Source organism: Seriola aureovittata, chromosome 4, assembly GCF_021018895.1.
Source record: "Seriola aureovittata isolate HTS-2021-v1 ecotype China chromosome 4, ASM2101889v1, whole genome shotgun sequence".
NCBI classification, from domain to species: Eukaryota; Metazoa; Chordata; class Actinopteri; order Carangiformes; family Carangidae; genus Seriola; species Seriola aureovittata.
Window position 1 is genome coordinate 2,077,292 of NC_079367.1, and position 143,503 is coordinate 2,220,794.

The window sequence follows — 143,503 nt, forward strand, 5'->3', positions numbered from 1 at the left end:
ATCAGATGGGTGAGAGCAGTGAAGGAAAGCAGTGAATCGGTAACAGTGATGAATGACCATATGCACTAAGAGAAATATAATCAGGATACATGTGACTCGAGTCCCACACAGTGATCCTTGTCTCTTTGATTTTCATTTAGCAGTGGATGATTTTACACATCCACGGTTTTGGTCTAAGTGATCAAAGTGCTTGTCAGTAACCTTGTACAAGCAATGCTGCATGTCTCATTAATGTGTAGTGAAGGTGTATTGTAGGCCCGCACACTGTGGTGTGTGATGCATGGAGCACAGCTCTGTGTTTGGTTGGGAGCTTTGTGTGGGAATGCCACGAACCCCACCAGTCTTAAGGTACTGTAAACACCCCTCAGCTGCATGGGCAAGTTTTTAATGTGTTCATTTCATTGTAAAATACCTTTCAACACCAACACCTGCAACACAAACATTCAAGTGTACGGTGGCCCTGAGAGCTCAATGCACTGAAACTCAAGAAAGCACTTGTAAATAGCCAAAACAAAAGCACATGAGGAAATGATCATCAGTTTGGTCACATGTGCAGCATCTAGAAAAAATGCTGCAATGTGAGGAAATACAGTCGGATAGAGAAAACACAACCAATCACACACAATGCAACAAAATACAGACACACTGCAAGTCACACAACAGACATTAGTTAAAACAAAACAACCAAAACTAAAACTCATTGACTAATGGAAATGAATTAGTTAGTTTTAGTATTCTGATTGCATGATTCAGATATTATTTGCCATTATTTGGATTCATTAATGTAGTTAGCACTAGCTAACATTAAATGTCTGCAATAACATCTGAACCATGCAATCAGAAACTTACAGAATAAAATAGTATTGTATGAAAATCACCAATGATTATTTAAAAGTCTGTGAACATTCAAGTGTCGCTAAATTTCCCTTTTGAGTATGAAACACCTGATTGCTTGCTGTAAGAGGAGGCTTATAACAACCTCCTGTTAACGCAAGCTGAGCTACAGTGTTTAATACTCAAAACATATATTTTATGTGGAATATCACTTTAAAATTGTAAGTTCAATTAAAGTGCATACATACACACACACACACACACACACACACTCAGGATAAATCCTGTAATTGCAATTCAATGCCAAATAACTGCAATATATCGTAAATGTAATGAATGTATCAACAACAATGGATCAGCATGATTGTAAAGTCTGTGTCTTTAAATACAGCATGTGTACAGTAATGCAAACAGTCGATGTTTAAAGTAATAATTACTAAATAATTATTTCATTTTGTAAGATGTAAATTATTGTTCATAAAAAAGTATTAATCAGAGATGTGTGTGACCTGCTGATTTTATTATTTGAATGTATGGAATTTACAAATTCATATGCACAGCTGTTCTTTTCACACTGGTTTCAGTCTAGTGTCAGCTGGTTCAGTCTAGTGTCAGCTGGTTCAGTCTAGTGTCAGCTGGTTACATCTAGTGTCAGCTGGTTACATCTAGTGTCAGCTGGTTCAGTATAGTATCAGCTGGTTACATCTAGTGTTAGCTGGTTCAGACTAGTATCAGCGGGTTCAGTCTAGTATCAGCTGGTTTCAGTCTAGTGTCAGCTGGTTCAGTCTAGTATCAGCTGGTTCAGTCTAGTATCAGCTGGTTACATCTAGTGTCAGCTGGTTACATCTAGTGTCAGCTGGTTCAGTATAGTATCAGCTGGTTACATCTAGTGTTAGCTGGTTCAGACTAGTATCAGCGGGTTCAGTCTAGTATCAGCTGGTTTCAGTCTAGTGTCAGCTGGTTTCAGTCTAGTGTCAGCTGGTTTCAGTGTGATGGAGCTGGTTTCAGTCTAGTATCAGCTGGTTTCAGTCTAGTGTCAGCTGGTTTCAGTGTGATGGAGCTGGTTTCAGTCTAGTATCAGCTGGTTTCAGTCTAGTGTCAGCTGGTTTCAGTGTGATGGAGCTGGTTTCAGTCTAGTATCAGCTGGTTTCAGTCTAGTATCAGCTGGTTTCAGTCTAGTATCAGCTGGTTTCAGTGTGAGGCAGCTGGTTTCAGTGTAGAGTCAGAGATTACCAGAGATTTATGGTGCGTTCCTATTTGGCAGTAGGAATTTCCAAGATCTCAGTTGGAAATTTAAACTGGGCCGCTCACTGAAATCAGATTTCTGACTCAGAAAGTCGGAAGAATCTCACCAACCCTGACCTCAAAATCCAAGATGGCTGCTCTGAGCATCCAGAGAAGTGAAATCTGTAATAATATACCTTTTATTAGCACATCCGTCTTATTTGTTTTTCATTAATCAGTCATACAAACAGAGCTGTCCAACTTCTATCTGTGGACATGTTGCTACCGTGATTGTTCACATAATGGGTTGTTATCGACAGGTATTGCTGGTAATAACAGCAACAAGCTTTCGACTTGTCCTGGAACACGGATGTGACATCATCCTCAGGTCAGACGTCCAACTTCCGATGTAAATGGAATACAGCATTAGCAGCCAATAGTGGGTTTGGTACATTATTTTTATTGCCTGAAAATCGAACTTCTGTTTTTTATGAGAGAATTTATGTTCTGTACATTTACAGGTGTCAAAGTCTCAATTTGACTAATGATGAAAACTATCCGATAAAACAAAAAACACGCTCATAAATATAAAACTGAAGATACCTTTGTTTGTCAATAATATTTTCTGCTGTCCTAGCATTTATGCGTCTTTATTTAGTGACAGGTCACTAATTTGTTTGTCATATGAGTATGAAATTAAAGCCACTCTCCACAACCTCAGAAAATAATGAGCTCCCTGGTTGAGGAGGCAGACAGTGGTAATGAATTCCCAGATCTTGGAGGTGTGAGAAGTTGAGACAGGAGGCCGGCCTCTGGCTGCATCCCCGCCAGACCATCATTCACACCTCTAATTGGTGTTTATGTTGTGTTAATTATTGTACCTGACAAAAACAAAAACTTTACTTTTTGTTGTAAGATGTTATTTCCAATAAAGAACACACAATGTCAGTTTGCAAAACACTGGAAGTGCAATAAAGTCTCAATATGTAGGAACTGCCCTTTTCTTTGGCATGTTGCGCTCTTCATACGAAGGCCTTGCTATTGTAAAATGACCATTTCCAACTCATGGCCCACTTGAAAATCTCAATAACATTGGCAGCCCACATCTGGGGGGGGGGGTCACTTGTAGATTCACCATCTGTCATCATCGGCCCACAGGTTGGGAACCACTGGGCTACAGTTTGCCTGGAGCCCCAGAGTCCAGGATCGCCACTGGTTAGAGGGTTTACTATAGATGAACCAGTGTCTGCAGGACTAAAGTGGATTCCTTCAACAGACGGGTCCAGTATCCTACACAGAGACTGTCTCCAGGACACATGATAATCAGCTAAGACCAAGACTAGGAAGGTCATGTCACCACATGACTCTTCAGGACTAACCACTAAGGTGACTGATGAGGAACAGATAGCTAAGAGAAGGGACACTGACAGTTCCAGTGGGTCCACATTAGGTCAGGACATCAGTCACACAGGACCATTAGACCACAGACCACCATCAACACAGTGTCAGGACCCATGTTGTTTGACTATGTGTTGTACAACACAGATGGTATTTTTATGCCTTTATTTGACACGGAAAGCGGGGAGAGACTGGAAATACAGGAAAGAGAGTCGGGGGAAGAGACCTGCAGTGAAGGGGTCCGACTTGTTGGAAGTCGAACCGGGGACCTGGTCCTCAGGACTCACTATGCCCATACGGTATGCGCTCTAACGACTCGACCATCGGGACGCCCTGAAACGCTGATGATTTCTTAAAAAATTTCTATTGTTAAGGAATATTTTGTCTGTTGTCAGATAAATAAAATAAATACCACTTGTTAACCTGGACGCATTTCCATGCTGCTGCCATGTGGTGATGAAACCCTTATTTTATGACATTTAAAATTAATGATAATGATTATAACTCTGAGATGTCAACAATTTTAATCATTTGCTTTATATTTTCAGATCCTGTCATTTTAAAAATCTTAGGCTAAACTTTAAAAACTCACTTTTAATCTTTTAACTCTTATAATTGTATGTGATGAATTGTGAAGGGATCATCTCCTCCTACTGGACACTGTCCACCGGGACAGACCTTCCAACCCTACTCCCCCCCGAGGGTCTAGTATTTAACCTCTGACTTGGACAGACGCAGCTCACTGCCCCGACATGAAGAGACTTTTGTGTCCCGCTGCCTGAAGGTGAGTGTGAGAGCACAGCTGTGTTTGAATATGCTTTGAGGAGCTTCCTAATAAATCATTTCGATTGAAGGATTTATTGCTAGTGTTAATCATCACTGGCATAAATACCAAAGAAGCTTGTGCTGATTTACCTCCAACAGAAGTTTCTATCTCAGCCTTAACATTTTTGCGGTGATGTTTACAGTAAGATTTGCAGAACTGTTGAGAGAGTGTATGACGATTTCAGCGTGAATTGAAACCGTGGAAACCAGCTGCAAAGAACATTGCAGCGAATGCAGAGGTGTATGTAACGTCCCTTTACGGGAGTCAGTCGAAACAAAGGAGGAGGGACACGACAGCTTAACGTATCACAGCAGTATCACAGCACTGGACCTCGTCAGTTCTTTACTTTTACATTCCAGGTCCTCGTCAGTGAAGAAGCCGATCACAGTCGGATGGTGAAAGTGTTCTGTGGTTAGGAATTAGCTTTTTGAAACTGCAATTAAATTCTGTTTTACTCAAGCCTCGACTACGGTTTTAAGTTGTCCTCACCCTTCTCCATGCTACCCTTATAACAATTTATTAATTGGGCAAATTATTAAAAATTTACATTTTGCCAAATTAGCAAAGAAATCTTGGGGTAATTCCCATCTTAGCGCACATTTTATTTTAAATGAAGAAATACTGACCTAAACTATGTTTCAGTCTCTCTCAGGACAGATGGAGCCAGCGCTCTGCTACGAGTCCAGAAACATCTCATGTCAGAGGACCATCTACCCCTTGCCCATACGCATCACCCTCTACATGATTCTGGGCATCACAGTCATCCTGACAGTGTGTGGAAACCTTTTGGTCACTGTCTCAATCGCCTATTTCAAGCAACTCCACACTCCAACGAACTACCTGATTGCCTCTCTGGCTGTGTCTGACCTCCTTCTAGGAGTGTTGGTCATGTTTCCCGGTATGATTCAGTGTGTTGAGACTTGCTGGTATTTCGGTGACGTCTTCTGTAACGTCTACATGAGCTCTGATGTCATGTTGTGTACAGCATCAATTCTGAATCTGTCTTTTATATCACTTGACCGACACTACGCCGTTTGTCAGCCTCTGCTATACAGAAGAAAAATAACTGTGAACGTTGTGTTGATCATGATTCTGCTCAGCTGGAGTGTTTCAGCTATCATAGGCTTTGGGATGATTTTTCTGAAGCTAAATATTTGGGGGGTGGAGGAGTTCTATTACAACCATGTCGCTTGTGAGGGAGGGTGTGTCTTGTTTCAGAGTGGACTGTCGAGTACAGTCTCATCAGTTCTTTCCTTTTACATTCCAGGAATAATAATGCTTGGCGTTTACCTGAAGATCTTCCTGGTGGCGCAGAGACAGCTGCGCAGCATACAGAACGCAGGAACATTGACCACGAGTCAGACTAAAGCCACTAAAACACTCGCTATCATAATGGGGGCGTTTCTTTCCTTCTGGACTCCTTTTTTTGTCTGTAACATCATTGATCCTTTCATCAGTTACTCAACACCACCAGCGGTGTTTGAAACACTTGTGTGGGTGGGCTACTTGAATTCCACTGTGAACCCTTTGATATACGCCTTCTTCTATAGCTGGTTCAGGAAGGCGTTGCGTTTATTCACCTCAGGTACAGTCTTTAAATCCGACATTTCAGAGACGACGCTTTTCACATAAACTGATGCAGAACAGAAGTCTCAGAGGCGGATTTTAATTCACAGACATAGTTTTTGAAAAATGTGCCATTTCCCATCACTTGATGTGTTAAGGGGTCAGTGGTAAAGAGCAACGTTCAGGGGGTCCAGGAGTATCAGTACTTTTGGTCAGCTTTTGGGGTTGATCTGAGGGAGGACAGCCTGCCCCACCTTTTATTTGCCCTGAAATGCAGTGAAAGGAGCTAAGCTATGCTGTCAATTGTAAAACCTTGCCTTGTTGCAGGTTTAAAGTTCTGTAAGAACATAAAGACATTTTTTATAGTGAGCACAAAAACAACAAAACCACCGGGCAACAGTACAACTCCCCCTGACTAAAGTACTCTGATGATATATGCTGAATTATACCGGTAAATAAGGTATGGCATACAAAAATGAATAATTAACTCACTTGCCAATATTACCTCTGATAACTTCACCGTGTGGTAAAAGTCCACCCATACGCAAATTGTCATGGTTTGCCATGGCAGACACCTTTTGTTAGTTTGTTTGGACTTTTGTCACCTCCTGTTTTATTTTGTAATTGGTTTCCTCGTGTGTCTCAATGTTTTTACTTCCTGTCTTGGTCCTGTTTCTGTGTGGTGATTGTCTGCCCCGCCCTAATGTGTTTCACCTGTGTTCAATCACCCTTGCCTCCCTTGTCTATATAGTCTTTGTGCTCCCCTTTGTCTGTGTTGGTTTGTCTGTTCATCTCTGGATTGTCCTTGATCTGTTCATCTATGGTTTTCCTGCCAGCTGTTTGAGTCTGGTTTGTCTTCAGTCTGTTCATGTTCTTGTCTCCTGTTGTCATCCCCTGTGGTTCCTTGTGTTTTGGCCTTTTGTTTAAGTTCTTGTGTTTCCCTGTGCTTCACCTGTGTTTACCCGTGCTTCACCAGTGTTGTAAGCTCTTTAAGTTAATAAACCTTTTTGCACCCCATCCCCCTGTGTTGGCTGCATTTTGGGTCCAGCCTTACCCACATAGTGACAGATCGTGACACAAATTGGATATATTGACATACACTGAATTTCAATATATGAAATATATTTGCATATAAAGCAAATATTAGGTATAAAAACTAGAAATTGGAAAGACTTCATATATTGACATATATGTCTAGCACATACAAATATGTATGTTTATGTATGTATGTGTATATTGTAGACACATGTTAAATGTATATCCATCCCAAAGCCTGTCAGTATATGTTGATATTATAAACAGTGGGGTCCAAAAGTCTGAGACAATTTTCCAGAATGTGAAGTGCAACAAAATTTAAATTAATAAGAAAATAATAATACAAATATATAATATAGAATTTTTATATTTAAATTGTTTTAATAAACTTGCAAAAAAAAAAAATTAACATAAATGATCTTGCACTTATATAGCACTTTCGTAGTCTTACTGACCAATCAAAGCGCTTTACAATACTTGCCAAAAGCCAAAATTCACAAATCACACGCTGATGGAACAGCCATCAAGGGCAATACAGGGTTCAGTATCTTGCCAAAGGATACAACACTATGCGGCCTGGAGGAGCTGAGGATCGAACCACCGACCTTCTAATTAGTGGATGACTTGCTCTACCTCCTGAGCCACAGCCGCCTCATATAATGATGCCTGAATGTTATATGATGCTACATGTTATAACATATAAAAACTCATAGATATTTCACTATATTTACAATGAGTATTTCATATATATTATAAACTTATATCTTCATATATTCAGGAGATGTGCTAAAAATATATCCCCATCATCATTCTTGATATAGGGATATTACATTTCTGTGTGGGCACTTACACAAAGTTGTCAGTTTTTCAAATGACACAGCTTGTTCGTCAGTTCAGCTGATTGTATCATCTGCTATGATGATTTTCTGCTGAAAAACAACTGCATAAAACGATCTATCTAGTTAGCGAACTTATCTTTTTATTTGTTTTTCTGTTGAATCGTATTTAAAGTTAAAGGAAGTCCACTGAAAAGACAAAAGACAGATTTGTGGTTTCCAAAGTCAATGACTAATGTGTTAAATAATCGTGATTATGATTTTTATATATCATCTACTCCTGGCACCTTGACTTCCTCAGCGACCTCTGACAAGGATATGGGAAAGTCTTTCCCCAAGTCTTAACACTCTGCCCCCTCCTTGGAGGACACGTTGGTTGGAAATATTCCAGTCCAAGTTAGCAGTTCTCCCCTGCTGGGGAGCGTGGGCTTCACCCTGCTTCATCTTCCTGAGATGCTGAATGGTTTGCCAGAACTTCCTTGAGGTCAACCAAAAGTCCTTATCCATGGCCTCCCCAAACTCGTTCCAAACACAGATTTTAGCATTCAGGACCACCGTAGCCACGGTGACTTTGGCCTGCTGGTCCCTGTCTGATGCTTCAGGAGACACCTGAGCCAGGCCTTCTACAGCTTGACAGTTTCCACAATGGAAGCTTTGAACATGGCCCATTCAGAACAGGGTATTTGTTATGGCTAATCCATAGCACAGAAGTCCAACAACAAAGCACCACTCGAGTTTAGATCAGACAGACTGTTCCTCGCAATTACCCCCCCTCAAGGTTTCTCCATCATTGCCTACATCAGGATTGAATTCCCCCAAAAGAACTTTAGAGTCCCCAGGTGGTGCCTCTTGCAGAAGCACAGAGACTCCAAGAAGGTCAAATACTCTGAACTGATAACAGTCAAAGCCTTACCCATAGCAACTTCAAGCCGCATTGAGGCAACCCTCTTGTTCTCTGGGGAAAACCCCAACAGGGTGGTGCTCAGCCAGTATCCTCACACCTGCCCTGTGCCTCTAACCATGGGCAACTCCGAAAGAGGAGTCCAGCCCCTTTTCAGAAGTTTGGTTTCAGAGCCAGTGCTCCCGCAACTCCATCCCTGCAGGTGGTGGGCCCACAAAGAGGTGGTCCCATGTAATTTCAGCAGGCTGTGCCCAATCGGGCCCCTTGGCCCTGGCTTCCCTTATCAGGGTGATGTGATGCAGTTTAGTTTCAAAGATGGCTGATCATCAGTTTCGCTGCTACCTACGGCATTGTGAGATAACATACCTGTGATTGGCAGAAAGTGAGAGGGACAGGCTGTAGTAATTCCTGCTAGTTTGAGGAGTGGTAACTAGTCTACAGCGGGAGTTGGTGAAGTCAATTGGTAGCGTTGAGATTACACTGTAAAACCAGTTTTTTGTTTTTTTTTTGTTGGCTGTGGTCCACAGTGTTCAGTCAACGAACGAAGAGCTGGTGAAACAGGCTAACAACCCACAGGTTCATTACTGAGGGAAGATACTATATGTTATTGTTATCACCATAGTTTTCACCCTCCACCTTTCAAAAATGTAATGCAGAAACATTTACTCAGAGTACAGTTTAACTGCTTGAAGTTAGTTTTAGTTTTACTTCTACTTGAGTAACAATTTTCCAGAACTCCTTCCACCCCTGGTGGTGCAACACATGAATCACTCTCATTCATTAATTTCATTTTTTTGTATTTAATTTACTATTACTGTAGTAAAACCACATTACGGTTGTCTATGACTTCACCAGAGAAAAAACTTCCCCCTCAAAGTTTGAAGTAGTTCTGATTGGATGGCAGAGTGAGGTATATTTGTAGGTGGTGCCTCTGCTGCGTCTTTTCTTACAAGACTGAGATCACCAGTGTGTGTCTCGCCCTCAGCACATACCTCTGCTGCAGTTGTGGTATCTATCTCTCTCTGCTGTGGTTTTGTCATCTGTCTTTGGGTTTATGATGAGTGACCTGTCTCAGGACCAGTACTGTTTTCCAGGCTCTAATGCCTCATGTGTTATGGCTCAGTTCAGCGTGGGGACCAGGATTAGCCTCTATTTGTTGTTTGCTTCAGGCATACTGGTCACCATTTTAGGAAACGGTGTTGTCATTGTGTCAATAGGTCATTTTAAGCAGCTGCAGAATCCCACCAATGTGCTTGTTTTATCTCTTGCTCTTGCCGACCTTCTTGTGGGAGTTATTGTGATGCCCTTCAGCGCCATTCGGACCGTTCATGGCTGCTGGTTCTACGGTGATGACTTCTGTCAGTTGCATTCTAGTTTTGACATGTTTCTTACCACTGTATCTATCTTCCACCTGGTCTGCATTGCTGTAGACAGACAACAAGCAATATGCAATCCTTTGCATTATTCCAGGAAAATCACAATGTCAGTGGCCTGTATTATGGTATATGTGAGCTGGGCACTGGCTGCTCTCTTTTCCTATGGACTACTTTACTCGAAGGCCAACGTAGCAGGATTAGAGGAGTATATGGTGTCAATAAACTGCTTTGGTAGTTGTTACCTTCTCTTTAACCCCCTTTGGGGAATCCTGGACAGTATTATTGTCTTCTTCTTCCCCTGTACTGTAATGATTTGTCTTTACACTAAAATATTTATTGTGGCCAAAGAGCATGTAAGAAAGATCGGAGATATGAGCCACTGTTCCAGTGACAGAGGAAAAGGTGGGTTGGTTAAACAGTCTGAGCACAAAGCTGCGAAGACTCTGGCTATTGTGCTCGGTGCATTCATCTTATGTTGGATGCCCTTTTTTATTAACTCTATAATAGATGCCTACACTGGCTTCATCACACCTGCTGCCGTCTTTGAGGCATTTGTTTGGTTGGGTTACTTCAATTCAACCTTGAACCCAGTTATTTATGCCTTTTTTTATCCTTGGTTTAAGAAATGTTTTTATCTCATTGTCAGTCTGAAAATATTTGACCCCCATTCTTCAACTGTAAAGGTGAATATACGGACACATTGATGACACTACTGTCTCTATATTTGCATTATGAGCAGGTTTAAATGCATCTGTCACAGTTTTGAGGATGAGTTTCCCCTTAATATCTTTTTTTTTTTTTACTGCCACTGATCTCTGTAGCATTAGCACAAATGCTACATGTTCATTATTATTATCTTTATTTAGCTTTTGGTGATGTTGAATAGCTACACGATCAAAGATGAAATGTTTTAATGTTCTTAAGCATTTTATTTGATTTTATATTAAATTTAATGTTATTACAGTATAATAATTACATGATAGATTTCATTGTTTTTATGACATCATATATATTTACTAGTTGAGTTACTATTAACAGCTGCTTTCAATTGTTATAATTTGCTGCAGTTGAACCTTCAGTAAAATAATCTGATAAAACAATGATATCAAATCATCCTACACTCAGTCAGTCTAATACAACAGTCCTGCAACAAACCCTCCTCCATGAAGGTTTAATGTTCACTTTGTGTTGAATCTGTTTCATGATTATTGTGGAGGCTGCAGTTTGTGTTGCTGCTGAAGTGTTTAGTTATTTTGTCCTCCCTGTTTATATCAATGACAGTAGGTTAATAACAGAAACTCTTCTCTGTAGAATGTGAAACGGTTCAACTCTAAAACAGTGTCAATAGAAACTGAACATTAGATCCTTCATGAAGGAGGATTTACTGCAGCACTGTGGAGTCAGACTGTTGAGTTTCAGCTTGGTGTTCCTAATAAACTGAGTGTATGGTGTGCACACGATTTGCACAGTTAATTAATGAATTACTTGAAATTGAATTAAAAAGGTAGAAGAATGACAGAAAGAAATGTTGGTATCTGCTGACACCAACCTGATACCGTCTGTTTCCCTCTGTTCAACATCTCAGCTGTTAATAAAACATTTGTCTGGATGCTCTTTGCTTAAACCAGCTCTAAAAATATCATGCTCAAACTGTGAAACGAAGATTGTACTTCCCTAAAGGCAGAAATAACTGACCCACAACACGACTCATTCATGCAAGAATGCTGCTTCTTTCTGTTTAAACTGGAGAATTTACAATAACAGAGGAATTTTGATTCCAGTGTAAAAACTGTAAGTCAACACTCAGTGAGGCCTGAACCTCAGTGACTAACATAACTATCACTGAACCTAATAATGAAATGAACAGTGGACCACAGAACAGGAGACATGGCATCTTGAGGCTCTCACAGCTGAGACTCTTGGTTATTACACCTGATGTGAAGTCAACGGCCCTGAAACTAATATCTACGCTCTAAAGGTTCTTCTCACATGTGACCTCTGGGGTTGAACTTTATATAAAACACAGGAATAAAACTAAACATCAGAATGAATATTATTCCAGTATGAAAACATAACTGCAGTGTAAACTAAAATGTTGGACTTCAAACTTCATTGAGTCACTGAGGATTAAAACACATGACCTCAAAACCTTTGACAAGTCTTCCAGCAGCTGGAGAGACTGGGACAGAAACAAGAACCACTTCTTCTCTTGGAGAATTTCAGTCTTTCCTCTGGACATTGGCTTTCAAAGTTAAATCTCTGTCTCGGGATTGAACCAACAACCTCCAAACTTGTAGAGAGTCATCGACCACCTGGAGCCTCTTGGACAAAGACACTGTAAACCTCATTTCTTACAACTTTTCAGTCTTTCCTCTGGACATAAACCTTCATCACTGAGAGCCTCAGGACCATTTCACTGACTGTCTTTGTCTTTTCTCAGACCTTTAAAACAAACTGTGAAAACATTTTAGTTTGAACTGAATCAGCTCAGTCGTCCTCAGATTCAGAGAGACACTGATACTCACACTGATGCTTTTATTGTGAAAAGACAACAAAATCAAAGTCTTACAAAAGTAAAAATCAACAACAGTTTTATCCTGTGATAATCTTAGTTTCCATCTTTAAAGAAAGAGGAAGAAGTTTACAAGAATCATTTACAAGAGTTTAAAAATAAAGTGATTTAATTCATGAATCTGAAAAGGTGAGTGAGTGAAAGAGACAGACGTGTAGAGACTGAACTATCTGTTCAACACTGAGTTTCTCTGACAGGAGGAAACTCTCTCTGCTTCACTCAACACAGAGACACTGAGGAACCAGACCAGAACCTAAACCCAGGATACAGAGGTTCAGTGAAGGTGGTGTTGAAGGTGTAGAGGTGGATCAGTTGGTTAGAGGAGACTCTGTAGAAGGACAGAGAGCCAGCAGGACAGTCCACATACACTGCTACTCTGTTAGAGGAGGAGGAGGAGGAGGAGGAGGAGGAGGAGGAGGAGGAGGAGATAGATGTCACTCTGTCATTGTGACAGACAGAGTAACCACCATCAGAGCAGATCAGACTCCAGGACTGATTGTTCCTTCCAAACCAACAGTCTCTACTGTTTCCTTTCCTTCTGATTCCTCTGTAACTCACTGATATTTCAACCCCTCCTCTCCACTCGACCTCCCAGTAACAGCGACCAGTCAGACCAGTTGAACACAGCAGCTGAGGCCACGGGTCAAATCTGCCTGGATGATCAGGATATGACTGATCCTCCTCCACACGTGTCACCTTCCTGTTGTTGTCAGACAGTTTGATCCTTCTGTTCACTGTGTTTGTGTCGATTGTGAGTTCACAGGAATCTGATGGAGAGAACAAGACACAGCTGCAGTTATTGATCATGTGATCAGTTATTGACAGTTTGATGAAGACTTCTGACATCAGTGATGTGACAGTTTGAAGATGGTTGAATGTGCTGCTTTGTTTTCAACAATCACATTAAAAACACACTTACACTTCCTCAGACCTGGTCTCAACCATCGGACTCCACCAGGCTCCGCCCTGAAAGGAGGAGGGGGGTCAGACCAGCACGTTCTCTGTCAGCATGCACACATGGACATTACATGGCTCATACACAGACTGTTTGATTACTGTGTTCAGATGGAGGCTTGTATGTATGGATGTACATTGACCACAGAGGAAAAGGAGCTGGAGTCTTTATCTTGTAATGATCCAGAGCAGGAGGAGACATGGAGAAAATATTTCATCATGTGTTTTCTCCATTTGATATCAGTTCTGCTGTGAGACACACACTTTCAGTCTCTGACTCTCAAGCTGCACAAACAAATGTCACAGCAAATAAGATGAAGACACAAAGTGGAGCTAACCAGCCAAGATATCCCACAATGCACCAACAAAGGCAGAGAAGAAGAAGACTGCAGCTGTGAACAATTCATGATTGAAATGTTTCATGAGGAAGGAAACACACTCAACACATTAGTGAGAGCTCAGTGAAACACAGTGAGTTTTGGTGAGAAACACTGAGTGTGAACACAACTTGTGTTTGTTACAAGAAAACTCCACAGGACGCTTTAAGAATGAGGCTGTGCACAAGTTTTAACAGGTGGCACAGCAGCAGTGACTGGATGAAGGATTTCTAATAGAAATGATGTCATCACAGTGACAGGATGGATCAGGATCTCATGATAAATGACATTCTGTACTTTTCTACTCTTCAGACAGATCAGCTGTGACACAGATTCACTGTTGATCAGTCGAATCATGTGGAATAAAGCAGCCGTCCTCAGGATGAGTCCTGAGCTCCATCAAACCTGTCGGGACATTTTTATTTGACTTCAAGTCAAAGTCCAGAGGAAGCCAGAGAAACTGTAGAGCAGAGAGAAAGAGGCTCAGCTCAACATACATGGACTCAGAGAGGAAGTCTAGTGAAGCTACAGCTGCTGTATAGTTTTCATTAAGGAGCCACTTTGTGGACTTTTTCTCTCTTCATACTACGTCACCGACACTTTTCCCTTTGCTCCTGTCATCATTACTACGACCACTAGATGTCGCCTAGCAACAAACCTAACTATGATGTCATAATAAGCTGCTGCACAGACGACCTGTGGGCTGGTTTGTTACAGGAGGACAGTCTACAGGTGTCTGTGTAGTTATGACATCTGTATGTCACAGTTAAGATTTACTGTCTCCTAAATACAACAACAGATCTCATAATGACAAGATCAAGATCAGGAGAGATTGAGGTGATTATTGATCATCAGTATTTTAGAAGACAGAGACATGATGGTGCGACCTGATTTATTTCTTTTATTTCCTCCTTGGTTGGAGACACTGGGACATTAATGTCTCTGAGCCGTGTAGATGGTTTTATTATTGTTGGTGAGTTGTTATTAGTGTGTCAACACTGAACAGGTCTCTACAGTCTTACCACCCTAGCGCTGTGGTTTGGTGCAGTCTTGTGTTGTTGCTCTCTCTCCTGCTCAGGTGTTGCCTCTCCTCCTGTGGAGCAGCTTCGGTTCATGCAGCTGCTTCCACTCACCAATTAGTGGGAGGTATCAGAGTGGACAGAGGAAGCCCAGTCAGTGGCAGTGGGCCAGTGTTTGGCAGCGTGAGAACTGTGCTGTGTTACTCCTTGCTGTGTGAAGGAGGGTGCTACGTCATCTAACTGACCCTGCACTTCTTGTTCTCTGAACTTAGTTTAGAGATCTACGTGTTATGTTGTGGAAACCTGGTTGTTTAGTTCATTAGAAACTAAAAAAACAACTTTAATTACTTTTTGTATTTTAGTTTGTTAAACAAAAGTCCTTGTTTTTTTTACACAATTTTCTGGCTCTTGTTTCTTTTTTACTCCCAGGAAACATTTTATTTCATTTTATTCTTCATTGAGGAACATAAGAAAATAAAAAGTCTCTGTAATTGTTCTGGTGAAGTGACTTAAATGTTTCACCTCTTCCTCCTCTATCAGACAGCGTCTGTCCTTACCTGAGAGTCTCCAGTGCACAGTGTGGACTCTCCAGTCCAGCAGACAAAACCTTCACACCTGAGTCCCGCAGGTTGTTCTTACTCAGGTCCAGGTGTCTCAGACTAGAGGACTGGGAGCTGAGGACTGAGGCCAGAGCTTCACAGCTTCTCTTTGAGAGGTTACAGCCACTCAGACTGAAGAGGAATTTAAGGAAAAAACACTAAAATATTCAATATTTAAAGTAAATAACAGGTAAGAGTTATGAATACAAAACAGCTAAACACTAACCTGAGAGTTTCCAGTGCACAGTGTGGACTCTTCAGTCCACCAGACAGCTTCTTGAACCCTGAATCCTGCAGGTTGTTGTTACTCAGGTCCAGGTGTCTCAGACTAGAGGACTGGCAGCTGAGGACTGAGGCCAGAGCTTCACAGCTTCTCTCTGAGAGGTTACAGCCACTCAGACTGAAGAGATGATCATGAGGAATTAAAGAAGAAAGGAATTTATTTTTAAATATATATATTTTTATATAAATGATGAATAATTCAACTCTCTCTACACTTACACAGCTTTGTTAGAGGCTTTGACCACTGGCAGCAGCTTCAGAAGAGCCTCCTCTGAAGCAGAGTATTTCTTCAGGTCAAACACGTCCAGATCTTCTTCTGAGGACAGTAAGATGAAGACCAGAGCTGACCATTGAGCAGGAGACAGTTTATCTGTGGAGAGACGTCCTGATCTCAGGGACTGTTGGATCTGCTCCACTAGAGAACGATCATTCAGTTCATTCAGACAGTGGAACAGGTTGATGCTTTTCTCTGCAGAGGGAGTCTCTTCAATCTTCTTCTTGATGTACTGGACTGTTTCCTGATTGGTCTGTGAGTCACTTCCTGTCTGTGACATCAGACCTCGTAGGAGAGTCTGATTGGTCTGCAGTGAAAGACCCAGGAGGAAGCGGAGGAACAAGTCCAGGTGTCCATTTGGACTCTGTAAGGCCTCGTCCACAGCTCTCTGGTAGAGCAGTGAATAGTTTCTAAACAGTTTAGACCACCAGGAGGTTTGTTCTTCTGACATCAGATTGAGTCCAGACTTGATGAAGGTCAGATGGACATGAAGAGCAGCCAGAAACTCCTGAACACTCAGATGGACGAAGCAGAACACCTTGTCCTGGTACAGGCCTCTCTCCTCTTTAAAGATCTGTGTGAACACTCCTGAGTACACTGAGGCTGCTCTGATATCGATGCCACACTCTGTCAGGTCTGATTCATAGAAGATCAGGTTTCCTTTCTGCAGCTGCTCAAAAGCCAGTTTTCCCAGAGACTCAATCATCTTCCTGGTCTCTGGACTCCAGTGTGGATCTGTCTCAGATCGTCCATCATACTTGACGTTCTTCAGTTTGGACTGAACCACCAGGAAGTGGATGTACATCTGAGTCAGGGTCTTGGGCAACTCTCCTCCCTCTCTGGTTTCCAACACCTCCTCCAGAACTGTAGCAGTGATCCAGCAGAAGACTGGGATGTGGCACATGATGTTGAGGCTTCGTGATGTCTTGATGTGGGAGATGATCCTGCTGGCCTGCTCCTCATCTCTGAACCTCTTCCTGAAGTACTCCTCCTTCTGTGGGTCAGTGAACCCTCTGACCTCTGTCACCATGTCAACACACTGAGGAGGGATCTGATTGGCTGCTGCAGGTCGTGTGGTTATCCAGAGGCGAGCAGAGGGAAGCAGTTTCCCCCTGATGAGGTTTGTCAGCAGCACGTCCACTGAGGTGGACTCTGTAACATCAGTCAGGATCTCAGTGTTGTGGAAGTCCAGAGGAAGTCTACACTCATCCAGACCGTCAAAGATGAACACGACCTGGAACTGATCAAACCTGCAGATTCCTGCTTCTTTGGTTTCAGTAAAGAAGTGATGAACAAGTTCCACCAAGCTGAACTTTCTCTCTTTCAGCACATTCAGCTCTCTGAAGGTGAATGGAAATGTGAACTGTATGTCCTGGTTGTCTTTGTCTTCAGCCCAGTCCAGAGTGAACTTCTGTGTTAAGACTGTTTTCCCAATGCCAGCCACTCCCTTTGTCATCACTCTTCTGATTGGTCCGTCTCTTCCAGGTGAGGCTTTAAAGATGTCTTCTTGTCTGATGGTTGTTTCTGGTCTGTCTGGTTTCCTGGATGCTGTTTCAATCTGTCTGACCTCATGTTGATCATTGACCTCTCCAGTCCCTCCCTCTGTGATGTAGAGCTCTGTGTAGATCTGCTTCAGAAGGGTTGGGTTTCCTGCTTTAGCGATCCCCTCAAACACACACTGGAACTTCTTCTTCAGGTTAGATTTGAGTTCACGTCGACAAACTGCAGCAACTTGTCCTGAATAAACATAAAAGAAGTTAGATTCATATAGAAAATACAACATTTAATTCCCCTAAAGAAAACATGTATGAACATGTTTCCCTCCATGTGTTGATGTCAGTAAATGTCTCATTTCTCCATCATGTTGAATCTTTAGAGAAATCCTCTTACTGCTCTGCAGACAGTCAGCCAGCTCCTCCTGCTTCATTCTCCTCAGGAAGTTCACTGTGATCTTCACAAACGCCTCTCTGCTCCTCCTCTGCTCTTCATCCTCACTGTCCAACACCTCCTCATCCTCCCTCTGACTCCCTGAGCATTCTGGGTAATCTGGACTCAGAAGCTTGTGAATCTTCTTCAGCTCGTTCTTGACAAAAGTGACCATGTTCTCCTCCAGCAGCTGGAACAGAAAACTATATGAATGACAGCATCAAACATCAGATCCATGTTGGACAGACTGACAGTCCACTGGTCTGAAAGTGCAGCATGGAGATTATTGTGAACACAACAGATGGAACAGTAGTTGTTGTACATGTACAGACCATAAATATGGAGTCCAGCTGTGTTTGATGCTGCTGGGCAGACTGAGCACTGGGAACCTCTGAGCTCTCCTGGTCCACTCTGTGGAGGAATCATGAAGAATGAGCTCACATTATGTCTGTCCACACAGAGACAGACACAAGCTGAAGGTCCATGAAGTCATGTGTGGATGTGACAGCCAATCAGACGACTCCCTGTAGCGGTAAAGGTTTACTAGTCCTGCTGATCCCACTGAGAATCAACAGCTCAGTCTGCAGCAGCTTGTAGCTTTCAGCTCAGTGTTTGGCTTCAGTCAGTTTGGTTTAGTCCCAACAGCTCTCACCAACCCTCCATATAGCTCCCCCTCCCTCACTGAACACTGCTGACATGCCCTGAAGCAAGGCAGTGATTGGTCAGCTGAGTGCAGGTGAGGAAGTGGGCGGGGTTTGAACTTCTCTCTTCACACAAACTGTTTCTGTCACTTTTCATGTGAACAACTGAGGTCAACTCTATGAATGTCTTCCAGGAGAGACTGTGTGAACATGGAGAAGTTATCTCCATGTTTAAACCACATCACGTCTCCCCCCTCTCTATGACGGACAGAGTTTTACCTCCACCTTCCAGTGAGGACGTTCACAACAGACAGAAACTCTTTGATTTCAGACGAGGTCGAACAACACGTCGTACAAACTAGTTCTTTTCTAGAATAACCTGAGTCTTACTGTCAGTTACTTACATCTGATCAGCTGATGGACGTCGTCCTTTAAAGTGAATGAGTTTGCCCTTCGACCGGTCGCTCTTTAAAGACAGACAGCTGGGTTCAGGAGAGTCTGGTCTCTGCTGCTGGATCCTGAAACAGAAACAGAACTGATCAATGTGCATGTTGGATAAAAACTGATAGAAAATATGTTCAATCTTTTAATAAACACAACAACTAACTTCACAAGTCTAATATCCTTCCCTGACATCACCTGTCATCCTATTAGCTACAACCAGGAAGTTATATCACCCCACCACTCTGGTCAGCAAAGCCCTTTCCCTCCAAGAACCACTGTGAGTTTAACAATTAACTTTCAAACATGATGTTATTTTACTTTAACATTATAGCAGATACTTGGTTCACATTTTATCATTGTATGGCTTATGAATGTTTATTTCTGTTACCCTGCAATAGATTCCTTTGATTAATATCCTGAAGGTGAAGGAAGTACTGAGACAGATGATGCATAAATGAAGTAAGTTAAAGTAATGTCAGCTTGACTTTTATTTTTGTCATGTCTGACATTTAATCTGAAATGTAATTGTACTTTTTTTGTCTTAATGTATTTTGATATCTTCATGTTTAGAGAAATCATCCATCCATCAATTCACCCATCTACCCATCTTCCTAAGCATCTTCAAGTGTAACAAACAACATTGTTGGAATGGCTTCTGGATCCTGTTTTTAAATTTACTCTCCACATCAGGGCCCTTATTCACAAAGCATTTAAAGGTTAAAAGTAGCTCCTAACTTGCCGATTTAAAAGAGACTCCTGTAAATAATGGGCGTGTACAGTATAACTTTAAGACTCCTAATTTTTTTTACTAAGAGTAATTCACCAAGCTACTTAGTGCTAAAAGTAGGATCCAAGTCTGGCAGAAGTTGGAAGTAGTGGAGAGCACATACAAGTCACTCAGACCAAATCTCAAAGAATCGTTAAAGGGCTGCTGTTTTGGAAACCTCAAACGATGCTGAATTATTTAAAAGATGCAATAACATCTCCAACCAACTGAAACAACACATTTAGTGCGGAAATTGAGTGTTTGGCAATGCTGCTACTTGGCAACACAGAAAATGCAACTTTATAATGTTGACAAGTTGGAGATCTCTGTAACTGATCTATTCACCAATCAATAAATGTCTCTGTAGATCCCACATCATAGGGCAATTATTACAATTTCCTTTAGATGTTCAACAACTACAGAGAAATAAAGCAGTGTCATCATCGGTCTACCTGGTGTGATCGGAGCCAGAGATGGAACGCATGGAAAAATGATTTCACCATCAGGAGAAGAGGAGGTATTTGTAAACAGGAAAAAAAGAATCGCACCATCAACACACAGGTTGTATTCGATGCTGCCTGTACAGACATTGTTATACAGTGTCCAGGATCAACACGATTCATGGAGTTTTAACTTTTACTTAGTAAAAGTTGGTCTCAGCAGCTTTGTGAATATGACTTAGGAGAAAACCTTTAGTTAGAAACTTTTAGTGTGACTTAGGAGAACTCTCAGTAATGAGATAAAATGCTTTGTGAATATGGGCCCAGATATTCAGTGAGCCAACACCTCCACTTTCATTGTTTCTTCACCCACCTCTCTCAGTGATTTGTCAGCTGTGTGCAGGTGATAAAGTAGGTGGAGTTTTAACTTCTCTCACCTCCTTCTCATTCTTCACACAAACTATTTCTGTCACTTTTCATGTGAACAACTGAGGTCAACTCTATGAATGTCTTCCAGGAGAGACTGTGTGAACATGGAGAAGTTATCTCCATGTTTAAACCACATCACGTCTCCCCCCTCTCTATGACGGACAGAGTTTTACCTCCACCTTCCAGTGAGGACGTTCACAACAGACAGAAACTCTTTGATTTCAGACGAGGTCGAACAACACGTCGTACAAACTAGTTCTTTTCTAGAATAACCTGAGTCTTACTGTCAGTTACTTACATCTGATCAGCTGATGGACGTCGTCCTTTAAAGTCAATGAAAAAGTCCTTTGACCGGTCGCTCTTTAAAGACAGACAGCTGGGTTCAGGAGAGTCTGGTCTCTGCTGCTGGATCCTGAAACACAAACAGAACTGATGAATGTGCATGTTGGATAAAAACTTGTGATGCTGTTTTCTGCTTCAACACAACACACAGAGCTTTGAGTGTGAATAATGATGGAGCAGTGATCTGAGTCATGGACAGTTAGAGATCCTCATCTCACCTCTGAGCTCTGGTCTTTCTCTCATGTTCCCCACACAGAGTGGTTTTAGAGGGAGGGGCTCCCTCCTCTCTGTCCTCACACTGATCCATGCTGCTGAGTTCACATCCACATCAGCTCACACACACTTTCTACCTTCATCTGCAGAGGAAACACACATCATTCATCTGCACATCAACTGAAATGTACATCATTCCTCCTGTAAAAATATCAGCTGCTCCTCCACTGACTGGCTCTTCTTCTCTGTTTCATATCAGTGTCAGTTGAATGCAGTCAGACAGCAGCGTGAGGAAGAGGAAGCTGCCATCAGCTGCTGTACTTCTACTATCAGTCCACTAGATGGCGTCATGCAGCTGCAGTGAAGTGAAGAGCAGTCCAGCAAACACACCATCATGGACGACTATTTCCATCCACTGACACACAGAAGGACTGAGATCCACTGAGTTTATCTGACACAGTCTCTGTGTCACAGCGTCCCTGTAGAAAATGACTTAATGAAACAAGCTACAGCTGATTATTTCACACACAGCAACTGGGACTGAATTTATTTCACCTCACAGCTCCAATATCACAACATTCACTCATTTCACTGACACTGACAATTAAATCATATAAAAAGACTCTAGAGCTGCGACTGACACTTATTTTCTCCATCAATCGATTCTTCATTTGGTCGATAAAATGTCAGAAAATAGAGACAAATGATCCATTAAAGTTTCTCACAGTCTGAGGTGACGTCTTCAAATGTCTTGTTTTGTCAGAGCAACAATCAAAGACCCAAAAATATTCACTTTATAATCAAAGGAAACAGAGAAAAGAAGGAAATCTTCATTTGTTTGAGGCTGAAAACAGAAAATTTCTTGACTTTTCTGCATAAAAATGTTGGTTGAACAAATGTTGCAGCTGTAAAAGATCCTTAATAACAATATTCATAATTTTTATATTATATTTAATAATTAATAATGTTGAGTGTTTATGGGTGTGTAAAGTCCTAATAACTGTCTACAGAGTTTCCTGTGAAGGACTCTAATTACAGACATGAATTATCAGGGAAACAGAGACAGTGTCCAGCTGCTCCTCTTCTAATTCCTTCATTCAAATGAATCTCTGAGCTGATGGAACCTACAGAGTCACAGGACAAACATGCTGTGGTTTCATCTGTAATCATGTGTTTGATGTGCTGATCATGTGTTTTTCATCTACAACCTGCAGCTGGAAAGTCACCAGCAGCTACACCTGTCAGGTACATGAGCTTCTACCGCGAAGATCAACACAACATGGCGGACACGTTTAATGTCGGTGCAGACTTTACAGTTACAGCTCTGACTCAGTTACAGTAACATTATAATAACACCACAACAACACCACGATGAGCTGCAGGTTAGATAACTCAGGTAACGACAGGTGTTAACGAGTAAAACATTAAAAACTGCTCACATTACCTTCAGAGAGAAAATAATCTGCGTCACAACGTTGGTTTAAAGTCAAACTAAACTTGGTTTGGGAGAGTAAAGTTGTAAAATGTGGTGGGTTCACACCCTGTTCACTCCTGTACTTTGATCTTTCCACTTGTTATTGGATCACCTGAGACAGATGTTATTACCGTGTCTGAACGGGGAAAACTATAGTTTGAATGTTTCTCCAGAACCGCTCGTCAGCACTTCCATGGGTTGAGCGGTTGTTCAAAACAAAAGAATCAAAACAGACAGACATTCTTCCATTCATTAGTAAGGTTATGGGTACAAGACCAAGTTTTCAAATTATCGAAAAAATGAAACAATATTTGTTTATTACACATGAAAATTAGACAGGGATTCTTACACTTACACTTAATTAATTAGTCATCATGTAAGCAGCATATTAATCATCACGCTGTAATTAGTATTGGAGACACTGAGGTCTTGGTCTTTGGGGATTTGAGTAACTGGGAGGAGTTTACAGTGAAAAAAATTATGGATGTTTTGTCGGTATATTTTATTTTTAGACAATATATTTAAATTGAACTTGTTAACATGACCTAAGAAATATTTGATTCAGTATTTCTCCACCAGAGTTTTCTTTCTGTTAGTGTACCTTCAGAGGACAAAATAATCTGCGTCACAACTTTGGTTTAAAGTGCAAATAAGCTTCAACCAGGAAACGGGGGGCGGGAGGAAAGAGTCAGATACAGATCAGAAACTTAATGATAGAAAAATTACTGTGAACTTTGACCTTTGACCAAAATCTAATCAGTTCATCCATTCCATCATTCCAAATAAATGTTTGTGCCAAATTTGAAAAGCTAAAATTCCTCCAGGTGTCAGAGATAGCATGTTCACGAGAATGGGACGGATGGACTATCTTAAAACATAAAGCCTCCTGCCCTGGCTGTCGACGGCACCGCAGCAGGAGAAGCTCAGTTGTGGGTGCAGATCTTGCGGACACTGAATGGCGGTGGTTATATGTTGTCAAGATATTGTCATGGAAACAAAACCCTTGCGCAGAGGTTTACTGACAAAGCGCTGGGATGAGGCGCTCCTCAGCCGCTGCCAGAAAATAGCTCTATGGACACGAGCCCTTATTCCACCACTTCTACCACAAATATTCACACAACATGGCGGACACGTTTAATATCGGTCCAGACTTTAGTTACAGCTCCGACTCAGTAACAGTAATATTATAATAACACAACAACAACACGACGATCAGTTGAAGTTTAGATAACTCAGGTAATGACAGGTGTTAACGAGTAAAACATTAAAAACTGCTCACATTACCTTCAGAGGAGAAAATAATCTGCGTCACAACGTTGGTTCAAAGTCAAACTAAACTTCAACCAGGAAACTTGGCTTGGGAGAGTAAAGTTGTAAAATGTGGTGGGTTCACACCCTGTTCACTCCTGTACTTTGATCTTTCCACTTGTTATTGGATCACCTGAGACAGATGTTTGACCGTGTCTGGGGAAAACTACTGTTTTAAGGTTTCTCAAGAACCGCTCGTCAGCACTTCCATGGGTTGAGTGGTTGATGAAATGCTTTCATGTTGCTTTATGTTGTTTACGCCAAATTCTGACCCAACCATACGAATGTAGCAGCAGAAATCGAGACTCATCAGACCAGGCAACGTTTTTCTTCAATTTTGTTGAGCCAGTACGAATTGTCAGTTTCCTGTTGTTAGCTGACAGAAGTGGCACCCGGTGTGGTCTTCTGCTGTTGTAGCCCATCTGATTCAAGGTTTGACGTGTTGTACAATCTGACCATTCTCCTCTGACCTCTGGCATCAACAAGGCATTTTCGCCCAGAAAACTACGGCTCACTGGACATTTTCTCTTTTTCGGACCATTCTCTGTAAACCCTAGAGATGGTTGTGCGTGAAAATCCCATTAGATCAGCAGTTTCTGAAATACTCAGACCAGCCCGTCTGGCACCAACAACCATGCCACTTAAATCACCTCTCTTTGCTATTGTGATGCTCAGTTTGAACTTCAGCAGATCGTTTTGACCATGTCTACATGCCTTAATGCCTAAACGCATTGAGTTGCTGCCATGTGATTGGCTTATTAGATATTTGCGTTAATGAGCAGTTGAAGAGGTGTATCTAATAAAGTGGCCGGTGAGTGCATATCCCCCACAAGTTGAGAAATACTGTACTTATCTTTACTACTTAAAGGCCCAACACTTAAATTTGCTTCTTCATTCCACCACTTGTGGAATGTAAAAAAAATGACATAAGTATAAATAAATAGATACATGCTGAAATAAATAATTAAATACACAAATAACATTTTGGTAATAAAAATATTATTTGTGTATTTTTGCATTTAGTTATTTATACATTTCAAGATTTATTAATGTATTTATTTATACATTTCTACATGTATTTATTTTCATTTATTTATTTGCTCATTTATTTATTCATGTTTTCATTCATGTATGTATTTATTTATTTCTCTGTCCGTATGTTAATTAGGTAGGCGGTCCTTCCTCATGTCATATTTTTCTCATGGCACTTTTTGTTAGTTTTGTTTTGGACTTTTCGCACTTCCTGTTTTATTTTGTAATTTGGTTCCTTGTGTGTCTCAGTGTTTTTGCTTCTTGTCGTGGTCTTGTTTCTGTGTAGTGATTGTCTGCCCCGCCCTGATGTGTTTCACCTGTGTGCAATCACCTTGCCTCCTGTGTCTATATAGTCTTTGTGCTCCCCTTTGTCTGTGTTGGTTCGTCAGTTTTGTTCGGGGTTTGTTCATGTTCACGTTTTCTAAATAAACCTGTCTGAACCGTTCTCCCAAGAGTTGGCTGCATTTGGGTCCTACTTACCACACACCCTGGTTCGATTGGATGGATCTGCTACTACTTCCTTCACCGATACAGGGGAGCTTTTCCTTTCCAGGAGTCTATTCCAGAAAGCTGATTTAATGAAAACTGTGTTTCTGAACCCTGAGATCAGGGCAACTTTGGGTTTTCAGTTTCCAAAACTCGGATCACTTTCACTGAGTCAGTTACCATGTTTGATCTGTTTCATTTATATCTATAAACTTCTGTCTGATCTGTTTCATTTATATCTATAAACTTCTGTCTGATCTATTTCATCTATATCTATAAACTTCTGTCTGATCTGTTTCATTTATATCTATAAACTTCTGTCTGATCTATTTCATCTATATCTATAAACTTCTGTCTGATCTATTTCATTTACATCTTTATCTTCTAAAACTATTTGACTCTTTCACTGCTGCTGCTTTTTTAACTTTTAGAAATAAACGTGCTTTAACGTCACATACTCATCTTCTGGCACATGGATACGGTCTTATAATACATCCGTGTTCTGTTTTTTATATTCCTCATGCACGCGGTTAACTCATCAACTCAGTTCAGGGTTACAGTCAGAGTGTGTTAAACGTGCTTTCTGGAGTAGACCCCAAATCACGTTGACTTTTTTATGTTTATTTTTCCCTCAGATAAATCGGTAACCACTTCCCGTAAGTTTTTATTTTGTTCGTCCCTTTGTAATTTTATTTTGAAGGGCTTCCGGTAGATGTGTCGTATATTCATTTCGGCGATTTTACTTTCGCGGGCTACAAACAAAAGGACAGTGATCAGATTTTACCCTGCAGTAAAGACCTTCATTATTTCATAATTAAGCGCCTAGCTGCGGCGGGAACAAGGTATTGTGTCATTTGATTTGTTTTATTTGAAGTAATTTGAGATTTGATCGATTTAATGGCAGGAAAGTTGTAATTTACTGACGTGTTAACAGTAATGCTAATATTCACTTGCTAGCTTAAGTTATGTATTGACACTATGGACCAGACGTCCCTGTTTCTGGGGACAGTCCCCGTGTTTAACTGTGGATTAAAAACAGACTGTAGAGACCGGAAGCTGGTAGAACAGACAGGCAGACGTCTCCAACCAGGAGTTAAATATGACCGGAGCGAGTTATTCAGACCATCGGGGGGAAAGTGAGGAATATCCGCTGTTACTGTGGCTTATTTATTTGTGCTGCAGCTCTCACACTGGGGTTTGCTTCAGTAAAAGCTTCTCCCTCATTGATCCTGACGACCTGTTGCCTCCATGACAGGTGATGATGGAGGGTCATCACGACGCGCCTGCTGCTGCCACTGATACATCACATGCTGTCCACGTGGATTCATCAAGCAGCACAGACTCGATGCAAAGGTCCAGTTCAGTCAGATTCACTGACATTGATGCAGAACTGTGAGTATTGCTTTATTAATATACAGTCTATGGTGCTAACAACAAGGTGAGCAACAGATGATGAGTTTCTTGGACTGAAACAAAATATAATAAATAAATGAACTCTTTAAAATGAAGGACTTATTGTGGTATTTACATTAACAGTTACTTGATTGTGCACATTAAAGCATCTGCGCTGGTTATTTTGTACTGATGTGCTGATGTGCTACGTTCATGCTGTTCATGGCAAAGGTTGATCATATCTGCTAAAGAGATTTCTTATAACCAAATAATTTAATAAGAAAGTAGTTGATGAGGTCAGAGTCAGATTGTGAGAGAGATTTTGAGGAGCAGATGGTTTACAGCATGAAATTCAAGATTGGCGGAGTGATCTCCACACAGCAGTAGATACAACTGAGAGACTGCACCAGGAGGAAACCATTGAAGTGAAACAACCAAGTCTGACTGATCTCCAAGGTAAATTTCAGATGATGCCCTCAAAGGTGAAGAGAAGAAGAAAAAACCTACGAGCAATGGAAGCTCCACATACACAAAGCAAGAGCTCACCTGAAGACATAAATGCCACAGAGTCAGATCTGGCCTCTCATCAAAGAACTTCAGAAAGGTAAGGAAGAAATAATGAACATGTGAAATTCCAAACCTCGTCTCACCTTCCACTGACATGAGAAGACGAGTCGACACGTGTGAATCAGTGACCACAGAAATCATCAGCGTTGCCTCCAGCAGAGCGATAGACTATGAAGGTGAGTTTATGAGAGACAGTGAAGGCACCACCTTCATAAACTGCTCCACCATGACTATGCAAAGTCCGTCTATGGATCTGCTGCCTCCCTGATCAGTTACAGCGAGTCCTTCATGTCTTTCTTCCTCCTGGAAGACGTTTCGCCTCTTGTCCAAGCGGCTTCATCAGTTCTTATGTATTGGTCTCTCTAGACCGCACTAGTCTTCCACAGACAAATACAAGTCCAGTTGCCTTCGATTTAATCTGAGAAAGAGATAATGTGTAAGTTGCACTTGCTCTGCCTCCATAGGGGGCAGAGCAAGTTCAGTCGTTCAGTCTGGTGTAGTCGATGCAGGGGCGTAGAGTCTTGTCTTTCTTCTCTACAAAGAAAAATCCAGCTTCTACTGGAGAGGATGAGGGTCGAATGAGACCCCCCGCCACCGCGTCATTTATATATTTCTCCATAGCCTCCCTTTCCGGCTTAGAGAGATTATACAAGCGCTTGGTTGGGAGGGGGGCCCCGGGAGCAAGTCAATGGCGCAGTCATAGGGTCTATGTGGGGGAAGAGAACTAGCGGAGGATTTACTGAAAAACTCCTTCAGATCGTGATAAACAGAGGGAACGTTTTTCAAGTCAATTACCTCTGGTGGCGGCAAAGGTGGAGGGTCTCACTGGTACCGCCAAGTGCAGGCAAGGAGCGTGACAATCCCGGCTCCAGCTGCGGATGGTGGCGGTTGACCAGTCGATGTGTGGGTTGTGTCTTTTTAGCCATGGAATTCCCAGGATGACTGTGGTGAGAGGTGAGGTTATTGCATACAGTTCCAGGTACTCATGATGGTTGCTGGACAACACTAATTTTACCGGTTCCGTTCTGCGTCCGACTATCTCCAATAGTCTTCCATCGACGGCGTGGATCTCCTTAGGGGCGGTCAACTTGTTCAGGGGGATCCCGTGTTTCTGAGCAAAGTTAACGTCAATAAAATTGTCATCAGCTCCCGAGTCCACCAGGACCTGGACTGGGAGTGTGTGCTCGGAACCGTGTTTCATACCTGGGACTTGTATCCTAGAGGCGGAGGATGAGGAGATTCGGCTCACCGGGGCCCCCCTGCCCACTGGTGAGCCTGGTCTTTTGGCAGCTCCGGACAGCAGTTGAGGAAGTGACCCTCCTTGCCACAGTACAGGCACCGTCTCTCTCGCATGCGCCTCTGCCGTTCAGCTGGAGTCAAGCGGGTGCGGCCCAGATGCATCGGTTCCTCCGCTGGGGCCTGTCGAGTCTGAGGGTTGGGAACAGGGCCGGAAGAAGAGGCTGCGGAGTCCGGGGGCTGGAACTGGGAACTGGCGGGGACCCGTCTCCTCCTCGGTTCAGACCTCTCTCTTATTCTCTCTCTAATCCTGTTATCTAGCCTGATGGCGAGCTCTATCAGTTGGTTTAGGGAGTTGCTATCCTCTCGGACCGCTAGTCCCCCCACCCACTCTCGACTGCTAAAATACGAAACTTAATGGCGTACTGTGAAACTGAAAGGCTGTCCTGTCTGAGGTCTAGGAGTTGATTAACTGCCTGTCGGCCCCTAACAGGGTGATCAAAAACCCGCCTCATCTCTTCTGTGAACAACTGATAATTAGTGGTTATGTCTGACTGTTGACTAGAGACGGCTAGAGACCAGGCGGCTGCCTGTCCCATGAGGAGGCTCATAACAAAGGCTACCTTAGCCTGGTATGTGGCATAGGTGCTAGGCTGTTGACTAAAAACCAAAGTACACTGGTGGAGAAATTGAGCACATGTACCTAAATCACTTGAGTACCTAGCGGGTATAGGAATATATGGCTCTCTGAAATGTTGAGACGGGCTGGGGAGCTGGTCGGCGGCCTGGTGTGGAGTAGGAGAGCTGGAGGAGGGAACCAGATGGTCTTTAATGGACTCCAGTTGTCCATTTAGCTGGGCCACGCTGGATGTCAGCCGCTGTAGATGCTCCGTAACTTGGAGCAGGGAGGACTCATGCTGATTAACCATAGCCACTTGGCTGCTGATTGCTCGGTTCAGACACTCCGACTCTGCTGGGTCCATTGTGGCCGGAATATTCTGTCACGGTACGAGCAAGGAGAGGCCAGGACCCAAATGCAGAATACAAAGAACAGTTCTTTATTCACCAAAGTAACAACGAAAAATCACCTTTGAACAGGAATAAAGTATCAAAATAGAAAAACAACAGAAAATCACCGTAACGGGAAAAAACACTAACAGGAAAAGACAACTTAAGGTGTTCAGGAGCAAGCTCAAACTGGTAAGTGAAAGTGCAAAGAACTTGCAGAGAACCTCCGAGCACTCAGTCTGTGCAGAGGGAAAGAGAGGGAGCAAACACTGCACAAGAGTCAGACCATAACATGAGTGAAAGAGACAGACATGTAGAGACTGAACTATCTGTTCAACAGTGAGTTTCTCTGACAGGAGGAGACTCTCTCTGCTTCACTCAACACAGAGACACTGAGGAACCAGACCAGAACCTAAACCCAGGATACAGAGGTTCAGTGAAGGTGGTGTTGAAGGTGTGGAGGTGGATCAGTTTGTTAGAGGAGACTCTGTAGAAGGACAGAGAGCCAGCAGGACAGTCCACATACACTGCTACTCTGTTAGAGGAGGAGGAGGAGGAGGAAGAGGAGGAGGAGGAGGAGGAGGAGGAGATAGATGTTCTTTTGTCATTGTGACAGACAGAGTAACCACCATCAGAGCAGATCAGACTCCAGGACTGATCGTTCAATCCAAACCAACAGTCATCACTGTTTCCTTTCCTTTTGATTCCTCTGTAACTCACTGATATATTAACCCCTCCTCTCCACTCGACCTCCCAGTAACAGCGACCAGTCAGACCAGTTGAACACAGCAGCTGAGGCCAGTGGTCAAATCTGTCTGGATGATCAGGATATGACTGATCCTCCTCCACACGTGTCACCTCCCTGTTGTTGTCAGACAGTTTGATCCTTCTGTTCACTGTGTTTGTGTCGATTGTGAGTTCACAGGAATCTGATGGAGAGAACAAGACACAGCTGCAGTTATTGATCATCTGATCAGTTATTGACAGTTTGATGAAGACTCCTGACATCAGTGATGTGACAGTATGAAGATGGTTGAATGTGCTGCTTTGTTTTCATCAATCACATTAAAAACACACTTACACTTCCTCAGACCTGGTCTCAACCATCGGACTCCACCAGGCTCCACCCTGAAAGGAGGAGGGGGGTCAGACCAGCACGTTCTCTGTCAGCATGCACACATGGACATTACATGGCTCATACACAGACTGTCTGATTACTGTGTTCAGATGGAGGCTTGTATGTATGGATGTACGTTGACCACAGAGGAAAAGGAGCTGGAGTCTTTATCTTGTAATGATCCAGAGCAGGAGGAGACATGGAGAAAATATTTCAACATGTGTTTTCTCCATTTGATATCAGTTCTGCTGTGAGACACACACTTTCAGTCTCACAAACAAATGTCACAGCAAATAAGATGAAGACACAAAGTGGAGCTAACCAGCCAAGATATCCCACAATGCACCAACAAAGGCAGAAAAGAAGAAGACTGCAGCTGTGAACAACTCATGATTGAAATGTTTCATGAGGAAGGAAACACACTCAACACATTAGTGAGAGCTCAGTGAAACACACAGTGAGTTTTGGTGAGAAACACTGAGTGTGAACACAACTTGTGTTTGTTACAAGAAAACTCCACAGGACGCTTTAAGAATGAGGCTGTGCACAAGTTTTAACAGGCGGCACAGCAGCAGTGACTGGATGAAGGATTTCTAATAGAAATGATGTCATCACAGTGACAGGATGGATCAGGATCTCATGATAAATGACATTCTGTACTTTTCTACTCTTCAGACAGATCAGCTGTGACACAGATTCACTGTTGATCAGTCAAATCATGTGGAATAAAGCAGCCGTCCTCAGGATGAGTCCTGAGCTCCATCAAACCTGTCGGGACATTTTTATTTGACTTCAAGTCAAAGTCCAGAGGAAGCCAGAGAAACTGTAGAGCAGAGAGAAAGAGGCTCAGCTCAACATACATGGACTCAGAGAGGAAGTCTAGTGAAGCTACAGCTGCTGTATAGTTTTCATTAAGGAGCCACTTTGTGGCTTCATCTGATCTGGTGTCAGATTTGTTTCAGTCTAAAAACAGATGTTTCATGATACAAAAGTTCAGTCAAAAACACTGATTAAACCTGAACAACCATCAACCCTCTGACACAATTCATAGAGGTGTCTCCTGAAATAGAATATAATAGAAACAACATGGGAATCGAACACACGGCTCTCCTGTGTCACATTCATCCATCCACCACCTCCTCCTGACGTGGACTTTGTCTCTCTTCATACTACGTCACCGACACTTTTCCCTTTGCTCCTGTCATCATTACTACGACCACTAGATGTCGCCTAGCAACAAACCTAACTATGATGTCATAATAAGCTGCTGCACAGACGACCTGTGGGCTGGTTTGTTACAGGAGGACAGTCTACAGGTCTCTGTGTAGTTATGACATCTGTATGTCACAGTTAAGATATATGTCTCCTAAATACAACAACAGATCTCATAATGATGGTGCGACCTGATTTATTTCTTTTATTTCCTCCTTGGTTGGAGAAACTGGGACATTAATGTCTCTGAGCTGTGTAGATGGTTTTGTTATTGTTGGTGAGTTGTTATTAGTGCGTCAACACTGAACAGGTCTCTACAGTCTTACCACCCTAGCGCTGTGGTTTGGTGTTGTCTTGTGTTGATGCTCTCTCTCCTGCTCAGGTGTTGCCTCTCCTCCTGTGGAGCAGCTTAGGTTCATGCAGCTGCTCCCACTTACCAATTAGTGTTTCACCAAATTAAACGTTTTATTTTATTACTTTCTCCTCATTGAGGAACAAAAAAAATAGAAAAGTCTCTAGGATTGTTCTGATGGAGAGACTTGAAGTCAGAGCACATCTCTAGAGATCTGTCATTAGCTGTGACAGAAAATGTTTCACCTCTTCCTCCTCTATCAGACAGTGTCTGTCCTTACCTGAGAGTCTCCAGTGTACAGTGTGGACTCTCCAGTCCAGCAGACAACAGCTTCAATCCTGAATCCTGCAGGTTGTTGTTACTCAGGTCCAGGTGTCTCAGACTAGAGGACTGGCAGCTGAGGACTGAGGACAGAGCTTCACAGCTTCTCTCTGAGAGGTTACAGCCACTCAGACTGAAGAGATGATCATGAGGAATTAAAGAAGAAATGAAGTTATTTTCTCTCCTGTTGAAAAGACAGAACTGTCTTTATATAAATGATGAATAAATCAACTTTCTCTATACTTACAGAGCTTTGTTGGAGGCTTTGACCACTGGCAGCAGCTTCAGAAGAGCCTCCTCTGAAGCAGAGTATTTCTTCAGGTCAAACACATCCAGATCTTCTTCTGAGGACAGTAAGATGAAGACCAGAGCTGACCATTGAGCAGGAGACAGTTTATCTGTGGAGAGACGTCCTGATCTCAGGGACTGTTGGATCTGCTTCACTAGAGAACGATCATTCAGTTCATTCAGACAGTGGAACAGGTTGATGCTTTTCTCTGCAGAGGGAGTCTCTTCAATCTTCTTCTTGATGTACTGGACTGTTTCCTGATTGGTCTTTGAGCCACTTCCTGTCTTTGACATCAGGCCTTCTAGGAGAGTCTGATTGGTCTGCAGTGAAAGACCCAGGAGGAAGCGGAGGTACAAGTCCAGGTGTCCATTTGGACTCTGTAAGGCCTCGTCCACAGCTCTCTGGTAGAAAAGTGTTGATTGTTCCTCTGATATCTGATTGAGTCCAGACTTGATGAAGGTCAGATGGACATGAAGAGCAGCCAGAAACTCCTGAACACTCAGATGGACGAAGCAGAACACCTTGTCCTGGTACAGGCCTCTCTCCTCTTTAAAGATCTGTGTGAACACTCCTGAGTACACTGAGGCTGCTCTGATATCGATGCCACACTCTGTCAGGTCTGATTCATAGAAGATCAGGTTTCCTTTCTGCAGCTGCTCAAAAGCCAGTTTTCCCAGAGACTTAATCATCTTCCTGCTTTCTGGAGTCCAGTGTGGATCTGTCTCAGATCCTCCATCATACTTGACCTTCTTCACTTTGGACTGAACCACCAGGAAGTGGATGTACATCTCAGTCAGGGTCTTGGGCAGCTCTCCTCTCCTTCTGGTTTTCAACACCTCCTCCAGAACTGTAGCAGTGATCCAGCAGAAGACTGGGATGTGGCACATGATGTGGAGGCTTTGTGATGTCTTGATGTGGGAGATGATGCTGCTGGCCTGCTCCTCCTCTCTGAACCTCTTCCTGAAGTACTCCTCCTTCTGTGGGTCAGTGAACCCTCTGACCTCTGTCACCATGTCAACACACTGAGGAGGGATCTGATTGGCTGCTGCAGGTCGTGTGGTTATCCAGAGGCGAGCAGAGGGAAGCAGTTTCCCCCTGATGAGGTTTGTCAGCAGCACGTCCACTGAGGTGGACTCTGTAACATCAGTCAGGATCTCAGTGTTGTGGAAGTCCAGAGGAAGTCTACACTCGTCCAGACCGTCAAAGATGAACACGACCTGGAACTGATCAAACCTGCAGATTCCTTCTTCTTTGGTTTCAGTGAAGAAGTGATGAACAAGTTCCACCAAGCTGAACTTTCTCTCTTTCAGCATATTCAGCTCTCTGAAGGTGAATGGAAATGTGAACTGTATGTCCTGGTTGTCTTTGTCTTCAGCCCAGTCCAGAGTGAACTTCTGTGTTAAGACTGTTTTCCCAATGCCAGCCACTCCCCTTGTCATCACTGTTCTGATTGGTCTGTCTCTTCCAGGTGAAGCTTTAAAGATGTCTTCTTGTCTGATGGTTGTTTCTGGTCTGTCTGGTTTCCTGGATGCTGTTTCAATCTGTCTGACCTCATGTTGATCATTGACCTCTCCAGTCCCTCCCTCTGTGATGTAGAGCTCTGTGTAGATCTGCTTCAGAAGGGTTGGGTTTCCTGCTTTAGCGATCCCCTCAAACACACACTGGAACTTCTTCTTCAGGTTAGATTTGAGTTTATGTCGACAAACTGCAGCAACTTGTCCTGAATAAACATAAAAGAAGTTAGATTCATATAGAAAATACAATATTTGATTCCCCTAAAGAATGACTCTATGACCATATTTCCCTCCATGTGTTGATGTTAGTAAATGTCTCATTTCTCCATCATGTTGAATCTTTAGAGAAATTCTCTTACTGCTCTGCAGACAGTCAGCCAGCTCCTCCTGCTTCATTCTCCTCAGGAAGTTCACTGTGATCTTCACAAATGCCTCTCTGCTCCTCCTCTGCTTTTCATCCTCACCGTCCAACACCTCCTCATCCTCCCTCTGACTCCCTGAGCATTCTGGGTAATCTGGATTTAGAAGCTTCTGCATCCTCTTCAGCTCGCTCTTCACAAAAGTGACCATGTTCTCCTCCAGCAGCTGGAACAGAAAACTATATGAATGACAGCATCAAACATCAGATCCATGTTGGACAGACTGATAATCCACTGGTCTGAAAAGTGCAGCATGGAGATTATTGTGAACACAACAGATGGAACAGTAGTTGTACATGTACAGACCATAAATATGGAGTCCAGCTGTGTTTGATGCTGCTGGGCAGACTGACCACTGGGAACCTCTGAGCTCTCCTGGTCCACTCTGTGGAGGAATCATGAAGAATGAGCTCACATTATGTCTGTCCACACAGAGACAGACACAAGCTAAAGGTCCATGAAGTCATGTTTGGATGTGACAGCCAATCAGACGACTCCCTGTAGCGGTAAAGGTTTACTAGTCCTGCTGATCCCACTGAGAATCAACAGCTCAGTCTGCAGCTGCTTGTAGCTTTCAGCTCAGTGTTTGGCTTCAGTCAGTTTGGTTTAGTCCCAACAGCTCTCACCAACCCTCCATATAGCTCTCCCTCCCTCACTGAACACTGCTGACGTGCCCTGAAGCAAGGCAGTGATTGGTCAGCTGTGTGCAGGTGAGGAAGTGGGCGGGGTTTGAACTTCTCTCTTCACACAAACTGTTTCTGTCACTTTTCATGTGAACAACTGAGGTCAACTCTATGAATGTCTTCCAGGAGAGACTGTGTGAACATGGAGAAGTTATCTCCATGTTTAAACCACATCACGTCTCCCCCCTCTCTATGACGGACAGAGTTTTAGCTCCACCTTCCTGTGAGGACGTTCACAACAGACAGAAACTCTTTGATTTCAGACGTAGTCCAACAACAGGTCGTACAAACTAGTTCTTTTCTAGAATAACCTGAGTCTTACTGTCAGTTACAGCTTACATCTGATCAGCTGATGGACGTCGTCCTTTAAAGTCAATGAACCAGTCTATAGACCGGTCGCTCTTTAAAGACAGACAGCTGGGTTCAGGAGAGTCTGGTCTCTGCTGCTGGATCCTGAAACAGAAACAGAACTGATCAATGTGCATGTTGGATAAAAACTGATGGAAAATATGTTCAATCTTTAAATAATCAACAACTGACTTTTAATGTGAAATGTCTTTCTGACAGTGAAATTTCTGACCTTCCACCAACAGATTTTCTGAAATCAAAAGGTTGATCCATGGACCGGTCGCTCTTCATGGACACACAGCTGGATCCAGGTCCAGGTCCAGGTCCAGGTCCAGCAGAGTCTGGCTTGTGCTTCTTCTTTCTGCTTCAACACACAGAGCTTTGAGTGTGAATAATGATGGAGCAGTGATCTGAGTCATGGACAGTTAGAGATCCTCATCTCACCTCTGAGCTCTGGTCTTTCTCTCATGTTCCCCACACAGAGTGGTTTTAGAGGGAGGGGCTCCCTCCTCTCTGTCCTCACACTGATCCATGCTGCTGAGTTCACATCCACATCAGCTCACACACACTTTCTACCTTCATCTGCAGAGGAAACACACATCATTCATCTGCACATCAACTGAAATGTACATCATTCCTCCTGTAGAAATATCAGCTGCTCCTCCACTGACTGGCTCTTCTTCTCTGTTTCATATCAGTGTCAGTTGAATGCAGTCAGACAGCAGCGTGAGGAAGAGGAAGCTGCCATCAGCTGCTGTACTTCTACTATCAGTCCACTAGATGGCGTCATGAAGCTGCAGTGAAGTGAAGAGCAGTCCAGCAAACACACCATCATGGACGACTATTTCCATCCACTGACACACAGAAGGACTGAGATCCACTGAGTTTATCTGACACAGTCTCTGTGTCACAGCGTCCCTGTAGAAAATGACTTAATGAAACAAGCTACAGCTAATTATTTCACACACAGCAACTGGGACTGAATTTATTTCACCTCACAGCTCCAATATCACAACATTCACTCATTTCACTGACACTGACAATTAAATCATATAAAAAGACTACAGTTACAGCTCTGACTCAGTTTCAGTATCATAATAATAACACAACAACAACACCACGATCAGTTGAAGGTTAGATAACTCAGGTAACGACAGGTGTTAACGAGTAAAACATTAAAAACTGCTCACATTACCTTCAGAGAGAAAATAATCTGCGTCACAACGTTGGTTCAAAGTCAAACTAAACTTCAACCAGGAAACTTGGTTCGGGAGAGTAAAGTTGTAAAATGTGGTGGGTTCACTCCCTGTTCACTCCTGTACTTTGATCTTTCCACTTGTTATTGGATCACCTGAGACAGATGTTATGACCGTGTCTGAACGGGGAAAACTAGTGTTTGAAGGTTTCTCAAGAACCGTTCGTCAGCACTTCCATGGGTTGAGCAGTTGTCCAAAACGAAAGAAAGTCAAAACAGACAGACATTCTTCCATTCATTAGTAAGGTTACGGGTATAAAAACCAAGTTTTCAAACTATTAAAAAAAACTGAACAGTATTTTATCATTACACATAGAAATTAGACAGGGATTCCTCCACTTACACCCATTAATCAGTTATCACATAAGCAGCATTTTAATCATCAAGCTGTAAATAGCATTGAAGAGAATGAGGTCATGGAGTATAGTGAAAGAAACTATTCAATATTTTGTTGGAATATTCTACTATTTTTAGACATTATATATAAACTGAACTTTTGAACATGAATCAACAAATATTTGATTCAGTATTTCTCCACTAGAATTTTATTCCTGGTCGTGTGGAGAATACTTTGACACAGTATCTAGACCTTCATAGTGGAAAATATAATTTATAAAAAATATAACTGAACAGCTAACTTTATTAATAAAAGCAGTAAAATCTAACATTATAATAGTTCCTGGTTGTGGGTTGAGATGGAGGGTTAGTTAGGGGACTGATTATCTTGGTTCTGGCCTTGATTTTAATGTTGTAGCTGCTTGAGCGACTGTATGTAACCACACTGTGTGTAAACTATTAACCTGCAAAGTAAGTAGTAACTACAGATGTCAAATAAATGCAGTTGAGTAATACATACAATATATATATATGTATTCCTTGATATGTGGTGTAGTACAAGTTAAAAAATACTGTACTTATGTTTACTATTTAAAGGTCTAATATTTGTGAAATGTGCTTCTCCATTCCACCACTTGTTAAATAAAGGATGAAAAAATATGACATATAAATAAATATATAAATAAATGCTGAATTAGATAATTAAATATATAAATAAATGCTTAACATTTTCTGTATTTTTACATGTATTTATTTATTCATGCATTTCATGATTTATTTATGTATGCATTTACTTATTTCCTCATTTATTTGTTCATTTATTTATGTATTCATTTATTTATTGCTACATTTATTTATTTATTTCTCAGTCCTTATTTTAATTAGGTAGGCGGTCCTTCCTCAATCTAAAGCCGGACTGGTTCGATTGGATGGATCTGCTACTACTGTCTTCACTGGTACAAGGAAGCTTTGCCTTTCCAGTGTCTCCATCTTAGCGACTTTGACACTGTTGCTTCATGAAAAGAACATCACTAAAAAGTCTGAAAAATCGCTCAATCTAGTGTCAAAGTCACTAAGATGGCGACACTGGAAAGGCAAAGCTTCTGTGTACTAGTGAAGGCAGTAGTAGCAGATCCATTGATCACACTACTTTAACCGAACCGGCTTTAAAATGAGGAAGGACCTTAATTAACTTACAGACTTAGAAATAAATAAATGTAGAAATACAGAAATAAATAAATCTTGAAATGCATGAATAAATGTAGAAATATGGTAACAAATAAATGTAGAAATGCATAAATAAATGAATGAAAAACTACAGAAATTGTATTTGTTATTACCAATGCTTTGCTTTTATTTTTGAATGTATTTATTTATACTTTTATCATTTTTTGTCCTTCATAGAGGTTAACTGTCTATGAATTAAACCATAGACTTTATATAAAAGGATTAAACGAATATATTTTAAAACAATCTTTGCAAAACAAATCTGGGAATGATTGTTTTTTAAACACATCTTCACTTAACTACGACTCTGGACTGAAAACAATAATATACAGACTCTATAAAGCAACACTAGGTGGCGATAATGATCCTTCTGGTTGCAAGTCGCCATTAAAACGAAGAAGAAGAAGAAGGAAAGGGGAGAAGAAGAAGACGACGCTGACGAAGAGAACACATCCGTTTACAGTGGAGATACATAATGTGACTCCAAGGAGGTTATAAGGATGTTTGAGACCCGCTGACGGACCTCACTGCTGCTCACAGCTACAGTAAGAGAAACTTACTGTTCGTTTGTAGTAATTTAACTACTGCGATGTAGAAGCTACAACTGTTAGCTACTAGCTTCATTTAATAACGCAGGACTTACCTCCAGGTCAGCTATTGAAAACAGGTAGCTACTGAGTTAGCTAATGGAAGCTAGAGGCTAATGATAGCACAGGTAGCTAATGGAAGCTAGAGGCTAATGATAGCACATGTAGCTAATTAAAGCCTAAGTATCTAATGAAAGCATATATTGCTAATGAAGACTAGCATAAGTCACCGGATAAAGTAAGTTGGATAAAGTAAGGAAACGCAGCAGCATGTGAAACAGTTTTAGAAAACGTAATTTGGTGGTTTGGTGACTAATGGAAACTCGAGAGTTACAAACTGCATGTTTGCTGTAGGTTCACTGGAACATCTGTATATGATCAGCTCAGCCCTGACGTGTTATCACTGTTAAAGCCATTGTGTTATTAATGTGGTGACTAAAAGTTGAATGTTAATGTTTGTCTGAATTGACTTGGACTTGCGTCTGTTACACCCATAAAAGGATCTCTTCACTTGCTTTGTATGTAAATGTAAATACAAAGCTATTGCATCTTACTGAATTCATATTTTTAGGGTTATTATTTACACTAACTTGAGTATTTTCACTCACAGTAGTTGTCAGTTGAAGCCAAAGGAGGAGGGGATGCCACCTTTAGCTGGAGCCGAGTTGATCCAGACACCAGTGCAGCTCTATCGACATCTCCTCAGATGCTGCAGGCAGTTACCATCCACAGCGATGCAGCAACACTATCGACACGCCATACGACAGGTGAGATCTTCATATGCAGTCATTTACTAATAAGCCAAATGTTTCTCAACTGATCTTGGACATTATATTATGTAAAAATTTTGCATTAAAAGAAGGTTTCTGAAATGAAAACCAGAGACATTTCTAGTTCAGCGGTCAATAAATCATTAAAATATCCAGTGTTTTTATCTAAAATAGAAAGAGGGACAGTCCTGATTTCATGTATTTTGACCACAGTAACTGTTGTACTGTAATAAACTATGGTTGGAGACGGGGGTTAATTTGAGATTTCTGAGGAGGGGGAGCCTTTGTCTTTGTGAAGGGCCCCATCCCACTTGGACAGAAGTTTGGTCATAAGTTTAAGTGTTTTACATCATCATAGATGTTATTTGGTACATGGTTATCAGAGTCACTGTTCTGTCGTGAAGGAATGCATTTAGATGGACGCCTGGTTATATTTTAAAATGTCTGGAAAGATACATGATTGGTGGGGGGGTCTGAGGGTCCTCCCCAGAAAAATATATTGTGATTTAAAACTTCCTGCACTTTTACACCAACTAACCTCTTGGATTAAGTTAACTAACAGCCCCCTGCACTAGTCTAGATTAGTTAGACTGAGCTGCTGTGAAACCCAAGAATTCATCAAGAACAGTTTAGCAATTTCTAAACCTTCATACAATATACTCTGTATTTCTACATGTATATTTTCAAGTGATAGTGTCTGAGCCTCCCATTGACAAGGACAGTTTGTGGACAATGAGCTGATGCAAAGGGATGCTGGATATATCTTCAGCTGTAGAGTAGTTTGATCTCAAACCGTCTAATGTGTTAAAATCAGTCCTGCAGCCCGATGGGTCTGTGGGTAATATTGTCTATTCAAAGCAAAAAAGGTTCTTGGTTTGAATCTGACGAGGCGTCTCTGTGCAGTTTGCAGTTTCTGCCCACAACAAGACATGTATTATTCCATTGTCACTGACCAGGACATTAGAGCAGTGGCTGCTGGCATCTGCTGTCCCAGACAGAACTAAGTAAAATAAGATTAACAGATCATTTTTAGGTAGCTTAGTTAGTTTAATGTTCAGTATGTAATTACATGTCCTGCTCCACCAGACAGTTGCTCTGCCACAAACACAGCAGTGCTTTAAAGAGACTTCATAGTATCCTCAAGTATCCACTTTGAAAATTTGCACATATTAAAACTCGGGTTGAATTTTTGTAGTTCTGCTTTATAGCCCATCGTCATTGTACTTTATTAATTAATTGCTGAGATCTGCACATCTGCTGCGCGCACACAACGACGGCAACAGCAGCAGGTCAAAGTTCAACCAGGAAATTGGTCTTTAAACTGTAATGGGTGTTTACAAAGGCTAATAAAATAATTTGTCCGTTCTCCTCAGTTCTTTGCTGCTGCATTCCCAACTGACAACTGCGACTGACTTTGAGTATGATGTTATTATCAATGTTAAGCAAATCTTTGAAAATGCAAAGTTGTAATAAATCAGAATTATGGCTGAAACTAAGGATTATTTTCATTATCAAGTATTCTGGTGGTGCCTCAGAGTCCAAAACTTCAAAATCTTTCATTTTTCTTATGGAGAATGAATGAAAAGCTGGACCCAGAGAAGGTTTGATAGTTGCTGATAAATTTTCTGAGTTAACTTTATAAACCGGGGTGTGTTATTTTATTTGGCTCATTCAAACCAGGCTTTTCACAGTAATCCTGGCTTCATCAAACACCCCTGTGATGCTTTACTTTGTGTTTCCAGGGTTACAACAGTCACTCGGATGAAGACGACCCGGAGAGGATACGGATGATCGTCCAAAGAGCAATAACAGATGCTGACTGGATTCTAGACAAAGTAAGGATGAAGGCCTTTTTTAAAATATTATGTTAATACACAAATAAATACACTGCACCTTTTAATTCTCCTTGATTTACAGTATACCAAGAAGAAGTGAGGTGCTCACAGCCGTGGACTCTCTCTCTCTCTGCTGTCGCTGTCTGTTCTCGACACAATGTGGGTGAAACACAACGGAGAAGTAACAAGTATAAAGCCACGGCTCAATTCAGTCAAATATTAAGGTGTAAATACTGTTCAGACTGAAATGTGATTATCTACTGTATCTAGTGTTTTTAAATAAAGTAATTATCAATATTTATAGCTCAGTTGTGTTGTTGCATTATGGGAAGACAGTTTTTGGAGGTTGCCCCAAAGACAGGAGCTGATACCAACGTTTTCCTAAATCTGATTTAAATGGCGCCATTTTTACGTGATAGAATCGATTCAGGTGCAGAAAGAGAAGAAATCACCTGAGAGTCCGTGTCCAGCCAGAGTTTCAGAGTCTGAAGCAGTTGAAGGAAATAATGTTGAAACATCAGTTTGGCTTCCACAGTCCTGCTTCTACCAACTTTACTTGATTTAATGTCTTTATTCTCTCTCGGCTGGATTCCTGTAACGACCTCTACACAGGGTTACTCAGGCTTATGGGCATTTAACACTAACTCTGGCCTCCTGTTTGTTTCATATTGATTTTAAAATCTTATTGTTGACCTTTTTAAGGTTTACAAAGCCAGGCCCCTTTTTATATCTGGGATTTACTAACTACATATGAGCCTGGGCACCGTCTTGGATCAGCTGATAGTGGCCTGTGACTTAAGGCTGTGTGAGCCCACGACTCAGTAACGACCTGCTGAGGTCAGATTTCACTCAGTCTGTCTTTTATTTTTATTATTTATTTTTTTTAAACCTTCATCTCTGTGAATTTCAATTTATTTTTTATATAATTGTTTTATTCTTGTTTTTAACATTTTGTTAAGCACTTTGTAACTTTAAGAAAAGTGCTTCACAAATAAAGCTTATTATCATTATTGTAGACATATCAATAACTGCTGCCTTATTTAGTTTTAGAGCATGTCAACCACTGAACTGTGTTAAATTCTTTAGATAAAGTAATTTTTATTAAAACAGTACATAATAGCACGATGTTAAAATGTGCAGCATCCTTACAGAAAAACATGATGCTTTTTCTTGTGCAATTTACAGTATTTATTCAAGTATAACAATAATTTGTCTAATGCATGAAAGACAATGATACAGACAGAAGGAGGAGACTGTTCCTCATGTGTTGTGCTCACTGACTGGTTGTACCAAAAGAATAACGGCAAAAATAACAAATGATCAAATCAGGATATTCATTTTTCAATCATTTAAAACCAAAATGTATTTACAAATTCATGCACATGCAGTATTTCAATTGATACAAAAAGTAATAAAACTAGATATACAGTCATTCTTCAGTATAAATAGTATAAATAATGTTCCTTTGTATAAATAGCTCCGTCTTCTTTACTGTTGGTCTGAGATATTGAGATATTTGGTGTGAACAAAACTTAATGCTCCAGGTATATTCAAGCTTACATCACTGTAAATCCAGCTGTCAGCAGCTGGATGTTTCTTTACACACTCAAGCAGGAGGAAGGTGGAAAGAGAAGGTGGAGCTTCAGAATTGCTTCAGAAAAAGAGGGTGCAGCAGAGTAATCCTCTGGGGTGGGAATCACCCAGAGAAAACAGGACAGGCACTCTGGAAACGTGACGGCACAGGTCACATGGTCACATCCTCACTTCTGCAGGATGAACTGGTCGATGAACTCGTTCTGCTCAGACTCCACTTTGGACAGCGCTTCGTACTCGATGCGATACCTGAGACGAGGAAACAGGAAAACATAACTCACATGAAACCAATTACAAATAATATGCACAGGAGAAGTCACGATACGATCAGCAACAATTGTTTTTCCGAGGACAATAATTGGCCATTTAAAAAGTCACAACAGTTGCCAGGTGATGTCACGACATGAGCTCAATTTTAACTTCTTTAATCCGTATCAGAAACTTTATTGATCCCCAGGGAGAAATGAAGTTACAGTTGCTCCCTCAAGAAATGAAAGGGCAAAGAATAGAGAATATGAAGTAATATTATAAAGATAAAATATAAAAATGTAAATCATATGTAAATGATAATAGAAATATGTAAGGACATGGGGTTGATTGCTGTTTCTAAAACAAGCATCTACTTTAACATTAAAGCCATAACATGTCGTGACTTATCTCAGTTTTTAATTCATTTAAACTGATTTTATACACTGATATTTTAAACTGGTTATACATTAAGTTATTATTAGTTTATAACATTAGTTATTATGTTTAGCTAATTATTTGAACTGTTAATCTGTCATTTTTTAATTAAAACACTCAATTTTTTATCGGATACTTTTAGCTAAACATTTTATCTCTATATTACTAATTAAATCATTTAATTTTCACTTTTAGCTAAATTCTTCTACTTCCACTTCTCTTCTCGCTCACTAACTAGTCTCATGCGCTCTCTAACCAGCAGCAGACTGGTTAATGTGACGGTAGAAACCGTCACGACCAGTTATAATCCTGTGTAGATGTTTATTCTTTGGTTTTTTTTAATGACTGCTCATTTACAGGAGCCAACTACACTTCTGACAAACAACCTGAGAACAGATTGACCTGTTCTGGTTGGTTGTTGTGGAGTTGACAAAAACACAGTTTACCTCTCAAGTTGCATCTTCTTCTCTGCGATGAGCGCCTGAAGCTGCTGCTGCTGCGCCTCCCTCTGTTTCGCCACTGACTTCAGCAGGTTTCTGGCTCCTATCGCCTGAAGGAGAAGAACGGGGCGTTGAGCAAATGGAGTCCTACACTGAACAGTATACCTGAAAATAACTAAGGTTAGGTGAGTAAGAGTTCAACCACACCAGGTGCTTTAAAGCTCAGGCATGTAAGGACGTCAACTTCAGCAACACCCAATGAAAAGCAGCTTTAAATGTTGACGCTTACCTTCATCTTTTCTGTCTCCGCTTCTTTTGCCAGTTCATCAACCAGCTCAATAAGACCTCCGACTATCTTCTGGAACTGGCCAATTTCTGTAAGAAACAACACTAATTCATACACCTGTACCACCTGTTGATATTGGAGGGGGGAAACAGTCACGACCAAATGGACCTGAAAAGATCTTCAGTGCTTACTGTCCACAAATTCTTTACACTCCTCCTTAAGCTCTGAGGTCTTCTGGCTGACATCAGGCTCCAGGACCCTGAGCTTGTTGAGTTCATCAAAATAAAAGCCTGCCTCTGCTAGCGGGTCTTTAGCCATGGCCACAGGCCGCTGTCACAGAGGAGACAAGACACGAAGGATGAAGAAACGAACAACAGAGACAAGTAGAGACTTTTAAATTTAAATTCAGTTCAGGCCTTGCAGTGGAAGATAAATGTTTCAGACAGTGAGAAATGTCAGTTAGACAACCCATATGTGAATTTAGTATATGTACGTATATTTAATTTACATATATGAAATATACATTTTTATTTTATATGTACATATACGTAAAAAATGATATAGGAAACCGATTATAAATTGGAACTATTTCATATACATTGCCATATATATCTAGCTCATACAAATATGTATGTTCATGTATGTACTTATATTGTAGACATGTTTTATATATTATGATAAGCAGTAGAGTCCAAAGACCACCCAGAATGTGAAGATAGACATGTTTAAAATTAATGAAAAAATTAACAAGAAATATATATATAAGCATATAGAATTTTAATAAACTTCAATATATTAATTATCTGTGTATTATTAACATATAAGCTCACAACATGTTATACCATATTAAAAAAAGGAGATATTTTTAATGTATGTAAAATTTACTATGGATATTTTATAATGCGATAAAAATATATCCCCTTATTTGTGACACACATGGCAACATTCCTGTGGATATTGGGACATTTATGTCATGTATTACAGACTGTGTGTCAACAGGGTTTATAGCTTGGTAACGGATCTTATGCTGACGAGTTTCTTGTTAAGCAGCTGCAGTGATGGTGTGTCTCTCAGTATCGTTACCATTGGACACGGTTATTGGTGTATAATAATCAATGAGCTGTGTCTCTCAGTATCGTTACCATTGGACACGGTTATTGGTGTATAATAAACAATGAGCTGTGTCTCTCAGTATCGTTACCATTGGACACGGTTATTGGTGTATAATAAACAATGAGCTGTGTGAAAGAGCAGCAGCAGCCGGTGCCTCGTTTTGAATGATGAAACTTTATTTATTCACTGCACCTTTTTGTGTAAAACGCTGAAACCTACAGCTGCAACTCGAAGTGTAAATGATGTAGCTGCTATTAGCATTAGCGTTAGCATTTGATCCTGTGTAAATGAGTTAACAGGATTTAACGGTAACTTCATAAAATTAATTATACGGTTAATCTACAACAGTGGACACAGTATTAAATAATTGGGCTCATAGTTAAATATTTCCCCCTCATATATGGCCTCACCTCACCGTGTTTGTGATAGCTTTAGCTTTCTTGCCTAAAATAGTAAAATTAACTCAGCTAGTTAGCTACATTTCGTTAGCCTGCTCTGAAGCTAGCTGTACGGTTTAAAAACACACCACCTCCCTGGTTAAAGCTAATTATTCTCCTGAGACAGAAACATTAAACCGCATGTAGCTGCAGTCAGGACAGAAAACTGTATTTTACCTGTTTAATCTGCTCCAACCGTCAACGCTGCTGCTCCTGTGATGAGTGTATATGTGGCAGAGCAACTACACTAGACGGAGCCGCTTGCCCCTCCCCAAGGAAACCAGACGCCGTGCGTGCGTGCGTGCGTGCGTGGACTCTTATCTTTATGACTTACAGACCTTAAAGAGTGTTTACATAACATTTTGGTCGGTCCCCACAACAAAGGCAGTTTAAGGGTTGGTTTTAGGCTTCAGGTCAGAATCGGGTTTAGGTCCAGATTTAGGTTCAGGTTTAGGTTTAGGTTTAGGGGTTAAGGGTTAAGGTTTAGGGGTTAAGGGTTCAGGTTTAGGGGTTAAGGGTTCAGGTTTAGGGGTTAAGGGTTAAGGGTTCAGGTTGGGCATTAAGCAAACGTGACATTAAATGTGTTGTACTTTCATTCGCCCAAACCTCAACAGATTGCTATTACTTAAGGTTGATGGGCTTTTACTTTGAAATTAGAGCGGAATAAGGGGCTTTTACATTGAAATTAAAACGGAAAAGGTTGTATTTTGAGATCATAATTATGACACAATAAGACTAAGACTCTTCATATTGCCTAATTTTGATATACTGCGGGTCGATTTTTGTTTCATCATCTGGGGAAAATGGCTTCCATATAAACCTATAGCCTATTATCATTTCCACCATCGTTTGTTGAATGTTATTCTTTTCTGTAAATTAATTCCCTATCTTGTCTTGTACATTGATTTTTTTGAATTTAATTTAAAAAACGATCGAATGACAAGCTGACTATGGCCAGGGATGATTTTTTTCATACATATGCCAACATCTTTTGACCAAATGTCCAAATTAAAAGTGAATGTGACCGATATGAAAATGCCATACCTCCAGTTTATGGTGATAATAGCTGACCTGACAGGTCAGGGATGGAAACAGCTGGAAACAGCTGGCAATGCGCGTTACTGACTGTAGGGGGCAGCAGTACGCTTCCAACAGTGCAGCCTGACCTGAACTTATTAGAAGAAGGAGGAGAGAGGGGTGGTTATATAATACATACAGGATTAGGAAATAGGGTGTAAATATCTTTATCACTATTAATGTTATTATTATTTGTTTATTACTTTTTTCCCCTTTAGTATTCAGGTGATTGCGTGCACTGTGACACAGTAGGTGGCGGTAGTATGCACCTCTAAAGCTGGTTTGGATCCGGGAAGAAGAACAAGAAGAGAGTCGGCTAAATAATCTGACTAACTGTTGCCAACCTACTTGGAGATGCATCAGGGGGAATGTTCAGTAATCTAATGAAGTATCTCAAAAACACAGGTTTGATCATAAAATGTTTTTATATTATTATAATGTTCCACATTCCCGTCCAGTAGGTGGCGGTAAAGCGCCTGATAGCTGGTTGCCAATCGACAAATCAAATCAAAAGAAGAAGTAGAAGAATCAGAAGGAGAGAGTTTAACTTTTGATAGATTTTCTTTATATTTTCTCCTCTTGTGACGGTTGGTGATAAACGTTAAAGCAGAGGTGAATCCGTCACGCGATGTGCGGTTTCCTGTCAACAGGTGAAGACAGCGCGAGGCCGGTAGGTGAACGTCACAGTCGGTAAAGTGATGCCCACGGTTTGTGTTGTTCACCACAGGATGGGAACGTCAGGCGCTCCATTGAAAACTCTGGCAACACATTTGGAGAACTTTGCCTTTTCTAAATCTTATTCTAGCTTATAACTAACCTCATATGTATTAAGTGAAAACCGAACTTCGACTTTTACCACATTTTCAACTTATATTAGTGGCTACTTTGTCTAGTTTTATCGTATTGAAAGTTTGGCTGCTCTACTCAACATTAGCTAACATTAGCTAACATTAGCTAAACCCACCTACGTAGGAAGAAGCCGTTTCACAAACCAGTGTAGCTTTACGGTGAAATCTTGTCCCAAAGAAGCACTGAGAGGTGGATTATTGACAAGACGAATTGACCAGAAGACTATAACTATATTCTCGTTGGTAAAATAGTCTCGTACAAAGTTAGATTTTTGCCAACAAACAAGAAAATATTTAAAAGGACATGTTTTTAAAGGTAGTTAAGTGTGTATACGACCGAACAGGCTATCCTAGCTAACCCACAGCTAGCTGTTGACTTGGTACAAGTTAATTAACTAAGTTAGCCGTTGCCAAGAAATATGAAATTCACATGCTATTGGTTGAATTAGGTTAGCTAACGCTGTTGCTCACGCAGCCATGACAGATCTCTGTCTGTAAATACTCTGTCGGGACAAAGTGTGTGGTTTAACGTTGAACACAAGCTAACCAGATACTTTAACCAACAGACAGGCAGCTATGTAATGTTATAACGCCAGTGTTTATTAGCTAGCATTGCTGTACCTGAGATGATGAGATCATTTAAGGTGTTAATGCTGTCACACTTCACTAATTTGGCCTATATCTTGGTTGGGATTACTACCAGAATCTAGTAGAGGTTTGAAATCAGCTGCTAATTTTAGTTAATGTCAAGATCACCAGACGTTACCTCATAATTTATTTATTTACGTATAAGTATTTGACATGTGCAAGTGTAATTTGAAAAGTGCAATTGTACAACTCATATTCTTACATATTTCTATTTTTCCCCTATTTTCTATATTATAGTATAAGGACATCTTTTGTATGTATTTAAATATTTATATTTAAACTCATGTCCTTACATATTTCTTTACATTTTTTCTGTTTATGTATATATTTATCTTGTGTGTGTTTGTGTGTGTGTGTATATATATATATATATATATATTTATTTTCATATTTTTCATATTCTCTTGTCTTTGCTGAAGAGCAACTGTAACTCAACCTAATTTCCCCCTGGGGATCAATTAAGTTTGGAGATCGGCAAACTTATTTAGTCATAATTTCTCCTTTTTACTGATTTATATTTACCTCCTCACTACCCTTTCAGTTTCCTGCCCATCCACATTGAATTTAATGTTAAGGGAAACTGAAGAAAAGATACCAGTAGAGTAGATAGTTTCCACTGTGTGTTGTGATTCATGTCTTCAGCCACTGGGCGTCCTGCTTCACCAGTTAAACATTCTTACTGACCTCTCCTGTGTAGCTCCATAGTGAAGTTTCAGCTTCAGCTCAGGGCTCTGTGTGTTTTGTTTTATTCTCTCAGGAATGATCTGTAGCAGTGAGAGGTTGTGGCAGCCTCATCAGTAGCTGTCACCACGGCGGGGGACCTTCGGACCTCCGTCTGCAGGGTGGTCATCTACCTCCAAAAGGTCATGTCTGGAGACAGCTGCCTGCCCCAGCATCACACCTCCCCAGCCCCTCCTCTGGCCTGTCCCAAGACCAAGACCAGCAATTATCGAGGAGCGGTCGGCCTGGGCAACAAGTATGTCCGGCTTAATGTTGGCGGGACCCTGTTTTACAGCACGCTGCAAATACTGACCAGGCAGAACTGCTTGCTGAAGGCCATGTTCAGTGGACAGAAGGAAGTGTTCACTGATAAAGAAGGTAAACCATCTCTGAACTACAGACGCAAGATGACTGTCAACATTATTACTGACAGTAGCATTGCCAATTTTTTGTTTTAGGGTAAAAGACAAAGACATTCACATCAAATTCAAATTTATATTTATATTTAAAATATTAAGATTTAAAGTGATACATTCTATAGTACAGAAAAAAGTCTTATAACTTTTTTTTCCAAGGAACCTCCTATTCGCCTTTGACACTTTACTCAAGATGATATTGCAGATTAAATAGTAAAAAATAACTCAGACACTTATGTTCACATATGATCACAACTGGTCTAGAATGAATCAGATCATTTTAATGGAAATGATCATTATGTCATGGCCTGTCAAAGACTCCAGACACCAGTGTCTTACAGGAAACAGATGTTCATATTCTTAACATGGTGTTTTGTGTGTGTTCAGGTTGGATCCTGATTGATCGCAGTGGGAAACACTTCGGCACCATCCTGTGCTACCTGCGTGACGGCACAGTCGCCTTACCCAAAGGCCGTCAAGCTGTCCTGGAGCTGCTGGCTGAGGCGAAGTATTACCTCATCCATGGCCTGGTGGAGCTTTGTCAGAACAGCCTGCAGGTCAGTCACACGCAATGTAGTACGAATGTAGTACGAAACCGTTTCTGGACATTAATTTGAATTTCATGTTGTTAGTTTAAGTGTCAGACCTTTTTTTATTTGTGTGTTTATTTGTTTCCTTTGTCATTGTCCACTGAAGTAATGTTCTGAACCAGAATAATGGTTCAAATGTGTTTATAGTCTCATCTCAATGTGACTTACCCACATTACCCACTTTAAAATGTTATGCCTAGTCTGAACCACATTCTAACTACCTATGATGCTTTTAACTCCCATTGTATGTGATTCTGATTGACAGGGCAATAAAGAGCAGCCCCTGTGTGTTATACCTGTGGTCACCTCCAGTAAGGAAGAAGAGAGGCTCATCCAGTCTTCCACCAAGGTAAACACTGAGATGGAGCTGGATCATTATGAAGAATCTGAAGTGTTTTTGAACTTTTCAACAGCAGCTCCAGTGTGAAAATTCAGGATCCAACAGTGATTTGTCTTTTCTAGGAATTTGTTCTTGATAATTAAAAGGTAAAATAACTGTTCATTTCATTTAGCAGCTATTCCAAGATAAACATATGATTTGGTTATTTTCTACCTATGAATGAATGAATAAATGAATGAATGAATGAATGCACTCACAGTGGCTTCAGAAAGGTTTCACACCCCTTCACTGCTCACACACTTTATTGTGTCGTAGATTTAATTTTAAATTGTTCATCAAAAATTGTAATTAAATCTACAGCACAATATAGTTTGGACAGTGAAGGGTCTGAAAACTGTAAAACTTTTTCTCGTCATCAGCTGTGTCCCAGTTCAGGGGCGTCGCCCTTCGTAGACCGCGAAGGCCGAACTGAAATGAGACGGTCTGGTCTACGGAGGATTTTCACTTTGCGTCTCCAGCTGTGCCCGCACTTACTGTTGCAGGCTCCCATCGCCTAGCAACCGTGACAACATTTACATTTTTATTTCTCCCCGCCAGCGACAGTCAGAGCAGCAGCCATATTGTTTTCATGTTGTCCATCCGTCTCGTTCTCGTGGACACGATATCTCAGAAGCACCTTGAGGGAACTTCTTCAAATTTGGCACAAACATTCACCTGGACTCAAGGATGAACTGATTAGATTTTGGTAGCTAAAGGTTAAATGGAAGATTCTAGCTTTCACAAAGACTTTTGGTTTTATCAGTTGAACCGTTGGCTGTTGAACCGAGCTGAAACACAGCACTTACATTTGTCACTGTAATCCTCAGGCTCTCTGTCACTGTTGTTTGCTTTCATTACTGGTGCGCATTGAATCTTGGGATAGATTGGGCCATGAAGGATCCACCTGTTCGGTCCTACATTACACAGGAAACGGAGGATGCATTTGAAATGTGACGGCTTATTCGCACCGCTGTCACGCATTTGGTCTTCTAATGCAGCCTCTGAACTGGGACACAGCTGCTTCAAGTTCATTCATATTCTCCACATTTAGAAATCAAAGAAGTGAAACCCTGATATTTAATGTCTTGTTTCTCTGTTAGCCTGTGGTGAAGCTGGTGTACAACAGAAGCAATAACAAGTACTCCTACACCAGGTGAGAAAGTCTTCCTCCAGAGGTCCCTCTGCTTCCATCATTACCAGTACTTGTACCAGTACAAGTACCACAAGTACTTATAATGTACATACCTTCTTATTTATGGTTGATTTATTTTTCTACTTTATTCTATTGTTATACTTGTTTTTTTCTTCTACCTCGTTTTCCTACGCTGCAGTAACAAGTGAATTTCCCCGGTGTGGGATCAATAAAGGGTTATCTTATCTTTCATCTTATAAATTACAGATAATTGACCCCGGGCACTGTGTTTGTTTGTTTGTTTGTTTGTTTGTTTGTGGTTGATGAGTCTCCATCACTTTGCTGTTGTGTTCGCAGTAACTCAGACGACAACCTGCTGAAGAACATCGAGCTGTTCGACCGGCTGTCTCTCAGCTTCAACGGCCGTGTCCTCTTCATCAAGGACGTGATCGGAGACGAGATCTGCTGCTGGTCGTTCTACGGTCAGGGCCGCAAACTGGCCGAGGTGTGCTGCACCTCCATCGTCTACGCCACAGAGAAGAAACAGACCAAGGTGAGGAAGCAGGAAGTCACACTTAATGTTTTTGAGAAGGAACAGGAGAAATGTTGTTTGTATGGCTCTGTTTCATGGAAGGGAGAACTTCATGACACTTGGTTTATTCAGCTGGAATCAGATTTCTTTGACATGTATGTGGATAACAGACATGATGAACACATGTACGTAACAAAGACTTAAGAAACAGCAGAGCAGTGGAAGAGGAAAGATCATTTCTGACTAAAGTACCTGCCTCCACCCCCTAACTCCCAGCTAATCCAAAAATGGTCAAAGAGGAGGGGGTGTGTGAGGAGCTGAGACTTTTAGTGACAAACATATGCTCACCCACCTGTCACTCAAAGAGACCACGCCCTCAATCCTCCATAACTGTAGTCCTTAATAAAATGTAAACAGGTGAGTTATATAAAGTTTTTGTACCAGGCTGTAAACATGTTTATTTCTGCTGTAAAGTTGGACATTTTAACATGGGAGTCTATGGGGACTGACTCACTGCTGGAGCCAGACTCTAGTGGCCGTTAGAGGAACTGCAGCTTCTGCTTCTTCAGTGTTGATGCTTCATGTTTCAGCCTCAGAGGTTGACTCTTGGTAGATTCTCCACAGAGAAATGAACAAAATAATGAAAACGATTTCCATACAGACAGACCATTATCAATTATTGTGGAACGTCAGTTTAAATGGGTCTTATGACTGTTTGTGTATTTTCAGGTTTTCAGATTTAATCCGTCTGTTCACACTGCAGATACAGTACCTGTTTCTTTCCGTCTCAGGTGGAGTTTCCTGAAGCTCGGATCTACGAGGAGACCCTGAACACTTTGCTGTACGAGACGATGCCGCTGCCCGACAACTCCCTGCTGGAGGCCACGCGTCGAAGCTACAACAGCTGCGGCTCTCACAGCGAGGAGGAGGAGGGGCCGGGGGGAGCCGAGCTTCGCGAGCGCGTCCGTCGAATCCACGTCAAGAGGTACAGCACATACGACGACCGGCCCCTGGGACACTGAGACTGAAACCCCAAACCTCCGGACTGATGATGAACACTCAAACACGGAGTCTGTTGATGCTCATACGTTTGTATTTTGAATTTTTTTTTATCCTAGTGTCGCCACCACTATCTGAAGGAAGTCCTAATCATGACCTTGATGTAATTACATCTTCCAGTTGTGGCGTCGTCTGCTCTGTCCATCATAATTTAAGAATAATTATCAGAGCAGCTTCTTCAGATATCTACAGAAGTGTATGTTTTTAATGACATTTAGATTCGTAGTGGAGGAAAAATCACTAATATGCACTATTTCTTAGATGAAATATTGTTCCAATCATAGCACTTACACTCTGAATCAGCAGGAGAGCCTGTTTCATATTTATGGATTGTATTTTTCATATACGCATTTATAACAGTTTGTTTGCCAAAGATGAACCTGTTTTTAGTTTTAATGCAGTTTCACCATGATGCCTTTTTTCCAGCTGTGAAGATAAAAGTTGTTGTTGTTCAACTGTTGTTTGTGTTTTGCTCAGTTTTTAGTTGAAAGTCGGGCTGAACGATGTGCAACAAAAATCATATTGTGATTATTTTTTTATGTAATTTTCACTGAAAAAATATAGAAATGATGATGTGTTTTTTGTTTAGTTTGTACCAAACAAACATCTTCCTTTACATCTGGACGATAAGATTTATAGGTCGGGGCGTCTCTGTAGCACCACAACACTTCATTCATGGTCTGTTGCAGCTGCTGATTTGGATATTTCACTTTGCCATATTGTGATTTTGATAATATTTTGATTAATTGTTCAGCCCTTGTAGGAAGGAATATTGAGAAAATCTACAGTTTGAACTTCAGGAGAACAAAACGCTGGCCTCAGAGAACCAGTGACGCCTGAGCTGCTGCTTTGTCAGAGCCACTGGTGAATCGTTTACAGTTCAATCAAACAAACTGCATTTAATAATAATAAAGAAGTCAATAGAATTAGACTAAGAAAGCCTTTACTGTCATTGTGAGCTCTCCATTCAACGACAGCGCTCCTCATTGGTGCATCAGAAAAAGACAAACAAGCAACATAAAAAAAAAAACACAAGACACAGAAACTTTTCGACTAATAATAATAATAATATAGATCTATAAGTCGTGCCAGAGGGCAACTGTTGAAACATCAAATTCAAAGACTGAAGCCTAAAAAAGCGAAAGCAAACACATGTAGTCAACTGAGCTGCAATAAGTACTTCTGACCATCAAAGTACAGTTATCCAATCACATTTTTCATTCTTTTTATTGTCTCTAGGCAGAGAAAAGGTTAGCTGGCTCACTCATTGGTTAGGAGTTCATAACCAGGTTGTAAACCAATGAAAAAAACATACCCAAAGCCCCCCCCCCCCCCTCCAGCCAGAACTTGAAAAAATGTTTTTTATGTTGGAAGAAGTGAAGAAGAAGAAGTCGCCTGACTCTGATGGACGCCACACGACAATATTTACAACCTTACATGAAAAATGCTCTTAATTCTTTTGATTTTACGAATTAAAGGAATAAAAACAATTGAAGAATAGATATACAGTAGGACTTCACAGCTGCTTCAAAGGTACGGAGTCATCATTTTATCAGTCAGCCTTAACCAAAGTTTATTACAGTGCAACAGGTACCATCGTATAAATACATGGCTGTCCCCCTTTTTTATGTCATAGATGAGAACATTGGATATTTTAATGATTGATTGATCAGAAATCAATCAACAACAAAACTTACATGTAGCTCCTTTAAAGAAGGGACTCCAGCAGAGGAGGTCATTCTGTGTCATGTGGCTGTGACGTCATTTATTTAGCAGCAGGCCAGCCTGGCATCAGCCCTGAGGATGACCAACGTGCTTCAGAGGGGAGGGGACTATTTTTAGCATCTTTCTGATCAGCCGCAGTTTCTCTCTGTGAATGAAGCCATTTTTTTTTTTTTTTTTTTTTTAAGAAAGCTGCATTTTAATGAGCTCATTACACACAATGGAGTCACATGTCTGTGCATTCAAGAATAAAACCATAGTGAATTATTGCAACCATCTAACCTCTCCGCACTCACCTGTCCGCCTGTCACGCAGCTTTCCCGCCCAGAGAAGGAAAAAAAAAAGAGAAAAGAAACTGCTAAAAATAACTTGGAGGCTCCACAGGTTGGTGTGTTGGATGCTGAGAGGCTGCAGGCCGCCGGGCGGGGCGGGGCTGGATGCTGGAGCCTGTGAGCTCCACTGATTTATTTATTTTTTTTAACTCCTCCATTGATCAGTAAGAGTGAGGAAGGCGGATCCTCTGACGTCGTCCCCAGGCTGCTCGGCTGCGTCAGAGTCCGGCCGAGCCAAGGAAGAAGGAAACGGGGAATAAAAAGGAGCGAGGTTGTGAGAGGCCGGGGAGAGCGGACTGAGAGGCCGGAGAGACAGACCTGCGTCGTGCACACCGCGGACGGACGGACGGACAGAGACATGGAGGGCTCCACGGAGGAAGAGCACAAAGAGAAATTACTGTGGAACGTCAAGCGGGAGGTAAGCGCTGTTTCCTCGGCCTCAGCTCCACATTCACGGTTCTACTGTGTTAGTCTGTGTCTTCATTCAGCTCCAACAAGCACAACCTGTGTGTTGGTGTTGATGGACATCTTGTGTTTACACGCTGATTTCTGCAGCTGAACATTAATGGACCTTTAACCAGCTGAACTGCACCTGCTTTCATTTCTCTAACGCAGCATCATTTTCTTTATTTGCTTCAGGTAAAAAAAAAAAAAAAATGAATTCACTAATAATAATAATAATAATAATTAAATCACTACAATAATATGACATGGAGTTAAATCTCATGAATGTGCTGGAAAATATTCCTTCAATACGTTATCAAAGTTTAAATTATGCACATTTCACCTGAAATATATTTTGCATCATTTTATAAAATCCCTGACAAATTTATAATGAAGCTGCTGTTATTTAATGAGCGTTGAACCAACATTACTGAGCTGCTGCTTCAAGCCACAGTCTGAAGTGTTGTAGCAGAGCGTCTCTAACATCCACAACTCAAACAGCGCCACAGGCTTTTTGTTCCCGGTGATGAACGTCTCACCTCCCTCCTGTAACCTCCTCTACCCGCTCCCTCCGTAATCCTCCACACAAGGATCCTCCTGCAGCGACATGTCGCTGTCAATCAGAAGCAGCTGATTGTGACAGTGGATGTGACAGTGGATGTGGCGAGGTGTGGCTCGCCGGCTGCACTTCTTCAGTCTGAGTGAGTGGAAATGTGAGCTCGTAGTTTCCATCGTTATAATAGAGAGGAGGGAAAGGTCACGCTAAAAATATCCAGATAAAAATCCGTCTGACATCAACCGAAGAAACGGATCATTTATGATCTGTGTTCTGATGTGGCGTTAGTTCTCAATTAACTGAATGTAATCAGCACTTCATGTTTGGTGACAAATCAATGGATCGATCCGATTACCAAAGCTGGTGAGAGCCTGAAGAAAGAGAAAGTAACACACAGTAATACTCAGAATATTCTTTACTGTAACATCATCGCTCTGTAGTGGACGTCAGTGATCCACCTGTTGTTCAGCCTGCGACACCTGAACCTTCAGGTCGATGCAGTTTGTCTGTTTTCAGCTTTTCTTTCTCTTTTGAAAATAACTCTGCTGTTTTTTCACTGATGCACCTGCACTTTGTTTTTTTTGTGTTGCCGGGAAAATTGGTACAGTCCTTCACAGACAGGAAACACGTCGGCACGGATTTAATTCTGATGGTTTACCAGGATGGTGGCAACGCTAGAGGCCGTGATGGGTCGAGTCAAAGCTAAGAGCAAAAACACAAGCTATGCCTGTTCAGCTTTATTCCTACTGTTGTGTCACTGTAGTTCGTACTGAGAGTAAACTGCTGGGACTTGAATCAGTACAGACCTGGGGATTTAGAGAAGGTCGAATTGTGACTGAACAAGAAACAACCCAATTTGACGTCAAGACAAAACTGACTCAAAACCATCACAAGATCGAGACGGGTCAAAGCACCTCTCTAGACCGAGACAAGTCCGAGTTAAAACACCTGTGAGACAGAGTCAGAGGCGTAATACCAAGGACACCAAGACAAATCTGACTGAAACCAGTGCTTGAAGTGTGCGATACTTTAATTTACCAAAGAGTGTCCAAGTCTGACGAGTTCTGTTACTACACACACACACACACACACACACACACACACACACACACACACATACATACATAATATAAAGTGTCAAATACTGTGGCAAATGGTTCCTTTGAGAAAATAAATGTATATCGATATCTCTTAGTGACTTAGTTCTGACTGCAGCGACCATATAAAATCTAGAATTTAATAATGTTTTGCTCTGGCACTTTCCTTTTTTCCACCTCCAGCCCTGCTCACCACAATATCGAGACAAGTCCAAGTTGAAACTGTGAGACAGCGACATGTCTTCGATTTATTTCGTTGGGTTTTTTTTAGCTGTTTTCAAAAGTTTCTGGGGAGATTTGTTGGACTCTCAAAATTAAGAATTTAAAGCAGCCTGAAGGAAAATGTGTTGATTTTTGTGTCATGTTGTGTTTTAAACCTGCAGAGTGCTTCCTCCTCTGACCCCCCCCCCCCCCCCCCCCCAGTCGCCCACAGGTTAGGGTCTTTAATAATTGAACCGTCACAGTGTCTGTGAGGCTGGAAATAGCTTCAGTTCTCAGGATGTCTTCAGGCTCCTAAACACCGAGCATCAGGGAAATGAGGAGGAACATTATATTTCTTGGGTCACTGGAAGCTGTGTTGACGCTGCGAGCTGCGTCTTCACGTGTGGTCGTTATAGAATAAATACTTTACGTTTCCTGGTCGTTAACATTTAAAGAACCAGTTTCTTTTTAGAAGTTTAGTGTCTTTTTTTTTTTTTCCTCTTTACCTTTTTGACCCCGTGCAGCATTCTCCCTGTTTTTCTTCAATAGCAGTTTCTGTGCCAGCTCATTGTCTCTAAATGTTCATCACCTTTGTTTCTCATGTTTTTCCCACTTATATATTGCTGATCAGCTGGTGATTGGCCACACTTCATCCCTGAGATGCTTCACAGCAAACTGCTGGTGTGAACAAAGCCCTGTGGCTGCTGCTTTAACGCTCCCTGTCTCTTTAAGCGGCACTCAGCTATCGCAGCATTGCTTGGCAACTGAAAGCTTTAGCAGCTCCCGAAGAAGTTAAATTGCATCAGTTGGCGATTAATATCACAGCAGAGAGGCAGGTGGTCTCTTGTACTGAAACAAAAAGCGCCTGCTGCCATCAGGATCCTTTTGTTTTTCTGATGTGCACAGAGATGCTCTGTTTAGAGACGGTTACAGCAGCAATCCAAAGACGAGCACATGAAGAACAACAGGATGATTGTAGATGTATTTTTATAGAAACGAACCTTCAGCAGGCGACAGTTACAAATGAAATGAGAGAGCACATCCTCTGTCCAAGAGTAAAGTTATTACAGTTTTAAAATATATGTCAGTGTTTCTGTCATGCCTCTTTGCTTTCTTGTAACGTTCATTTAACTGTATTGATCCCAGAGCTGCAGCCATTTTGACTTCAGTGCACTGCAGCTGTGGCGGCACGGTGGAGCAGTGGTTAACACGAAGGTTCTGGGTTCAGACTTGGTGTGGGTTCTCTCCGGGTGCTCCGCCTTCCTCCCACAGTCCAAACACTCTCAGGTTATGTGGTGACTGGATGGCGTGGGAAGGTGTGAACGTGAGTGACTGGTCCTTTGTCTCTTCAGCCGCGGTCTACGAAGGTGTCGCCCATCGTAGGCCGAAGGTCTGGTCTACTGAGGATTTGCTCTTTGCGTCACCGGCTGTTCTCGCCCCTTTCCGTAGCATAGCAAAGTGTGGCTCCTGTCGCCTAGCAACCCTGACAACACAAAACTTTTTTTTTTTACAAAAACGTTTTGTTTTAAGTCTCTTGGTTTTAACTGAATTACTGAACTGAGCTGAAACACAGTTCTCACAATTAAAGTGTAACTTTCAAGAGATTCTGTGCAACACCCTGAACTCCCTCAGCTAAGGAGAAATTCAACCTTGTCAGATTTAAGTAGAAAACTTAAGGTTTTTTATTATTATTATTATTATTATTATAATTCTTCTTATTTTATTATCCCAAACCAACCAAAGACAGACTTGTGCACTTTTCTCTGAACTTGTGCAGATGAAATCCCTCAGGCTCGTCTTTCTGCTCTGATTATAATCTCCCATGATGCTAAACCGTGAGTTATGGACAAACAAAAAACCTTCTGCATCAGTGAACAGTCTGTTGCACCCCCCCCCCCCCCCCCCCCCCCCCCCAATAAGTGTGGATCTTATTAGCATCAGAAAAACTGCCCTCCACACTGCTGATGTTCAGTTGTTTGCCCCAGTCGTGAACATGAGATGAAGGGAAAAGCAAATACGTCCTTATGTAACTGACAGTTGGCTAATGAGCTCTTCTCCTGTTCCTCCCAGAAACCATTAGCCTCAAGATTCTCAGAAGTGTTTCAAAGTTAGCCAGCTCCACTCAGTCGCCTGACACACACCAATTACATCTACTGATTTTACTGTCATCCCCGGGGCAGATGCTCGGGTTTCTGCAGGATAAATCCTTAATCAAAGTCCTCTTTATGAAACATGAACGTGTGTGTGGCTGTCACCATGTTGTTTCCCCCTGTCTGAATTATCAACGAGTGTCATTGTATAAAGGACTAACAACAACCAATTACCTTACACACACACACTGACTACACATGACAACACACATTCATACAGTCGTTTGTAAATGAATTGATCCAGACGCTCAGAGAACCCCACAGGTCGAGCTAAACGTCAATGGCAGCAGCCAAAGAGGCGAATAGGAAGTTGTAGTCGAAATTTAAATAAAAATATAAATGAAAAATAAAAATAAATGTGAGTTCTTATTTACGTTTAAAAAGTAGTTTGGATTGTTTGAAGGGTCACCTAACCCTAACCCCAACCTAACCCCAACCTAACCCCAACCTAACCCTACCTGCAGCAGACAGAAGCAGAGCGATGTGCAGCTGTGAAGAATTTATTTTAACCACTTAAAAAATGGCCACCAAAAAAAAAACTATCAATTCCAGTGTATGCTATATTATTTTCACCGCGTCATCTTAACCTACGTTTAATCAAAATACTTCACATCGATGGAGCCAAAACTAAAATAAAAATAAAATGTATTTATTCATTTGATCGATGGTTTGACTGATGAACTTGAAAACTTCTTACACTCTTTCCTCCCGTAAGAAAATAATGAAATAATGGACAGTTTAAGCTAATGTAGCCTTGCGCCGCTCGCCTCAAGCAGAGACGAGGATCAGGTCGGAGAGTTCAGGGAAGCTCACTTCTCTGCTGCGTTCACACATGTTGGCAGGGCGGGAAAAACCCTTTAGAGTTCACACATTATTCCAAGGTGGTTAGCCTTGGTGCTAACCTCGTAGTTTTCCTCCCAGTAAACCAGACCAGTATCTGCTCCATGGTTGGACTGGGAAATAAATTCAGCCTTGGACTGATCCACTGGGACCAGCCACACCAATGGCACTGACGGAGCTGATAAAGACATCAATGGAGCCTCTAAAGACTTAACGGGTGTTTTGACGGTCCACCAGGATCTGAGCCGGTAGTCCTCAGTCCAGTCCACCTGTGCTCTGTCTCATCTGTTTCTTTGTCCGAGGCCTTTTTAGATAAAAAACTTTACATAGAAAACAGCAGTTTGCTGCTGTATTAATGTTTAAAATCTGGTTTACAGAACCTTTAACACACTTCATCTTGCATTGTAAACCATGCACCTGACAGCCTGCACTAATTAAACAGGTTCATTCCCGCACAATCAATTCAGTCTCACAGTCAGGTATTGACCCTGGGACCGACCGCTGTGTATCACTTCACTGATTCAGTGGGAAGAGGTGCAGCTCTGGGTAAATATGTGGATCTGTTTGCACATCTGTGCGTGGGCTGTGGTCAGTCAGTGTCTGTACGAGAGCATTAACAGGCTGAATGAAAAGCAGCGGTTCAATCTGACCTGAGAGTGATGGCCGCTCGCCCAGCACACGGTTATACAGAGACCACTTCCCCATTCAGTGTGAACATCTTCCTTATTATTAAACCTTTGTAATTATTGGAGGTTGGGTCTTTTTGCTGTAATGATTGCAACCAAATCAATAGAGAGTGAAGCATTGATCAGGGATTGGTGTTTGGTTTGGTTTGGTTAAAGCTCCTCCAGAAATGTTTTAACTCTTTAATTTTCTTTAACACGGTTTTCCTTCATAAAAAATGGAAATAAATCTAAAACTGGCTCTGAAGCCGTTACTTCCTGGTTGAGATATCTGGATCAGCCCTGGAGCCCCGCCCACCTGCTTAGGCTCTTCAACCTTTAACTCTCTGACATTTCCTTGTTTCCTTATCAGAGCTTCCTTTATCTCTGCAGAGGTGGATCCTGGTGGATGTTAAGACAGGAATGGTGAAAAGCCAGTTTGACCACATCTGTGGGAGTAATGGGACTCGTTCAACTGGAGACGTGCAACAAGGAGACACTCTGTCTGTGGTTTTATAATGATGGATATTGATAAATTTTACATTTCATAGTTTCATATTCATCGTCCTGGGTGTGTGAACTGTCTTACCTACATACATGTGCATTGAGAGAAACAGGAGGTTTACAGCTGAAAGAGAGAGCGTGACCTTTAAAGGCTAAAGGTCAAAGGTCAAGGTTACAGCGACCTCAGAAAATGTGGTTTTGACCTTGTAAACGTAAGATCTCTGTAACGCCTTGAGGGAATTTCTTCAAATTGGGCACAAACATTCACTTGAACTCAAGGACAAACTGATTAGACTTTGGAGGTCAAAGGTCACCTTGACCTCACAAAACACTTTATAGCCATAACTTAAGACTTCACAGCAATTATGACAAAATTTCACACAAATTATTAATATTTTCTCAGACTCTGGATAAACATGATGTGACCTGGAACGAGTCTGAGTGGAGGAGGTTTTGATTTTAATCACTTGTGGAGCTCCATCACGTTAAACATTAAAACGTTGTGACCTTGTCTTGCATGTGATGACAGCTTAAACTGTGTCCACACATGAGGCGTTCAGGCACAGTATTGAGTGTAGGTCACTCTGGTTTCGGCAGCGTTCAGAGCCCAACGTACAGTCAGAAAATATGATTTGAGATGTTTATGCTTCTGTAGCACAAGGGAAAGGAGTGGTTGTGTAGATCGCTGTGACACTGGATGCAAAGAGGAGTGAGACTGTAGCTCCTGAGTAAAGAACCTTGTTTCCTTCTGGAACTGTGCGGTTGAGGTTTTGTTGGTGGAAGAAATCAGAGAGAGCCTGAACAGCAGAGAAGCTCAACACTGAAAAACAAGGTGGACACTAGCGTTTTTCTCTCTTTGTCATGTGCTCTCACTGGCTCTAAAAAATGGGTCATTCAGCCCCCCCACAAAAAACTAAAAAGTTGACGAGGGCCGTAGCTCACCTTGGTGATGAGGGTGATAACAACAGCTCCACGACACAGGGAGAAAGTTGGGGTGATCCTGTCGTTAGAGCTTTATTATCATGCAGCCAAGCAATTAAATTCTTCCTGTTTATCAATTACACCCAAACAAGGCGGAGGTGTCAGACAGGTCCCGGATTAATTACTGATGACAATTAATTCTACAGAGAGAGCGAACTTAGACAAGCGAACGCGGCAGTGAACTCAGGCTGCTCTCCCCACAGACTCAGGAGATAAGAGCAGAAAGACTCATCTGACTGTTTCCTGGATGTCACCATGTTAATTGGAAGTCGGCGGTGCAGATGTTCGGGGGGAGACTGTCTCAGACCGTCGCACTTGTCTGAGCCTCAAAGTGATGCCACCGCAGTGCAGCCTAAACTTCACATTTGTTCATCTGATTATATTATTGTATTTGATGTTTCAGGTAGAAGTGAACAGCAGTTCAGTTTCATTTGTCACATGCAAAGGTTCAAAGTTCAGTGAGCAGACGGACTGAAAACTGCAAAACAAAACCAAAGGAAAAGGTGACATGACTTTACAATCAGACTACGCTTATAAAGGATTTAGAAATGTTTCATTATTAGGTTATTAACACTTTATATATCATAAATAAACTATTACAAACAAGTTCTAACAGTTTTCATACATTGATGCAAGCTCACTATTTGGCAAGATCAAGTTAATGTTTAATACTCATTAATCTGACTGAGTTACTACATTTATAACAGGTGAAAGGAGCCTTTTATCAAAGTGTAAAACACAACATCATTTATTACTGAGTTGCTATAAAGCTTCTGTTTCCTGTTATAAATGTTTGTAACTGAAAAATAAATGGTTGTAAAAATGAGATGAAGAAACACGTCGTTGTTGCCCTTTTTATCTAATGAGTTATAACAGTTTATAATTGATTTATAAAGTGTTAACAAGCTAATTAATAACGTAATTATAAACCATTCATAAATGCTTTAGGTCGTCTGATTGTAAAGTGTTATGTGAATATTTAATATTCGTGCTCTCCAGAGGACGACCCTCATGTCCACCATCAGTCCTAAAGTGTAAAAAATATCAAAATCCAATCTGTGGTTTATGATGAAAAGTTCACGGAGCACGTTGGAGAGGACGAGCTCCATCAGGCAGGAACCTCTCAGCCTGTTCATGTTGATACGGCTTCCTGATGTTTTGAGGACACGGGTTCCCCTCCAGCATTAAACCATTTCCTGTTAAATTCCTATGAGTTGTGAGGATGTGAAAATAGAGAGAGCCGTCAGGATGGTGTTGGTTTGGTCCGACACCTTCACAGTGAGGGGAGAGCCGCTCGCTCTTCAACATTTTCTCCCTGTGGTGTTTCTGCACTACATTTCCCAGAAATCAGTTGTCAGTGAAACAGCGTGGGCGACCTGCGTGTCCTCACAGAGGAGCAACGAGAAACATTTATTCACGGGGAATTTAAAGGACTTTTTATCGTCACGTGACTGAAGCACCTTGACTGTGATGACGCTGACGACGGCTGAATAAGTAATGATGGCAGCGGTAACTATGGTGACAGCGATGGCATTGATTCCAGGCACAGTAACAAACTCTGGGTCTTTTGTGTGCAGGTGAAGCAGATTATGGAGGAAGCGGTGACTAAGAAATTTGTCCACGAAGACAGCAGCCACATCATTGCTCTGTGCAGTAAGTACATGCTCCTCTTTTCCCCACACACACACACACACACACACACACACACACACACACACACACACACACACACACACTTGTTGAACTCCTCAGCAGGTGACTTGGTGCTGCTTCTCCGTCAAGGACACTTGTTGACGTCACCGTGCCTCTGACTGTTCTGCTGCATCAATGGAAAGTTAATAATCACAGTGGAGCTAATGGAAACCAATTTCAGAGAAAGGCTTTCTAGGCCCTAGACGTGTGTGTGTGTGTGTGTGTGTGTGTGTGTGTGTGTGTGTGTGTGTGTGTGTGTGTGTGTGTATGCACATACACTCTGGTTATTATTTACCAAAAGTCTAACGTGTGTGTGTGTCTTAGTGACGCCCTGATTGATTGTCATTAATACTAAGTGGGTAGATGTGAATTAACAAAACAACATGTCGCCGTGTGGAACTTTTACAAAGTGTGTGACTGATATAACGTACGCCATCTTGGGGGGGGCGTCCCTCCTCATCCCCTCACATTATGTTGCTGTAATCAGATGTGTTGTTGAGACCTCAGTCACACTGGCACTATTGATTTCTTCTTCTTCTGATTGGTCTGCATTGAGCTTGTACAGGATCACTGAGGAATGCTGGGCGACGCTGATGTAAACTGAGACAACATCACACAGTACATCACTTTTGATATTATATATATAATATCTTTTATATTCTTACACACACACACACACACACACACACAGCCGGTTATGGTATGGTATACGTATGTTACAGAGCTTTGTGGAGTCGGTCTCACTTTTAATCAGTTTTTCAAGACGATAAAAACAAACAGTAACTCAGACGTGATCCACATGTTCAACGTTAACATGGGAGTCTATGGGGACTGACTCACTGTTGGAGCCAGACTCTAGTGGTCATTAGAGGAACTGCAGCTTCAGGTTCTTCTTCATGTTTCAGCCTCGGAGGTTGATGATGATGATGATGATGATAATAAATAGCGTCTCGTCGTTTTGTTTTCTTCTGAGATGCTGGTTCGTAGCAGTTTTCCGGCTGTGGTCGGACCTTTCAGTTCTACAAAGTGAGCAGAAAACCATTTTATTTAACCTCTGTCAGAGAGAGGAAGCTGCTGCTTCAAATCAGCTGCTGGATGATGATGATATCTGGGAACGCTGCAGTTTCCTCTCTGATGTTTGTATTCGCTTCCTTTCATGAGACAAACAGCTGTGAGTCATCGGACTGATCCCGCTCGACGCCCCGTGACCCCGTCAAGGAAATTACAACGTGGTCCTCTTCAACCTTCAGTGTGTGCTTTGTTCACGTGTAGAGAGAGAGAGAGAGAGAGAGAGAGAGAGAGAGAGAGAGAGAGAGAGAGAGAGAGAGAGAGAGAGAGAGAGAGAGAGAGAGAGAGAGAGAGAGAGAGGCAGAGACAGACAGACACAGAGACAGACAGACAGACAGACACAGAGACAGACAGAGACAGACAGACAGACAGACAGACAGACAGACAAACAGACAGAGACAGACAGACAGACAGACAGACAGACAGACAGACAGACAAACAGACAGAGACAGACAGACAGACAGACAGACAGACAGACAGACAGACAGACAGAGACAGACAGACAGAGCTCATGGAGTCCGTCATCCTTCTGCTCAGCTCTGTCTCTTTTCAGTATTTTCCTTCCATGTGTCCAGACGGGACGTTTGCTTTATCTGTTTCACTAGTTTATCTTCACACTGAAAAAAGATTTTGGTGCAAAGAATTTATTCTCTAATGAATTTATGATTTGGCTGAAAACTTGAATTTTGATTTTCAAAAATTTACAATCACACAAAGTAAAAATATTATTTATTATAAAGGTGATACACCATTTCTTTTCACTTTGTGACGATTGTTTTTCATCTGGAAAAAATGTATATTTGCTATTTAATCTAAGTATATTTTGAATAAACTAATTAAAACAGTCTTTGATTGATGAAAAGTTTTTGATTCAGTATAAACTATATTTTTAATTAGACATTAATTGACATTTAGTAACGTTTTGGATCTTGACAAGAAAAAAACATACATATACTTACAGTATATATACTGTAAGTATATGTATGTATATATGTTACTACTACTAATGTCAGTCAGTATAATACCATTTTTTTGCCTTTTTACAACTTAAAATTTACCATTTAAAAAAAGCTAACTTTGTTATAATGTAAAAGTAGAATTTTAATTTAGGACAAAACTAAAAACTTTTTGTAAGAGTCACTGTTTAATTTAGTTTACTCACTATAAATAACTATAAATAACTATAAATAACTTCTAACCAGCCAGTGTGATGCACTTGTTCCTGATGTTGTGAAGATTTTAATCAAAGTCCATCATTTGTAGTTTTGTTTGATCTTCTGTTTTTTGCCTCGTAAATGTGACGTGACACCTCATGTTGATGCGGCGGCGGCGGCGTCATGTGATCAGACCCGCGGCGCTGCACTCGGCACCTGCAGGCTGACCCAACCGTGACGTCTCTGCAGTGCAGGCTCATCATCAGCCCCTGCAGCTCCGGCACTCTGGGAGGAGGTGAAAGGTCAGGTGCTAATGATAAGCGATGATGTCAGCGCAGAAATGAGTCACTCATCTGCAGTGTCCCCCCTAATACCTGTTAAATCTGCTGCGTCTGCTAATGAAGGCCGCGTTAATTCCAGTGTCTCATTAGTGATAATCAGGATGAAGCACAGAGGCGTCAGGTTCTGTCTCGGCGATGGGATTAACTATTTAATACATTTATTTAATCAAAACATTCACGTTTATGTAACGTGTGATCAAAGCATTTTTACCAGTTTCACTTTTTAAACCCGCGTGTTTTCAGATAGAAAACGGCTCATTTCATTGGTTGTGCGTTTGCACACGGAGTCGGTTGAAAGATGTGGCGAGACGTGAACTCGCTCGTGGCCGTGCGAGTGTGAAACTGCTTTAATAAAACATTACATATGTTGTTTTTAGACTGGAGGGAAACTGAACACAGACATGGTCAGTTTATACAACAGGTAGCTCCGACCAAGTGATCTGATTGGACAAGAGTCGTTCCATGAGGCTGATATAAAGAACAGCAGCACTGGGACCTTTAAGTCCACGTATCACTCCTCTTCACAGCTGTTCTATCAACCGTTAATCAGCGTCACATTAACGACGTTATCGATCTCAGATTGTAACAAACAAAGATGAAAATATTCATAAATAACATTTGAACTAAACGATGTGAAACACCTGAAGGAACCTGTAGACAAGTAGCTAGCTAGTGTCACTGCAGGTCAGGAACAATTTTATGTGTTGCTTAGCAACAGTCCAGCACCAATCCAATTGTTGAACTAATTGTTTTGGCGTAGACAAATAAATGATGAAATAAAGAAACAAGTCATAGTCTGTTGTTGCTTATTGAACTAACATGGCGCTCGTGGAGCAACGTCACTCTGGAGGTCGTGATGTTGAACTGAATATCACCACGGATGTGATTCGGTAACCTCGTCGTCTCTGCAGCTCTTTAACGTACAAAAGCAAACCGATCAAAAACTGTATACGATAAATAGCTTAATGTTTATTCATGTGACTCTCCAGAGAAAGTGTCAGAAAAAGCATCACGTGTGAATTAAAACTTGTGGAGCGTCTTGTGGTTGTGGTGTTGCTCCCACAGTCTGTAGAGCTGTTATTATAAAGTATCAGTACATAAACTTCTGCCCGTCCTCCCTCCATTAATAAGGAGGCAGTTGGCTTTGAGCTGGAGCTGGTATTTACTGCAGTTATAGATAGGAACCTGCAGCATGTTTGTTGGCCGCTGTCTCTGCGTGGTCTCAGCTGACTGTTGTGTAACTGTGTGTGTAGGAGTCCCAAACTTCTCCACAACATTTAAAGCGATCACATAACTCACCCTCATTAGCCTCATGGAGGGAGAGTCAAGTTGTGTAATGTGCGATTTCTCTTTTGTGTAAAGCATCAGCTGTTCATGTATGGTGCATGTTAGCTTTCCTGACTGTGTCTCATGAGCCGCTGTGTCATTAATAGTGTCACAGAAATACTGCTGCTGTTTTATGTTTTTATATAATACAGACACATGATGATGAAATAACCATCAACACCATGACTGAGTGTTTCCACCTTGAACTGAAATGAACCAATCACAGTCTCATTAACACGGATTCAGGGTTTCATACGTCACAATCCTCAGGAACCAATCCTGTAAACTTGTGGGAACGGGGGGCGGGGCTAAATATACCTGTTTTTATGTGTGAAAACATGTTGAACTCAATATGAATCACAGCAGAGGATTTTGAAACATGTCAGAGAAGAACAAATACACCAACCTGGAGCTGAACAAAAAGGACTATTAACCAGCCAGTGTAGCATTTAGGCTAACGACAGAAATCATTGTTTAAAAAAGAATCTCAGTGATTGGGGGCTAGAAAAAGGACGTGATTAGATTAACTGGGAGAGTTCGGAGGAGTCGAGCAGAAGAAAGGGAGGGATTGGTGGGTAAGAGAGGGAGGGATGGCCTGAAGCAGCTAATGGGCTCATTAGAAAACTCGTGGTCATGTAATGACCTGCCACTGAATGGACATCTGGGGCTCGGCACTGCAGACGGATGAACAGACAGAAATAGAAAGAAAAAATGGGGAGAGAGAGCGGACGACAGTAATAAAAAAGATGAGAGACATGTATTTAATTTAGCAAATGGAAATAATGAAGGGGCACTATATAACCAGGATGTCCCCTTCATCCCATTCACTTTTCAAATAGATTTAATTGGATATGTGTTGTGATCAAAAATGTCAAACTCTACACAGGGATGAAAAATATCCTGTTAATCAGTAATTAGCTCGGGCTAACAGAACTAAAGCTGATACATCACATCAGTTCTGTTGTCTGTCCTCTCTTCTGATTGGCTGACTGTTTTCTGAGTGATCCAATAAAAATACAGCATATTTCAGGTAAAAACACTCAGAGAAACCAAATCCTGCAAGGTTTGGATGGTGGGTCCAGGTGGGCGGGGCTTGGTGACTGCTTTGTTGTGACATCACAAAGTTCCAGAAGTCCTGACGGCTGGTTTTAAGGCTCAGTTTCTGAATACAGGCTGTGTGCATTTCAAAATCATTAAAATATATAAATACATAATAAAATAAAATACGTTTGTCAGTTCGTACTTCAGTCCAGCTTAAAGTTTTTGCAGAATTTGAAGGGACTCCCTTGAGCAGTTCTCATTGTATTGCTTTCACAAGGCTAAAACCGTGTTCTGTGAGCTCACCGTGACCTAGAACTTTGACCTTTGACCTTTAGCCACGAATCGAAGTGAACGTTTGAACAGAATTTGAAGATGATGATGTGTTACAGATATATCACCCTCACAAGGCCAAAAAACACATCTTTTGTGAGGTCACCGTGAGGCTGACCTTTGACCTTTGACCACCAAATCTAATCAGGTCATCCTTGAGTCCTAGTGAATGTTTTTACCAAATTAAAGAAGTTCTATCAAGGCGTTACTGAGATGCCGTGTCCATGAGAATAGGACGGACACACAGAGACAATAAAACAATGTCTGACTGTCGCCGGCACGGACACATAAAAAGACATGGACATCTATTTTTTATACAGTATGACACCTTTAATAATTAGTTGATAGTATTTCTGGTTCTGACTAATCCAACCTGTTCCACCTGAGTCGGTCTCTGAGACGACCGTCTCCTTCACACTCCCTCACAGTTGATTGAGACTGACATGAATCGGAAGTCACAGGAGGCTGTAGCAAGGCGTCGGGTATTCCACTGATTAGAACCGGTCTCCATGGCAACTCAGCTTCCCTCAGATAAATGTTTGTAGCCTGTGAGAGGAAGTCAAGTTCAGACCCACGTACTCACTCAGTCACTTTTATATGAAGCCTGATAAACCAGTGGACTGTTTTCCCCTGTCGCTGTTATCATCCGGGTTTAAACGCACAGTCAGGAGCTCCGTGTCCCGGTGCAGGTGTGACCGAGCTGCTGTCGGTCACACCTGAGGCTCACTGCTGCTTCAGTGCATCATTTTCTTCATTTTTACACGTTCTGTCTGAAACTAAACAGTATTTGTCAAAGGAATCCATAACACAGAGACTGTAACGCCGATGGGCTGTAAACGAGTTTATAATGTTTTCAGTGTAACTCACATTGGTTCTGATCTGTAGCCCAAACCTCTGTTTTCTTTTCATTCCCCCGTGTCGGCGACAGTCAGGGCGGCAGCCATTTTGTTTTCAGGTTTTCCTTACCTCCGTCTCATTTTCATGGACAGCACGTTTGAACTGGTTAGATTATGGTGGCTGAAAGTCACCAAAATAGACTTTTTTTCCCTCCCATATAATACAGTTATTAACAAAGTTCACATGATTGTACACAATGAAGCCACTGGTTGAAAAACCCGCTAACACCTGCTAACATCAGGTTTGTTAGCAGTGGACACTCAGGCCCGGGTCAAACGACTCTGCAGGAGATATGGTGTGAACTCAGCACACAGGTGAACTCGTCTCCCAGAGACACTGTGAACACACCTGGCACCTGTCCAGCTGCTGTTAAACCAGAAACACCTTCCTCTGAGAGTGAAGCTGCAGCTCTGAAATAAGTTGTAAAAACGGAGGCTCCGACACTGAGGAGCAACAACCTGAGGACGAGACGTGACAGATCACGGCGGCTAGCAGCGCACTCTCTCCACTGCATCTGCATGCATGTGATGATGTCACTCCCTGCAGGTGTATGTGATGATGTCACTCCCTGCAGGTGTATGTGTCCTCAGTCTGAACAGAAAGACAAACTTGACAGACAGTGCTAATCAATGTTTTCAGGTGGGAGGTCGGGGGCAGATGTCGTCTTTTGTTGCTGTATCAGTGACTCCCCCTGGTGGCTGAGTACCAGCTTGGCTCATTGTCGACAGGTGAGGTAGCAGAGTTAGCGGCTTGTTAGCCCACACCTGTGCGAGGCTAACAGTAGAGCTAGCTGTGGTTCATAGTCATGTGATCTTATAAATCAGTTCACATCTTCACAGTGCGCTGTAGTGTCTGATCGTCACTGAAACTCTAGATGAACCGACACAGACGATTCACAAATCAACAAAGGAACATATACATTAGCATTTGTGCCACGGCTTCATCTTTATTACACTCATAAAGAACTCCTCTTACCATGTTAGTGTTTGCCTGCATTTCATTGGTCCGCACTTTAACGCACATTTAATCAGGTTCCTTTGCTGTAGTGTAAGAATACGACACAATATATATATATATATATATATATAACTATATCTTATGTCCCATCATTTTTCAGTTTAACAACAACAGACAATCTAGAGTGCCGCCCCCCCCCTTATGATCTTCCTCTGTAATGTCCACTCACTCTGGTCTCAGGTCAGCGCCGCAGCACACAGGGTGATTAAATATTGATTCAGTCGAGCCACCCGTCACCTCTTCAACCACTCATCAAATATATAAGAGCAGCGCTGCCGAGGTTTATCTCCTGTCACTGACCGGACCTCAGCGGCTGAAACAACTTGTGCTGGTGGTAATCGATGGAGGAGCGCCACCGATCATGTTCAGGAGACCTTAATCTCACTGTCACACACACACACACACACACACACACTGTATGAGTTTTAGTTTGACAAACACCATTAAATGACAATAACACTGGTTTAGCATGTTTTAACCAATTAACTAAACTGTCTATACTTAACCAAGCAGCTAGTTATCTAGTCACCTAAGCAACATTAACTCTGACAACAGCTCCTTCACGTCTTCAGGTAACTGAGGTTGATACAACATGTCTCTTATAATGAACTGAGAGCTGTTGATATTTGATTTAGAGACTATTTAATATGAGATGAGTTTGTGACTTCAGCACCACGGACAGCGTCATGGTTTCATCAATAACAGAGGGTTGAGCTTAACAACAGCTGTGGTAACAAAGGGGTTAAAACTCTGTCAAGTTATCATGTAATTAACAAACTCATAATCCATAAAACTACTGACGGTGTAACTGAATATAAATGAAATGAGTCAGATGATAAAAACGTATAATTACCTGCTCTTTAACTCTTGAACGCATCACAGGTAAACTAGTCTGTCTCCTGTAGCAGACAGTCGAGCTGCGACAGCAGGAAGTGTCGACAGAATCTACGTCATCACATGACATGAAGTCCCTGTTAGCTTTTTTCTGTGGCCAATTTTTTTTAAGTGAGAGAGAGAGAGAGAGAGAGACAGACTACTCCACCAGGTGAGCTACTGAGCCCCCCACCAACCAGGTAGTTTTTGACCCTAAACTTAAACCGAACTGTGACTGTTCCACAAGCTAAACGTGTGTTCGTTACTATTACCATGACGACGAAGGTCCGGGACACCATGCATCGTGTCAGAGGTTAGAGATGAGACGACCTGTGTGTGTGTGTGTGTGTGTGTGTGTGTGTGTGTGTGTGTGTGTGTGTGTGTGTGTGTGTGTGTGTGTGTGTGTGTGTGTGTGTGTGTGTGTCTGTGCGTGTGTGTGTGTGTGTGTGTCTGTGTGTGTGTGTGTGTGTGTGTGTGTGTGTGTCTGTGTGTGTGTGTGTGTGTGTCTGTGTGTGTGTCTGTGTGTGTGTGTGTGTGTGTGTGTGGTGTGTGTGTGTGTGTGTGTGTGTGTGTGCTCGGTCACACACAGCAGCATCTCTTCCTGAAACAGAACGTCAAAGAAAACTGTTGGTTTCATGTGGCTTTCTCTCTTACTCCTGAGCTCTCAGCAGATAAGAGTCCTGACCGCCTGGTGAGATGCAGCAGGGAGGAGGGGGGAGGGGGGTGAGGGGGGGGGGGGTGAGAACCAATACCGACTCTCACCTCTCCCCGACGAGTTTTAATCCCTCCACCCCTCTCTGCTCTGTTCTTCCTCTCTGCTGGCAGCCGGCTGCAACCTCCATCACTCCCACGCAAACAACATGGACTCTGTAGCCTCCACAGTGGGAGGACGGAGAGACGGAAACACCTCATGAGAAAGGAGGAGAATAAAAACAGTCACAGCTCCGTTTTAAACAGCAAGGCGAATGTATTAGTAACTCTCATCATCTTACACAGAGGTCATTCAGTGAGATAAACAGAAGTAAAAGAAGCATAAAAATAGAAGTAAAAGCACAATAAGAAAACAGAATCAAAACTACAGATTGTAAAATAGATAATATTTCATTAAAGAGGAGGATTAAAGATTAAATGAGGAGAACAGCATTTTTTATCTTCTATTTAAAGCCAGTTACGGTTCGGGCAGATGTGATCTCCAGTGGCGGCACAGATGCTCCATTGATCGCCCGCCGATCATTATCGTTCGACTTTCATTAAAAATACGTGATCAGTAGATGTGAATTAACGATTCTACTCTTCGATCACCTTCAAACCAATTACCTGTGGTTAACACTCTGAGAGAGCTCTGTGTGCTGTGTGGTGAAGCCCCGCCTCCCACCGACAGGCCGCCAAAACAAAACAACATGTCCGCCGTGTGTGAGACTGATGGAACGTACAACATCTGCACTGCAGGACAAGCGTGATGGTATCAGCCGATCTCACTCATGATTTATTGTATCGGCGGCAGAAATCGTGATGGGAGCATCCTTAGTTAGCACTGTCGCCTCGCAGCGAGCAGGATCCAGGCTCCAACCTTTCCGTGTGCAGTTTGCATGTTCTCCCTGCGGCTGTGTGGGTTCTCTCCGGGTTCTCCAGCTTCCTCCTGCAGTCCAAACACATGCACATGAGGTTAACCTGCGACGTGAATGTGATATGTCAGCGCTGTGATAGACGGGTGACGAGTCTGAGCTGAACCCCGCCCTTGGGGATTGGCTCCACCCCCCTGTGACCCTGTAAGGATAAGCTGTCTATCTGATGGATGTACAGTTTGAGCTCCAGGTTCCACTAACTGAGCAGCTCCTGCAGATCTGGGCCCAGAACATTCAGTGACTTATAGACAATAAGTGAAACTTATTGAAACTCTGTCTGACTGGAAGCCAGTGAATAAAGACTGGAGAAGGTGAGTAACATGTTCTCCGTCAGCAGCATCAGATCAGCTGTAGCTGTCTGACGGTTTTATTTGGGTAACCAGCGAGGAGAGCGTTGTGATGATCCACTCTGGAGGGTAGAAAGTCATGAATGAGTTTCTCTTGGTTGGACACAGTCTCTGAGCCTTAATGTTTCTGAGATGCTCAAACACAGATTTAGTTACAGCTTTGATGTGGTCACTGAAAGTAAGATCCTCATCCATGATTACACTGAGATATTTAACATGGGCTGAAGTCTTTAATGCTCCAGACTGCAGTTGGCAGTAAGTTCCAACCTTCCTTCTTTGTTCCCAAAGAGAATGTAGTTCTATTGTAATGTAGCTGAAAGTGACGTTAGCTCACTTACAGACGAGTGTAATCAGTGCATGAATTAAAGGCGACGAGTCACAGTTTAATATCTTCTGTCAAACAGAGAGAGACTGACAGATGCTGCACAGCTGCTGTTCATGGCAGGTCTGTACAGATCTGTCACAGAGCTCGTATTCCTGGAGGTAATTAGGTTTGTGGCTGAGGTATCAGCAGTGGCGTGACTACACGGTGTAACTTTCTGCTCACCCACAGAGTAGTCGTCATTTACCTGTTGTCACTGAGCCTCGCCAACGTTACGCAGCACGAGTAACCATCAGCGACACGGTGAAAACTAAAGCTGAAGAGATGTTGTGACTGTACACCTCTGCTTTCCCCTGTTTAATTCAACAGCTTAAACTTCCTGAAACACCAATACTTCATTTCTTATTTTATTCTGAATGTTGATCCACTAAAATAAAACTCACCACCTGACCCTCCAACATCCCCAAAACCAATAGGGCCTGATATTTCAATGCTGCTGTAGCAAGCTTGTGCAGAAGAATGTCACCTGGGACAGGTGTTTTATTTTGATAGGACAGTGAAAAGAGACAGGAAACACGGGATAAAGAGTAGGGGAATGGCGTGCTGTAAGGTGTCACACGCCGTAACCACTCGCCCACTCGGGCCACTCACACTTGTTTTGTTTTTTCAAGTTTGTTTTTTTTGTTTGTTTTTTTTTGCCATTTTCTGCCTTTATTATTGGACAGGACAGTGAAGAGGGACAGGACATGGGACAGGACATGGGACAGAGAGAGGGGGAAGCAAAGAGTCCGGCCAGTTGGGAGTTGAACCGGGGACTTGCCGGCTCAGAGCATTTGCATCCACATGGTAACCACTCCGCTATCGCTATATATGGGAACGCCTCGGGATCCCCAGGACGAGCTGGAAGACGTTGCTGAGGAGAGGGATGTCTGGAATACTTTGCTCTAGCAGCTGCAACCGGGACCCGTCCTGAGATGAGGGGAAAAAACGGGTGGATGGATGTTTGTTGAAAATTAAACCATCGTAACATCCTGAACAATAATATCTCTGCAACTGCGTCAGCCATCAGATCTCCATCATCACACACAGAGTTCAGGACCAGCAGCTGCAGCTGAATATCAAGTGCCCTCTGCAGAAACTCGATATTCACGTATTGTTGGGTGTTTTCGTTACACTGCACTCCCCCGGTGTGAAGACTCATGCAAACAGACACAGCAGCCTCCCTGCTAATGCTTAATCAGCCCCAACTCTCTCTGACAATCACCGTGATTAGTGCTCCTCTCCACACATAATGAGCACATCTGTCTTCTCACAGGGAAAGCATTGATCCTCTGTAATGTGACACGATGACGGTTCAGGGAGGGACTGAGCTGGATCCACCGGAAACTGTGGAGCTGATACATCACAGCAGCTTCACAGGAGGCGTCTTTTTACATTCACTCTGAGTCACGCTTAATGAAACCAGACCAGGTCCAAACCTAGTACATGTCTGGACCGCCTCTGGTCAAATCCTCATTTTAAAACCACGACGTCTTCTGACAAAATTACCAAACACATCAATGAAAGACAAAGACTGAGCTGTGAGTTCAGCTGGATTCACTGTAACATGATCACTCAGAGAGAAAGTTAGAAGATACAGACTCTGTTTCTTATTTAATCTCTCACACGGAGCGCAGTGCTTTAGTCTGTATTTACGTCACAGACTTTTATAAGAGGCAGGTCTTTATGTCTAACTCCCTCTGTTTGACACGTAGACTTGGTCACAGCTGTATTTTACTACAAAGTTTTCAGTTGCTCCTGAAAACCCAGAAACCCTTTTATATCTTAACAGAGCTTTTATTGTTGTGCTGCAGTGAGAGTTTCTGTTGTTTACGTGATATTCAGATCTGCTAGCTCAGCAGTTCACAACCTTTCCCATCTCAGGGTCCACGTAAAAATCTTAAAAATGTTGGTGGCCCTCGTCCGACTCCATCACGATACGGAGGCCAAATAATGACCAAGTGTAGATGGTGGCAAAGTAGTCCGGTCACCAACAACAAGTTCCTGTTGACTTTTATTACAGTGAAATGCCTTCATACAAGAAAACATTAATTATATTTATTATACATTTTTTTATTTACATCTATTCACCAAAATCATACTGTTTGGAAATGATTTGTAGGCCCACTTGTGATACCTTCGCGGCCCACCAGTGGCCCCCGGCCCACAGGTTGGGAACCACTGTGCTATCTTCTTTAGCAGTTAGTGATGACTTCTCTCTCCTGCTCTCTCTGCTCAGTGTGTCTCATGTTTAGTTCTTCCTCTTCCTCCTTTAGTAATTATAACAAATGGAATCAAAGTAGTTTATTTGCTTTAATGGAGGCGAGGCTCAGTGTAATGGAAGTGCTCCTCCTCTTCCCTGCAGCTCCACAGCTTGGTAGAGCAGGTGTAGCCCTGAGCGCCCAGACACCATCCACACACGGTCCAGACCTGAACCAGGTTTATACCCAGCCGGTTTAAAACAAAGTCTCTAAATCTAGTGACAATGAGCAAAGTTAGCGACACCTCAGTGGTTTCTTTGTGTTTTCTAATGACAGAGAAACACTGTGAGGAAAAGAGGAGATGCTGGAAGTCACGAGGTGAACAGAGGAAGCGTGAGAGAGTGGAGGAAGAGGTGTAAAGATGAGGTGTGAATCATGAGGCAATAATGTTGAAACACACACACATTACTGTGTGTGTGTGTGTGTGTATGTGTGTGTGTGTGTGTGTGTGAGAGATTAAAGGCCTGAAGATGAGCTGAGTGTTCATGTCTCCTGTGGAAACAGAGGATGTCCATTAAAAACAGATGAGTGTGTGTTACAGAAAGAGAGTGAATGAGTTTGTCACATCTGTAAGAGACAGGTGTGTGTGTGTGTGTGTGTGTGTGTGTGTGTGTGTGTGTGTGTGTGTGTGTGTGTGTGTGTGGAGTCACAGGTGTGCCACAAAAAAGGATAAATCTGTAAAAGAAAAAGGAAATATAAACAGCAGGTAATAAAAGAATAAATAAATAAAAGATGTGGAAATAGAAATAGAAATCAATAAAACAATAAAAAATGCTTTTGCTTTTTTGTATTATTTATTTCTCTTTATATTTCCACATTTTGTATTAATTTATTCTTTTATTACCTGCTGTTTATATTTCCACTTTTATTTTCTTAATCTTCTCCAGATGTATATGTTTTTATGGCACTGCTGTGACTCCTTATGTGTGTGACTTTGACTGATGAGTATTACTGAGCCCAGTGAACACAGCAGCCTTTATCCCAGGGATCAGCTCAGGTGTCTCTGCACGCCCACTCTTTCCCTCCGCTCTACGTCCTACTTGACTCTTTTCTTACCCTCAGTCTCCTGCACCTTTATTTCCACTCTGACTCACCTCAGTTATAATTACATTTCACTAAGCCCTGCCCTGAACCCACCAATCCCTCGTATATCCGCTGTATCATGCGACTGGAGGACTGCAGTCTTAGTCATAGCAGACGCTGCCTCTCTCTCTTTTCATCGCAGTAACGTCTCAAACGGCCGAGCACGGTGCAGAGAGGCGGGAGGAATCAGCCGCTGCTGCAACAGTTCATTTCCATTGGCAACTGAAAAGCAGATGCAGAACGGTTGCCATGCCAACCGGTCTGACCCCTTGACCATCTCTTCCCCCTCCCTCCTTCTTTCTAACATCCTCCCATCCCACGCAAGAGGGCAGAGAAAGGCGTGAGAGGCAGAAACCTCCAGAGACCGAGTCCGTTTACACCGAGTCTCCCCGATTCACAAGGCACACACACACACACACACACACACACACACACACACACACACACACACACTGTTGATTCTCTGCCGTCGTTCTCGGTGATGAACAGCAGCCACCGCCTCCTGGACGCCGTCCTCCTTTAAAGCTGCTATTAATAAGATTCATTGACAGATTTTAGGGCTCAACCTGAAATTCCCAGATTTTGGCTGTTTGCCTGAATGAATGTGGCATCAGGTGATCAGGTGTGATCAGGTGTGATCAGGTGTGATCAGGTGTGATCAGTGACGGATCTGTGTTTGCAGATGGAGGGACGGACCATGTGCCTCTGTCCTCTGCCTGTGTTTTCCATTAGCTCTGGTTTATGAGCTCTCTGGCTGATTTCACAGGATTTCTTCTTCTTCCTGTCACAGGAGCCACAGAGCATCTTTAATTTTAGTTTGGTTCATCACAGTGAGGAGGATTCATGGCTCTGCTTGTCCCGCTACATTTTAATAATCAGAAATAATGATAATAATAAAGCTGTTGTTTTATATTTATCATCTTTTATTTACCTGCTTCATTGCAGACTTGAAACAGGAGACAGAACAGGTGACTGGTGGTAAAGTGTTGATTTTTTCAGCTAGTTTTTTCATCTGCTTTCTTCTGCTTTTTTCTTCTTTAGGCCAGGATCATTTTTCAATCTGTGTCTGTCTGAACCGTCCAGAGAGGCAGGTGAAGAAAGGAAAAAATATTGCACTTGTTTTCACAGATTAAAAAAAACAAAAAAATTCTAAGGTTTTTTTGTTGTTGTTTTTTTAGGGTTTTGTGAATCGACCCCGAACAGGCAAGTGGGAAAAATTTCTTTGGAGGGGGACAATTTTTTTTTTACAAATTATTCAGTTGCTTACAATTTTTTTTTTTTTTTTAATTAAAAGAACCCAGAAAAGAAATCACTTGGCTCTCAGGGCTTGTTTTCAAAGATGAAAAACAAAAACAGATCCTGGCAAAAAGAATATCTTTCTTTGCCTTCAGGGCTTCCGTAGTTTGTTGGCAGCAGATTTTGTGATTTCCTTGTGGGAGTTGGGCAGCTCCAGGAGAAAGTGGGAGGAAGTGGGAGACGCTCCATGTCCTCTCTGCTAAAATCATCCTCGTCTCTCCTCCATGTTTGTTTGTGCTTTGTATTCTCCTCCCTGTCTCAGGACTCGTCCCCCACTGTCTCTCTCTGTCTGCACCTGGTCGAGGAGCGGCAGTATGACTCATACAGGGAGACAGGTATAGACCCATGGATAAAAATAGTCCAGATACATTTATATCTGACGCTGCTGGAAAAAGCATGTGAAAGATCTATATATGAATATTACATAAGCAAAGACTTATTGCCTGGACTAACTAAGAGTGGAGAGTAGATTAGATATGTTTTTGCACTTTTATTGTTTGTGGCTTGACATGTTGAGCTGAAGAAATACATTAACAGACAGTTTAGTGGCTCGTTATAATAAGATCAGCTGTTGATGGGAGTGAGAGTGATCTGCTCAGCTGATCTAAATCAAACCGTTTCACAGCTCAGAGATTCTGAAGCGTGATCGTCCCCAGAAGTTTTTCCTTCCGAGGTTTGAAGTCTCAGTGTCTCTGTGTCCAGGACGTCATGTTATCGCCCATTATACAACAGTTAGGTCCGACCAAGTGATCTGATTGGACGAGAGTCATTCCATGAGTGATGATATAGAGAACAACAGCACTGGGACGTTTCACTACATGTATCACTCCGCCTCACAGTTTTTTATTTAAGCTATTTTTTAAATCCTGCAAGTGTTGTATGGTGGGTCCAGGTGGGCGGGGCTTGGTGACTGCTTTGTTGTGACATCACAAAGTTCCAGAAGTCCTGACGGCTGGTTTTAAGGCTCAGTTTCTGAATACAGGCTGTGTGCATTTCTCTGTGGACTGAGGCTTTGATACTTTCACAGTATTAATATAGAAGCTAGAGCTGATCTATAATCACACTACACATGGACACAGACCTTTACACTGGAGGAGCTTTAAGATAAATCAGCCTGAACACAGTCTGACATTAATATTCTGTCTCTGCTACGTCCTGAACACAAACAGTTTAAAAGCTCATAATAAAATTTGGCTGCTGCCCAAAATAAATAATGAAAAGTTAATGAAGAGTTCATAGAAACGAGGCTTAAAATATGTTCACATTTTAGCGAATGTAATTAATATCTTCCTCATACATTATATATTATTTCCCCCTCCTACAACCCAGCTGCTGTTAATCACAGTGTTCATTTTCATGAGCTGGCCCGAGGATATCACTGTGATCCGCTCATCACTAACACATTACATAAAACTTTAAGTTCATGTGCTGAAGTCAACAGAAGAGCTGCTGCATGTTTATCACACTCAGAGCAGGAAGCTGAAACAAACCACAGAGGAGACAAAGTAAAATAAGTTCATCAATAATAAATAAATATGTTCATGGAAGCGTCCCAGTAAGACTTTACTGAGGTACTGGTTATTCAGTTATTTATTTGTAGGCATCAAATCACTCAATGGTTTTCGAGCCCTAAAAATGTTTGTGACACAGAAGGAGAAATGACTTTGTTCCTAACATGACAAAACTCCCGCCTCCTGGATGTGAGAGAATTATTGATCCGTGCATCGTCATGTGTTATTGTATGTTTCTCTCTGTGCAGTGTCCGTCCTTTACAGAAACATCAACTGGAGAAATCTAATCATTTACATTAAACTCCAGTTTTAGCCGTGAGTTTGAGACCTCTGACTAATTTTACAATCAGACCAAATTTCTACCAGTTCAGTTGTTGTTGGGTCACAAGCTCCAACTGATCAGGACACAACAAACAAATGATATGATAAATAATAAATGATAATCACACACACACAGCTGTTGACTTGTGCTCTGGTCCTGGTCTGTATGTAGAGGAAGTGCAGTTTGACCTTTTGTTTCTACTCGTCATCATCGACTCACACAGACAGAAAACAATGAGTCTGTAGCAGACACACAAGAAACCTGAGAGAGAGGGAAGTGAGACAAGTGATGCTGCCTAATTAGCTTTGTCTTAATTAGATCTGCTAACGAACTCAGTGGAGACAGCTGCCGCTGCCTCGAAGACACCTTTTATTTTCCTTGTCAGCACATTCATGTCGAATATACAAATAAATACAAACTACAGATAGTCATTTGAAGTGAATCATGCTGTGTCCATCACAGACAGTCTGTACACTGTAAATCATTTTAACTGAGGTGTGGACTGAGAGGACGTCGTCTCAGCATCATTGACTCGTCACTGGATTTTCATTAGTTCCCAAACAGAAGCTTGTTTTAGAAAGAATGCTGATGTTGCTCTGTGTCTGCTGGAAGTGCTCTGCTGCCCCCTAGTGGCCAGAAATCAATGAATGCAGCTTTAACTTATATTTGTATGCTTTGCTATTGCTACATAGCTATCATTAGCATTAGCAATCTTGCTTAGAGCTTTGGCCTTTGTGTTTACAATACAAGAGGTTATACTACGTCCTCTGAGCAGCCTGGATTCTACAGTGACTCGGTATCGGAAAGTGACAAGGTTTGCCAACCGGGCTAGCTGGTTAGCATGCTAACTTCAGTATCATGAAAGGGCTGATAGAAAATAGAAGCCAAATTGGTGAGTAAAGGAATGAAGTTTGATGCTTAACTCCCAATGTTTCTACTAGACTGTAAGCAGCTGTTAATGCTAACTTTAGCTATGTAGCATTAGCGAAACTTACAAACAGCTCCTTTTAAAGAACTTTTACAACAGTAAGGGCCGGTTTATGGTCTCACAGGACTAATTTATGGCACAAGCCGTCAGAGAATCGGGGGAGATGCAGTATTGTTAACAGACAGTCTCTCCTGGAAGACGCTCATCGTGTTGAACTCTGTCGTTCACCTGAAAATAGTTTAAAAACGAAGGTGTTTTTGAATCCATCCAATTATCCGCTGAGCATTTCAGGAGGAGTACAAATCCCGCTTCAGCATTTCCATGAATTCTGATGAAGCAGGTTTTGGAGCAGTGACACAGTACGTTGACATGTGACACCAGTTCATGAGTGAATATCACCAGTTAATTGGAGGGAACATGGAAACATTGCTGGATCTGTAGGGATCAGACCAACCTGCCTCACACAGATGAATCCTCTCAGTCCTGTGAGGGAATCAGAGCTGGGTTGAGCCGTTCCTCTGCTCTTGTCGCTGCTATGTCAAAATGAAAGCATTTATTTCTGCATGCTTTTCCCTCAACCCTGATATGAAAGTAATAATGCAGATAATGGAGAGGAGCTGATGATTCATCAGAGACTCGTGAGTTATCAGGCTGGTGGAGAAGGAAAGCAGCAGAATGAGGGGAGGGGAGGGGTGCGACCTCTCCTGTGGGACAGCGGGTCCTCCATTTTTGTTTTTCCACAGAAACAACCCACATTAACATTGTAAATGTGACTGTCTCATTCTCATATCTTAGCCAAACACTTTGGCACAAACATTCACTAGGACTCGAGGATGAACTGATTAGATCTTAGTGGTCAAAGGTCAAAGATCAGTGTGACCTCAAAAAACACTTTTTAGCCATTACTCAAGACTTCACACAGTAATTATGACAAAATGTCACACATATTCATATTTTCTATGACTGTGGATAAAAAGGGATGTGACCTGAAACTAGTTTGAGAGGAGGAGGAGGTGATGAGAAAATGTGGGACAAATTTCAGCATTTTATTTTGAAATAGGGGACGATCCGGTATCATACAGACTCTTCTAATGGGATGGAGTGAGATAGACCGACAGTACGATTGGAACCAACAACTCTTCTCTAAATGTTAATGTTGATCTGCTGCAACGAAAAAACTCCGAGCTAAAACCTCCAGCCTTGTTCTTCTTCTTCTTTTCAGGCTCCAACAGCAGCAATAAAAACAGACTATTACACCCATAAAGCAGCGTTTTTTCTCCACATTACAGAGAATGATGTTGTTGTTGGTCATTATGTTCCACTGTAATATTATCCACTAGATCCACCTCACAGAGGGAGAGCAGACAAGCACAGAGGCTCAGACTGATGTGAATCACAGACTGAAGACGGATGTATTCTCTGTGGTGGCGGTACGTCTTCATAGAGCCTTTACGTCAGCACATTATTAAAACTTATTGAAGCAGTTTGATGGAACCATCTGAAAACACACAGCACAATGCAGCAGAGGCAGTACAGTGATGGTACCGTGTTGCTTTTACCATCAGCCCTAAAAAGCTCATTATGGCCGAACGTTAATGCAGCAATTACAGAGGGAGGGAGGCAGCTAATGGATGGATCGCAGCTACAGCCAGTGTGTTTCTCTGGGGGTTTCTCAGATACAGTCACAACAACACATCTGTGCTTTTGCCTCATTTTCTGTAGCTACATGACAAAGCTGCCGACTAGAGATTTGGATTTGAGTTGACTTGACTTGAGACTCATTGTAATTGTCATACTAAACACTGACAGACCTGAACGTCTTGGACTGACTCTGTTTTAACAGTGTAAAATGCAAATGCTGTGCTCCTGTCAGTGTTAACCCTTGACCTCCTCTCTCTCCAGCTGCGATCGAGGCCTGCCTGGGTCACCTCCTCAAGAGACGGGCGGCCGGGTTTCTCCGCAGTGACAAGATCGCCGCCCTCTTCACCAAAGTCGGAAAAGTCTACGACACGGCCGGCGAGGTTTGTCGCAAAGTGCAGGAGCAGCTCCAGCAGCAGGCTGATCTAACCAGGTTGGTCTCATTACCCCCCCCCCCCCCCCCCCCCCCCCCCCCCACATGCTGTTTAAGCTCCAGCTTCGTGTTTCCACCAGAGAACACACCTGACAATCAGAATTTAATTTATTAAAGTAAGTGAATCTTAATTACAGAGGAGGAGATGCTCTTCTCCATGACAGCCTCTTGGTCTGTTATGGACGATAATGAGAGTCACAGTGTCGCTTTAATTATGCACCAAAACATCAACTAATCAGCCACAATAACTGTCAGAGAGTCCGTCTTTACACAGGGTGGACACAACAACAGGAGAACACCTGCAGTCCAGAAGACAGCTTACCTTTTACCTGTGATTCATATAATACCAAATCACAACAGACATTATCTCAGTGCACTTCACAGAGTCAGGTCCAAACATGACAATATTATAGAGAGAAACCAACTGTTCCACCATGAGCAGCAGCTGCTGACAGTGAAGAGGAAAACCTCCCTTTAACAGGAGGAAATGTTGGTGTTCGATCGAGAGGACAGATTTCCTCTGGACTTAAGTTTTACCTCCTGATCACTGATGAAATTTAAGTTCAGGAACTCGCTGTTAAAGCAGAGGGAGTCCTGACACTGAAGTTGCTGTAGTGGAAAAGACTTTTTCACACCTGACGACCCCAAAACAAAGACTAAACTGAGTCCAGCTGAAGTCTGGATCAGTAAATCACTGTAAATCAGTAGAAATGAATAAGGACTAATGCACTAAGGCTACGCCCACACCACTACATTTCCTCCTACCATCCACACCACTCTGGAGTTCTCGCTGACAGTTAGCCAGCTAGCGATAGCAACATTTGTCGAACGCATTAATAATAAGAGTAACAGCAAGTCAGCTAACGTTATCATGTCTACTGTAGCCGTCACTAATGAAAACAGACTGTAACATTATGAACCATCAAGTTACTGAAACATGGAGGAGAAGAAAAACCAGTTCTGAGTCCAGCTCAAAGGGTTTTCCTCCCAGGAAACCAGACCAGTATCTGCTCTATGGCCAGACTGGGAAAGAAATTCAGCCTTGGACTGATATTCTGGGACTGGCTGCATCAATGACACTGATGAAGCCACTAAAGACACTGACGGAGCTGGTAAAGACTTAAAAGACTTAATGGATGTTTTGACGGTCCACCAGCATCTGAGCCGGTAGTCCTCAGTCCAGTCCACTGATCTGTCTCGTCTCTTTCTGTGTCTGATGCTTTTTTAGATGAAAACATGTTTTTTTCTTCTTCAGTGGAGGAAATTCTGGAAGGTGACTTTCACCTGAGCGCTGCGTGCTACGCTACTGTGCTGTGCTTCGTTCTCGGCTCAGGACGCCATTACTCCACTATATCTTTACACAGAGAATAGATGCCTGCTGCTGTATTAATGTTTAAAATCTAATTAACTGAAACTTTAAACAGAATTAAACCAGCTGACCAGTGCTCAGCTTCTTTAAACCTGAAACTCACTTGTTGCTTCAGGTTTTTGCTTCTGTTGTTCACAAAAGGCTGAGAACCTGCAAATTGCTTCTTGCAGGTATATTTTTATTTTACTTGTTTGCTTTTTGTGGGGTGCATTTGTATTTCATACATGCAGCACCAGCCAGAAATACACCTGGTCACCTGTTCAGTCAGGTTTTCTGTCCGTTCCTCACATTGAACCGAAAGTGTGGTTTGAGGTGCAACGTTTTATTTAGTCATAAACTTTCTGTCATTATCTGCATGTAAAACACACAGTTACAGACACAATCTCTGGTCAGCTGAGTGTTTACTGACGCTGAGCAATCTGTGTACACACTGTGATAAGCCTCAGGTCCATACATATGTATTTCTGTGTGTGTGTGTGTGTGTGTGTGTGCAGAGTCTGATAAACTGCCTTATCTGCAGACTCTGTCGAGCTGTTTGCAGCCCCATTAATTGTCCATTAGCCTGAGCCACTGGCTGCCACACACACACACACACACACATCTGCATAAATAATGCACAAACAATAAAACAGGGGCAGAATGTGTAGCGAACGTCGTTGCGTGATGTAGATCAGGACGCCAGGCGCTCGCCGCTCCTTCTTTATATCAGCCGCAGTCGCTTGTTCATCTGTCACATCTCATTGGCCTTTATTTCCCCAGACAGACCGCACACAACATCATGGCCTGTTGTTGTGTGTGGATCACACTCCTCACACACACACACACACACACACACACACACACACACACACACACACACACACACACACACACACACACACACACACACACAGGCATATCCCCACCCCCACCCCCCTCTCCCTGTCGTCTCACCTCAGGGCTCCATCTCTCATTTACCATGATTGCCATGGCAACGTGTTTTGTGCCACTGGCAGTGAAAGAGGCAGAGAGCATGATGGGAAACAAAGAGACACAGAGAGAGAGAGAGACATCAACAGAGGGATAAAGAGTTACAGCAGAGCAGGATCTGTGCGTGTGTGTGTGTGTGTGTGTGTGTGTGTGTGTGTGTGTGTGTACGTGTGTGTGTACGTGTGTGTGTGTGTGTGTGTGTGTGTGTGTGTGGTTGAACAGGTTGTATTTGCCCCCCCTCCCCCCCACCCCTGACTCCTGCTCAGAAGTGAGTTTATAAAAATAAACCACAGGAAGCTCCTGAGTCTCCTCCACATTAAAGGATTACACCCAGGCTCTTATTTTGATAGTTTGCTTGGTTTTATATAATAATGTTATAAGATCTCAGATGCACAACGTTGTCAAAGCAACATGAAACGCAAACACAATGTTTCATCTAGACTGGTCAGTCAACAGCTGATAATGCTAACATTAGCTATGTAGCATTAGCAAAAACTAACATATACCTCCTTTAAAGTTGAGCTTGGTGTTTCATTCATGACATTGGAAAAACAATCTGCACTCAAGGTCCACTTACTAACCTGTTGTGGAGCTTTCTGATGACGACACTGTCTGAAATAGTCTTTGGAAGAAGTGAGTAAGTGGACCTTGAGTGGAGAATTAAATGCATGTGTACGGTGTCAGCAGAAGTGCAGAGAAGACGTGCAAACATTTCTGTTTTGGGTCTTTAGATCTACAGCTAATTTGGTACATTAGCACCAGTCGCTAATGTTTTACACCTGTGCCCCACAGCTGCAGAACACACAGTACTACAGAGTACTACAGAGTACTACAGAGTACTACAGAGTACCACAGAGTACTACAGAGTACTACAGAGTACTACAGAGTACCACAGAGTACCACAGAGTACTACAGAGTACTACAGAGTACCACAGAGTACTACAGAGTATCACAGAGTACCACAAAGTACTACAGAGTACCACAGAGTATTACAGAGTACCACAGAGTACCACAGAGTACTACAGAGTACCACAGAGTACTACAGAGTACCACAGAGTACCACAGAGTGCTACAGAGTACCACAGAGTACCACAGAGTACCACAGAGTACTACAGAGTACCGCAGAGTGCTACATAGTACTACAGAGTGCCACAGAGTACCACAGAGTACCACAGAGTGCTACAGAGTACCACAGAGTACCACAGAGTACTACAGAGTACCACAGAGTACCACAGAGTGCTACAGAGTACCACAGAGTACTACAGAGTGCCACAGAGTGGTACATAGTATTACAGAGTACTACACAGTACTACAGAGTATTTCAAACCCTGTCGTGTATTTATTTATTATTATGTTATTTTGCTGTAATATTAATGAGATTTTTGGTCCCTGGGTCGTTAAAAGCAACAAAAAAAACATCTGCAGGAGGAAACGCTCATGTTTCTGTCTGACATCATCCTGATGCTCCTGCACCACACACACACACACACACACACACACACACACACACACACTCACACACACTCTCACACACACACACACACTCACACACACTCACACACACACACTCACCATTCCTCTAAATGGTAGGGGAATGCACAAATCGTGACTTAGCTGAAACACACACACACACACACACACTGCAGGGAGATCTAACATCGTGACTACAGCAGCAGAGTCCCGCTCAGCACACACACACATTAGCTTGTTGAAGTGTGTGTGTGTGTGTGCGTGTGTGTGTGTGTGTGTGTGTGTGTGTGTGTGTGTGTGTGTGTGTGTGTGTGTGTGTGTACTGTAGAAGAGCCAGGGTCTGGATGACAGCGCTGACGTCAGGCGTGTGCCTCCATATTCATGAAACTGATCAGCTGATTTAAAGATAAAATAGCTCCTTTATTCCGACACAGATTCATTAAAACACAAACAGTGATCAGCTGTTGGAGAAGCTGCTGCTGAGCGGAGACGAGCTGCAGTGTGTAGTGATGCTGTTGAACGCTGCCTCCACATGGTCAGAGTTTCTTTTCATGTGTGAACCGTCACATCACATGACCCGGGAGTTGGAAGTAATGTTGGCGTGGCCCTTTAATTTTTTATCTGTGTCATTGAGTTTTTCCGACTGTCTCACGCTCATGGACACGATGTCTCAGTGACGCACAAACAATCTCATCAGTCTCAAGAAAAAACTGATCAGATTTTGGTGGTCAAAGGTCAAAGGTCAGTGTGACCTCACAAAACTTAATAAATAAAACAAAATAAATACTCTGCATAAATACTGACTGGACTACTTTTATTTTATTTTAACAGTTACTGCAACAGAGGAAAGGAGATCACAGCAGACTGTATAAACACATACATATGAGCATATAGATAGAGTCATGTGACGCAGGTGTGATGGCGAGCGAGTCTTGGCGGGTGTTCAGTGGAAAAGGAGCTTCAGTGTTTCAGGGTCTGGTGAAGACCGGACCAGCAGGTGTGGAACCCCCCAGGCTCTGATCCTGGGCCTGTACATCCACACTGTCACCTCCCTTGTGTTCTGTCTGATCAAAGGTTTGTTTGTTTGTTTGTTTGTTTGTTTGTTTGTTTGTTAAATGTCGATGTCAGACTTTAAACACAAACCCTCCTCTGTGGTTGTTCCTGTGTTGACCTGCAGGAGAACTCAGAGCGTGGGACATGAACCTCTGAGGAGACAGGGCTCCTCCACCACCAGCCGCCCCCCCCAGCCCCTCTCCGCCCAGGCCATCAAACACATCTGGGTCCGGACGGCGCTCTTTGAGAAGGTTCTGGACAAGTTAGTCCAGTACATCGTGGACAACTCCAGGTAATTAGTTTGATTGTGAGCCGTGCGGCGGCGACTCGCGGCGCTCGGCTCCAGTGGCTTAAATCTCCTGTTTATGGATCCATTGTGCCGCTGCTCTGCTCGGCCTCTGTCTGACTAACAGCAAACAGCAAACGAGGCTCCGGCTCCGGATCAAAGCCTCAGACTTGAAGTTCAGACGGACGCACTTTTCAAAAGGAGCAAAATCCACCTGAAGAAACAGGAGTTGTGTCGTCTGATGTTTTATTTCTGTTGTTCCTGATCTTACGGCCAGGTTAAAGGTCAGGTTCCTTCAGAGAGGAAGCCTATCAGCAGACGTTCACTTTCACCAGGAACACACTTCCTGTTGTGCGGCGGCTGACGTCGCTGAGCTGCTGCGGAGAAGCACGAGTTTACAGTTACTGAATGTTGATTTCTCTTCATTATTAATTAATTTAAATTGATTGTGACAGAAAACGTCTCTTAATGTCTCTGTCTCCTCATGCAGCTGCTACAGTGGTTAAAAAATATATTTGTATTTTTCACATCTGTGTCAGATTCAGACTAGAAACTCTAGTGAAGGAGGATGTTGCTGGTGTGATGTCACTATGACATCATCAGGTCTTTTCTCTGTCTGTTTCTGCTGCGAGACGCCAAATCTGTAGAGAAATATATTTGAACCACTGTAGCAGCTGCATGTGGAGACAGAAACATAAATCAGAAATTAATTAATAAAGAAGAAAAATCCGAACTCGCCGCTGTGAACACGCACACGTGTGTGATTCTCCGAAGCAGCTCAGCGACGCCAGTTGCCACACAACAGGAAGCGTGTTCCCGCCTCAGTCTGGTTCTCTCGTTCTTTTCAACCCTCTGATACGACCCAGTACCGGACCGCGGTCGCACCGGGAGTGGCCCACCTACCTTCGTCACCATGGTTACTATAATAATGGTCATGGGTTGGTTGGGTTCAGGAAAAGATGGCTGCTGTGTCTCAGATCAGATGCTTCAGTCAGGTCACCTCCCTGCAGCCGTGAGGTTGATAAAGACAGCAGCTTCAGGAAGTAGTCACACCCCTTCTCTTTACTGTCTTTTACTGTGTCCATTTAAAATGGATAAAACTGCCATTTTTTCCATCAATCTATAATCAATAATCCATAATAACAAAGTGAAAAGCTCAGAACGTCTCCTCATTAGAAACGGATGATATTTAATGATCTTTTCCTTTAATTCACCTTTTTCTTTCTCTGTTTGTGGCGGCAGTAAATACTACGAGAGAGAAGCTCTGATGCATGACTCAGTGTTCGGGCCGATCCTGGCAGCTCTGCTGGGTGAGTACATCACACTCTTACAGCCATGGATCAACACTTCACATAAAACACAGAAGAAGAAGAAAATATATGGAGCTTTAATATTTGATAAAAACATAATCATGTAATTAGATAATCATTTAGTGCCATAAGGTTCTGTTTCTATCCAGGATCAGGTTCCTACAATTAACCTTTAATTTAACCTGAAGAGTGATGCTCACTGACAGTCTGGGGAATGTGTCTCCATGTGTCTCCATGTGTCTCCATGTGTCTCCATGTGTCTCCATGTATCTTCACATGTCTCCATGTGTCTCCATGTGTCTCCATGTATCTTCACATGTCTCCATGTGTCTCCATGTGTCTCCATGTGTCTCCATATTACTCCATATGTCTCCATGTGTCTACATGTGTCTCCATGTGTCTCCATATTACTCCATATGTCTCCATGTGTCTACATATGTCTCCATATTACTCCATATGTCTCCATGTGTCTCCATATGTCTCCATGTGTCTCCATGTGTCTCCATGTGTCTCCATATGTCTCCATGTGTCTCCATATGTCTCCATATGTCTCCATGTGTCTCCATGTGTCTCCATATGTCTCCATATGTCTCCATATTACTCCATATGTCTCCATGTGTCTCCATGTGTCTCCATGTGTCTCCATATGTCTCCATGTGTCTCCATGTGTCTCCATGTGTCTCCATATGTCTCCATATGTCTCCATATGTCTCCATGTGTCTCCATGTATCTTCACGTGTCTCCATATGTCTCCATGTGTCTCCATGTGTCTCCATATGTCTCCATATGTCTCCATGTGTCTCCATGTATCTTCATGTGTCTCCATGTGTCTCCATATGTCTCCATGTATCTTCACGTGTCTCCATATGTCTCCATGTGTCTCCATGTGTCTCCATGTGTCTCCATATGTCTCCATATGTCTCCATGTGTCTCCATATGTCTCCATATGTCTCCATGTGTCTCCATGTGTCTCCATATGTCTCCAGTGGGGCCCTGTGCTCTGGAGTACACCAAGCTGAAGACATCAGACCATTTATGGACCGACCCTTCAGCCAACGAGCTGGTTCAGCGCCACCGAATCCACGGAGCCCACCGGAGTCAGGACGCCATTGCCGGCCGCCGGCCCGCTCTGGGGGTGAGTGCGGCGGCTGATCCTTCAGTCCTCTGGAGGTGTCGTGTTGGGTGGTGGACGGCGTTCACCGAGGTGTAGAAGTTGATAGTCGTGCGAGTTTGCTGTTAAAAATCTTCTCTGCTCCAGATCCGCAAGAGGCAGTCGAGCGGCAGCATGTCAGAGGACAGGTTCGCGGCGTCCGCCAGGGAGTACGTGGAATCGCTCCACCAGAACTCCAGGACTCACCTTCTCTACGGCAAGAACAACGTCCTGGTGCAGCCGGTACGACGCCGCAGCCTCGCTCTGACATCACAGAAACCTATCATCACACAGAAAGACGAGCTTCACTTTGCAGCCAAGATTAATGATAATAATAATCATTTTTATTCAGGCAACAGTGAAACAAGCAGCTGATGGAAAACATGACAGTATCTTTGTGTCATAGTGAAAATAAAAGCTAACACAGTGTCACCAGCTGAAGGACGATCAATAAAAATCAATGAATCAATAAAAATCAATCAGTCTTAAAGAGCAACAAAAGTACAATCAAGGATTCTACTTTAAACTCAACACTTTTATTCTGACATGAAACAAAACCTGTAAAGTTAAATATAAAACCTGGGAACCTTTTCATCACAGATGTGTAGCTCATACTAATATGTATGTTTATGTAAGTATTCTTATATTGTAGACGCATGTTACATCAATACATGTTCATGCCTTTATATACACATTATATTATATACATATATATATATATATACCACTTTACAATTAATGAGAAATTACTAGTAAAACATATATAAACATATAGAATTTTTTTTTTATGTATGTTTGAATAAACTTGATATGATATATATTGTACAATACAAGAATTGATTTTTATTATATGTACATATATACATTTTACTATGGGTATGTGATGATAATATATTCCTTCACACATCAGTGTTGATATATTATGACTTTATTCTCAAAGCTGAAGCTGCTGCTGTGGAGGCAGCAGACAGACAAACTGCAAACGATGCTTATTTTCATCTATTATTTCATTACACACACACACACACACACACACACACACACACACACACACACACACACTGTCTGTAATGTGCTCTGTGCTGCCAAATGGCTGCGGCGTGTTTGGCCCTGGGAACGAGCTCATATTTACCTCCCGCGACGCTCAGCCTTTGACTGAGCCACGCTAACACACACACACACACACACACACACACACACACACACACACACACACACACACACGCTGAATGGTAGCTACTGTATATGATCCTACAGTGTTTAATATTATCTCACAGACTAACCCTGACCACACCAAGAGGCCCTGACAGACTATTTTTGTGTTGCCATGGAGACGCCATTGTCATTGAAAACGCTGCTCATCATGAGTTTATAACAGACTTAAACTTTGAATGTTGCTTATTTAGCCACAAATGTTTAATGTGTAAGAGAAGAGATGTTTCCGAGGTTGACCTGTTGGTTCTGACCTTCCTCTACCACTTTCATTTTTCATCTGTTTTCTATCCATCAGAACTCTGTAAAACCACAAACAAACATTCTTACGTTTCTGTTTGTGCTTGGATTAAACAAGGGGCGGAGTTATAACAGATCAGAGCACACAGACGTCAGACGCCTGTTTTTAAATTCAGTGTGACTTACACTTCCAGAGGATATCGTCATCTCTGACGTCCATCATGAATAAATTGATGAACCTGCTGAAGAATCATAGAAAAGATGCTCTTCAGTCTCAAAGTGATGCTGTCGTGTTGCTAAGAGCTGATTCAGCAGATTTTCACCAGCTCAGAATGTAAACAAATATAATAATAAATAAAAACTGGTCTCAGATTGTGGCCTACAGCTGGGTAACTGTCTCCATGGCAACATTATAACTTTATTTATTCATGTGGATCCCCATCAGCCACCAAGGTAGCAGCTACTTTAGCTAAACAACTGTAAAACTACTAATAAACCAGTTCCTCATTAATGATCATACAGTCAGATATTATGTAGGAAAATGGGAGACTGGTGTTTTCTTTTAACATTCCTACTTGTTAAATGTGAAATATTCTACTTCCTGTTTACACCCCCCCCCGGCAGAAGAAGGACATGGAGGTGTTGCGGGGATACCTGTCGCTCCACCAGGCCGGGGATAACCTCACCCTGAAGTGGACCCCCAACCAGCTCATCAACGGCACGCTGGGAGACTGTGACCTGGAGAAGAGGTATCACACCCCCGCCATGAATTTATTAATGTGAATTTAAACTCTGACAATGAAGTGAAACGTGACGGCCGCCATCTTGTCTCTGTCAGCATCTACTGGGACTATGCACTGACTGTTCCTCTGCGGCAGATAGTCTGTATCCACTGTCATCAGCGCCGTGAGTCACAGTCATATTACACTCCGTCAGTCATGAAGGGGCCGTGTCTCATCAATATATTGATTGATCGTCTTGATAGAGAGTACATGTGTCTTTCCTCCAGCTGACTGTGGCGGGACGCTGGTCCTGGTGAGTCAGGATGGGATCCAGCGGCCGCCCCTCCACTTCCCCCCCGGTGGTCACCTCCTGGCCTTCCTCTCCTGCCTGGAAACAGGCCTCTTACCGCGGGGTCAGCTGGAGCCCCCCCTCTGGTCCCAGAAAGGCAAGGTCAGTGTGTGTCCCCTTGTTAGAGCTGCCCTGTCTCCACGGAGACCGGCCCGTCATTCAAACTTTAATACTGTGTCTTTACGTGAAGCGGCTCAGTGGGTGTTTTTGTTCTCTGGTGTGTGTGTGTGTGTGTGTGGTGTGTGTGTGTGTGTGTGTGTGTGTGTGTGTGTCCTGCAGGGAAAAGTCTTCCCTAAGCTGAGGAAGAGGAGCAGCGCCGCCCGGCTCATCGACCAGGACAGGAACGGCGAGGAGCAGACGGCTGCTGACTACGTGTTTCGCATCGTCTACCCAGGATACCGCTACGACGCCAGTAAGTCGCACTGTTACACACACACCCGTCCAACCCGTTCCCGCTCATGTCTCTGCTTTCTGAATAACCAGTGTGTCTGTTTATGATGTGTTTACAAAGTGCGGCTGTGGTGTGCCGTCGCCCCCACGATGCACATGTGGCGGCCTGTGGGACGGCTCTGCTCTAACTGTGTTCTCTGTTGTCCCACTGGTGCGAGCAGTCACTATAAACTACCACCACACCACGGGCAGCCGCGCTCCGTCGCTGGACGATGACGAGGAAGAGGAAGATAGGCTCCATGCTATGATCTCAATGATCTGCTCGCGGAACCTCACAGACCCTAATGTCATGAAAGGTTTTTATCACCTTAACACACCCACCCGACCCCCCCCCCCCCCCCCCCCCCCCCCCACTCCTGAGACCTCACCCCCAGCTTCAGACGTCCCCCTCCCACCCCATTGCCCTCTCAGGCCCCCCCGCCCTCCTCCACCCTTCTTCCCGACCTCACCTCCACCAGCTGTGTCTGCCTGTGTGTGTGCTGCCTGACGCCGAGCCCAACAGTGTGGAGTAGGCTGGGAGGGGGGGTTGTGCTAACATTAGCAATAAAACAACCATTAATACATTTTATACATTAAATGTGAGAAAGTAGTCAGATATAAACCAATCGAACACTCACTGAGACGTTACAGCCTCTAACATTTAGTTCAAAACGCTTTAGGACAAATGATGTGGAGTTAGCCTCGTCCGTAAGAAGCCACCTGGCTCTGGCAGGTGAATCAGGTGGAGATAGATAGATAAGAAAAAGTTTCCTCCTATTTGTTGCTGTTTGAAATGGACACGTGGTCTTGATTTTAGTCATGAAAATTATCTCCCATAATAATAATCGTCTGTTGTTTCTATTGTGGTTTATAATCAATATCTTTTTATTAACCATGGATCAAAGGGGGTTGTTCATAGTGACCCACAGAAGATTAGCAAAGAGTTCTACAAAGCTTTTTAGCTTCTTTTAGCTAATGGTTAAATCACTTTTGTTAAAAACGTTTAGCTAAATGTTTTAAACACAAGTTTTTTCAGCTACGCTTCATTCAGCTCTCATCATCTTTGTTTTCATTCTCTGTTTTCAACAACAAAGTTCTGATTAGCTAAAGTTTAGCAGTTTGGTGCTACGCAACAGCATCCAGTGGGTTTAGCTGCTAAACCCACTGGATGCTGTTGCGTAGCACCAAACTGCAGACAGAAAAGAAAAGTTAGCAACTAACACGTAGCCGCTAAAGAGACAGATGTTTTTTCTCAGGAGGTTGTGGAGACCAAAACTGAACGTGAAGGAAAGTGGATGTTGGACTAGTTTTCATCAGTTGGACAGAAACTTGACACTTAATGATGCTAATGACGCTGTGTGTGTGTCTGCTGTGTCAGGCAGCTGTTTGCTAACATGTTGTTTTAAGCTAGTTCCTGTGTCCCACGGCATATACCAATGAAATATATGAACATATAAAAAAAAACATGTGTAAAAATTATATAATGAAATTCGAACATCTAGCCCATACAAATATGTATGTTTATGTATGTATGCTTATATTTTAGTCATATGTTACGTAAATATATATCCATCCCAAAGCCTGTCAATATATGTTGATATTATAAACAGTATTGTTAAAACAATGTTTAAAATTAATGAGAAATTGATAAGAAAAAACATAGAAGCATATTTAATTTTATATATGTTGTTTTAATGAACTTATATAAACAATAATAAACACATATAAATTAATATATCACTATATACATGTTATACCGTCTAAAAGTTCATCAAACAGATATTTGTAATATATGTACATATACAAATTTTGTTATAAACTTATATCTTCATATATCCAGAGGATGTATATATGTGATAATAATATATCCCCTGATACGGACAAACAGGATTATGTCATATATTACATTTCTGTTGGGAAGAGGCCCAAAAAAACAAAAAGTAAATCAATAAAAACACTGAATGTCGCTTTGAGAGGATCATACCAGTGTATAGTAATGAGCATGTTAATGCTACTGATGTTTACAAATGCTACATGTAGCATTTTTACGCTACATACAACAGTATTTGCTTTATAGCCGCACACGCCTCACTCAGCGTCCTCTACAGCTCACAGCATCCCCATTATCACGTTGTCCTGTGTGTCACAGTGTCATCAAACCCTACGTCAGATTTTATTCAGGTGTATCTGTGAGTCGTCAGCACGATCTCCACAGATGCACATTTAACTTGAGTAAAGAAAGAAGCTAGGTGTCAGAGGAAGTCTGAGGGAATGAGGGAGTCTTCATCAGCCACATGAATCCTTCAGAGCCAAACTGATCACTGTCGACTCAACAGTAAAAAACACTTCGGCTCCTTGTCGGCTGAATTTGCTGCGTGTTTTCTGGACATTGTAATCTGGCACAATAACATCCTGTCTGTAGAAAATGGTGGCTTTGTCACAGATATTGTCAGACGTGCAGTTAATGCCTCAACAGCTGCTGACACACTCCCCCTACACCCTTCCTGTTTAATTTCACTCTCTCTGTCTCCTCTCTGTCTTCCCGCCTCTCAGCGATTTAATCCACTCGCTTGGCTCCGCACACTGGAAACACTCTGGTTTTATAGACACAGCGACTGCACACGTCACCTGCCACCTGGTTTCATCACAGACTCAAACTTCCCCAGGTCTCCTCACCTAGGCCTTTCTGGCTGCTTTGCATTCTGGGATTTGCAGTGCCGACTGCCGTAGAGTTCTGAGAGGGTACAGCTGTTGAAGCATGCCTCAGCACTGTTGGGTTCACGCTGTCGTGGCCAAGAATCGCTTTGATAATTTGCTGAGTTTATTTTTTATTTTCTTATTTTTTTGCACTTCTTTAATTTGACTTAATTCTGTTTCCTTCTTTTTGTCCTTTCATTTCTCACTTGCAACATGCTTGACAGTTTTTGCATGGGAAAGATGCACCGTTTCATTGTTTTCTGAAGAACGACTCTGTGTTTCTGCATATTTGTGATGGAAAATCCTTCTCAGTCTCCTCCTCTGTTCGTTTTGATTTCTCTCTCTGACTTCCTCGGTTGTTTCTCCTCTGTTTGTGCAGTCGTTTGCTGCGATGCTGTTCACTGTAATTCTTCACTAACCCCGCCACCCCCCCCCCCCCCCCCCTCGCCCCCCCTCGCCCCCTCCTCCACCCCTCTCATTACGGTCCTGTGGGGTTCCGCAGTAGTAGAGACGTGGAGTCCCGGTGTGAGCGGGGTTGCATTACTGAGCCCAAAAACACTTGCTGATCACATATAGTCCTAAAGTAAAGAGGGGGGAGGCCAAATGTCGGTCTCGCTCCAGCATTCTTTCTGTTTGATTTTTTTTTTCTGTTCTTAATATTATTTGTTTTTCGGGGTTATTGAACAACCACAGCGCAGCTTCATATTTATGACAGGTCATCAGCTCCAACCTGAAGAATTAAGGTGAAGAGCATTTATTTAATGTTGAAGTTTTTATGATTTTTCCTCCCCTCTGTGTGCCCTTTAACTGGTGTCCATTTGTTTTTGTTGTTTCTGAGGTGATTTCTTTTGGTGTCTCTTGTCTTGTTCTGGCTTTATGCATCCTGCATGGCCTGAGCGTCAGCCTCGTCCCTGCCCTCTCCTCTTCTTTCAACTCTTCTTCTCTTCTTCCTCTTCTCCTTCCCCCTCTCTCCTGTTGTCTGGAGCGTCCCTCTGCTCTCTGCTCTCTCCTCTCTGAATGAACTGATCCAGCATGGCGTCCCTGCATCCTCTCTGCCTGTCTCTCCCACAGCAGCGGTCCTGCTTCCTGAACTGTCCCCCTCCACTTTTGGTTTCCTCTCTACACTTGTTTTTTTTTTTTTTTTTTTTTCCAGCTCTCACATGTAACATGAGTGTAAAATGTCCATCCATCACTTCATCTCTTGATGTCATGAATAACAAGGAGCGATACATGGAGAGATGTATTTATGGTTGAGCTGAGGGACCTGTGTCATAATATGTAAGACGTAAAGCAGAGCCAGCGTGAAGACTTTTACAAACACATGAAAACAGCATCGTCCATTTTGTCTCGCAGCACTGAGACCTCCTCTCTGTCTTCTCGCTTTCCTTCTCTCCGGTTTAGACCACGGGGAAATGATGGAGATGCAGGGTTTCGGAGGAAGCCCGTCGTCATGGCAACAGGCCGAAGTAACCACTCACGAGTCCCTGTGCCAGTCCTGCACCACTGCTGGTAGCAACGTGTCATTCGACTACCCGGCCGGCTGTACCTGCATACACGACCCAGCAGACATTCACACGTATGCACTTTAAACCTGAGCGTGTTGTAGAGAACTGCAGTGAGTCCTGTTAATCTACTGTGAGCAGCAGATCAATAACCTACAAACTGGGTGCCATCACAAAACTGCATTGATTTCTCTCAGTATATGAAACTAAATATTATTTTAGTATTAAACTTGAAATGTTAAAAGCAATTTTTTCAGCTTCTAAAATCTGAATATTTTCTGTTTTTCTTCTGTAATTGAAAATTAAACACAGGCTGTGTTTGCCATTTCTGCTATTTCTGATTTAGGCTATAGACTAAAGTATTGATCAAATGAATGAAAATCATTATTACTTGCAGCCCTGATTAAACTGATTTTATGATGTGAATGTGAAACCAGATACACTTGGTACAGTTGAGTGTTACAGTGCTACACACCTGTAAAATAAGATGTGAGATTAAAACAGCGAAATCAAGTCGCCATCTAGAGCTCACTATTAAAACTTTACTGCTAACTGCTAACAGTACAGCTAACACTTTACAGCTAACAGCACAGCTAACAGTGTAGAGCTACAGGTCAGCTAACAGGGCAGCTAACAGTGTAGAGCTACCGGGCAGCTAACAGTGTAGTACAGCTACAGTACAGCTAACAGTGTAGAGCTACAGGGCAGCTAACAGTGTAGAGCTGCTTTACAGCTAACAGTACAGCTAACAGTGTAGTACAGCTACAGTACAGCTAACAGTGTAGAGCTACAGGGCAGCTAACAGGGCAGCTAACAGCACAGCTAACAGTGTAGAGCTACAGGTCAGCTAACAGGGCAGCTAACAGTGTACAGCTACAGGTCAGCTAACAGGGCAGCTAACAGTGTACAGCTACAGGTCAGCTAACAGTGTACAGCTACAGGGCAGCTAACAGGGCAGCTAACAGCGTACAGCTACAGGGCAGCTAACAGGGCAGCTAACAGTGTAGAGCTACAGGGCAGCTAACAGGGCAGCTGACAGTGTACAGCTACAGGGCAGCTAACAGGGCAGCTAACAGTATAGAGCTACAGGTCAGCTAACAGGGCAGCTAACAGCGTACAGCTACAGGGCAGCTAACAGGGCAGCTAACAGTGTAGAGCTACAGGGCAGCTAACAGGGCAGCTAACAGTGTAGAGCTACAGGGCAGCTAACAGGGCAGCTAACAGTGTAGAGCTACAGGGCAGCTAACAGCACAGCTAACAGTGTAGAGCTACAGGTCAGCTAACAGTGTACAGCTACAGGGCAGCTAACAGGGCAGCTAACAGCGTACAGCTACAGGGCAGCTAACAGGGCAGCTAACAGTGTAGAGCTACAGGGCAGCTAACAGGGCAGCTGACAGTGTACAGCTACAGGGCAGCTAACAGGGCAGCTAACAGTATAGAGCTACAGGTCAGCTAACAGGGCAGCTAACAGCGTACAGCTACAGGGCAGCTAACAGGGCAGCTAACAGTGTAGAGCTACAGGGCAGCTAACAGGGCAGCTAACAGTGTAGAGCTACAGGGCAGCTAACAGCACAGCTAACAGTGTAGAGCTACAGGGCAGCTAACAGGGCAGCTAACAGTGTAGAGCTACAGGGCAGCTAACAGCACAGCTAACAGTGTAGAGCTACAGGGCAGCTAACAGGACAGGACTGCTCTCCTCACATTACTCATCAACAGAAGTTTAAAACAGATTGTAGAAAAACATGGCGACAGTTTCTGTGTCAACAACACCCACAGCTGACCCAAACAGTCTGAGACTCCTGTCATTCAAACAGACACTAGCTCTGTTTTAGCCTTAATGTGGCGCCACCTGGACACGGTAAGAAGCAGAGGTTGAAGCTGTTGACACTGTCACCACTGTCGCCGTAATGAGTTTTTTAAATGAAATGAAGTCGAAGATTTCACTGGGCCAGTATCTCTGCAGCATCTATCCACCTGAAGAATCAGAGGAAGCAGCCATGTTGGAGGCTGCCATGGTGATAATGAGTGACTGTTTCTTTTCCCGCCAGTATTCCTCTGAAGATGCTGTGTCAGAACATGAAGAGGCAGATCGTCTCCAGAGCCTTTTATGGATGTAAGTACATCATGTTCACACAGGCGTGTTTAACCTGTCTGAATATGAAGATTGTGTCGTTAACTGTGACACAGCACATATTTACTCACTCCATACAACATCACACAACATTTACTGATCAAACAGTAATGTTAATCAAGTATATGATTGGAGTCAGTCTTTAGGTCTGTTATTAAGTGAAAATTACTGATATTAATTTTATTTGTTTTTAATTGTAATGAGTAAAAAAAAAAAACGAAGGCATTTGAATGTAATAAATGTAAATTAAAGTATTTCCCTTTAGAAAGCAGCAGTCCACAGTGTGTTAGCTTTAGCTTAAAGTTTCAAACAGCAGCTGCACTGCTGGCTCGATTGTCATTTTAATTCAGTTCAGTGCAGTTTTATGTAGCGCCCAATCTAAATAAGTCTGACATGTAATAAAGACGCTGTAATAAGTTGCTGAGTAACATAATGCACTTACACTGTTATTAAAATATTGTTTTTCTAAGGTTGTTTTTAATTACCTGAAGCAATCATTACATTACCAGTACTTTGTTTCTTTGTTTGTTAATTAACTTCAATGTAAAATATGAAAAATGAAAAATGAAATTGAGCTTTAGCTGATAAACTAAAAAACAATATTTTACATACAATAACTGCCTTTCGCCTCTGTGTCTGTAAATAGTGTCTACCACTGCCTGGTCTCAGCTGTATGTGTGTGTGCGCGCGCGTGTGTGTGTGTGCGTGTGCGTGCGTGCGTGCGTGTGTGTGTGCGTCTGTCTGTCCATCAGGGCTGGCCTACTGTCGACACCTGTCCACCGTGCGGACTCACCTGTCAGCTCTGGTCAACCACAACATCGTCCCTCCAGACAGACCTTGTGAGGCGTCCGGGGGCCTCAGCAAAGAGGTGTGGAGCAAGTACCAGAAAGACTGCAAGGTGGGGGCCGACAGGACGTGAAACATAACTCAGGGTGATCTGCAGGAATCTTCCTCCACCTCTGTCAGACACGGGGATTTAGAGGCCAGACAGCAGAGTCAGTGCTATTGATCAGCCCAGATAAATCGTGCAGGTCTTATTTACTGTAACATTTATAAAGTGAGATGAACCAACAAAACCAATAATAAATACAGCTATGAAATAAATCCTGAAATAAATAAATTAGGTAATAAGTAGAAATATATAAATAAATGTAAATATAAATATATTAGTGAATAATCAAATTTGAAAATAACTATATAAATAAAAAATACGTAAATTTATTTTCTAAATTTCTTGTGTCTCTCTAACTTTTATTTTATAATTCAATATTTATTTATTTCCAGAGACTTATTTAAAATTCAAGAGAAATAAACCCTCTGTGTTGATAGAAAAAAGTTTTAGATATTTAATTTCCATTCATGAAAAATGGAAACAAAAACAAAAGTGTTGCTTTTATATTTTTGTGTATTTTATTTGTTAAAAAGTAAAAATAATCCAAAACTTAATTTGAATAAATCTTATGTTTTTCTTCCTTGTTGCTGCTTTTAAAGTGAAAATTATAACTGAGCTCCTGTTACCTCAGAGTTTAATGTTTCTACTCTTGTTGCTGTAGTTATATAGATATAGTTATATAGATGTAGTTATATAGATGTAGTTATATAGATATAGTTATATAGATGTAGTTATATAGATGTAGTTATATAGATATAGTTATATAGATGTAGTTATATAGATGTAGTTATATAGATATAGTTATATAGATGTAGTTATATAGATGTAGTTATAGATGTAGTTATAGATGTAGATGTATAGATGTAGTTATAGATGTAGTTGTATAGATGTAGTTGTATAGATGTAGTTATAGATGTAGTTGTATAGATGTAGTTATAGATGTAGTTGTATAGATGTAGTTATATGATGTAGATGTATAGATGTAGTTGTATAGATGTAGATGTATAGATGTAGTTATAGATGTAGTTGTATAGATGTAGTTATATGATGTAGATGTATAGATGTAGTTGTATAGATGTAGATTTATAGATGTAGTTATATAGATGTAGTTGTATAGATGTAGTTATATAGATGTAGATGTATAGATGTAGTTATGTAGATGTATAGATGTAATTATATAGATGTAGTTGTATAGATGTAGTTGTATAGATGTAGTTGTATAGATGTAGTTGTATAGATGTAGTTGTATAGATGTAGTTGTATAGATGTAGATGTATAGATGTAGTTATATAGATGTAGTTGTATAGATGTAGTTGTATAGATGTAGATGTATAGATGTAGTTATATAGATGTAGTTGTATAGATGTAGTTGTATAGATGTAGATGTATAGATGTAGTTATATAGATGTAGTTATGTAGATGTATAGATGTAATTATATAGATGTAGTTGTATAGATGTAGTTGTATAGATGTAGATGTATAGATGTAGTTATGTAGATGTATAGATGTAATTATATAGATGTAGTTGTATAGATGTAGTTGTATAGATGTAGATGTATATAGATGTAGTTATATAGATGTAGTTGTATAGATGTAGTTGTATAGATGTAGATGTATAGATGTAGTTATATAGATGTAGTTGTATAGATGTAGTTGTATAGATGTAGTTGTATAGATGTAGATGTATAGATGTAGTTATATAGATGTAGTTGTATAGATGTAGATGTATAGATGTAGTCTTGTATTAACTGTATGTCAGAGATGACGTCTGGCTCCTGCTGTCTCCGCCCTCTCTCCTTCACTCTAATGAAGATGTAATGAGTTTCAGTGTAATGGAGTCTCATTAAGAAGTGCAGTATGTCACCATTCATCAGCTCCAGCACAGTCATCATTACTAATTCACACTCCATTCATATCTGTGTCTTTATCTCCTGCTCTCGTCGACGTCTTCCTGTGTGGAGCGCAATCACTCCTCCAATATTGATGCTCTTCCTCGCAACGCTCACACCGAGCTGCTTTTATCCTTCCTCTGTGTGTGTGTGTGTGTGTGTGTGTGTGTGTGTGTGTGTGTGTAGAACTATAAGGAGCTGGAGCTGCTCAGGCTCGTTTATTATGGCGGCGTGCAGCATGACATCAGGAAGGAGGTGTGGCCTTTCCTGCTGGGGCACTACAAATTCGGCATGGGCAAAAAGGACATGAGCCAGGTGCAGCACACACACACACACACACACACACACAAACACACACACATTTAACTTGAAATATGTGATCACTTTGTTTGTCCCATTCAGATTGATGCGAAGATCAGCGAGCGTTACCAGCAGGTGATGCGGGAGTGGAAGGCGTGCGAGGTGATCGTCAGGCAGAGGGAGAAGGAGATGCAGTCGGCCATCTTTGCCAAGCTCTCCTCAGGCAGCAGCATCGACAGCCACGTCCTGCGGCTGGTTCACAGAGACTCCACACTCAGCAATGAGGTGAAGACGCTCGACATGTTCACGTGTTTCCAGAGTGAGCTGTGTTCATGTTCATGATTAAAACAAACGTGTCCCGTCATCCTCACATGAACTCAGGGTCACGAACCTCCATCACAGAGGATCTGGAGGACGTGGAGCAGAGGTTCAGACAAAGAGACAGTTGTAAAAGACAGAAACACTAAATGAGAAAACACTTGATGGGAGTTGAATCCTCAGTTCATATGAAGCTTGTTTCCTTCCAGGTGTATAATCCTGATTTATAATCCTAATGTAAATCCTAATGTATAATCATACGCTCCTTATAAACTGGATGTTGTTACAGTTTATAACTGAGATGACCCAGATATTTAACAGCAGTCCTGTGTCCTGCATCACTGCACCCTCAGGTGTTTATGTCGGTGGACGAGCCGGACGCAGGGAGCCAGGAGACGCCCAGCGGAGAGGACAGCACCCCCACCATGACCACCTTGGTGCCCCCCGCCGCCCTCCCCCAAGAGGAGCGTCCTCTGGTGGAGTTCGACTCCCCCGACTCGGGTCTGCCCTCCTCCAGGAACTACTCTGTGACCTCTGCTCATTCCCAGATCCTGTCGAGCATAGACGACGGTCAGAGCACGGAGGAGGAAGGGGGGGGCGGGGAGGAGGGCAGGACTCCAGATGTGCTGGGGGGGCGTCAGGACTCTCTGAGCGAGGACAGGCTGTGTAGTCAGCTGGACAAGCTGGTGACCAACGGAGCGCCTGCTGAGGGGATATCACCGTCTCTGTCCTCGTACACAGTACGTACAGTCTGTCCACGCCTGTTTATTTATGTTACCTAGCAACAAGTGGAGGGAACTACAGCTCTGCTGCTCATCACTCTGAAACAGGAAATGCTTTTATCAGCAACGTGGGGTTGAAAGTGGCAGATGAGTGAAGGTCACATGACCTTTAACCCTGGTGCAAAACTGTCCACACAAAAAACTGTTATGAATATATATATATATATATTAATATTATGAATCCCAGTTTGTTTACATAATACCAGTGTTGTTTTTATGAAGATCAATCACCTACTGTAACTCATGTACACAAATGTACTGCACCTATAAGTTTTAATATTTTACATTATATTCAGCATACATATATTTGAATGGTCTGCAGTGCCCCATAAAACAGCAGCAATACTTCGAGTAGAAACCAGGAAAATGTTTGTCTGTCTACAGATGCCAAATATGACTCTATATGAATATGAGGAAAATAGTAAACACTAAAGTTTTGGAGCCAGGATTTCAGAATAAAAGCCTAACAGAATATATTGTGTGATTTTCTGTTGTAATGGCACCGAGATCAAAAATTGCAGTTTGAATGGTTTTCAGTGGTTTTCAGTGTCTGAGTGTCACTGGTTTGTGTGCACAGTGTTTTATAGACAGAAAGATCCACACCCTGGTAATGTGTGAAATGTTAACACGGCCAGGGTTAAAATCAAAGGGCATCATGTGCCGCGGTCGGATGGATGTTCGCAGGTGACTGCGATCAACAAGTTTCATGGTCAGGTGTTTTTGAGATGAATCGCAGACTCACTGATGTTGACGGCCGTGTTGGCTCTGAACAGATCGAGCTGCTGGACACAGTCGCCCTGAACCTCCACAGGATAGACAAAGATGTGCAGCGCTGTGACCGCAACTATTATTACTTCACCACAGCCAACCTGGAGAAACTCCGCAACATCATGTGCAGGTGAGCGGAGGAAGAGTTCAGTGTTTCTATATTAAAGGGACAGTTCAGGTTACTAGACGTGGGGTTGTGTCAGGTAGTCATGTGTAGATGGTTTATTACCTGCAGTAGATTCAGATTGAGTCTTAAGTGCCACTGAAGTAGAAAACTTACGGTGTTTTGTAGGTTACAGAGCGATATGTGGCAGGTTTGTCTCTAATGACGTCTTGTCTTATTAGTGTTTCCTGTTTCCTACATGTGAATAATTAACTAACAACTGGAGGTAATGTGCAAAGTGTAGCTGAGTGTTATTTAGAAACAGTCAAATAAACATCAAGTATCTTATGATATACAGCAGCTGAGTGAATATCCTCAGCTCACACACACACACACACACACACACTCTGTTGAGCTGATTGTGAAGCTGTTGTTGGTCTTTGTCTCTCTCTCTCTCTGTCTCTCTCTCTCTCTCTCTCTCTCTCTCTCTCTCTCTCTCTCTCTCGGCTGCAGTTATGTGTGGGAGCATTTGGAGGTGGGCTACGTTCAGGGCATGTGTGACCTGCTCGCTCCGCTCATGGTCATCTTGGACGACGGTGAGTCGTCACGTCTCCTCACTGAGGCTCAGTTACACAACTGGAACAAACAGATGATTAACACACATGAAGCACAGATGTGTTACAGCTGTGAGCAGTTGGTGCATGAAGGTGGTGAAACATGGTTCACAGGGATGAATGACACGTCTGTTCGAGTCATACCGATGTTACATAAACTGTTTATAAAGCAGATGGTTTTTAAAAATTAAATTAAATGATTTATTTGTGTGTGTGTGTGTGTGTGTGTGTGTGTGTGTGTGTGTGTGTGTGTGTGTGTGTGTGTGTGTGTGTGTGTGTGTGTGTCAGAGTGCCTGGCGTACAGCTGTTTCACTCAGCTAATGAAGAGGATGAGTCAGAACTTCCCTAATGGTGGAGCCATGGACACACACTTTGCCAACATGAGGTCACTGATCCAGGTGACAGATTACTCTTATCGTCTGTGTGTGTGTGTGTGTGTGTGTGTGTGTGTGTGTGTGTGTGTGTGTGTGTGTGTCAGTCACTTCCACTAAAACCCATGGTCTCTCTCTCTCTACTGTCAGATCTTGGACTCGGAGCTGTTTGAACTGATGCAGCAGAACGGAGATTACACTCACTTCTACTTCTGTTACCGTTGGTTCCTGCTGGACTTCAAGAGAGGTGAACGTCACTCACCTGTTCCCTCACCTGCTCACTCACCTGTTCACTCACCTGTTCACTCACCTGTTCCCTTACCTGCTCACTCACCTGTTCACTCACCTGTTCCCTCACCTGTTCCCTCACCTGCTCACTCACCTGTTCCCTCACCTGTTCCCTCACCTGCTCACTCACCTGCACACTCACCTGTTCCCTCACCTGCTCACTCACCTGCTCACTCACCTGTACCCTCACCTGCTCACTCACCTGCTCACTCACCTGCTCACTCACCTGTTCCCTCACCTGTTCCCTCACCTGCTCACTCACCTGTTCCCTCACCTGTTCCCTCACCTGTTCCCTCACCTGTTCCCTCACCTGCACACTCACCTGCTCACTCACCTGCTCACTCACCTGCACACTCACCTGCTCCCTCACCTGCTCACTCACCTGCTCACTCACCTGTTCCCTCACCTGCTCACTCACCTGCTCACTCACCTGCTCACTCACCCGTTCCCTCACCCGTTTCCTCACCTGCTCACTCACCTGCTCACTCACCTGTTCCCTCACCTGCTCACTCACCTGCTCACTCACCTGTTCCCTCACCTGTTTCCTCACCTGCTCACTCACCTGCTCACTCACCTGTTCCCTCATCTGCTCACTCACCTGTTCCCCCACCTGTTCCCTCACCTGTTCACTCACCTGTTCCCTCATCTGCTCACTCACCTGTTCCCTCACCTGTTTCCTCACCTGCTCACTCACCTGTTCCCTCACCTGTTCCCTCACCTGCTCACTCACCTGCTCACTCACCTGTTCCCTCACCTGTTTCCTCACCTGCTCACTCACCTGCTCACTCACCTGCTCACTCACCTGTTCCCTCACCTGTTTCCTCACCTGCTCCCTCACCTTTTCACTCACCTGTTCCCTCACCTGTTCCCTCACCTGTTCCCTCACCTGCTCACTCACCTGTTCCCTCATCTGCTCACTCACCTGTTCCCTCACCTGTTTCCTCACCTGTTCCCTCACCTGTTCCCTCACCTGCTCACTCACCTGTTCCCTCATCTGCTCACTCACCTGTTCCCTCACCTGTTTCCTCACCTGCTCACTCACCTGTTCCTTCACCTGTTCCCTCATCTGCTCACTCACCTGTTCCCTCACCTGTTTCCTCACCTGCTCACTCACCTGTTCCCTCACCTGTTCCCTCATCTGCTCACTCACCTGTTCCCTCACCTGTTTCCTCACCTGCTCACTCACCTGTTCCCTCACCTGTTCCCTCACCTTTTCACTCACCTGTTCACTCACCTGTTCCCTCACCTGTGCCCTCACCTTTTCACTCACCTGTTCACTCACCTGCTCACTCACCTGCTCAATCACCTGTTCCCTCATTTGCTCACTCACCTGTTCCCTCACCTGTTCCCTCACCTGCTCACTCACCTGTTCCCTCACCTGTTCCCTCACCTGCTCACTCACCTGCTCACTCACCTGTTCCCTCACCTGTTTCCTCACCTGCTCCCTCACCTTTTCACTCACCTGTTCCCTCACCTGTTCCCTCACCTGTTCCCTCACCTGCTCACTCACCTGTCCCTCACCTGCTCACTCACCTGTTCCCTCACCTGTTTCCTCACCTGTTCCCTCACCTGTTCCCTCACCTGTTCCCTCACCTGTTCCCTCATCTGCTCACTCACCTGTTCCCTCACCTGTTTCCTCACCTGCTCACTCACCTGTTCCCTCACCTGTTCCCTCATCTGCTCACTCACCTGTTCCCTCACCTGTTTCCTCACCTGCTCACTCACCTGTTCCCTCACCTGTTCCCTCATCTGCTCACTCACCTGTTCCCTCACCTGTTTCCTCACCTGCTCACTCACCTGTTCCCTCACCTGTTCCCTCACCTGCTCACTCACCTGCTCACTCACCTGTTCCCTCACCTGTTTCCTCACCTGCTCCCTCACCTGTTCACTCACCTGTTCCCTCACCTGTTCCCTCACCTGTTCCCTCACCTGCTCACTCACCTGCTCACTCACCTGTTCCCTCACCTGTTTCCTCACCTGCTCCCTCACCTTTTCACTCACCTGTTCCCTCACCTGTTCCCTCACCTGCTCACTCACCTGTTCCCTCATCTGCTCACTCACCTGTTCCCTCACCTGTTTCCGCACCTGCTCACTCACCTTTTCCCTCACCTGTTCCCTCACCTGCTCACTCACCTGCTCACTCACCTGTTCCCTCACCTGTTTCCTCACCTGCTCCCTCACCTTTTCACTCACCTGTTCACTCACCTGTTCACTCACCTGTTCCCTCACCTGCTCACTCACCTGTTCACTCACCTGTTTCCTCTGCACTGAAGCTGCACTGAGTCATTTTGAACACCAGGTGGCAGAAGAACTCCCGGCCTTTAGTCAATGTGAACTTTCCATCTGATTGTTTGTCGTTTTAAATTCCAGTAAACCACACCCACAGAGCAGCTGAGGTCATCAACCAGGATTCATATTGATTATTACAGGATAGATATATTGATCAGACGACGTCCAGACCATGAAATAATGATGTAGTCAGCAGACGACAAAGAAGAAGAGTTTAGTTTAACCACTGAACACTGAGACGACTTCACTGACCTTCATCACACGACGTGTTTCACCTGCGGCTCCTTCAGGTTCACTCAGTGTGGTGAATACAGGAACATGTGTCACATGACCAGTTATCAGAAAACACCTTTTAGCCGTTACTGAGGACTCCAGTGTTCGGTGGTTAAGTTTGATTTTCACTGATGGCTAACTCTGTGTGTGTGTTTGTGTGTGTGTGTGTGTGTGTGTGTGTGTGTGTGTGTGTGTGTGTGTGTGTGTGTGTGTGTGTGTGTGTGTGTGTGTGTGTGTGTGTGTGTGTGTGTGTGTGTGTGTGTGCGTGTGCAGAGCTCCTGTACGAGGACGTGTTCGCCGTGTGGGAGGTGATCTGGGTGGCTCACAGGATTTCCTCGCAGCACTTCGTCCTCTTCCTCGCTCTGGCCCTGGTCACAGTTTACCGTGAGATCATCATGGACAACAACATGGACTTTACTGACATCATCAAGTTCTTCAACGGTGAGAGACACACAAACACACACACACACACACACACACACACACACACACACACACACTGTAGTTAGCTGAATGGTGTGAGTGTGTGTGTATAAACTGCGTCTGATCCACAGAGATGGCCGAGCGTCACGATGTCCAACACATCCTGAAGATAGCACGTGAGCTGGTGCACAGAGTTCAGTCTCTGATGGACAACAAGTGACCAAGGAGCAGCAGGAGGAGGAGGAGGAGGATGAGGAGGATGCCTAACTCGACAGGACGCTCTGCTCTTCCTCTCATCCCTCACAGAGACAGAGTTTTTCCAGACCTCCACCTCTCCAGAGCAGGTCCAGAGGGTCCAGGTCTCCTCCCGGCCCAGATGAAGGCCCTGGGGAGGGGGTGGGGGGGTGGAGGAAGGGTCGCTGAGGCGGCCCGGCTCCGGCGCTCAGCCTCGATCTGTTTACATTCACCTTCACGTGGAATGCTCATGGTGTCCGTTCAGACATGTGGATCTGTCTGCATGCTTGTGAGTTTGATCACACTGTGAACGCATTCTTGAGTCTCCCCGGTCCTGCAGAGCTTGTGTGCGTGCATGAAAACACACACACACACACACACACACACACACACACACACACACACACACACACACACACACACACACACACTGACACAGAACATGTTGGCTGCCTGTCAGGAAGCTGCAGCGCTCCGTGTTTGTCCAGCAGAGGGCAGCGTTCACACAGAGGAGCAGAAGACTTAGCCACGAAGTTTTCATTAGTGACCAAATGAACTGTGCCAACTACCTTTTCATGAGTGTTTTCTACAACTAGCATGTGTGTTTTTACCCCCGACCCCCGACCCCCGACCCCTGACCCCTGACCCCTCCCATCCCCTCTTTTTTTTTTTCTTCTGCTCCAGGAGTTTATTATCACACAGATGTTGCCTTTATCAGTGACAGCCCGAGATACTGAGTTGCACTTTTTGTAAGGGTTTCCTTCCTGGTGCCTGTTTAGGTCGGCGGTGGGGGGCGGGGCCAGAGGTGCCACGAGAGGCCAAACTGTTGACTCTGCAGCCGATTTTTTTCTGAGCAGGTCAGAGGTCACAGCAGGTTTAACACCTGTTCCAGGACAGAGCAGCAGAGCACAACAGAGATGACTAAAGCACACAGGCCTTCGTCTTCACTTTAATGAACCATGACGTCAGTTCAGGGCTGTGACCACTGAGGTCACGACCTTTGGGAGTTTTTCTCGCTGTGATGACACACAGTGCACGACTGTTTTTAACCAAAAAAATTGTGGATGTCTCATAATTTCCGGCAGTTAAACAAAGACAGAGGTTTTAATTATCAGCGCAGAGAGAGAGACTGAACACCAACTTTTAACTTCTCAAAAAATAAACGACCCCTCGCAGAAGATCTGGATGTTTTTGAATCAGTCATGTCACAAAAACTACTTTTTAACATCTTATAAATCTTATTGAAGTACAGCCTGATCTCAGCCGCACAGACACTGAGAGGAGTTCATGCTTGTATCAGCAGCAGGCTGAAGCGCTGTGACAGACATGATCCTCTCACACTGTCCTTCTAGTTGTTCCTATACACAAGTGTAATATATGACATAAATGTCCCAGTGATGATATTTTTATCACATATATCTTCTGACTATATGAAGATATATGTTTATAACATATATGAAATACTCATAGTAAATATATTAAAATATCTATGATGAATTTTTATATGGTATAACATGTAGCAACATTCAAGCATATATGTTAAGATTATGTATTTAATTTATATATGCACGTTTATTAAAACAACATACATATAAAAATTCTATGTGTTTATATATGTTTTTCCTATTTTCCTTATTAATTTTCTTATAATATCGACATGAAAATACATATTTGTGTGCGCTAGACATCTATGTAAATATATATGACGTTGTTCCAATTTCTAATAGGTTTTATATACAGTTTTAACATATGTTTTTATTTTATATGCACATATATTTGATATATGGAAATTCAATATATGTATATTACATTTGTGTACAGGTTCCTAGAGTGAGGACAGAAACATGGGGCACCACTTCAGTCACAAAGATTTATAAGTGGTTTATAATTAGGTTATTGATTCGGTCGTTAACACTTTATGAATAATCAGTTATTAACGAGTTATAACAGTTTTCATTCATTGATGCAGGATCACTGTTTGGCAAGATCAAGTTAATGCTTACTACTAATTAATCTGACTAATGAGTTACTACCATTTATAACTGGTAAACGGAGCCTTATAGAAATAAATGATGTGTTTCACCAGATATAGATAATAGTCACTCATTAATAAGATTAATAGACCATAAGAAAAATCACCAGCTCTCCTTTAAATGAATTCATGTTTTCCTGTGGAACTGGAGTCAAACTCGCTCACTGACCTGAAAGCATCATGAAAGCTGCTGCTGCGTTCAGTGCTGTCGGGAGAAAGCGGCTACAGTCATCCGTGTTGAACCTGATTCTTCTCCCGCCTCCGGCCCTGCCTCTGAACATCACACCTGCTTGGACTGGGTTGGTCTAAGTCACAGATCTGAGGTCACAGGTGTAAAAAAAAAAACAACCAAACAATTACCTAAGACGAAGCTTCTGTTGATGCCAAACTGAGTCCAGTGTTCAGTGAGTCAGTATTAGTAACAGCACAGAGTTCGTTTGTATCTGAAGGGAATCCGGGACCTTTTTGATACTGTTTCCAACCCTCCCCACCCCCCACCCCCCCACTCCCTCTCTCTTCATCGTGACCCTTTATCTACACCCTCGTCGCCTCCTTAAAATGTCCAACACGGCTGCATACGATTGGTCATCCAGCACGGACCTGCACCTGTGATTCAAGTGCCAAGAGTCTTCCCCAATCCTGAAGTGTACTGTAGTCATTTGGCTCTCTGATTCGCTAGTTCGATCCCAGGAATGGGCAGTGGCGTGGATGTAACCTCGCTGCGGACCCTCCCCCCTCCGCCCTCCCCCACCCTGCTGCCAAGGCGATGGAGGAGGGTTGGCGGGGGTGGGGGGGACCCGTAGCAGAGCTTTTTTTCTTCCAATCAGGACGTTGTGTACCAAAGCCTTGACACAGCCCCCTCTGTGGCATGACGACAATGTGCAATTTCATACTGCATCTTGAAGACTGACTGTTTACTATGTGTGTAAACTATTTTTGAAAATGGTGATCTTGGATTCTTTAACTACTGTGCAATTTCTGTCGTTTGAGAAAATCCATCAAAGTCTATATTGCTGTAAATATGAACCTGAAACCCAATATTTCTATGAAGACTGTCAGAACATATATATATATATATGTATATATATATATATATATATATGTATATATATACATATACATATATATATATACAACTTATTTTGAGATCTATTTTTTATGTTGGTTTTAGCAGCACTAGTCTGAGGTGTGTTTTGTGCAGAAATGCAGAATGTGTGCAGATTATGTTACACGTTGACTGTTAAGTGTTCTTTCTCAATGTTGTGCACTGACTTCAAGATTTCAAATTTCTATTTATGTAGAAAGCCAGTGATTGCATTGCTGAATATGTACTGGTGAGGATGTATCATTTGCCTTGAATGTAATGTATTATTAAATACGGGGTTGTTCATTAGTGTGCTGTTTTCTTTCCTTGTGGTGCTGCAGCATCAAACAAAATAGTATAATAAGTATCATATAAATCTTAGCATTGTATGGAAGAAAAATTACAATAAACATCATAGTATAGTATGGCATAAAACGTCAAAAATACATCATAGTATTTTAAGCAATAAAACCTCATAAAAACCTCATATTATGGTCAGGAATCAAACAAGATAGTATAGAAAGGCATATAAATACCCAAAAAGATCTTGGTATCGTATGGCCGAAAACTGACAAAAAACGTCATAGTATAGTATGGCATGAAACGTCAAAAATACATCATAGTATTTTAAGCAATAAAACCTCATAAAAACGTTACAGTATAGTCAGGCATCAAACGAGATAGTACACAAAGGCATAAAAATGCCAAAAAAAATCTAAGTATTGTATGGCTGAAAACTGCTAAAAAACCGTCGTATGGCATAAAGGGTCAAAAAAACATCATAGTATATTAAGGCATAAAAGGTCATAAAAACGTCTCAGTATGGTCAGGCATCAAACAATATAGTACAGAAAGTCATAAAAATGTCAAAAAAAATCTAAGTATAGTATGGCTGAAAACTGCCAAAAACATCATAGTATATTAAGGCATAAAAGGTCATAAAAACGTCTCAGTATGGTCAGGCAACAAACGAGATAGTACAGAAAGGCATAAAAATGCCCAAAAAAATCTAAGTATTGTATGGCTGAAAAATGCTAAAAAACGTCATAGTATAGTATGGCATAAAACGTCAAAAAAACATCATAGTATATTAAGGCATAAAAGGTCATAAAAACGTCTCAGTATGGTCAGGCATCAAACGAGATAATGTAATAAGACTTAAAAATGCCCAAAAAAATCTAAGTATTGTAGGGCTGAAAAATGCTAAAAAAGTCATAGCATAGTATGGCTTAAAACGTCAAAAATACATCATAGTATTTTAAGCAATAAAACCTCATAAAAACGTCATAGTTTGGTCAGGCATCAAACGAAATAGTACAGAAAGGTATAAAAATGCAAAAAAAAATTTAAGTATCGTATGGCCGAAAAATGCCAAAAAACGTCATAGTATAGTATGGCATAAAACGTCAAAAAAACATCATAGTATATTAAGGCATAAAAGGTCATAAAAACGTCTCAGTATGGTCAGGCATCAAACGAGATAGTACAGAAAGGCATAAAAATGTCAATAAAATTTAAGTATAGTATGACTGAAAACTGCCAAAAACATCATAGTATAGTATGGCATAAAAGGTCAAAAACACATCATAGTATTTTAAGCAATAAAACCTCATAAAAACGTAATAGTTTGGTCAGGCATCAAAGAAGATAGTACAAAAAGGTATAACAATGCCAAAAAAGATCTTGATATCGTATGGCCGAAAAATGACAAAAAACATCATAGTATAGTATGGCATTAAACGTCAAAAAAACATCATATTATATTAAGGCATAAAAGGTCATAAAAACGTCTCAGTATGGTCAGGCATCAAACGAGATAGTGCATAAAGGCATAAAAATGCCCAAAAAAAGATCCAAATATTGGGCTGTCATGTAGCGCAGTGGTCAAAGCAGGCGCCCCATGTGTAGAAGCTACAGTCTTCACTGCAGTTGGCCCGGGTTCAAATCTTGCATCAGGGGGGCCTTTCGGTGCAAGTCATTCCCCCTCTCTGCCTCCCCGTTTCCTGTCTCTCTCCACTATACTATCAAATAAAGTTATAAAAAGCCCCCAAAAAATATTTTAAAAAAATCTAATTATTGTATGGCTGAAAAATGCTAAAAAACGTCATAGTATAGTATGGCATAAAACGTCAAAAAAACATCATAGTATATTAAGGCATAAAAGGTCATAAAAACGTCATAGTTTGGTCAGGCATCAAATGAGATAGTACAGAAAGGTATAAAAATGCAAAAAAAAATTTAAGTATCGTATGGCCGAAAAATGCCAAAAAACGTCATAGTATAGTATGGCATAAAAGGTCAAAAAAACATCATAGTATATTAAGGCATAAAAGGTCATAAAAACATCTAAGAATGGTCAGGCATCAAACAAGATAGTAAAGAAAGGCATAAAAATGCCAAAAAACATCTGAGTATTGTAGGGCTGAAAAATGCTAAAAAACGTCATAGTATAGTATGGCATAAAACGTCAAAAATACATCATAGTATATTAAGGCATAAAAGGTCATAAAAACGTCTCAGTATGGTCAGGCATCAAACAATATAGTACAGAAAGTCATAAAAATGTCAAAAAAAATCTAAGTATAGTATGGCTGAAAACTGCCAAAAACATCATAGTATAGTATGGCATAAAAGGTCAAAAAAACATCATAGTATATTAAGGCATAAAAGGTCATAAAAACATCTAAGAATGGTCAGGCATCAAACAAGATAGTAAAGAAAGGCATAAAAATGCCAAAAAACATCTGAGTATTGTAGGGCTGAAAAATGCTAAAAAACGTCATAGTATAGTATGGCATAAAACGTCAAAAAAACATCATAGTATATTAAGCAATAAAACCTCATAAAAACGTCATAGTTTGGTCAGGCATCAAACGAGATAGTACAGAAAGGTGTAAAAATGCAAAAAAAAATTTAATTATCGTATGGCCGAAAAATGCCAAAAAACGTCATAGTATAGTATCAAACAATATAGTACAGAAAGTCATAAAAATGTCAAAGAAAATCTAAGTATTGTATGGCTGAAAACTGCCAAAAACATCATAGTATAGTATGGCTTAAAACGTCGAAAATACATCATAGTATTTTAAGCAATAAAACCTCATAAAAACGTCATAGTTTGGTCAGGCATCAAACGAGATAGTACAGAAAGGTATAAAAATGCAAAAAAAAATTTAAGTATCGTATGGCCGAAAAATGCCAAAAAACGTCATAGTATAGTATGGCATAAAACGTCAAAAAAACATCATAGTATATTAAGCATAAAACCTCATAAAAAGGTCATAGTTTGGTCAGGCATCAAACGAGATAGTACAGAAAGGTATAAAAATGCAAAAAAAATCTTGGTATCGTATGGCTGAAAAATGCCAAAAAACGTCATAGTATAGTATGGCATAAAAGGTCAAAAAAACATCATAGTATATTAAGGCATAAAAGGTCAAAAAACGTCATAGTTTGGTCAGGCATCAAACGAGATAGTACATAAAGGCATAAAAATGCAAAAAAAAGATTTTGGTATCGTATGGCTGAAAAATGCCAAAAAACGTCATAGTATAGTATGGCATAAAAGGTCAAAAAAAACATCATAGTATATTAAGGCATAAAAGGTCATAAAAACGTCTAAGTATGGTCAGGCATCAAACGAGATAGTACAGAAAGGCATAAAAATGTTAAAAAAAATCTAAGTATTGTATGGCTGAAAAATGCCAAAAAACATCTGAGTATTGTAGGGCTGAAAAATGCCAAAAAACGTCATAGTATAGTATGGCATAAAAGGTCAAAAAAACATCATAGTATATTAAGGCATAAAAGGTCATAAAAACGTCTCAGTATGGTCAGGCATCAAACGAGATAGTACAGAAAGGCATAAAAATGTACAAAAAAAGATTTTGGTATCGTATGGCTGAAAACTGCCAAAAACATCATAGTATAGTATGGCATAAAAGGTCAAAAAAACATCATAGTATATTAAGGCATAAAAGGTCATAAAAACATCTAAGAATGGTCAGGCATCAAACAATATAGTACAGAAAGTCATAAAAATGTCAAAGAAAATCTAAGTATTGTATGGCTGAAAAATGCTAAAAAACGTCATAGTATAGTATGGCATAAAACGTCAAAAAAACATCATAGTATATTAAGCAATAAAACCTCATAAAAACGTCATAGTTTGGTCAGGCATCAAACGAGATAGTACAGAAAGGCATAAAAATGTCAAAAAAAATCTAAGTATAGTATGGCTGAAAACTGCCAAAAACATCATAGTATAGTATGGCATAAAACGTCAAAAATACATCATAGTATATTAAGGCATAAAAGGTCATAAAAACGTCATAGTTTGGTCAGGCATCAAACGAGATAGTACAAAAAGGCATAAAAATGCCAAAAAAATCTAAGTATTGTATGGCTGAAAAATGCTAAAAAAGTCATAGTATAGTATGGCTTAAAACGTCAAAAATACATCATAGTATTTTAAGCAATAAAACCTCATAAAAACGTCATAGTTTGGTCAGGCATCAAACGAGATAGTACAGAAAGGCATAAAAATGCCAAAAAAATCTAAGTATTGTATGGCTGAAAACTGCCTAAAAACGTCATAGTATAGTATGGCTTAAAACGTCAAAAATACATCATAGTATTTTAAGCAATAAAACCTCATAAAAACGTCATAGTTTGGTCAGGCATCAAACGAGATAGTACAGAAAGGCATAAAAATGTCAAAAAAAATCTAAGTATAGTATGGCTGAAAACTGCCAAAAACATCATAGTATAGTATGGCATAAAAGGTCAAAAAAACATCATAGTATATTAAGGCATAAAAGGTCATAAAAACATCTAAGAATGGTCAGGCATCAAACAAGATAGTAAAGAAAGGCATAAAAATGCCCAAAAAAATTTAAGTATTGTATGGCTGAAAAATGCTAAAAACGTCATAGTATAGTATGGCTTAAAACGTCAAAAATACATCATAGTATTTTAAGCAATAAAACCTCATAAAAACGTCATAGTTTGGTCAGGCATCAAACGAGATAGTACAGAAAGGCATAAAAATGTTAAAAAAAATCTAAGTATAGTATGGCTGAAAACTGCCAAAAACGTCATAGTATAGTATGGCATAAAACGTCAAAAATACATCATAGTATATTAAGGCATAAAAGGTCATAAAAACGTCATAGTTTGGTCAGGCATCAAACGAGATAGTACAGAAAAGCATAAAAATGCCCAAAAAAATCTAAGTATTGTATGGCTGAAAACTGCAAAAACATCATAGTATAGTATGGCATAAAACGTCAAAAAAACATCATAGTATATTAAGGCATAAAAGGTCATAAAAACATCTAAGATTGGTCAGGCATCAAACGAGATAGTACAGAAAGGTATAAAAATGCAAAAAAAAATTTAATTATCGTATGGCCGAAAAATGCCAAAAAACGTCATAGTATAGTATGGCATAAAAGGTCAAAAAAACATCATAGTATATTAAGGCATAAAAGGTCATAAAAACGTCTCAGTATGGTCAGGCATCAAATGAGATCGTACACAAAGTCGTTAAAATGCCCAAAAAAAGATCCAAATATTGGGCTGTGATGTAGCGTAGTGGTCTAAGCAGGCGCCCCATGTGTAGAAGCTACAGTCTTCACTGCAGTTGGCCCAGGTTCAAATCCCGCATCGGGCGGTCTTTCGGTGCAAGTCATTCCCCCTCTCTGCCTACCCGTTTCCTGTCTCTCTCCACTATACTATCAAATAAAATTATAAAAAAGCCCCAAAAAAATATTTAAAAAAATCTAAGTATTGTATGGCTGAAAACTGCCAAAAAACGTCATAGTATAGTATGGCATAAAACGTCAAAAATACATCATAGTATATTAATGCATAAAAAGTCATAAAAACGTCATAGTTTGGTCAGGCATCAAACGAGATAGTACAGAAAAGCATAAAAATGCCAAAAAAATCTAAGTATTGTATGGCTGAAAACTGCCAAAAACATCATAGTATAGTATGGCATAAAACGTCAAAAATACATCATAGTATATTAAGCATAAAAGGTCATAAAAACGTCTAAGTATGGTCAGGCATCAAACAAGATAGTAAAGAAAGGCATAAAAATGCCAAAAAACATCTGAGTATTGTAGGGCTGAAAAATGCTAAAAAACGTCATAGTATAGTATGGCATAAAAGGTCAAAAAAACATCATAGTATATTAAGGCATAAAAGGTCATAAAAACATCTAAGAATGGTCAGGCATCAAACAAGATAGTACATAAAGTCGTTAAAATGCCCAAAAAAAGATCCAAATATTGGGCTGTGATGTAGCGTAGTGGTCTAAGCAGGCGCCCCATGTGTAGAAGCTACAGTCTTCACTGCAGTTGGCCCAGGTTCAAATCCCGCATCGGGCGGTCTTTCGGTGCAAGTCATTCCCCCTCTCTGCCTCCCCGTTTCCTGTCTCTCTCCACTATACTATCAAATAAAATTATAAAAAGCCCCAAAAAAATATTTAAAAAAAATCTAATTATTGTATGGCTGAAAAATGCCAAAAAACGTCATAGTATGGCATAAAAGGTCAAAAAAACATCATATTTTATTAAGGCATAAAAGGTCATAAAAACGTCTAAGTATGGTCAGGCATCAAACGAGATAGTACAGAAAGGTATAAAAATGCAAAAAAAGATCTTGGTATCGTATGGCCGAAAAATGCCAAAAAACGTCATAGTATAGTATGGCATAAAAGGTCAAAAAAACATCATAGTATTTTAAGCAATAAAACCTCATAAAAACGTCTAAGTATGGTCAGGCATCAAACAAGATAGTACAGAAAGGTATAAAAATGCAAAAAAAGATCTTGGTATCGTATGGCCGAAAAATGCCAAAAAACATCATAGTATATTAATGCATAAAAAGTCATAAAAACGTCTCAGTATGGTCAGGCATCAAACAATATAGTACAGAAAGTCATGAAAATGTCAAAGAAAATCTAAGTATTGTATGGCTGAAAACTGCCAAAAACATCATAGTATAGTATGGCTTAAAACGTCGAAAATACATCATAGTATTTTAAGCAATAAAACCTCATAAAAACGTCATAGTTTGGTCAGGCATCAAACAATATAGTACAGAAAGTCATAAAAATGTCAAAAAAAATCTAAGTATAGTATGGCTGAAAACTGCCAAAAACATCATAGTATAGTATGGCATAAAAGGTCAAAAAAACATCATAGTATATTAAGCATAAAAGGTCATAAAAACGTCTTAGTTTGGTCAGGCATCAAACGAGATAGTACAGAAAGGTATAAAAATGCAAAAAAAAATTTAATTATCGTATGGCCGAAAAATGCCAAAAAACGTCATAGTATAGTATGGCATAAAAGGTCAAAAAAACATCATAGTATATTAAGGCATAAAAGGTCATAAAACGTCTCAGTATGGTCAGGCATCAAACGAGATAGTACATAAAGGCATAAAAATGCCCAAAAAAAGATCTTGGTATCGTATGGCCGAAAAATGCAGAAAAACGTCATAGTATAGTATGGCATAAAAGGTCAAAAAAACATCATATTTTCTTAAGGCATAAAAGGTCATAAAAACGTCTAAGTATGGTCAGGCATCAAACGAGATAGTACAGAAAGGTATAAAAATGCAAAAAAAGATCTTGGTATCGTATGGCCGAAAAATGTCAAAAAACGTCATAGTATAGTATGGCATAAAAGGTCAAAAAAACATCATAGTATATTAATGCATAAAAAGTCATAAAAACGTCTCAGTATGGTCAGGCATCAAACAATATAGTACAGAAAGTCATGAAAATGTCAAAGAAAATCTAAGTATTGTATGGCTGAAAACTGCCAAAAACATCATAGTATAGTATGGCTTAAAACGTCGAAAATACATCATAGTATTTTAAGCATAAAACCTCATAAAAACGTCATAGTTTGGTCAGGCATCAAACGAGATAGTACAGAAAGGTATAAAAATGCAAAAAAAATCTAAGTATGTATGGCTGAAAACTGCCAAAAACGTCATAGTATAGTATGGCATAAAACGTCAAAAAAACATCATAGTATATTAAGGCATAAAAGGTCATAAAAACGTCTCAGTATGGTCAGGCATCAAACGAGATAGTACAGAAAGGCATAAAAATGTCAAAAAAAATCTAAGTATAGTATGGCTGAAAACTGCCAAAAACATCATAGTATAGTATGGCATAAAAGGTCAAAAAAACATCATAGTATATTAAGCAATAAAACCTCATAAAAACGTCATAGTTTGGTCAGGCATCAAACGAGATAGTACAGAAAGTATAAAAAATGCTAAAAAAAATTTAATTATCGTATGGCCGAAAAATGCCAAAAAACGTCATAGTATAGTATGGCATAAAAGGTCAAAAAAACATCATAGTATATTAAGGCATAAAAGGTCATAAAACGTCTCAGTATGGTCAGGCATCAAACGAGATAGTACATAAAGGCATAAAAATGCCAAAAAAAGATCTTGGTATCGTATAGCCGAAAAATGCAGAAAAACGTCATAGTATAGTATGGCATAAAAGGTCAAAAATACATCATATTTTCTTAAGGCATAAAAGGTCATAAAAACGTCTAAGTATGGTCAGGCATCAAACGAGAAGATAGTACAGAAAGGTATAAAAATGCAAAAAAAGATCTTGGTATCGTATGGCCGAAAAATGTCAAAAAACGTCATAGTATAGTATGGCATAAAAGGTCAAAAAAACATCATAGTATATTAATGCATAAAAAGTCATAAAAACGTCTCAGTATGGTCAGGCATCAAACAAGATAGTACAGAAAATCATGAAAATGTCAAAGAAAATCTAAGTATTGTATGGCTGAAAACTGCCAAAAACATCATAGTATAGTATGGCTTAAAACGTCGAAAATACATCATAGTATTTTAAGCAATAAAACCTCATAAAAACGTCATAGTTTGGTCAGGCATCAAACGAGATAGTACAGAAAGGCATAAAAATGTCAAAAAAAATCTAAGTATAGTATGGCTGAAAACTGCCAAAAACGTCATAGTATAGTATGGCATAAAACGTCAAAAATACATCATAGTATATTAAGGCATAAAAGGTCATAAAAACGTCTCAGTATGGTCAGGCATCAAACAATATAGTACAGAAAGGCATAAAAATGTCAAAAAAAATCTAAGTATAGTATGGCTGAAAACTGCCAAAAACGTCATAGTATAGTATGGCATAAAAGGTCAAAAATACATCATAGTATATTAAGGCATAAAAGGTCATAAAAACGTCATAGTTTGGTCAGGCATCAAACGAGATAGTACAGAAAAGCATAAAAATGCCCAAAAAAATCTAAGTATTGTATGGCTGAAAAATGCTAAAAAAGTCATAGTATAGTATGGCTTAAAACGTCAAAAATACATCATAGTATTTTAAGCAATAAAACCTCATAAAAACGTCATAGTTTGGTCAGGCATCAAACGAGATAGTACAGAAAGGTATAAAAATGCAAAAAAAAATTTAATTATCGTATGGCCGAAAAATGCCAAAAAACGTCATAGTATAGTATCAAACAATATAGTACAGAAAGTCATAAAAATGTCAAAGAAAATCTAAGTATTGTATGGCTGAAAACTGCCAAAAACATCATAGTATAGTATGGCTTAAAACGTCGAAAATACATCATAGTATTTTAAGCAATAAAACCTCATAAAAACGTCATAGTTTGGTCAGGCATCAAACGAGATAGTACATAAAGGCATAAAAATGCCCAAAAAAAGATTTTGGTATCGTATGGCTGAAAACTGCCAAAAACATCATAGTATAGTATGGCATAAAAGGTAAAAAAAACATCATAGTATATTAAGGCATAAAAGGTCATAAAAACGTCTAAGTATGGTCAGGCATCAAACGAGATAGTACAGAAAGGTATAAAAATGCAAAAAAAGATCTTGGTATCGTATGGCCGAAAAATGCCAAAAAACGTCATAGTATAGTATGGCATAAAAGGTCAAAAAAACATCATAGTATATTAATGCATAAAAAGTCATAAAAACGTCTCAGTATGGTCAGGCATCAAACGAGATAGTACAGAAAGGCATAAAAATGTAAAAAAAAATCTAAGTATAGTATGGCTGAAAACTGCCAAAAACGTCATAGTATAGTATGGCTTAAAACGTCGAAAAAACATCATAGTATATTAAGGCATAAAAGGTCATAAAAACGTCATAGTTTGGTCAGGCATCAAACGAGATAGTACATAAAGGCATAAAAATGCCCAAAAAAAGATTTTGGTATCGTATGGCTGAAAACTGCCAAAAACATCATAGTATAGTATGGCATAAAAGGTCAAAAAAACATCATAGTATATTAAGGCATAAAAGGTCATAAAAACATCTAAGAATGGTCAGGCATCAAACAATATAGTACAGAAAGTCATAAAAATGTCAAAGAAAATCTAAGTATTGTATGGCTGAAAAATGCTAAAAAACGTCATAGTATAGTATGGCTTAAAACGTCAAAAATACATCATAGTATTTTAAGCAATAAAACCTCATAAAAACGTCATAGTTTGGTCAGGCATCAAACTAAATAGTACAGAAAGGCATAAAAATGGCAAAAAAAAATCTAAGTATAGTATGGCTGAAAAATGCTAAAAAAGTCATAGTATAGTATGGCTTAAAACGTCAAAAATACATCATAGTATATTAAGGCATAAAAGGTCATAAAAACGTCATAGTTTGGTCAGGCATCAAACTAAATAGTACAAAAAGGCATAAAAATGCCCAAAAAAATCTAAGTATTGTATGGCTGAAAAATGCTAAAAAAGTCATAGTATAGTATGGCTTAAAACGTCAAAAATACATTATAGTATTTTAAGCAATAAAACCTCATAAAAACGTCATAGTTTGGTCAGGCATCAAACGAGATAGTACAGAAAGGCATAAAAATGTCAAAAAAAATCTAAGTATAGTATGGTTGAAAACTGCCAAAAACGTCATAGTATAGTATGGCATAAAACGTCAAAAATACATCATAGTATATTAATGCATAAAAGGTCATAAAAACGTCTCAGTATGGTCAGGCATCAAACAATATAGTACAGAAAGGTATAAAAATGCCAAAAAAATCTAAGTATAGTATGGCTGAAAACTGCCAAAAACATCATAGTATAGTATGGCTTAAAACGTCAAAAAAACATCATAGTATATTAAGGCATAAAAGGTCATAAAAACATCTAAGAATGGTCAGGCATCAAACAAGATAGTAAAGAAAGGCATAAAAATGCCAAAAAAATTTAAGTATTGTATGGCTGAAAAATGCTAAAAAAGTCATAGTATAGTATGGCTTAAAACGTCAAAAATACATCATAGTATTTTAAGCAATAAAACCTCATAAAAACGTCATAGTTTGGTCAGGCATCAAACGAGATAGTACAGAAAGGCATAAAAATGTTAAAAAAAATTAAGTATAGTATGGCTGAAAACTGCCAAAAACGTCATAGTATAGTATGGCATAAAACGTCAAAAATACATCATAGTATATTAAGGCATAAAAGGTCATAAAAACGTCATAGTTTGGTCAGGCATCAAACGAGATAGTACAGAAAAGCATAAAAATGCCCAAAAAAATCTAAGTATAGTATGGCTGAAAACTGCCAAAAACATCATAGTATAGTATGGCATAAAAGGTCAAAAAAACATCATAGTATATTAAGGCATAAAAGGTCATAAAAACATCTAAGAATGGTCAGGCATCAAACAAGATAGTAAAGAAAGGCATAAAAATGCCAAAAAACATCTGAGTATTGTAGGGCTGAAAAATGCTAAAAAACGTCATAGTATAGTATGGCATAAAACGTCAAAAAAACATCATAGTATATTAAGGCATAAAAGGTCATAAAAACGTCTCGGTATGGTCAGGCATCAAACAAGATAGTACATAAAGGCATAAAAATGCCCAAAAAAAGATCCAAATACTGAGCTGTCATGTAGCGTAGTGGTCTAAGTAGGCGCCCCATGTGTAGAAGCTACAGTCTTCACTGCAGTTGGCCCGGGTTCAAATCCCGCATCGGGCGGCCTTTCGGTGCAAGTCATTCCCCCTCTCTGCCTCCCCGTTTCCTGTCTCTCTCCACTAAACTATCAAATAAAGTTATAAAAAAGCCCAAAAAAAATATTTAAAAAAATTCTAATTATTGTATGGCTGAAAAATGCTAAAAACGTCATAGTATAGTATGGCATAAAAGGTCAAAAAAACATCATAGTATATTAAGGCATAAAAGGTCATAAAAACGTCTAAGTATGGTCAGGCATCAAATGAGATCGTACACAAAGGCATAAAAATGCCCCAAAAAATTTAAGTATTGTAGAACTGAAAAATGCCAAAAAACGTCATAGTATAGTATGGCAGAAAACGTCAAAAATACATCATAGTATTTTAAGCAATAAAATCTCATAAAAACGTAATAGTTTGGTCAGGCATCAAACAAGATAGTACAGAAAGGTATAAAAATGCAAAAAAAGATCTTGGTATCGTATGGCCGAAAAATGCCAAAAAACATCATAGTATATTAATGCATAAAAAGTCATAAAAACGTCTCAGTATGGTCAGGCATCAAACAATATAGTACAGAAAGTCATGAAAATGTCAAAGAAAATCTAAGTATTGTATGGCTGAAAACTGCCAAAAACATCATAGTATAGTATGGCTTAAAACGTCGAAAATACATCATAGTATTTTAAGCAATAAAACCTCATAAAAAGGTCATAGTTTGGTCAGGCATCAAACAATATAGTACAGAAAGTCATAGAAATGTCAAAAAAAATCTAAGTATAGTATGGCTGAAAACTGCCAAAAACATCATAGTATAGTATGGCATAAAAGGTCAAAAAAACATCATAGTATATTAAGCAATAAAACCTCATAAAAACGTCATAGTTTGGTCAGGCATCAAACGAGATAGTACAGAAAGGTATAAAAATGCAAAAAAAAATTTAAGTATCGTATGGCCGAAAAATGCCAAAAAACGTCATAGTATAGTATGGCATAAAACGTCAAAAAAACATCATAGTATATTAAGGCATAAAAGGTCATAAAAACGTCTCAGTATGGTCAGGCATCAAACGAGATAGTACATAAAGGCATAAAAATGCCCAAAAAAAGATCTTGGTATCGTATGGCCGAAAAATGCCAAAGAACGTCATAGTATAGTATGGCATAAAACGTCAAAAATACATCATAGTATATTAAGGCATAAAAGGTCATAAAAACGTCTAAGTATGGTCAGGCATCAAACGAGATAGTACAGAAAGGTATAAAAATACAAAAAAAGATTTTGGTATCGTATGGCCGAAAAATGTCAAAAAACGTCATAGTATAGTATGGCATAAAAGGTCAAAAAAACATCATAGTATATTAATGCATAAAAAGTCATAAAAACGTCTCAGTATGGTCAGGCATCAAACAATATAGTACAGAAAGTCATAAAAATGTCAAAAAAAATCTAAGTATTGTATGGCTGAAAACTGCCAAAAACATCATAGTATAGTATGGCTTAAAACGTCGAAAATACATCATAGTATTTTAAGCAATAAAACCTCATAAAAACGTCATAGTTTGGTCAGGCATCAAACGAGATAGTACAGAAAGGCATAAAAATGTCAAAAAAAATCTAAGTATAGTATGGCTGAAAACTGCCAAAAACATCATAGTATAGTATGGCATAAAACGTCAAAAATACATCATAGTATATTAAGGCATAAAAGGTCATAAAAACGTCTCAGTATGGTCAGGCATCAAACAATATAGTACAGAAAGTCATAGAAATGTCAAAAAAAATCTAAGTATAGTATGGCTGAAAACTGCCAAAAACATCATAGTATAGTATGGCATAAAAGGTCAAAAAAACATCATAGTATATTAAGCAATAAAACCTCATAAAAACGTCATAGTTTGGTCAGGCATCAAACGAGATAGTACAGAAAGGTATAAAAATGCAAAAAAAAATTTAATTATCGTATGGCCGAAAAATGCCAAAAAACGTCATAGTATAGTATGGCATAAAAGGTCAAAAAAACATCATAGTATATTAATGCATAAAAAGTCATAAAAACGTCTCAGTATGGTCAGGCATCAAACGAGATAGTACAGAAAGGCATAAAAATGCAAAAAAAGATCTTGGTATCGTATGGCCGAAAAATGCAGAAAAACGTCATAGTATAGTATGGCATAAAAGGTCAAAAAAACATCATATTTTCTTAAGGCATAAAAGGTCATAAAAACGTCTAAGTATGGTCAGGCATCAAACGAGATAGTACAGAAAGGTATAAAAATGCAAAAAAAGATCTTGGTATCGTATGGCCGAAAAATGTCAAAAAACGTCATAGTATAGTATGGCATAAAAGGTCAAAAAAACATCATAGTATATTAATGCATAAAAAGTCATAAAAACGTCTCAGTATGGTCAGGCATCAAACAATATAGTACAGAAAGTCATAAAAATGTCAAAGAAAATCTAAGTATTGTATGGCTGAAAACTGCCAAAAACATCATAGTATAGTATGGCTTAAAACGTCGAAAATACATCATAGTATTTTAAGCAATAAAACCTCATAAAAACGTCATAGTTTGGTCAGGCATCAAACGAGATAGTACAGAAAGGCATAAAAATGTCAAAAAAAATCTAAGTATCGTATGGCTGAAAACTGCCAAAAACATCATAGTATAGTATGGCATAAAACGTCAAAAATACATCATAGTATATTAAGGCATAAAAGGTCATAAAAACGTCTCAGTATGGTCAGGCATCAAACAATATAGTACAGAAAGTCATAAAAATGTCAAAAAAAATCTAAGTATAGTATGGCTGAAAACTGCCAAAAACGTCATAGTATAGTATGGCATAAAAGGTCAAAAATACATCATAGTATATTAAGGCATAAAAGGTCATAAAAACGTCATAGTTTGGTCAGGCATCAAACGAGATAATACAGAAAGGTATAAAAATGCCAAAAAAATCTAAGTATTGTATGGCTGAAAAATGCTAAAAAAGTCATAGTATAGTATGGCTTAAAACGTCAAAAATACATCATAGTATTTTAAGCAATAAAACCTCATAAAAACGTCATAGTTTGGTCAGGCATCAAACGAGATAGTACAGAAAGGTATAAAAATGCAAAAAAAGATCTTGGTATCGTATGGCTGAAAACTGCCAAAAACATCATAGTATAGTATGGCATAAAAGGTCAAAAAAACATCATAGTATATTAAGGCATAAAAGGTCATAAAAACGTCTAAGTATGGTCAGGCATCAAACGAGATAGTACAGAAAGGTATAAAAATGCAAAAAAAGATCTTGGTATCGTATGGCTGAAAAATGCCAAAAAACGTCATAGTATAGTATGGCATAAAAGGTCAAAAAAACATCATATTTTATTAAGGCATAAAAGGTCATAAAAACGTCTAAGTATGGTCAGGCATCAAACGAGATAGTACAGAAAGGTATAAAAATGCAAAAAAAGATCTTGGTATCGTATGGCCGAAAAATGCCAAAAAACGTCATAGTATAGTATGGCATAAAAGGTCAAAAAAACATCATAGTATATTAATGCATAAAAAGTCATAAAAACGTCTCAGTATGGTCAGGCATCAAACGAGATAGTACAGAAAGGCATAAAAATGTAAAAAAAAATCTAAGTATAGTATGGCTGAAAACTGCCAAAAACGTCATAGTATAGTATGGCTTAAAACGTTGAAAAAACATCATAGTATATTAAGGCATAAAAGGTCATAAAAACGTCATAGTTTGGTCAGGCATCAAACAGATAGTACATAAAGGCATAAAAATGCCAAAAAAAGATCTAAGTATAGTATGGCTGAAAACTGCCAAAAACATCATAGTATAGTATGGCATAAAAGGTCAAAAAAACATCATAGTATATTAAGGCATAAAAGGTCATAAAAACATCTAAGAATGGTCAGGCATCAAACAATATAGTACAGAAAGTCATAAAAATGTCAAAGAAAATCTAAGTATTGTATGGCTGAAAAATGCTAAAAAACGTCATAGTATAGTATGGCTTAAAACGTCAAAAATACATCATAGTATTTTAAGCAATAAAACCTCATAAAAACGTCATAGTTTGGTCAGGCATCAAACTAAATAGTACAGAAAGGCATAAAAATGTCAAAAAAATTCTAAGTATAGTATGGCTGAAAAATGCTAAAAACATCATAGTATAGTATGGCATTAAAAGGTCAAAAATACATCATAGTATATTAAGGCATAAAAGGTCATAAAAACGTCATAGTTTGGTCAGGCATCAAACGAGATAGTACAAAAAGGCATAAAAATGCCCAAAAAAATCTAAGTATTGTATGGCTGAAAAATGCTAAAAAAGTCATAGTATAGTATGGCTTAAAACGTCAAAAATACATTATAGTATTTTAAGCAATAAAACCTCATAAAAACGTCATAGTTTGGTCAGGCATCAAACGAGATAGTACAGAAAGGCATAAAAATGTCAAAAAAAATCTAAGTATAGTATGGCTGAAAACTGCCAAAAACGTCATAGTATAGTATGGCATAAAACGTCAAAAATACATCATAGTATATTAAGGCATAAAAGGTCATAAAAACGTCTCAGTATGGTCAGGCATCAAACAATATAGTACAGAAAGTCATAGAAATGTCAAAAAAAATCTAAGTATAGTATGGCTGAAAACTGCCAAAAACATCATAGTATAGTATGGCATAAAAGGTCAAAAAAACATCATAGTATATTAAGGCATAAAAGGTCATAAAAACATCTAAGAATGGTCAGGCATCAAACGAGATAGTACAGAAAGGTCTAAAAATGCAAAAAAAGATCTTGGTATCGTATGGCCGAAAAATGCCAAAAAACGTCATAAAAGGTCAAAAAAACATCATAGTATATTAATGCATAAAAAGTCATAAAAACGTCTCAGTATGGTCAGGCATCAAATGAGATCGTACACAAAGGCATAAAAATGCCCAAAAAAATTTAAGTATTGTAGGGCTGAAAAATGCCAAAAAACGTCATAGTATAGTATGGCATAAAACGTCAAAAATACATCATAGTATATTAATGCATAAAAAGTCATAAAAACGTCTCAGTATGGTCAGGCATCAAACAATATAGTACAGAAAGTCATAAAAATGTCAAAGAAAATCTAAGTATTGTATGGCTGAAAACTGCCAAAAACATCATAGTATAGTATGGCTTAAAACGTCGAAAATACATCATAGTATTTTAAGCAATAAAACCTCATAAAAACGTCATAGTTTGGTCAGGCATCAAACGAGATAGTACATAAAGGCATAAAAATGCCCAAAAAAAGATTTTGGTATCGTATGGCTGAAAACTGCCAAAAACATCATAGTATAGTATGGCATAAAAGGTCATAAAAACATCTAAGAATGGTCAGGCATCAAACAAGATAGTACATAAAGTCGTTAAAATGCCCAAAAAAAGATCCAAATATTGGGCTGTGATGTAGCGTAGTGGTCTAAGCAGGCGCCCCATGTGTAGAAGCTACAGTCTTCACTGCAGTTGGCCCAGGTTCAAATCCCGCATCGGGCGGTCTTTCGGTGCAAGTCATTCCCCCTCTCTGCCTCCCCGTTTCCTGTCTCTCTCCACTATACTGTCAAATAAAATTATAAAAAGCCCCAAAAAAATATTTAAAAAAAATCTAATTATTGTATGGCTGAAAAATGCTAAAAACGTCATAGTATAGTATGGCATAAAAGGTCAAAAAAACATCATAGTATATTAAGGCATAAAAGGTCATAAAAACGTCTAAGTATGGTCAGGCATCAAACGAGATAGTACAGAAAGGTATAAAAATGCAAAAAAAGATCTTGGTATCGTATGGCCGAAAAATGCCAAAAAACGTCATAGTATAGTATGGCATAAAAGGTCAAAAAAACATCATATTTTATTAAGGCATAAAAGGTCATAAAAACGTCTAAGTATGGTCAGGCATCAAACGAGATAGTACAGAAAGGTATAAAAATGCAAAAAAAGATCTTGGTATCGTATGGCCGAAAAATGCAGAAAAACGTCATAGTATAGTATGGCATAAAAGGTCATAAAAACGTCAAAAAAACATCATAGTATATTAATGCATAAAAAGTCATAAAAACGTCTCAGTATGGTCAGGCATCAAACAATATAGTACAGAAAGTCATAAAAATGTCAAAGAAAATCTAAGTATTGTATGGCTGAAAACTGCCAAAAACATCATAGTATAGTATGGCTTAAAACTTCAAAAATACATCATAGTATTTTAAGCAATAAAACCTCATAAAAACGTCATAGTTTGGTCAGGCATCAAACTAAATAGTACAGAAAGGCATAAAAATGTCAAAAAAAAATCTAAGTATAGTATGGCTGAAAAATGCTAAAAAAGTCATAGTATAGTATGGCTTAAAACGTCAAAAATACATCATAGTATATTAAGGCATAAAAGGTCATAAAAACGTCATAGTTTGGTCAGGCATCAAACGAGATAGTACAGAAAGGTATAAAAATGCAAAAAAAAATTTAAGTATCGTATGGCTGAAAAATGCTAAAAAACGTCATATGGCATAAAAGGTCAAAAAAATATCATAGTATATTAAGGCATAAAAGGTCATAAAAACGTCTCAGTATGGTCAGGCATCAAAGAAGATAGTACAGAAAGGTATAAAAATGCCAAAAAAGATCTTGGTATCGTATGGCCGAAAAATGCCAAAAAACGTCATAGTATAGTATGGCATAAAAGGTCAAAAATACATCATAGTATATTAAGGCATAAAACCTCATAAAAACGTAAAAGTATAGTCAGGCATCAAACGAGATAGTACAGAAAGGCATAAAAATGTCAAAAAAAATCTAAGTATAGTATGGCTTAAAACTGCCAAAAACGTCATAGTATAGTATGGCATAAAACGTCAAAAATACATCATAGTATATTAAGGCATAAAAGGTCATAAAAACGTCTAAGTATGGTCAGGCATCAGACAAGATAGTACAGAAAGGCATAAAAATGCCCCCAAAAAAATCTAAATATTGGCCTGTCATGTAGGGTAGTGGTCTAAGCAGGCGCCCCATGTGTAGAAGCTACAGTCTTCACTGCAGTTGGCCCGGGTTCAAATCCCGCATCGGGCGGCCTTTCGGTGCAAGTCATTCCCCCTCTCTGCCTCCCCGTTTCCTGTCTCTCTCCACTATACTATCAAATAAAATTATAAAAAGCCCCAAAAAAATATTTAAAAAAAATCTAATTATTGAATGGCTGAAAAATGCTAAAAACGTCATAGTATAGTATGGCATAAAAGGTCAAAAAAACATCATAGTATATTAATGCATAAAAAGTCATAAAAACGTCTCAGTATGGTCAGGCATCAAACAATATAGTACAGAAAGTCATAAAAATGTCAAAGAAAATCTAAGTATTGTATGGCTGAAAACTGCCAAAAACATCATAGTATAGTATGGCTTAAAACGTCAAAAATACATCATAGTATTTTAAGCAATAAAACCTCATAAAAACGTCAAAAAAACATCATAGTATAGTAAGGCATAAAACCTCATAAAAACGTCATAGTATAGTAAGGCATAAAAATGTCAAAAAAAAATCTAAGTATAGTATGGCTGAAAAATGCTAAAAAAGTCATAGTATAGTATGGCTTAAAACGTCAAAAATACATCATAGTATATTAAGGCATAAAAGGTCATAAAAACGTCATAGTTTGGTCAGGCATCAAACGAGATAGTACAGAAAGGCATAAAAATGCCCAAAAAAATCTAAGTATTGTATGGCTGAAAAATGCTAAAAAAGTCATAGTATAGTATGGCTTAAAACGTCAAAAATACATTATAGTATTTTAAGCAATAAAACCTCATAAAAACGTCATAGTTTGGTCAGGCATCAAACGAGATAATACAGAAAGGTATAAAAATGCAAAAAAAAATTTAAGTATCGTATGGCCGAAAAATGCCAAAAAACGTCATAGTATAGTATGGCATAAAAGGTCAAAAACACATCATAGTATATTAAGGCATAAAAGGTCATAAAAACGTCTCAGTATGGTCAGGCATCAAACAATATAGTACAGAAAGGCATAAAAATGCCAAAAAACATCTGAGTATTGTAGGGCTGAAAAATGCTAAAAAACGTCATAGTATAGTATGGCATAAAACGTCAAAAATACATCATAGTATTTTAAGCAATAAAACTTCATAAAAACGTCATAGTTTGGTCAGGCATCAAAGAAGATAGTACAGAAAGGTATAAAAATGCAAAAAAAGATCTTGGTATCGTATGGCCGAAAAATGCCAAAAAACGTCATAGTATAGTATGGCATAAAAGGTCAAAAAAACATCATATTTTATTAAGGCATAAAAGGTCATAAAAACGTCTAAGTATGGTCAGGCATCAAACAATATAGTACAGAAAGTCATAAAAATGTCAAAGAAAATCTAAGTATAGTATGGCTGAAAAATGCTAAAAAAGTCATAGTATAGTATGGCTTAAAACGTCAAAAATACATCATAGTATTTTAAGCAATAAAACCTCATAAAAACGTCATAGTTTGGTCAGGCATCAAACTAAATAGTACAGAAAGGCATAAAAATGTCAAAAAAAAATCTAAGTATAGTATGGCTGAAAAATGCTAAAAAAAGTCATAGTATAGTATGGCTTAAAACGTCAAAAATACATCATAGTATATTAAGCATAAAAGGTCATAAAAACGTCATAGTTTGGTCAGGCATCAAACTAAATAGTACAGAAAGGCATAAAAATGCAAAAAAAAATTTAAGTATCGTATGGCTGAAAAATGCTAAAAAAGTCATAGTATAGTATGGCTTAAAACGTCAAAAATACATTATAGTATTTTAAGCAATAAAAGGTCATAAAAACGTCATAGTTTGGTCAGGCATCAAACGAGATAGTACAGAAAGGCATAAAAATGCCAAAAAAATCTAAGTATTGTATGGCTGAAAAATGCTAAAAAAGTCATAGTATAGTATGGCTTAAAACGTCAAAAATACATTATAGTATTTTAAGCAATAAAACCTCATAAAAACGTCATAGTTTGGTCAGGCATCAAACGAGATAATACAGAAAGGTATAAAAATGCAAAAAAAAATTTAAGTATCGTATGGCCGAAAAATGCCAAAAACATCATAGTATAGTATGGCATAAAAGGTCAAAAAAACATCATAGTATATTAAGGCATAAAAGGTCATAAAAACATCTAAGAATGGTCAGGCATCAAACAAGATAGTAAAGAAAGGCATAAAAATGCCAAAAAACATCTGAGTATTGTAGGGCTGAAAAATGCTAAAAAACGTCATAGTATAGTATGGCATAAAATGTCAAAAATACATCATAGTATTTTAAGCAATAAAAAAATAATAAATAAGGCATAAAATTTTCATGAAAAAACATTTCAAAAAGTTTCATAGTACAGTATGGCCTTGTACGTCAAAGTGTGATAGTATGAAGAGGCATAAAAATGTAAAAAAAATGTATTGTATAATAAGGCAGAGAAATGTCATCAAAAAAAGAATAAAATGAGTTTTATTTAAACAGCACCTTTCAAAACACAGTGACAAAGTGCCTTCACAAGAAAAGACAAAATTTGGGACAAACACTAAAACATAAATTATAATAAACAGCAAGTTTAAAGGCTTTACTTAATTTGCTGGAGAGAATAATGACAATGAGGTTCAGTAAAGAAAATTAGATAAAACAGTCTACAATAATTAAATTAATCTACAGGGAAAGTATAATTACTTAATATAACAGAAGAATATAAACATAAATAATAAAAAAAATGTAATAAAATAGTTAGCTGTTCAACTGTCATACAAATATCAAAATATACTAAGGAAAAAAAAATCAAACAAATGTCATTGTATAGTAAGGCATAATCACATCATCGTATAATAAGGCATGATAACATCTTAGTATAGTAAGGCATAAAATTTTCAAGTAAAATGTCATAGTATAATAAGTCATGAAATTTTTGTCATAGTATAGTGAGGCATGAAAACATTACCAAATGTCATACAATATTAAAGCATAATAGTCATTAAAATCTCAGTCTAAATAAAGAATAAAATTTTCATGAAAATTGGCAAAAACAGTAAAGTAGTATAGTAAGGCATAAAAATGAACATGCAAGAAACACTGCAAGAAAGAACCAGGGTTGAAGCTGAACCAAGGAGCTTCTTGCTTTTCTCTTCCTGCATTGACTTTACTAGTCTGTGTGTTTGTGCATCATTTACCATAAAAGAAAACAGTACAAACTTCACAATGACCAATTCATTTGCTGTGGCACCAGATTCCACCAGCTCAGGGAACCTTGTTCAATAAACTAGATCTCCAGTCCGCAAACACTAAATTATGGTATTCTGTATACTGTACCGTGTGTATGAGTGTGTGTGTCTCTCACGTGGCAAACTGCCACTGGGCTAATGGACGTCGCCATCTTGGTTTTTTGGAGGAGGGAGGGGTGGATCTGACCTGTGTCCCCGAGGACACCAAGTGCACCTACCCACATCAACCTGACAGCAACAGGTTCCTGGCTGAGCCGTGCGAAGATACTGCTAACACGGTTAGCTGACACAACTGTTAAGTGTGATAATACAGGATCTAGAGATAGATACTAGAGTTTGTGCTTTTCTAATTTGTGTAATGTACTTACTACTGAACACCGTTTTCATGTTAAACTGGTCGATACTTTCACCTGTGAAGGTGGTGACTGTGCTGGAGCTGAACACATTCTGCTCTTCAAATGTTGTTACTGTCATTTATCAACAACAGTAGAAATGAAGTAAAAGGCAAGAAACTGAATCTGTACTGAATCTGAACAAAGGACGTTACTTTCAGTTTCATTCATGTCGTAGAGACTCATCCTGACACTGACCTCAGTCAGTTTTTTTATATTTCTACTATAATTTCTACTTGTTACTAAATAAGATTCATCCAGTTCTCTTCTGGGTTGGACACACTTGCTGCAGATGTATGACGTTGGCAGCCAGAGGGGTTTTTCCTCCAGGAAGCGACCCCCGCTCTGCCACAGCAGCTTCAGCTCACCTTCCTCTTCCTGTAGGCTCTGGTCCTGGGTACAGGTAGTCCAGGTAGAGGAGGTGGAGGAACAGAGGAGGGGAGTGGTGCTGGAGCGAGGGGAGGACCAACAGCACTGGATGAGGGGCCATGCTGTTCATTCTCTGGAGGTGGAGGTGGAGGTGGAGGAGGAGGAGGAGGAGGAGGAGGAGGAGGAGGAGGAGGAGGAGGAGGCAGACCCCTGCTGGAGGTCCAAGGCTGCTCCTCCAGGACATTTAAGTTAAAGGTCTGTCCTTGTCCCACCTGGACCAAGGACAGACCCTTTTCTGAAGGGAGAGTCTGGCCAGCACCTGGAACACACAGACAAACAGACTGTTTTAGGACTTTCAGCTTTCATTAAAAGATAAATCACAGAACAGATTACAACACACCAACAGCTTTATGACAAACTCTTACCACTGAGTCCTCGATTCAATTCAAAGACCTGGATGTTGGTCTGAAGCCATCAACCTGGGGCTGGCCAGCACTGCCTCTCTGATGCCACATGATCCTGGAGACTGAATGACCAGCGAGTCCTCACGGTCCCTCTGGACCACGTGGCCACCGGGTGAAGACGCAGAGCCGGTTGCAAACGGCCTCCACCAGGCGGCTAACACTGGCCCAGTTTGCAGGGCCCGAGTTCAGTCCAAGAAGACAGCTGAAAGATAATCAGAGAGCAGTGTGTGTGAATATAGATCTGATATTCATTAGAGGAAACAGTGATATCTGAAGTGAATCTCACCTCTGGAGACTCTCCTTCCCAGGACAGGAGGTGTTCTTCCCCGTCGCTGCCTCTCCTGGTCTCTGGGAGGGAAGAACTCGCTCTTCCTCCTGCTCTGTCTGGCAGGTGTTGCCAGGAGCCTGGAAGTACTTGGCACTGGCTTGAGGAGAAAGGTTTTGGATCAAAAATTTATTTTATGTTTGTATGAAATGATAATACACAATATACTGAATCACAAGCTCTGAGACACACACATGTACCTGGGATGAAGTGGTTAAAGTGGAAACCAGAAGGCTGACCCCGCCCTTTGTCAGTCTACCTGTCTCTGTACAGCTGCACCTGCTGGGTCCTGAATGCAGGTGAGGCTCCTCTGTGTCTCCATGTGTCCTGGATGCAGAGAGAATCCAGCAAAGAGACGTCCAGGGTGACGTGGAGATCCTGGATGAGGAGGACCGTCTCCTCTGCCCCATGTGTCCTCCACCAACAGTGGAGCCTCCACTCCTCCAGGAGATCCACTGGATCACCTTGGCAACAGTCAGGCCGAGCATCCTGTGCTTCCCCTCCAGCGAGGACCGCTATGCTTCAATGTGACAACAGGCTCCTCCATCAATCTGGCCCCCGTCCTGGATAGCCAACACACCAACATTGGTAATCCAGGCAACTGTTTCAAAAGCAGCACCAGCAGCTTCTTTGCAATCGATTGGTAGCTGCTAATGCTAGCAAGCTAGTTTGTCCCTGTTTTTTTTCACCAATTAAAAAAAAAAAAAAAAAGCTAATGATAATGTTAGCAAACTAGCAGCCTGACTGTCAATTATTAAATTCATTCATCAATGAAAAATGCCAGCAAGCCAGCTGCTAATGCTATAACTAATGATAATGGGGGCAGGTATATATACTGTACACACACATTGCTGCCATGTATATCATTGTTAGCATTATAATTGTGATCAATGTTTAGTATTGTAGAAAAGAAGCTAATCCTGATGAACAGTGCTAATGCAAATGATAGCTAGCCCACCAATTTTTATTTGCAATCTATTTGGATAGTGGATTATAAAATACAATCATGCTTTCCCTTATACCTACATTCATACATTTGTGACGTACAAATGTTTGTATTTGCTCATTTTGCTTTCAGGCCAGTAGATGTTGCACTGCTCACATGAAGCATCAAGATATAAACCCTTTGTGGAACCGTTTTGCTGAGAAAGTAAAACCTCTGACGCTGTGGGACTCACATCCAGTACCAGGCAGCTGATTTCTGCAAGTAAAGAAGATATAACAGCCTGGGAAATTTTACTCACCGAGTATTTCACTTACTGACTGTGGACTGCGCACAGAGCCAGGTGTCAGTTCACTGAAGCCATGTTGGTTTCAGTCATGGGGCTGTCTCACCAGTCACTGTATGTTGGCAATCTTCATGTTACGATCCAGCTAGGGGAAAAGCGAAGCAACATAAAACCAGGTGTTATGGGTAAATCAAATTTACTGATTTAATTTATTGCATAACCAGGAGGCTAAATAAGTCAACAAAAATACAAACAAGGCAAGAGGACAACTGAAGTAGGGGAGCAGGAGCCAACAAAGAGCCTAACTATGCGATTCTAACAAACCCAAAAACACAAGAAGCAGCAGCCCTGTTCCTAATGTGTCCAACAGTCTTTTTCTAAGGGTGTGATGCACAATCAGAATTTTAAACCTAGCCCAGTCCCCAACAATCACTACCAGCATCTCACACCAAATCACAAATAACACACAAAAGTTCACAAGAGAGGAGCTGCCTAACATGTCAGCCGCCACTAATGTACGGGCCGGGCTCTTAAACTCTCTTCTCTGATGCTGAAATGGCACCAGCTGTGGTGAGGACTGACAGGATCATTGCCGCACCAATGGAAGCCGGCTGTGGATTCGGAGGCTCCTCCTCTCTGCTCCGACAGGGACAAGTAATCCATCAGTTAGTGTTAAAATGCCCGAGCTTTGTGCATCAACAGGCTGTAATAACAAGAACAGCTGTAGAAAGAGTCTTTGCTCTGCAAGCCGCCTACACCGGCTACCTGACCGCAGCAGGCTCCTGGATACGCGGTATGAAGTCGCTGCTAACACAGTTAGCACTTAGTGTTAAAATAATCTTAGAAGCTAACTGCATACGTGTCCACATTTGGTAAACACATATTGAGGAGAAACCTTGTAATATTAGCTGAAGTTACTGTGTGTAAGCTAACTGTGTGGTGTAACCGCTTGTATTAAAACCAGAGACCAAGGGAAAACATGTTATAACGTGTTTTAAAATGAGTTCTGCAAAGCGAAGGTGACGTTACCGAACTTAGTGTTAACATGTTTTATACATGTTTCCAGTGATGTAAACTGTTTAAATTGATGTCCAATAAAGTTATTTATGAAGCTCTTGCCTTAACTTTGTTGATGGTTTTTATAGAACAAATCTGGTATGAATTTTCACAATAGTAACACGTACAGCATTGTGTGACTACTTCTATGTTAGCTTCAATCAACAACATAAATACTAGAAATATTTAAATGTTGTCTGACAACACTGACAATGAAGGATCAAAAAACATGTTGATATTAATTGGTAAATACTTTCACCTGTGGAGGTGGTGACAGTGCTAGAGATGATCCATCACTTAATCACAGTTTAATATCTATAAATTCTGATCTTAAAAGTGTTGCTACCATCACCTGTCAACAACAGCAGAATGAAGCTGCAGGTAAGAAACTGAACCTGTGAAAACTGAAGACAGAATAATAAACAAACTCATCAGCAGTTAGTCTGTCATTTCATCAGAGGAAGATGAAGTGGGAGGTTTTCTACCGTCATCATCATCATCATCATCACAGCACATTAGAGAACTAAGGATGTCCATGAAGTCTTGATGGACAATGTATTAACTGACATTAACTCTGCTCATTACACTAACGCAGATCAATTAAACTGGGTCACGTGGAGAAACACAAACACAAGCGTCATTAGATTAACATCGATTAAATTCACCTTTCTATTGGGCTGTGACTGAACACCTCCACGGGCTAACCCAGGTTAACCCAGGTGGACACAGGTTACCTGCCCAGCGGGGCCAGGTACCGTTAGCATAGCAATCGCTAAGTTATCAGCTAACGCTAGCACTAGCTGGCTAGCTTGGTTAGCAAGGTGCATCTTCACCTGAACCGTGATATTAACAGGGATGCTAATTTTGGCTAGTAAAGAAATAGGCTTCAAACAAAATGTACTTACCGGAGAAATGAACCGCTGACTCCGACAAATGTCATCAAGTATGTGTGTTTATACTGCGTCATTAACGTGTTAAAGTGAAAAGCTAACCGCGATTAGCGCGCTAGCTATAACAGCATTTAATTCAATGTAGAAGAAGCTAATTTTACTGTGTGTTGCTAGTATGTGTTAATGTTGTCAGCTGGTTTAAAGCTTAAAGCAGCTGCTGAGAGGTGAATGAGTGAAGTGACTGAGTGAAACTGTCTTGTACACACTTGTTCACTCAGACAGAGAGGACCAGGAAACACACTGAGGAGCAGAAGTCTCCCGCGCAGCTGCCGCTTGGTCTGGACTGTTGTCTCCAGCCTCCCGCTCATGGTTCCCATCGCCGGGCATCAGCCAGTTCCTCATTGTTCCCCATGTTCCAGAGACCAGTAGCGGCGCCAGGATTTTGTGAATGGGTGGGCCTAAAGACAAATGGATGGGCCAATTAAAAAAGGAAAAACACAGCACGCGCTGCAACCTGCAACGGCATCCGTGACTCTTCACCTGAGTGGCTCCTGTGTCGCTGCCCTCAGCTCAGTGCTGAACTGGACAAGGACCTATAACTCAGCAGGTTTCATTTCTCTCTCTTATTGACGACACTAAACATATGCAAACGGAAATATATCTTTGGAGGTTTCGCCTCTCTCCATTTATTTAACCAATCAACCAACAATGTTACAACTCGAAACGGGGAGAGAGAGAGAGAGAGAGAGAGAGAGAGAGAGAGAGAGACAGAACAATTCCAATTAACAATAGGAAACATGACTGATTATTTAGATAATGCAAGTTAACAGCTCACAGCTCAGAAATAGATCTATATAACTTTGGGGCTTTTACAGCTTGAGACGGCAGGTTTGGAGATGAACACTTTAAAAAATGTCACTATATCGCAGTGAAGCGGTCAGTTCCTTTTCGAAAGACAGCAGTGACAAAGAGTTCAGTCTGCCTGTCAGCATTGTTGCTCTGGTGCAAGTTTTTATCCTGTCGACAGCTGAAAACAGTCTCTCCACAGTGCATGAGGTCATGGGGAGGGTGAGGAGCGCACGAAGTAGTCCGTTCATTTTGGGGAAGATATCTCTGGGACATGCATCAAGCACCTCAAAAAGTGAGGGAAAATGTTCCTTTTGCTCACCAGAGATGGCTTGTGCCTTTCTTTTAAGCTGCTGCACAAATACGATGAGCTCTGCATCCTCCACGGGGATGGAAAAGTGCGCGCAGGCTTGCTGGATATATATGCGCCTTATCACCAAAGGGCTCTGAATGTGGCATAAAGGCAGCAGCAGCTTTCATGAAGCCATATGAGTCAGTTCAGCTCCATCAGCTGCTTGTCCAGGATATCATTCCATATATTTTGAAGGTCAGAGTTTTGCTGTACAGGTGATGATTTGCCCACAGTAGAATCAACATGCGTGCTCTCTAACCTGGCCGGCAACCTATCCCAGCGCACAATCTCATGTTTATTCATCAGCTCATCTGTCAGTGCCATGACTTTATCAAATGCATCATTTTCGTTCCTGAATTTTGTGTATTTGTCCTTGAGCCCTTCGATCAGATCTATGCAATCTGTAACTGATAATGTGGAAGATTTCAAGCCTTTAGTGGCAAAGTCGCTGACTTCAAATAGCTGGTTGAATGTAATGAGGAGAAACAGAAACTTTTTTGTTTGTATTTGATGCAGCAGTGAGTCGGCTTCAATTTTTGTTTGGCCTGAACTTTCACAGAATGTGGCCAGGGTCTCCAAAATAGGTCCTAGGAGTGTTAACACTTTACTGACTGCATTTGACCACGAGCTCCACCGCACATCACAGGATTGCTCCAGCTCCAGCGGTTTTTTCCCAGGT

At 41.0% G+C, this 143,503-nt stretch overlaps 10 protein-coding genes and 2 long non-coding RNA genes across 22 annotated transcripts in view; 7 read left to right on the plus strand and 5 right to left on the minus strand.

The window, feature by feature from the left end:
- The window catches only part of ngef (neuronal guanine nucleotide exchange factor), a 27,282-nt gene extending 25,951 nt beyond the window's left edge, over positions 1-1,331 (plus strand). Inside the window, exon 15 of the mRNA XM_056374065.1 lies at positions 1-1,331. This exon is cut by the window's left edge and continues 225 nt beyond it. Coding sequence (XP_056230040.1) covers positions 1-35 — 35 coding nt within the window. The 3' untranslated portion in view covers positions 36-1,331.
- A 3,584-nt stretch (positions 1,332-4,915) lies between these two features.
- Positions 4,916-6,715, plus strand: LOC130167662 (trace amine-associated receptor 1-like). The gene has a single exon (XM_056374067.1). It carries the CDS (start codon positions 4,916-4,918, stop codon positions 5,912-5,914), a length of 999 nt encoding a protein of 332 aa, XP_056230042.1. The 3' UTR covers positions 5,915-6,715.
- Positions 6,716-9,526: 2,811 nt separating this feature from the next.
- LOC130168040 (trace amine-associated receptor 13c-like) lies at positions 9,527-10,712 on the plus strand. The gene has a single exon (XM_056374616.1). The coding sequence runs from the start codon at positions 9,675-9,677 to the stop codon at positions 10,698-10,700; it is 1,026 nt and encodes a 341-aa protein (XP_056230591.1). The 5' UTR covers positions 9,527-9,674; the 3' UTR covers positions 10,701-10,712.
- Positions 10,713-12,514: 1,802 nt separating this feature from the next.
- LOC130167359 (NLR family CARD domain-containing protein 3-like) lies at positions 12,515-38,697 on the minus strand. 7 transcript variants are annotated; one of them, XM_056373461.1, is made up of 13 exons: positions 37,228-38,697; positions 36,477-36,614; positions 36,265-36,396; positions 36,024-36,137; positions 21,018-21,131; positions 19,045-19,158; positions 18,332-18,410; positions 17,964-18,189; positions 16,019-17,810; positions 15,744-15,917; positions 15,476-15,649; positions 13,488-13,534; positions 12,515-13,335 (listed from the first exon to the last, which is right to left on the minus strand). In XM_056373461.1, exons 2-13 carry the CDS (start codon positions 36,563-36,565, stop codon positions 12,788-12,790), a joined length of 3,603 nt encoding a protein of 1,200 aa, XP_056229436.1. In that variant the 5' UTR covers positions 36,566-36,614; positions 37,228-38,697; the 3' UTR covers positions 12,515-12,787. The 7 variants fall into 7 exon arrangements, with proteins under 7 accessions (XP_056229436.1, XP_056229438.1, XP_056229440.1 ...); XM_056373463.1 differs by having other exon boundaries at positions 36,265-36,393; positions 37,228-38,696; XM_056373465.1 differs by lacking the exon at positions 36,265-36,396 and having other exon boundaries at positions 37,228-38,693.
- Positions 19,165-21,897, plus strand: LOC130167364 (uncharacterized). Its single transcript, XR_008827284.1, has 3 exons — positions 19,165-19,361; positions 19,483-19,543; positions 21,534-21,897. It is a non-coding gene; the product is annotated as an uncharacterized LOC130167364 (long non-coding RNA).
- Positions 30,077-32,923, minus strand: LOC130167379 (stonustoxin subunit beta-like; the record flags this gene model as incomplete). The annotated part of the gene is made up of 3 exons (XM_056373500.1): positions 30,077-30,706; positions 30,859-30,905; positions 32,739-32,923. Coding segments are annotated over 3 exons (783 nt in total), but the record flags the coding sequence as incomplete, so codon positions are not given.
- Positions 33,008-36,083, minus strand: LOC130167360 (protein NLRC3-like). Its single transcript, XM_056373468.1, has 3 exons — positions 35,308-36,083; positions 34,942-35,167; positions 33,008-34,788 (listed from the first exon to the last, which is right to left on the minus strand). Exons 1-3 carry the CDS (start codon positions 35,308-35,310, stop codon positions 33,023-33,025), a joined length of 1,995 nt encoding a protein of 664 aa, XP_056229443.1. The 5' UTR covers positions 35,311-36,083; the 3' UTR covers positions 33,008-33,022.
- Positions 38,698-39,240: 543 nt separating the features above from the next.
- lyrm9 (LYR motif containing 9) lies at positions 39,241-42,339 on the plus strand. The gene is made up of 4 exons (XM_056373470.1): positions 39,241-39,395; positions 40,048-40,204; positions 41,950-42,042; positions 42,125-42,339. Exons 2-4 carry the CDS (start codon positions 40,079-40,081, stop codon positions 42,140-42,142), a joined length of 237 nt encoding a protein of 78 aa, XP_056229445.1. The 5' UTR covers positions 39,241-39,395; positions 40,048-40,078; the 3' UTR covers positions 42,143-42,339.
- Positions 42,340-43,120: 781 nt separating this feature from the next.
- ift20 (intraflagellar transport 20 homolog (Chlamydomonas)) lies at positions 43,121-46,893 on the minus strand. Its single transcript, XM_056373469.1, has 5 exons — positions 46,773-46,893; positions 45,237-45,375; positions 45,049-45,134; positions 44,766-44,869; positions 43,121-43,884 (listed from the first exon to the last, which is right to left on the minus strand). The coding sequence occupies exons 2-5, from the start codon at positions 45,361-45,363 to the stop codon at positions 43,803-43,805; spliced, it is 399 nt and encodes a 132-aa protein (XP_056229444.1). The 5' UTR covers positions 45,364-45,375; positions 46,773-46,893; the 3' UTR covers positions 43,121-43,802.
- Positions 46,894-47,843: 950 nt separating this feature from the next.
- tnfaip1 (tumor necrosis factor, alpha-induced protein 1 (endothelial)) lies at positions 47,844-54,451 on the plus strand. 4 transcript variants are annotated; one of them, XM_056373601.1, is made up of 7 exons: positions 47,844-48,077; positions 49,926-50,266; positions 50,692-50,861; positions 51,160-51,243; positions 52,374-52,426; positions 52,763-52,958; positions 53,729-54,451. In XM_056373601.1, the coding sequence occupies exons 2-7, from the start codon at positions 50,035-50,037 to the stop codon at positions 53,957-53,959; spliced, it is 966 nt and encodes a 321-aa protein (XP_056229576.1). In that variant the 5' UTR covers positions 47,844-48,077; positions 49,926-50,034; the 3' UTR covers positions 53,960-54,451. The 4 variants fall into 4 exon arrangements, with proteins under 4 accessions (XP_056229576.1, XP_056229575.1, XP_056229578.1 ...); XM_056373600.1 differs by lacking the exon at positions 47,844-48,077 and adding an exon at positions 48,179-48,342; XM_056373603.1 differs by lacking the exon at positions 47,844-48,077 and adding an exon at positions 48,430-48,836.
- Positions 54,452-56,272: 1,821 nt separating this feature from the next.
- Positions 56,273-114,887, plus strand: sgsm2 (small G protein signaling modulator 2). Of its 2 annotated transcripts, XM_056373598.1 has the most exons (24): positions 56,273-56,468; positions 65,063-65,138; positions 84,861-85,029; positions 90,015-90,182; positions 91,419-91,486; positions 92,473-92,621; positions 92,745-92,879; positions 94,713-94,837; positions 94,927-94,994; positions 95,098-95,261; positions 95,439-95,571; positions 95,771-95,905; positions 99,687-99,861; positions 101,836-101,900; positions 102,671-102,816; positions 104,886-105,014; positions 105,102-105,284; positions 105,671-106,057; positions 106,873-106,997; positions 107,484-107,566; positions 107,873-107,982; positions 108,106-108,202; positions 111,079-111,246; positions 111,360-114,887. In XM_056373598.1, exons 1-24 carry the CDS (start codon positions 56,409-56,411, stop codon positions 111,446-111,448), a joined length of 3,207 nt encoding a protein of 1,068 aa, XP_056229573.1. In that variant the 5' UTR covers positions 56,273-56,408; the 3' UTR covers positions 111,449-114,887. The 2 variants fall into 2 exon arrangements, with proteins under 2 accessions (XP_056229573.1, XP_056229574.1); XM_056373599.1 differs by lacking the exon at positions 95,771-95,905.
- A 21,235-nt stretch (positions 114,888-136,122) lies between these two features.
- Positions 136,123-138,547, minus strand: LOC130168082 (uncharacterized). The gene is made up of 3 exons (XR_008827375.1): positions 138,413-138,547; positions 138,088-138,328; positions 136,123-137,981 (listed from the first exon to the last, which is right to left on the minus strand). It is a non-coding gene; the product is annotated as an uncharacterized LOC130168082 (long non-coding RNA).
- Positions 138,548-143,503: the final 4,956 nt, after the last annotated feature.

Excerpts from the sequence above, each read along its gene's own strand:
- LOC130167662 (XM_056374067.1), top strand. The coding sequence starts at position 4,916 with ATGTTTCAGTCTCTCTCAGGACAGATGGAGCCAGCGCTCTGCTACGAG.
- LOC130168040 (XM_056374616.1), top strand. The coding sequence starts at position 9,675 with ATGATGAGTGACCTGTCTCAGGACCAGTACTGTTTTCCAGGCTCTAAT.
- LOC130167360 (XM_056373468.1), bottom strand. Across the intron at positions 34,789-34,941 it reads GGCTGACTGTCTGCAGAGCA|GACAAGTTGCTGCAGTTTGT; the intron begins GTAAGAGAATTT and ends ATGTTTATTCAG.
- LOC130167359 (XM_056373461.1), bottom strand. The coding sequence starts at position 36,565 with ATGGATCAGTGTGAGGACAGAGAGGAGGGAGCCCCTCCCTCTAAAACC. Across the intron at positions 36,138-36,264 it reads AGAAAATCTGTTGGTGGAAG|GATCCAGCAGCAGAGACCAG; the intron begins GTCAGAAATTTC and ends TTTCTGTTTCAG. Across the intron at positions 19,159-21,017 it reads CGTCCATCAGCTGATCAGAT|GATCCAGCAGCAGAGACCAG; the intron begins GTAAGTAACTGA and ends TTTCTGTTTCAG.
- lyrm9 (XM_056373470.1), top strand. The coding sequence starts at position 40,079 with ATGCCACCTTTAGCTGGAGCCGAGTTGATCCAGACACCAGTGCAGCTC. Across the intron at positions 40,205-41,949 it reads ATCGACACGCCATACGACAG|GGTTACAACAGTCACTCGGA; the intron begins GTGAGATCTTCA and ends TTGTGTTTCCAG.
- ift20 (XM_056373469.1), bottom strand. The coding sequence starts at position 45,363 with ATGGCTAAAGACCCGCTAGCAGAGGCAGGCTTTTATTTTGATGAACTC. Across the intron at positions 45,135-45,236 it reads GTGTAAAGAATTTGTGGACA|AAATTGGCCAGTTCCAGAAG; the intron begins GTAAGCACTGAA and ends TGTTTCTTACAG. Across the intron at positions 43,885-44,765 it reads AAGAAGATGCAACTTGAGAG|GTATCGCATCGAGTACGAAG; the intron begins GTAAACTGTGTT and ends TCCTCGTCTCAG.
- tnfaip1 (XM_056373601.1), top strand. The coding sequence starts at position 50,035 with ATGTCTGGAGACAGCTGCCTGCCCCAGCATCACACCTCCCCAGCCCCT. Across the intron at positions 51,244-52,373 it reads TCATCCAGTCTTCCACCAAG|CCTGTGGTGAAGCTGGTGTA; the intron begins GTAAACACTGAG and ends TTTCTCTGTTAG. Across the intron at positions 52,427-52,762 it reads AACAAGTACTCCTACACCAG|TAACTCAGACGACAACCTGC; the intron begins GTGAGAAAGTCT and ends TTGTGTTCGCAG.
- sgsm2 (XM_056373598.1), top strand. The coding sequence starts at position 56,409 with ATGGAGGGCTCCACGGAGGAAGAGCACAAAGAGAAATTACTGTGGAAC. Across the intron at positions 95,906-99,686 it reads AGACCCTAATGTCATGAAAG|ACCACGGGGAAATGATGGAG; the intron begins GTTTTTATCACC and ends TCTCCGGTTTAG. Across the intron at positions 107,983-108,105 it reads ACATGAGGTCACTGATCCAG|ATCTTGGACTCGGAGCTGTT; the intron begins GTGACAGATTAC and ends CTCTACTGTCAG.